This window comes from Cervus elaphus, chromosome 21, assembly GCF_910594005.1.
Source record: "Cervus elaphus chromosome 21, mCerEla1.1, whole genome shotgun sequence".
Lineage (NCBI taxonomy): Eukaryota > Metazoa > Chordata > Mammalia > Artiodactyla > Cervidae > Cervus > Cervus elaphus.
Genome location: NC_057835.1, coordinates 51,796,389 through 51,940,567, shown reverse-complemented (window position 1 = coordinate 51,940,567; position 144,179 = coordinate 51,796,389).

Here is a 144,179-nt window from a genome sequence, read left to right as displayed (position 1 = left end):
CTGAATAAGGTCATAGAGGTGCACCCGAACACATTATGACTGGTGTCCTTATAAGAAAAGAAACACCAAGGATGTACCAGCCCAGAAGAAAGGCCTGGAGGAACACAGCAAATAGGTGGCCATCTGTAGGTCAAAGAGAGAAGCCTCAGGAGCAACCATTCATGCCAAAGCCTTGGACTTAGGCTTTCAGACTCTATAACTGTCACAAACAGTTATGTTGCTGAAGCTGCCCAGTTTGTGGTATTTTGTTATGGTAGCCCTAGTAGATTAATACAAATAGCATATTTGGAACTTGAAACCTAGGTTATTTATTACATAAAAGTGAGTCTTCAGAAAGAGAAAACTATGATCTTCATCAATACATGGGCTTCCCTTGTGACTCAACTGGTAAAGAATCTGCCTGCCATGTGGGAGACCTGGGTTTGATCCCTGGGTTGGGAAGATCCCCTGGAGAAGGGAAAGGCTACCCACTCCAGTATTCTGGCCTGGGGAATTCCACGGACTGTATAGTCCATGGGCGACTTTATGTGTAAACCTTTCTGAAGAGTCTCAGATTTGCCTATTTATAAGCTCTCAAGTTAGAAGGTCACAGGTTAGTAGGTGCTGGTAGAATACAATGAGATTTTGGCTGGGTCAGAGAAGAAAAAAGTTTATTATTCACAGCAATAGCAATAGCCAGATTATCAGCATTTTTGTCCTGGTTCCCCAAGCCCTAGTTCTTGGAGGACCAGATGATCCATGAATGTGCAGTGGTTGACATTACTGGAAAGGAAATCTGAGCTCAGGGAATCTGAGCTTTTTTTAATGGCCAGAAGTATGATGCCCTTTTGCCCTAGAGGAAGCCTGTTTCTTCTAAAGACATAAGCCCCCCTGGCTGTTGCATCAGATAAGAAACTATATCATCCTAAGCTGTTTGCTGCATAAATATCCTTTAAAAGATAATCTAAAACAAGGGGAGTCAATACCTCCATTACAAGATGTATAAAAACAGGAGAGAACAATAAGAAATTACTTTTGAACATTAAAAAGAAAGCAGAGACCAAAAAAAAGCATTTTTATATGAGATATGTCTTGAATTCTTTTTATTGTTGTTAATAGGTATCTTTGAAATGAATGGATGTGTGGCTGCCTCTAAAGTACAATTTAAGAAGAAGAAATAAGATAATGAGTCCAACTGCAAAATATTTCTCTCTTCATGCATGCTAATATCTGAAATGCTACCATTGCATTTTAGCCTTTCTGAAAACTATCATACCACTCCTAAAGTCTTTTTTTTTTGGGGGGGGGGAGGCAAATAATCCTGGAAACAATAAAACACTGTAACTAACCTTTGGTTGTGAAGTAAATTTAGCTCGATTTCCCTTTTAACAAGAGAAATAGGAGTACTGGACTGTGGTAGGAAGTCCCCTAAGGTAGGAAGATATAGGAAGACAATGTAGTTGTTAAAGTAACTTTAAATAACATTTAAAGTTACTTTAAATGTAACTTTAAATAACATCTTAGGACAGTCCATCTTATCCATATGTTGTAATAATTTTCTATGTTTAGAATTATACCATAGTACATTGACTTGTTTACTGTATCAAACATGTGTATAAATGACTTTTATAATGCCTGCTAATTTTCCAAAAATCCAGTTTTAAATAGATTTTACATTTAAAACAAAAAGTAATAGTGTTCATCTCTGTGGATAATTAAATTTCTGAATCTGTTAGTGAGTGCAATATTAAAATGACTCCATAAAATTTTGAATCAAGGTTTAAAAATTAATCAACATAATCAATATAGTAAGGATTTTTGTATGCAAAACTGAGATTCTACTCTTACTAAAAATATATATATTTCATAAGTTATGCTTATGTTATACTTTATTTATTTTTATACTTACGATAAGTATTATGTTCAAATACATAACACTTGTAATAGGTATAGTTATAGCCTGAAAGAGACTTTTCTATTTCATATGCATCTGAATAATTACAAGTTATCAAGCTGTAAAATACATGGTAGAAAATATAAACTCTCAAACTATGTAGAGGTAGGGCAATTCACTATAAAGAAACTGAACAGAAAAATGTTTTGTTTTTTTTTTAAAGAAAGAGCTGTTCCATAATGGATATGAAGGTTTAGATAAATAGGGATAATGAAGGCATGGCAAACTGGAAATACAACACATGATGGCATAAATAATTAAAGACAGAAGGTTGCTACGAACTGAAACGTGGCTTCCCTCCTCCCGAAAATTCACATGTAGAAATCCTAACTTCCAGTATGACTGTGGTTGGAGACAGTGCTTTTGAAGAGGTAAGAAGGTTAAGTGAAGTCACAAGGTTGGGCCCTAATCCAACAGCACTGATATCCTTCTGGGGCTTCCCAGGTAGTACCGGGGTAAAATAATCCGCCTGTCAATGCAGGAGGTGCAAGAGACAATCCCCTGGAGAAGGGGAGGGCAAACTGCTTCAGTATTCTTGCTTGGAAAATTCCATGATTAGAGGAGCCTGGTGGGATACAGTCCATGGAGCTGCAAAAGAGTCGGACAGAACAGAGCGCACACACAACAATGACAGTGGCATGGATGCCCTCATGAAAAGAGGACGATCCTAGAGCTCTCGCATGGCCTCTGACCGCGCCGGGAGGAAAGGCCAGTGTGAAGACGGCTGTCTGCATGCCAGGAAGAGAGGCTTCACCAGGCACCCGTCCTTCTGGTACTTTGATGTTAGGCTTTGAGAACCGTGGGAAAACAAACTTCTGTTGTTTAGGCTACCTAGCCTGTGGTATTTTGTTATGGCAGTTTGAGCCGACTAACAGATATGTAAGGCATCTTTCAAGACAGTTGATATGCAGTATGGGTAAGATAGTTGCTTGGTACAAATGACCTTCTGTGACATGATATAAAAGTTCACATTGTTTGTAAATAAATAAATGAGTGAATTCACACAGGAATAAGTGAATGTATTAGAGAATGAAATCAAAGTAAGTCTATGACAGATGTTGATGGCCTTGAAAGGACAGTTGAAAATTTAATTTTTGGTAGCAGGAAGCAACTACAGATTTTTACCTGGTGGTGAGGCACGTGAACACTGTGTAGGGGGATTAAAATGTAAGCTGTTTATGGTTTTGCCTTTGGGAGGAGAGAGGCTGAATCCAAAAGGGGTTACTAAAATCTATGGTGTGATGAGCACTTGGGCTGAGGGAAGAATAGTGTTGTAATAAAAGGAAGGGGAGGGTGGAAAAGCAACGGAAGGAATCATGGCGATTTTATAGGTATGTGAGGGAGGAACCAAATATGGATCCATGCTTTAAACCCTAACAGTACAGGGGCAGCGACACAGAGCTCAATTTGCAAGTCAGTTTGGTGGAAAGAAAAGATTTGAGATGACAATTGGGTACATGAGGGAGAATGACTGGGAAACTGTGTATAAAATAAATAACAAGGTTCTGTTATATAACACAGGGAACTATAGTCAAATCTCATAACAATCTATAGTGAAAAGAACATGACAAAATAGATATATGGTGTGCGCTCAGTCATGTCCGCCTCTTTGTGATCCCATGGACTGCAGCCCATCAGGCTTTTCTGTCCACGGGATTTTCCAGGTAAGAATACTGCAGTGGGTTTCCATTTCCTACTCCAAGGGTCTCCCCCACCCAGAGATCGAACCTGCATCTTCTGTATCTCCTGAATTGTCAGGTGGATTCTTTATCACTGAGCCATCTGAGAAGCCGTGTGTGTGTGTGTGTGTGTGTGTGTGTGTGTAAGAATCACTTTATTGTACACCAGAAACTAACACAATGTTGTAAAATAACTATACTTCAAAATTTTCCAGTAGTCCACAATGGAGTACTAGAGACATACATTATCTGTTAAACATCATTGTTTCCTTTAATACCGCCACAGTTTCTGTAACTGGATTATTGGACTTATGCATTAATTCTTGGTTGAATTACTTTATCCATCTGAACTGGATGGGTTGAAAAACTTTTAAATAATAGATTTTAAAAGATACAATAGTATTCAAAGTCAGTATAATTAAAATGTTTCATTTATACTAAGTATGTTCATACTCAGAAACATAATACAATAAAATAATACATATTGACCCTTGAACACAGGTTTGAACTGAGTTCACTTATATGTGAATTTTTTTAAAATGAATGTACATTCAGCCTTTTCTATATGTGGAATCCACATGGGCAGATTTGGCCAACCACCATTGGTCAAATCTGGGGATGAGAACTCAGAAGTACAGAGGGTCACTATGGGACACGGCATCTGTGAATCTGGGTATCTGTGGTATTTCCTAGAACAAATCTTCCCTAGGATGCTGAGGGAAAATTGTATTGGTAGCAATATATTTGGCAGAGTCATTGTAAAAATAATTACCAATGTTAAAAGAGTGGTTACTATATATCAGGCACTGTTATCATGCTTTAGGAGTATAATTTCATAAATCCTCCAAACATCTTAATAGTAGATACTATTATTAACCTCAAATTACAGATGAGAAGTCTAAGGCCCATAGAATTTAAGTACCTTAAACAAAATCCATATTTTGTGCTATGGTAGACTGTATCCAGGGGCTATATGCTTAAACACAATGCATAGACAATGAAGTAGAAGTTAAACGTGTATTTGAATAATTTTGTAGCCTATAGTATTAAAGAATCTCATGATTTATCAGTGTCATATCCAGATAGGGACTAGTTTTGTTTTATTACCTTTATGTAAAAAGTAACAGTATGATCAGCAATTGAGGATGAGTGGTATGCATTTTTTATCTTTAACAAGCCTAGACTATTTCTATAATTCAGAATATTATGACCCCAAAAAAGTTAAGTTGAGGGAGCATATATGCATGGGACATTTCTGAAAGGTCTGAGATTGTGAAAATATGGGGTTGTATAAAACAGATTAAGGGTTGATGCTTCCATTGAAACAAATTGTTATAATTTTCCTATTAAGTCAGAGAAAGTATTAATATATTAAAATTTGAAATGTGACCTAGTATTTTTTTTAATTCCCAATACTTCCTCAACAGTGATAAAATAGTTGAGCTAGTAGTTGTTGTATGTCCACTGATGATGAGTTAGCCCGTGAGAATGAGCCCTGGTCCTGAGGAGACATAATGCCAATTGATGTTGTGATGCCCAAACATGACTCTGAGTTTACCCATAAAAAAATCATGAGACCTAGAGGTTGAATTGCTGGGTCATGTGGTAATTCTGTTTTTAGTTTATGGAGAAAACCCCATACTGCTTTCCACAGTGGCTGAACCAGGTTACATTCCACCAGCAGTATACGAGGGTTTCCTTTTCTCCACATCTTGCTAACAGTTGTTATCTGTGTTCTTTTTGAGGACAGCCATTCTGACAGGTGTGAGTGATATCTCATTGTGGTTTTGATTTGTATTTCCCTAATGATTAGTGATATTCAGCATGTGTTTCTATGCCCATTGACCATATGCATGTCCTCTTTAGAAAAATGTCTATTTAGTTCTTTTGCCCAATTTTAATTGAATTGTTTTTTAATGTGGAATTGTATAAGCTGTTTATATATTGTGGATATTAACCCCTTACCAGTCATATCACTTGAAAATATTTTCTCCTATTCTGCAGTTTTGTTTGTTTGGTAGAATATTTTATTTGTTATGTGAAAACTTTTAGGTTTAATTGGGTCCTGTTTGTTTGTCTTTGATTTTATTTCCTTTGTTTTAGGAGGCAGATCCAAAAAATATTGCTATGATTTATGTCGAAGAGTCTTCTACCTATACTTTTCTCTAAGAGCTTTATTGTTTCTGGTCTTACATTTAGGTCTTTAACCAATTTTGAGTTTATTTTTTGTGTGTAGTATTAGAGAATGTTCTAATATTTTTTAGATGCAGCTGTTCAGTTTTCCCATCATCATTTATTGAATAGACTGTCTTTTCTCAATTGTATATTCTTGATTCCTTTGTTATGGGTTAAATGACCTTAAGCATGTGGGTTTATTTCTGAGTTCTCTGTTCTGTTCTGTTTATCAACGTATCTGTTTTGTTTAACCAGTATCATACTGTTTTGACTACTGTATCTTTGTAGTATAGTCTGAAGTCAGGGAGCATGGTTCCTTCTCTGTTCTCAGATTGTTTTGGCTATTTGCTGTCTTTTGTATTTCCATACACATTTTATAATTACTTGCTCTAGTTCTGTGAAAAACACAACTGGTATTTTGATAGGGATTAAATTGAATCTATAGATTGCCTTGGCTAGTATGGTTACTTTAACACAAAATTAATTCTTCTGACCCAAGAATGTGGTATATATTTCAATCTGTTTGTGCTGTCTTCACATTCTTTCATTAGTACAGATCATTTAAACACAATTTGATAAGATTATATGCACTCTAATGTTCATAGCAGAATTATTTACACTTGGCAAGTATGGAAGCAACCTAGGTGTCCATCAATAGATGAATGGATAAAAACGATGTGGAATAATGGAATACTACTCAGCCATTAAAAATAATAAAATCTTGCCATTTTCAACAACATAGTTGGTCTTGGAGGGTATTATGCTAAGTGAAGTAAGATAGAGAATGAAAAATAATGTATGATATCACTTATATGTGGAATCTAAAAAAATACAACCAGTAAATACAAGAAAAAGAGGTAGACTCACAGATCTAGAAACTAAAAAAGTGGTTACCAGTGGGGACGGGAAAGGGAGGAGGGGCAATATGGGGTAGGGGATTAAGAGATACAAGCTAGTAGGTATAAAATAAGCTACAAGAATATATTGTATATATATCCCCTACCCCATATTGCCCCTCCTCCCTTTCCCCTCCCCATTGTGAGTCTACCTCTTTTTCTTGTATTCACTGGTTTCGAGAGAACAGCATTGAAACATGTATTATATTATCTAGGGTGAAACAGATCACCAGCCCAGGCTGGATGCATGAGACAAGTGCTCGGGCCTGGTGCACTGGGAAGACCCAGAGGGATAGGGTAGAGTGGGAGGTGGGAGGGGGGATCGGGATGGGGAATACATGTAAATCCATGACTGATTCATGTCAATGTATGACAAAAACCACTATAATATTGTAAAGTAATTAGCCTCCAACTAACAAAAATAAATGGAAAAAATAAAAAAGAATATATTGTACAACACAGGGAATATAGCCAATATTTTACAGTAACTCCAAATGGAGTATAACCTTTAAACATGGTGAATCATTATACTGTACACCTATAACATATAATATTGTGATTATACTTCAATAAAAAGAAAAGTATGAGATCTGCAGAGTTGAGCCATTAATAATAGCATGTGTGCATGCTCAGTGGCTAAGTTGTAGCCAACTCTTTGTGATCCCATGTATTATAGCCTGCCAGACTCCTCTGACCACAGGATTTCCCAGGCAAGAATACTGGAATGGATTGCCATTCCTCTCCAATTAATAACAGCATCAATTATAACTCATTTATGACAAAGAAAAAGTATCCTCATTTGGATTTTGTTTATCTCTACCTAGGTCAGAAGTAAGAGTGGGGGAACTAGATGATTTCATGCCATTTATATTTCATCCTTTTGTTATCACACTCATTATTCTGTGGTATTTTTCAGGATGTTAAATTTGGACACTTTTGCATCCAAAACTACCTTTGAACAATTTATTTCTTTATATTTCTTTTGTTCCAGGCTATCATAGGTGTTATCATCCATATTTTTTTCCCTCCTCAGCTCCCTTCTTCTCTATTTCCAGGACCAAAGCATTCCTCTTCTCCCCTATACCTAAAAGAATACATTCTCTCTGAGACCTCCATGCAAGATGACTCATTCTCAAACATTTGTACTTGAATTGAAATAATTTTATCATAACATCTCCTCAATAAAAGTGGTACCTTCTTTACAAATATTCTTATACAAAATACAAATTGAATTATGTATATTATATATATAAACAATTATTTCTCATGTAGAATACATATGTTTAAATTATATGTATGTGTGTATATATATGTATATTTCTTCCACAAAGGAGGAAGTTTATTCAGTACTGGAGTTAAGTGACTTTCTCAAAGCATAAACATGATAGGTACAAAGCTGGCATACAAAATCAGAGCATCAGACTGAGAATTTATTACATATTTTATCTTTTCTCAGTATTTTAAATATATTATTGCATCATTTTATATTCATGATATTAAGAAATCTCCTTGAGGTTTTTATGAAGTAGTAGAGTGCATATTGCCAGGTCTCATTTTTCTGCTAACCAAGAGCTAACATAAATTGCCCTGAGGTGAAATATTGATTGTGCATAAGCAAAATATTGATTATGTATACTTTTCCACAAACAGAGAATATGAAATATCTAGGTACATAAATTCTAGCAAGGTAGATTCTTTTGAAAGGGGATTCTATTTAAGAAAAAATAAGAACAGACTTTGAGAAACATTATATACTTCAGGTAAGTAGAAAATATATATTTGTCACTTAAAGTCAAGTAAGTTACATTAGTCAAGACTAGATTGCAAACCACAGAAACCTAGGGTAAAGCAGTTCAGGAATGAGGGAAATATATTGGTAGGACTATGGAAATTCACACAGCTGTTCCACTGGTTGGGTGGTGTGGCTAATTGGAACTTCTAAAACTACACTCTTCATCTTTAATCTCTTCTTTCTGCCTTATTTTTCACAGATCAGCTTCTTCTGCATGGTTGGAAATGTAACAGTCTGTACACTCTATATCTCTTAGCTTTGCTATTAGGGTGACATTCTAATATTTAAAGTTTGAAAGTTGTGAGAGTAATATTCTGATTTTTTAAAGAGGTAATCACCTTTAAGTCAAGGAGATATTGGAGAGAGGCAGGATCACTTAGCACAAACATGGGTACTGGGGTCCCAATTCGGCACATTAGGAAAATACATTAAAATAGAATAGAAAGTTCAGCTGCACATAACAATTACTCTTTCCTCTTTTGAGATACTATAAGAGGGAAGAGGGAAATTTTTTAAAATATAATACAGAAAGGTCACCATAGAGACTAAATTTATGAATTCAATTATGTAGATGTATTCAAAACCATCTTGGTTTGGAGGTTGGTCATGGAGTGGATATTTGTGTGTAGAGTAGCACAAGAAATGCAGTATTCCCTGAAGTCATTAAATAAGCTGATCGTTTTTTAGAATTTCCTCACACCACATTGGTCAGATCCCTAACTCAGGCTTTGTAACTCAGATTGACAGCACTCTCAGTAGTAAAAGGTATTACGACTGCAATTGAATTGGAGCTTTGTGATTAATTCCCCTAAAATTTTGAAGAGGAGAAATCAGCCTGAATCATCACATGAAACACAAGCACTAAAAGGCAATTCATTCAGAAGCTGCAAGGGCTCAGCAAAAGATGGAGGTAATTAACTTGACCAGATACTCAACAAAGATAGCTGATGTGACTAATTCAGGCCCTCAAAGGAATATCAATTTTCTCAGCTAGAAAACTCACTAGCTTTCCCATGAGTGTTGTAGTTATGCCAGAACATAAGAGTATGTCTACCTCCTTATTCTTCTCCTTTGCCGTTACTCACTCTCCTATTTGCTTGCCAACATTTAAAACTAATGTTTATAACTGCCTTAATCCCCCATAAACTAAAAGTGTAATAAGATACTGCAAAATACAGTTCTTTCTTTAGTGATGTATTGGGTGGAGCAGGGTTTGATATTCTCAGTCAGCCGTTTATAGCCAAAATTATGCAAGCCCTTTTTGGCACTGGATTGAAGGCATGATGAATGGGGGCAATGGACAAGCAAAACAGAAAAGCAATTTTTCCCATATGAAGGCTTTGCTGTTTTAGTCATAAATAGCCTAACTAAAATTATAGCACATATTAGGGAAATGAAGAGTGAATAAGTAAAAAAGTTTGGTTTCCATATTTCATTTTTTCACCATTATTATCATTTATTTGTTTGTGAAGTGATGACAGGTACTTGGCTTTATTCGAGCTATTAGAGAAGACAGAGTTCCTGCCCTCACAACTTCCTATTCAAAGCGCACAAATTCAGGAAGCAAGATGTGGTTTGATTTATATAGGGATGAGGTATTTTTCCCCCCAAAGTGTGATATTTTTTCTGCTAATTTCTCTCTACTTAAAGGAGGGAATAATGAATGGAAAAAGAAAAAACAGAAAGAAATAAAAACAAAGAAAAGAAAAAAAAAGATTTCTGAGGCTAAGTGGAGAATCATTAGCAGAAATTCATTCATTTCACTGTTATAAACCAATAAAAAGCACTGCAATATCAAACATGCCTAAATTTGATGAAATGAAATTCATATTCTAAGGTAAGATGAGAAAAATGTAAACATAAAAATTTTCTCTGTTCATTTGGGTCTCCTCCTTTCCCCTTTGTGTGTATCGTACACGTGTATTATACATCAACCAGACCTCCTCAAAGGTAGAAATATCTGCTCAACCATAAAGATCAACTTTTCCTCTTCTAGCACCAGCTATGTAACCCTTCAAAAGTTAATATTACTTATCTATGACCTTATTAATGTTACCAGTGTATTATTTGTATTCTATTGTTCTACAAAATTATAGTTTCTTGCTTTTCCAAACATGTGACTGGGCCTCCAACAAAAATGATGACTAGGTTACTTGGAACTAATGACCAAATGTATATTTTTATACCTAGAGGAGGAAATGCAACCCACTCTGGCATTCTTTCCAGGTTAAATCCACAGACAGAGGAGCCTGGTGGGCTATAGTCCATGGGGTCACAAAGAGTCAAACACAACTAAATGAGCACACACATACTTCTAAAGATCAATGATGGTAATTGTGTAACTATAGAGAAGGGAAGAAGAAACAAGAAGGAAACATTTCTTGGACTATAACAAACTAACAACACACGTGGTCCAGAGGCTTCTGAATATTGTTAACAGGGCCTAGTCAAATAATAGCACAATGAGTGGCCCATCAACAAAATCCTCGCCTGACATGGGCTGAGCGTTTCTAGCACTGAGAGACAAAGTGGTCATGGTTAAATGCCTCCCAAAACTTGGTTAAAATTAAGACCAAAATAGGGGTGGAGGTTGTGAAATAGGGAATATTGTTCACCATCCCATTCCACAAGAACCAAATCATTAGCCACTGTAGTTGCTTATTTGCAGTATATCCTGAAAGAAATTCAAAATTTGGGATGAATATCAGGATGAGGCATTTTGTGCTTTTGCAAAACTGGCAGAACTGGCTCAGATAGTTAGATGTTTTCAGGAGAAAATGAACCCAGTTATTAACCCAGTTTCTTGCATCTTCCATTCTTTAAAAAGCACTAAAAGCATTAACTTAGATATCCGTCCCTCATGAATAGCAGTTATCTTCTACCAAGATGTGCACTTGATTGCAGGTAGCCATTTGCCAAAATCACATTTATACTGGCCTCCTCTGCTCATTTCTTAGGAACAGTCTCTAGAGATATCTGAAAGACTATCTCTTGGGTTATAATCCTCAGGTTGGCTTGACTAAAAATTTCCGTTTTTTTCTTAGATTGCCTACTGATTAATTTTTGTCAACATTAATAAATATCCTATTTTACTCGGCAACAATGTCAACAGAAGTCTTTTGAACAAGAATATCAAGTCACTTGGACAGAGATTTTATAATGGAGAGAAAGGAAGGAAAGGAAACTTTAAAAATAAACACAAATTTTTGTCACATAAATAAAAATATAAAAGCCTCAACTCTCAGACTGAAAGTCTGTCCATGAATTATGTTCTTTTAAAGACCAAAAGAAACTACTGACTTACCAATAATTTTTCATTATGTCATTTATAGAGGAAAAGAAGGGACAAAACTTTTTTCCTGGACTTTCCGCACCGAAGTCTTTCTAAAAACTTCTAATATTGTTATCATTCCTGTGGAAAACGGAATGAACACCCTGAAACTGTGTTTTTGAATTTGTTTCCAATTAGTAGTGATTGATTGTAGGCATATTTGATAAATCGTCTTTGGTGCAGAGACAAAATAAATATTGATGCTTCCAATCCAATGCACAGATGGGAAATAAAACCAGAAAAGACAGCTTCCAAACCTTCCCTATAGCACTTGAATTATGTTTTAAAAGATTTTATCATCCTACTTTCAAAGTTTTGTAGGGGAAGTTTGCATTTTACTTTTCAGAGATTATATACATGAGGTTACCTATCTTCTCAGTTACAGAGTTTAAGAAAATCCTTGTGCAAAAATGTTCTATTTTGGTTTACTGCATTTTTTTTTTTTTTTTTTTTTTGGCAAACTTTTGCAACTCGTCAGCATTACAAAGTATGACAGTTTCCAAAGTATAGGCTGCCAGGAGGACAACAGGAAATACCCACTACAATGAAAAGGGTTTATAGTGTTTAAAAACTTATTCTCCAGGAGTAGAAAAACTGATCTTCTTCACAGGCAAATATAAAACATTTTGCAGTTAGAAAAAAACTATGCTTCCTTTTTTCTCATAATTATTTCAAACAGCTCTAGTTGAAAGATATTCCACGCATTCAAGGAAAATCAGCAAACAGTTATGGTAAACCACATGACTTTCTTCAGGATGAAAGCATTTTAAAGTGAAAGACCAGGAAAGCTGATGACTAAAAATAAATTTACATACATATTTCTTTGATAAAACAGAACTTTTATAGTTATATATTACTCCTGTGTGCGCTCTCACTGTTAAAATATCATTATTCTTTTTTTGTTCTTGTTCTCTCCCGGGTATATTTAAGATAAGTCTTGCAGGTGTACATTTTAAAAACTCCATTTTTAAATTTCCTTTAATTTTCAAATTTATAGACATCTACAAGATGAATTTGAACAGCCAGGATAAATAGAAGTATTCTTTTAAGTAAGTTCAATAGTTACATCCAATAGAAAGAAGGGTCTGCCAGGAAGAAAGGCCCTTAATCTATTTCCCAGCCAAAAGAAAACATCACCAGTCAAAACTATTCCCAGACCAGCGAGAACAAAGTTCTTCATTCACAAAGTGAAAGACGCCAAGGACAACCAGAATGTTTATTGAAATCCAAGGGATAGCTTTGATTGCAAAACGCTCAATCTTTTTAAGTGGAACTGAAATTTACTTTGTAGATAGCTGCAACTTACTGAAATCAGGAAGAGATGCACATATTCCCTATCCTTTCATGAAATGTCTTTATGTTCTTCATATTTACTTTAATTTTAAAATAAACCATGGTCTACTATATTAACGTCCTGTTCTTATGCTGTTGCTTTTTTTTTTTTTTTCATAAAATCACATCGTTTGTGCAATCCACTTCAGAAATGTTATCACATGAAAACTCTTTGTTCTAATCCAAGACTTCTTTTCTTTTCTTGTTTCTAAAATCAGTTTCATGGATATTAAGTCATGTTTATCTCACTCACACACACACAAAATGCCAGGTTCTTTGGCATAGTGTATTCAATGAAGGGTAATTAACCACGTGAAATTTAACTGTATCAGTTAAGTGTGAAGTACTTAATCAGGAAAGATAATCAGAAACTGTTGAAATCTTTAAATGCCTTTTCAAGGAACTTGGATTTATTCCACAGGCAATACAATACAACAGCATTTCTATTTGGAGAGAGAGAGAGAGAGAGCGAGAGAGAGCGAGAGAGAGATGGGTTGAGAGGAGTAGGATTTTGGTGGGAGATAGCATGACCAGATGGGTTGAGAGGAGTAGGATTTTGGTGGGAGATAGCATGACCAGAGGGCTTCCCTGGTAGCTCAGCTGGTAAAAAATCTGCCTGCAATGCAGGAGACCTGGGTTCGATTCCTGGGTTGGGAAGATCCCCTTAAGGAGTGCATGGCAAGCCACTCCAGTATTCTTGCCTGGACAATCCCTATGGACAGAGGAGTCTGGCAGGCTACAGTCCATGAGGTTGCAAAGAGTTATACATGACTAAGGACAGCACAGCATGACCAGATCTACATTTTATTAAGGCCATATACTAACAATGTAATAAACGGGCAGGAGAGGTGAAAGAGTAGAGTCTTGGATAACAGTTAATACATGATTTTTACTGAAATAGTCAAGTTTAAAATGATGAAGTACTGAAATGAAAAGGATAGAAAGAGGAGAAGGAATTGAATAGCATTGAATGTGAGACTGATAAGATATTGTGATTTTTTTGGATGTAGAGGTTAAGGCTAAGGGTATGACAAAGATTTTAAAGCGGGGAGTTGGAAGAAGTGTTCCGGTAATATAGAAAGTAGGTGTGGAGAGACAAACTGGTGTTGAGGAAATTGGTGAATTCTAAGAAGTACATTTCAGTCAATATTATTAGTATTAGTTATTTATTGGAAAATAAACATAAAGCAACTTTTAAGTTGCCACCACCTTCTTGTTACCACTTCCCTACAATGAGAGACCAACCCATCACATGCTGTGTGGTAAATTGCTCAGTCTTGTCCAACTCTTTGTGACACTATGGACTGTAGTCCATCGGCCTCCTCCAGCCATGGGATTCTCCAGGCAAGAATATCAGAGTGGATGGCCGTTGCTTCATCCAAGGGACATACCCGACCCAGGGATTGAACCTGCATCTCTTAGGTCTCCTGCACTGGGAGGCCCACCACACGGGGTGTGAAATTGCAAAGCACTGAGATCTCAGAGACTCAGTCACAGGGACTTGGAAATAGAGTTAGGGCTAGACATGTGAATCTACCCAGTTTGAGAATCATTTTATAGGATTAAGCTCAAGTTGTCATTCTTTCTCCTCAAAGGAGCAAGGTATAAAACACATATTTTGATTTATCAAAACTAAAATGAAAACTTCATGTCATAACAGCAAGGGTCAGACAGCATTCAGAATGGGACAGAAAGCTTTAGGGCTGATACATAAATAATCACTATTAACAAGTAACAGTTGACAGAGATATTATGTTATTCATATTTTGTTGCATAGAATGACTAAATGGATGCTTTATCTTCTCATTTCATTGTGTTGTAGAGTGGTGTCTTAGCTAGTCTTAAAAGTGTTCAGGTATCTCTGAACAATCAAACTAGACAAAACCTGACCAATGTCTCCACGTGTTAGTTGGTATGAAGTTAAGTCAGAGTCAGTCTTTGGATACACACCTAAGTGTTTAACAAACTGTCCCCTATTAGTGACTTATTAACTATGGCAAGAATAATCAAGATCAAAACTTCAAATCCATCATTGCCACAGATTTCCCACTCTAAACACTCAAGAAAGATATATGCAAATTGCACAAGTTCAGAAACTCCATTAGAGCTCCTAGACTAGACTGTCTCAGACTGATCACCTGAGATAGTACGTGTGTGAAACTGCAGTGGTTCCTTTTGCATAAACTGTGAGCCTAAATCTCTGGCATCCTTTCCCCTTGACTCCCCTCCAGCTTATATTTGGCCTCTCAAGTTTGAAGTCTATCTACTTTTAAAAATTGATTTAAGAGGAGTCCAAAGAACTGACTTCAAAAAATAAGCTTCTTCTTGCAGAAATCCCTAGACTTTGGCAGATGGATACAAAAATCTTTAACTGTTCTTACATGACTGAAAACTAAATCTCAACTAAATCTTTACCTTGCCAGATTGCTCCTTAACACATCCCAGCATCATGATATAATAATATTCTTAGTTTTGACTCTGAATATTTGTATTTTCTTTTTCATTTTTATAAATTAACATAGGGCTTGAAAAGGAAGGTGCCAGGCTTTCAACTGGGACTGTACTATGCCACTGTTGACATTCACTAAATTTAGAGATCAAGCTTTTTTAACAAACTGATGGGCAACCTGACAAAGTAACTTTCCTATGAATTTTAATACCATTTCTAGAACCAAGGAGACTGTCTTAAACATATGCAACCATTGGAAAGGGCCCTGATGTAAGACTCAAGAGACCTGGGCTCTGTTTCTGTCTTTCTTTGGAGCAATATGGTATTTTTCCTAGCGAAATGTCTGAAGCTTTGTTACAGCATATGCATGCAACCCACATTTCTTTGGATTTTCTCTCTATGTTGCTATTGCTGGACCCCAACTTTCTGGAAAGTCCTCATTTTGAAGACTCTACTAAGGAATTCTTACATGTTTTCATGTCTACTTTATGACTAAAAGTCCAATTATATCTTGTTCTTCCCCACTTCTTTGTCCCTTACTGTTCCATTATTTATATTCTGTCATCACACACTCGGAGAAGGCAATGGCACCCCACTCCAGTACTCTTGCCTGGAGAATCCCAGACACGACAGAAGCGACTTAGCAGCAGCAGTATCACACACTGAGAAATACAGTTTTGAGATTACTGTCACCATAAGTCTGCAAGCTGTATCTGACTTCTGCTTTTACCTGTCACCTCTAAGGATTTTCTACCAGGAACTATCCTTATTCAGTTATCCTTGCTTTCTAGCAGGCATCACCACCTCCTGTTGGGTGCCACCGCTTAGCCATCTATGATCTTGAGAAGCCCTTACGACAGGGTGTTCTGAGGCGAAGTGGACAACTTCTCTCCCCTTTGTTCTTCAAGTGTTCTTTCAAGGTGACTCTAAGTGTATCTTGTTCTCTAATAGCTACAGTCAATGAAATCACTATTCCAACTCCATGCAAAATTTTGTGATTCCTTTTCTCCTTTTCTCATCATTATTTAAGATTAAGATATGGTTTATGAGATACTGGGCAAAGGAACAAATCTGTGTGAAACCCACCTAGCTCAGCACCACTGATCCACTTCAATAATGAATGCTGTGGGACTGTCAGGTTTATCTCCCTAACACGGTAACAGGTTTCTTAGCTTCTTAAGTCAACTGGCTTCTGATGGGATGTGGGTTTTATCTGAATAGCAATATTAGGCAAGGTTCAGGTTCAAGGTTTGCTATATGTGAAGCAAGGGAATTGGGCATGATGGGCCCTAGATATTTCATGTAAACCTGGTTTACTGTGATCATCTTCTCCTACACTCTCTCCTGTATTCAATAGTGCATCCATATCACTGATATTTAGCTTAGACTTTTTCTTAAAAAATGACAATATGTTTGAATTTCTCTAAACTATTGTCACACAAGTCTGCTCAGTCATGTCCGACTCTTTGTGATTCCAAGGACTGTAGCCCACCAGGCTTCTCTGGTCCATGGAATTTTCCAGGCAAGGATATTGGAGTGGGTTGCTATTTCATATTACAGGGGATCTTCCCAACCCAAGGATTGAACTCACATGGCAGGCAGATTCTTTACCACCACACCACCTAACTTATTTGGGATCATGCATATTTTGTAGGTCTCAGAAGGACCTATGCAGCAAGATTAAAATCTGCACTTCGTGTGCATTTATATGTTGGAAGCAGTACTCTTTTCAAACATGAGGGTAATATTAGCTACCATTTCCCTTTAATGACTTCACCTAAAAACAGAATCATCTCTGAAAAGATATCTACCATAAGAAAGTATTTACTCATCCATAGAAATCCTCCAATTAGTATGTCTTTCTTTTATTTCAGAAATATAATTTTTAAAATTTTAATTAAGGAATATTAAGTAAGTCATATTTCATCAAAGTCAAGGTATATGGTTACATTCAACTGATGCAAATTAAAATAAGCTTATTCACCATATTCTCAGCTATTATGGTGACATTCTTAATCAGGTGCATATAATAAAATCAATTGTGCCTAATCTTGATAACATCAAAAGAGAGAGGCATGTGGAAGAATATGACATTATTGAATATGCTAGGAGAGTCATGTCATTGGCTATTTAATTTTTGTTGATATAAATGTTGTCTTTTCACATTTTGTATAATGTATTTTATTTTCTTCAGTGTGTATGCATGTGCTAACATCTCAGTACAGATATGTTTACATAACAGGTAAAATAAATGAGATTTGGCTGGCTGAGGAACGTGAGGTGAACAGAAGTCAGCATGAAAATAGTTTAGTTCATTTAGACAGGATCTCCAGATCAATACTCCTAAAAGTTTTTGATTCGTGAAACTCTAATCAAAACTGTGGATCTTCTCCATAGAAACATACATGTGTACACACACAGAAACACACACACAGAGAACATGTGCTTTTAAAATTGTCACAAATGTCCTATCCATGAAACAATAAACTCAGTTTGAAATTTAAGAAAAAAATCTTTGAGCATGCCAACTTTGATAGAACAACCAGAGCCTCAAGTGTTGTGAGGATAACCAAGTTGGCAAAATTGCATTTCAATGGGATAAAATAATGAGTGACTAGGGATTTTCTACCTATATGGGCAGCATCTTCATAAGGACTGTTATTACTATTGTTATTAACTATGTGTCAGTTGCCAACCAAAGTGCTTTCATATGTGCTAAAAAATAATAATCTTCACAATTCCATTGGGAAGATATTATATATTTTGATTACCACTTTAAATATGATGGCATATAGATAAGAAAACTAAGATTTACAGAAAGATTTCAATATTCAACCTGGGTAGCCTGTATTTAAGCCCAGTCAGTTCTATTCCAGACTAAAAGGTTTTAACCATCATGATATTAATATATCAGTTTATTATCTGCTGCCCAACACAAAATATCACAAGAGCAGATAACAGTGGTATATGTAGGGTAATAATTAGGCACTAACAGTAGGTGATTCGGGCCTTAAGTAAAACACCCACAGCCTGGAAAACATAAGTGGTTTAATTCCAATTCCAAATGAGGGAGAATTGTTACATAGAAGACAGATATTTTATCTACATGGGGAACAAGTGAAAATGAAAAAGTGAAAGTCACTGAGTCCTGTCCAACTCTTTGGGACCCCACAGACTGTAGCCTACCAGGCTCCTTGGTCCATGGAATTTTCCAGGCAAGAATACTGGAGTGGGTTGCCATTCCCCTCTTCAGGGGATCTTCCCAACCTAGGGATCAAACCCAGATCTCCTGCACTGAGGGCAGATTCTTTACCATCTGAGCCACCATGGAAGCCCAAATGGGAAACAAGAGAGATGCTTAATTAGTAGAACTGGTGTTGATGAAATGTATTAGATCTCAGAACAGAAGAGTAGTCTAGCTAAAACAAAATGACAGTAATTTTTAAAAAAATATATCATTACATCTTAAAAGCCCATAATGTCCTTCTCTTTAAAATTAGCCTTTGACTCCTCAGTTATTCCAATTGTTAAGATCAGAGAAATGCATACAATGAAAACTACAGTTGAGCATTTTTAAAAAGAAATCTTGGCCAATAAAATATTAACATGTGGAAATAGTTGATTAAAGTCTTTCTTTTGAATATATTTGTTCATAAGAGTCTGGTTCTTTGAAAGAATTGCTTAAAAGAGAAGCAACTGAAAGGATATTTGATAGATCTATACATAGTAAACTAGGTAATGTTATGTAACATTTGTCAACTTCGAGGAACAAAATCACTGATATCTACACATATTCACTTTTTAAAGAATGAGTCTTAGTGTCTCAAATCTGTTGAATATCACAGCTGAGTATTTTCTCAATACCTATTGAGAATGTAGAAGAGATGTAGGTATCTAGACATGTTATTATTTTGGAAGGCTAGACTCGTGTTCAATATATCACTGCCCCTAAGTTAACACATGGGATGTGACTATAATACAAGACTTTATGGGAGACAGAGAATATACAGTAATGAACAATAAAATCAATCATTTTGTTTCCATTTTATGCAGGAAAGTTGACTATACTTTAATGACTGTCTAGTGGAAAGAAAAGGAATAGGAACAGAGTTCTGGTGTTGGCAATACACCAAAACACATCTCAGAAATTCATCCCAATTATTTATAACTTGAAACCCAATTTAATTGAGACACTATTCTGAGGGGAAATATAAATATGTCTACTAGAAATAAGTGAAAAAAAATACTATAGTCACATGCAAATGTTTACAATGGCATACTTACATAGTGAATAAAATTAGGGAATATTAAATGTCTACGTCAAAGCAGAAAACAAGAACAGAGATCATTTTTTTTTTTAGTCAAAGAAAAATACATCTTATTCTGTAATTAAACTCAAATTGGATAAAATCAATTAAATTTAAAACTGAAATAACACAAGAAGTACTAATAATCTTAAACACATAAGTTCCAAATATCTTGTCTTATCAACATATTATTTGTTATGTTACATTTGGAGCTGAAAATTTCTGGAAGTGAATGCATTCATTTAAACAAAATTTTTTATTAAAGTATACTTGATTTATTCAATGCATCTATTCATTATGTAAATCAACATGTAGTGAGATATATTAAAGGTACAATACACAGGCACTAGAAATACAATAATGGAAGAGATCACATCCCATCTGCAAGATTCTGATTTAATAAAGTGCTTCATGACATGTGTTCTACATAGAACTGATTCTAAGAAAAATAATGAAAAATATTTTGAGAAGAGTATTTCATCAAATAAATTTGGAAAAAAATGTTTTTATTCACCCTCTCAAAGTGGGTTTTCACACATGTGGATTAGCATCTTCTTTAGGAACTAGGTTTCAAAAGGTAAAAATAAGAATACCCAGGATGACCCTTAAAAATCTCCTAAATCTTCTAGGATACAATATACATGACTACATTTACAGCTTATTTTGGAGGATAACATGTAGTCTAATCCCACTGCATTGTTTCCTTCATAAAATATTTGGTTTGAACTTAGAAGCCTAATTGTGTTCAAAATATGCAGCTTTAAACACTAGTTTCACATACAACATGGCCAGATGCTCCCTTATTGAAAAATGTATGGCAATTTAGACCAGTTCAGCCAAAAGTAAATTCATGTCTTCTTCCTCCATTTTATTCTGGAACAAATGGAAAGAGTCAGAAGGTGGAATCATTTATAATTTTTGTTCTTATATCTGTTTATCTACTTTAAATTATTGAAATCTTGCAAGTTGTATGTTTAATGAGATTTCTCTTTTTTAAAATTTCCCTTTAATAAGAGGATTTCTGCTGTGTAGCATATTTTATGATCTTACGTGACCATGGAATTTGTGTGTGTGTGTGTGTGTGTGTGTGTGTAGCACTTAGACATCATTCTTACACATAGTGTCCCACAGAGCTCACTTACTTAAATGAGCAAAGCAAATGTCTTTAATCAACATGGATTTGGTAAGAAGTAGTAAAGAGGAAAAAAAAAGCTGGAGATACTAGGTTTTATATTTATTCACAGTTATAAACAATTTTAACACTCTGCATTGTATTAAATTCCTTTGGAAGTTATCTTAGAATTAAAACATATAATTGTTGAACAGTTCGTTCAGTCTCTCAGTTGTGTCTGATTCTTTGTGACTCCATGGACTGCAGCATGCCAGGCGTCCCTGTCCATCGCCAACTCTCAGAACCTACACAAATTCATGTCCATAGCATCAATGATGCCATCCAACCGTCTGATCCTCTGTTGTCCCCTTCTCCTCCTGCCTTCAATCTTTCCCAGCATCGGGGTCTTTTCCAATGAGTCGGTTCTTTGCACCAGGAGGCATAAGTATTGGAGTTTCAGCTTCAGCATCAGTCCTTCCAATTAAATATTCAGGACAGATTTCCTTTAGACTGGTTGGATCTCCTTGCTGTCCAAGGGACTCTCAAAAGTCTTCTCCAACACCACCATTCAAAAGCATCAATTCTTTGGAACTCAGCTTTCTTTATAGTCCAACTCTCACATCCATACATGACCACTGGAAAAACTATAGTTTTGACTAGATGGACTTTTGTTGGTAAAGTAATGTCTCTGCTTTTTAATGTCTAGTTTGGTCATAACCTTCCTTCCAAGGAGTAAGCATCTTTTAATTTCATGGCTGCAGTCACCATCTGCAGTGATTTTTGGAGCCCCCCCAAAATAAAATCTGTTTCCATTGTTTCCCCATCTGTTTGCCATGAAGTGATGTGACCGGATGCCATGATCCTAGTTTTCTGAATGTTGAGTTTTAAGCCAACTTTTTCACTCTCCTCTTTTACTTTCATCAAGAGGCTCTTCAGTAACTCTTCACTTTCTGCCATAAGGGTGGTGTTATCTGCGTATCTGAGGTTATTGATATTTTTCCTGACAGTCTTGATTCCAGCTTGTGCTTTATCCAGCCTGGCATTTCTCATGATGTACTCTGCACATAAGTTAAATAAGCAGGGTGACAATATACAGCCTTGATGTACTCCTTTTCCGATTTGGTACCAGTCTGTTGTTCCATGTCCAGTTCTAACCGTTGCTTCCTGACCTGCATATAGGTTTCTCAAGAGGCAGGTCAGGTGGTCTGGTATTCCCATCTCTTGAAGAATTTTCCACAATTTATTGTGATCTACACAATCAAAGGCTTTGGCATAGTCAATAAAGCAGAAATAGATGTTTTTCTGAAAATCTCTTTTTTTGTCGATGATCCAGAAGATGTTGGCAATTTGATCTCTGGTTCCTCTGCCTTTTCTAAAACCAGCTTGAACATCTGGAAGTTCACGGTTCATATATTGCTGAAGCCTGGCTTGGAGAATTTTAAGCATTACTTTACTAGCATGTGATGAGTGCAAGTGTGAGGTAGTTTGAGCATTCTTTGGCATTGCCTTTCTTAGGGATTGGAATGAAAACTGATCTTTTCCAGTCCTGTGGCCACTGCTGAGTTTTCCAAATTTGCTGGCATATTGAGTGCAGCACTTTCACAGCATCATCTTTCAGGATTTGAAATAGCTCAACTGGAATTCCATCACATCCACTAGCTTTGTTCCTAGTGATGCTTCCTAAGGCCCACTTGACTTCACATTCCAGGATGTCTGGCTCTAGGTGAGTGATCACACCATTGTGATTACCTGGGTCATGAAGATTTTTTTGTACAGTTCTTCTGTGTATTCTTGCCACCTGTTCTTAATATCTTCTGCTTCTGTTAGGTCCCTACCATTTCTGTCCTTTATTGAGCCCATCTTTTCATGAAATGTTCCCTTGCTTTCTCTAATTTTCTTGAAGAGATCTCTAGTCTTTCCCATTCTATAATTTTAGAATATTCTTTTAACCCAATCTATGAATTTACTGCAATAGCAATAATAAAGTTGGAATTTTATAAACAGTATAGCAATTTTCTGATGTAACATTGGAGATATAGATTAAGTGCAAACAGCATTACTAGGGCCACTAGAATTAGGCGTGAGGAAGCTGGAGAAACTTCAAATTAATCATTTTTCTTAAAACCATCTGAAAATCACAGTGATAGGGCAAAGGATTCATCCAAAAATCTCAATAAAAAGAGGTGACTAAAAGAAATTGCAGAACTATAATTGTAGCATTTGCTCCCTTAGGCCTGACTTGAGGCCAGTATTATGTAAGTTAGTAATAATATTACAGAACCAAATTTGTTCACACTAAAGCCAATTTACTTACAAAGTGCTGTGGTGAGAAGTGTAGCATTTACTTCAGGGCGCCAGGACAGCTAGTGCTTAAAAGATCCAAACTAGGATAAGGGGGCACAAGTGTGGAATGCATGATTAGCTCATGAGCATTCTTCTGATTGGCTGGTGGTGAGGTAACTGGGAGTCAGTGTCATCAACCATCTGGTTCCAACCAGCCAGGGTCTAAGTGCGTGCTTGTAAGCAGCATGCAGTTAACTTCTCTTACTTGGTAGGGTTTTGGTATCTGCAAAACAGCTCAAAGGACGTGGTTCAGAATATTATCTATAGCCCTTGAAGAGGAGCTAAAGGGCCTTGACTTTGTTTAATGGTTAAACTATCATTATTTTATTTTGCTTGACTATTGTCCATTCTTTCTGTCTTTTCTCACTTCTCTGCTTACATTTACTCTTTGGAACTCAGGGAAGGCCTCGGAGGCTACAGGTTTTCTACAGACCAGAGGCAGGAGGAGGACTTGGGTGGGCAGGGAGTCTGTTTTGGGAAGGCCCCATAGGAGTCTACTCAGCTACAATAATATTCAAACAGAATTATTTATTAAATTGCTAAAGCCTGGGTATGGGTTAGCATAAGAGTGCGAAAACCCGGGGGACACCCAAGGAAATGGGGATACATTTTTTTACAGCCTCTTTCCTTAGATAACCCAATCAACTATTCACAGAGAAATAAGGTAAACTTAGAGAAAGTTTGTGCCTGAGGGAAGGAAACTTAAGCTGCTGCAGAAATACCCCAAGACCACCTCCTAGAAGGAAGGTCTCAGTCTATCAGGAGAAAGGCAACAAAACCATACAGAGCCTGAGGGCCTTGGTGGAAACCCACTGCAGCTGGGTGAGGAGAACAAGAGAAAAAAAAAGCTTAACACCAGGGAAAGACCCAGCATAATTATGCAAGGGTGGACAGCAACACCTGTGAAGACCACACTCTCAATACCTGGTTCATGCCTACCTCAGATTGAAGTTTAACCAGGATATCAGATAAACCCTCCTAACCCACGACCAATCTAACGAGTGCTGAGGAAAAATCATGCTGGAACAGGGACTCACTCCAGGAAGCAGTGCAAACACAAGACACCAAGCCAATTTTGGAAACACAAGCCAGGTAAGGCTTGTTAAATCCTGTTGAATTACAGTATTTGTTATTCAAAGGATACTGTTAAGAAAACAAAAAGACAACGTATAGACTGGGAGAAAATGTTTGCAACTAATATACTCTGTAAAAGAATTTTATCCAGAATTTAAAAATAACACCTAAAACTCAACAGCATGAAAACAAATGATGTGTTTTAAAAATATAATATCTAATTCTAAAGACACTATATCAAAAAATAGAAATGGCAAATATGGTATGATAAGCACATGAAATGATGCTCAATATTAGATAAATGTTATTAAAAGTAAAACCTAATTAAGACCATAAATACTTAACACTCTACACTATTAAAATCATTTAAAAAATTTTTAAATGACAATATGTCATACTAAGGAGGATGCAGAGCAATAGACATTATTATTCACCTATGGCAGAAATGCAAACACAGTAAAGCTATTTTGGGAATGATAAGGCAGTTTATTATAAAATAAAACATAGTTATCACTTAGTTTACTTATTCCTTGTTTTTACTCAAATGAATTCAAATTTTATCTTCACAAAAAAGCCTGTATGTGCACTGTCATAATATTTTATTCATAATTGTAAAAAACTGGAAACAACAAGGTATTTTTAAACAGGAGAATGAAGAAACAGACTGTGGTTCATCCATACAATGGAATAATAGGAATAAAAAGAAGTAATTGTTTATTTATGCAGCAACATGAACGAATTTCAAATGTATTTGGCTAAAAGAAAGATGCCAAACCCTCAGCTAATGACTTATGGTTACAGAAAAAAACGAAAGCCAGGCTCCCAGGCCAATTAGTTGGATGACTGGTGAAGGATAATTTTCACTCCAGGACTGTCCTGTAGGATTAGTCAGAGGCTGATAGCTTGTCCTTGCTGGGATCTTCCCCCTTCCTCTTCCTGACTCCTCTGTTCACACATAGATTTGCCCCTGAGAAAACTTTGTAAATAAAGCACATGCATGCAAATTCTCGTCCTAGGTCTGCTTCTGAGGAACTCAAACTAAGACAAAAATGAAATGAATATAAACTCTCTCTAAAATCTCCTTACTGTTTTACTAAACAAAATTTCTACAAGTTTATAGAGCATTGTTGTTTTGATCTTATAACTGTAATATAACAATTAAGTAGATGCTTCAGTCATGTTCAACTCTTTGCAACGCTGTGGACTGTAGCCTGCCAGGCTCCTCTGTCCATGGGATTCTCCAGGCAAGAATCGTGGAGTGGGTTACCACGCCCTCCTCCAGGGGATATTCCTGACCCAGCAATTGAACCCATATCTCTTATGTCTCCTGCATTGGCAGGAGGGTTGTTTACCATTAGCACCACCTGGGAAGCTCTATGCTTTATTTAATACACTTAGCATATTCCTTGGGGGGAAAAGAATTCCTTTAACATAAAAAATGTTATTTATTTTAAAACTGTTAGGAAATAGAGACAAAAAGTCATTTTTAAAATTCTAAAACAATTAACTTTGTTTCTGAATTTAATAACACTGAGTATATAACTAATGACTCTCAAAACTTGTGTGGAAAAAATTATAAAATTTTTGCAACACTTCAGTATAAATCTCTAAATTCTGAAGCAGTAGATATCCTAACTTGTGCGCAATATAATAAGGTTATGAATAACAATAAAAATATGTGAAATTTAGTCAAGAAGCAATGAAGAAAAAAGAAAAGGGTTGTCACAAACTACCCACTTTACTTAGTTTTATTTTCTCTAACTTTGCTTTAAATAATCCTCTAAAACCGAAGTTTTTCTGTCTGCTCACCACTCAAGTGCCAGGTTGGTGCAAAGGAAAGTTTGCTTTATTTTGGATGTCAGCAATGGTGGGGGGGAAGGGTGAACACCTATCCAAAGGCAGATTTTCCCTAGCTCCTCCACTGACAGTGGGCAAGAGTTTCTGTAGGCCAAGGGAGAGGGCTACATGCAGAAACAGCCAGTGGGCTCTTAACAGTCATCTTGAAATTGGTCATTGGTGGTCTGACCAGTGTCATATTGGTTGTTTTAAGTACAGTTAATATTCAGATCCATGGTGGGTTTGTTTCCATTTCTTTTAGGCCAGTTTTAGGAATTGTGGCAGCTTATGTTATTGCTTGGGCTTCCCTGATAGCTCAGCTGGTAAAAAATCCCCCTACAATGCTGTCAATTCCTGGATCGGGAAGATCCCCTGGAGAAGGGATAAGCTAGCCACTCCAGCATTCTTGGGCTTCCCCGGTGGCTCAGTCAGTAAAGAATCTTCTTGCAATGCAGGAGATCTGTGTTTGATCCCTGGAGGCTGGGAAGATCCCCTGGAGAAAGGAATGGCATCCACTCCAGTATTCCTGCCTGGAGAATTCCAAGGACTGAGGAGTCTGGTGGGCTAGAGTTCATGGGTTCGCAAAGTTGGACACAACTGAGCGACTAAGCCCAACATAGCACAAGTCATAGATAGAGCCTGGCCATTACGTTGTTAACTTAATTCACCTGGTGGAGGTTTCAGTATCTAAAAGACAGTTCACGGGATATGGCTCAAATATCTATAGCCCTTGAGACGGAGAAGGCAATGGCAACCCACTCCAGTACTCTTGCCTAGAAAATCCCATGGATGGAGGAGCCTGGTAGGCTGCAGTCCATGGAGTCTGAGCACGACTGAGCGACTTCACTTTCACTTTTCCCTTTCATGCATTGGAGAAGGTAATGGCAACCCACTCCAGTGTTCTTGCCTGAAGAATCCCAGGGATGGGGGAGCCTGGTGGGCTGTCGTCTACGAGGTTGGACAGAGTCGGACATGACTGAAGCAACTTAGCAGCAGCAGCAGCAGCAGCCCTTGAGAATGAACTAAACATCTTTCACACTACTTACTGACTACATCGCTGTTGTTTGGTCTCCTTTGACTGTTTTCCTTCGTTTCGGCATGTTTTCACTTCTCTGGTTAAACTTATTCTTTGCCTAAGATTTTCCAGAGAGAAAAGGCAGGCAAAGGACATGGGGGACACGGACCACAGGCTCTTTCTCACAACTATAATTTATATTCATCTATTTTTAAGAATAATTGTTAATGCCTATTTAATTTATAAAATAATTTATACATAAATTGATCTGCTGAATATTTAGGCTGTTTTAATATGTAGTATAATAAAAATATTTTAGATAATGTGATAAAGATGATAACATTTGGTTTACAGCAAATAAGCAATAACCATAATTTGATGGTATAGGTTAAATTATAACTATGAACCTGAAGAGATAATTATTAGTATAAAATTTAGGCACATTGTTTTTCAGCATGTCACAATGAGTTAAAATATAAATTCGGTGTTTGAAGCAAGAATCTCATTCAGCTGGCCTTGTATAGAAGTGTATCATCTGTATTCGTATCACATGCCACCACTGATTTTTGTGCATTCTACCGATAAGACTCTAAATACATCTGTGCTGCCAATTTAATTCTTCTTCAGTTAAGACTATTGTCATACCAAGTAAGAGAACCCATACAGTTATCTGTATGAGTTGAGAAAACTTCGTTTCTTAGGAATTTTGAAAGGATGAAATCTTGACACTGTTGTCAACCTGAAAACTCAGAACCACAAGTTATGGCAAATTTTGAATGACTATCATGCTCTTACTTTATATTTTGCAAAAACTGTCTACCTGGACTGCCACTGATTTCAATTATGGTACCTTTAAGTCTTGAACCACAATTACTATTTTTAAAACATAACTTAGCAGTTATTATTATATTAAAATTCAATATCTTTAAAGTACAATCAACTTAGTATACATGATTTAATAATTTATGCAATGGGAATAAATAACATCATTTATATTGATTTATCCAGATACTTCTTTATAATATATTGTATTCAAACTGCTGATTCATGACTGCTGGAGTGGTTTGTCCAAATTCATATGACTTTTTTTTTAGGTCATTAATGTTTCTCTCTGTTACTTGGTAACCAAAAAATAATGTTTTAATATTGCAAATCATAAATCACTCACTTTCTAATAATAAAAACAAAACTGTAAATGCTCTGTGGCTGCAAATTGAACAGTTGTAATCTTCCTGAGGTTTGAGCGGCAGTGGAGAGGGTCAGGGGAAGCACAAAGTTCAAAGCCAAGGCTCGCAAGGAAAATAAGCATGAGATTTCCAGGCAGATTCTTTAAGAGGTACTTTGTTTCCCGGAGGAACAAAAGTATGTCAGCCGGAAATGGGACACTTTCTGGGATTAAGAATATAAGGAAACTAAGCAGAGAACTCCCGCAAGGGTGAAAGGATAAATGGATCATTATTAGCAAACAACAGAAAGTGACTTGCTGTTCTGTTTTGCTTGGCTCCGTACTCTTTCCCTCAAGCTCTTACTAGGCTGCCCTAGCTCTATTTATTAAAATAAAACATCCATTTCATGAAATTATTCCAATACTGAAGGGATTCATTGTAACTATATCTTACCAGTACAAGGTACTCTAAGCACAGACATTTAAGGTTTTACTTGAGAATAATCTCCATCTCCTAAATGTGAGAAAGAATGTTGCCACCTCAATTCTTCTTTCTCAAAATAAAGCCAAAGAATCCATGACCCAAAGTGGTGTCCTACTTCATTCCCCTTGGGATACAATTATCTCAAAGTCTAGTTTTAGACCTTGTCCTGGATTAAAAAGTGATATTGGAATGCATATATAACAACCAAGAAATGTTGCAGAAGAGACTGCTCCTGTCCATCACAGATCCCATTGGTGGTGGATGATTAGTCTCAGGTAGCAACTTGACTATGCAATAGTACCCAGTTGTTTTATTAAACACTAATGAAGATGTTGTATTTTTTAGATGTGCTTAACTTTGGTTGACTTTAAGTAAAGGAGATTACCCTTGATTGGTAAGGTGGGCCTCACCTAATCAGTTGAAGGTCTTAAGAGCAAAACACTTTTCCCTGAAAAGAAATTATGTTTCAATACTGCAGCATCAAAGACTCACTGAGTTTCCAGTCTGTCCCACTGGTCTGTCCTACAAATTTTGGACTCACTGACTCCCACAATTGTGCAAGCCAGTTCTTTAAAATCTCCCTCTCTCTGTACATATGAGTGAGTTTTTATATAATCTACTCTTGGTTACAGTTCTCTGGAAGCCATGGCTAATACAGATAATTACTTAAAGTGTGAAATAATTTTATATGTTAACTATAAAAAAGCAGATTGTAAAAAATAATCATTAAATATTCTCTTTTTATATGTCTGTAAGTAACCTAAACACTATAGATAACAATTTATCTCAAAACACAAATATTGTGGACAGAAATTCTTTTGTACTCAGGTCACAAGCACATACAGCACAATACACAAGCACATATATAGTTTGTGTGCAAGATCAGCACATATACACACCCAAGGCTCTTACTTTATATCTAGAATTTGTTTAATTGTTATTGGCCATTGTGAGCTCTCTGAACACATTTCAATGCAGCTGAGTAACTTGGTCCATATAAGGAATTGAGAATGGATAACAATTGACATTTTTTAAGAAAATTAGGAGAAAATGAGTTCTGAGAGACGATAAGGCAGCTGTGCCTAAGATGTCCAAGCAGCTTTCCCATGTAACACCGGCAGTAATGAATGGTACATAATACCAGTTCTAGATGAAGGACTGCTTAGCACATTCAAAAGAATAGAAAAGTCAAAGAGGCCTGGAAATGTTTAGCATATATGCTATATGTCATAAAAGACATACGCTATATGTCATAAAAGAAGATGACAGAATAAAGAACTTTGCCCGTTTTACTTTATTTGCTTTTATCTTTACTCTTAAACAACAATCTTAGTCCTGAAAGGCACCTAGTAAAATCATGTTTTCTATTATTTTGTCTTAAGATAAGATTTCACCTAGATATAATCTCTTTACTTTACTCTTGTATATAAAGAGCAAAAAACATTCACATGTTTCTTTCATTCCTTCTGTTTAATATTTGCATCTTGTCTAGATTATTTTTCAGTCATTTTCATAGTGTGGTCAATGGATTCCTGTGTATCTCTCAGATGTTTTCAGGGTTCCATAAAGTCAAAGTTTATCAAAACACTGTGATGTTATTGCTTTTTTGTGCTGGATGTACTGAAGTTGGAAAGGAATTGGTGAAGGAAAAAAGCATGAATTGTGACTGTTAACAAACTATAGTAGGATGTATTTTTAATTTTCACTTTACCATACTCTCTTGAAAAAAAAAACAATAAAGTTTACTTAGGAAGGTCCTGATGAAGCAGTAAAATTTATAAATTATACTAAATGAGAATTCTTACAAATGTGTCCTTTTAAAATTCTTTATGATGAAATAGAAAGTACCCATAAAGTACACCTCTGCCAGGTACGGAAATATGAGCATTGTCTTTAGGTACAAAAATTGGAGAGTTTCTTGGTGGAAAAGCATATGTACAATTGAGTTGCTAGGTGAAGCAGCAGCTTCTTTTAATTCTTCCTTAAAAGAATGGCCGGTAAACAATGGTTATCCAGATCTGGGTATTTGGCAGAGTGTCTCCCCACAAAAGAACAAACTAAGCCTGTCACTTCAAAAAGTTAAAAGGCCTTAACAGAATCATTGCTAATGGTAAAATCTGATCTTTTAAGAGAAGGTTAGTCTTGAAAACCTTGTACCTGTCACCCTGAGACTAACAGCTTGCCAACACTTAAAGAATTTTCTGGTCAAATTGTAATGGTATCAACAAAAGTAATTTTCCACATTCTGTATTAAAATATGACCATATTTGGAAGATATGCATGACTGTGAACCACTGTTTTTCAAATGATCAAGGACGATTATTTCATACAAAAAATCATGTAATCCAGGTAATCAACATACATGTACTCATGTAAATAATACAATGAGAATGAAAGGAAGATCAGCACATTTTAATATAACAGTTTCTTGATAAGATTTAGGGTTCTACTATAACTGTTGGTATGATATGAAGTAGCAAATATTTACACTTTTCTGAAAAGTCTATTAAAATATCTCCCACTTTTTCAGCTTACATTCAAGTATTCTCTCAACTCTTTTCCAACAATTCAAACCTTTTTCAACTGCATATTTTTTCATAAACTTCAACCAACATAAAAGTTGGTCTTTGTTCATGTTCTCCAAATCCCTGTCCTTGGGTTCTTTATTTTTATTTATTTTTAAAATAATTTTATTTATTTATTTTTGGCTGTGCTGGGTCTTCACTGCTGCATGGGCTTTTCTCTAGTTGTGGCGAGCAGGGGCTCCTCTAGCTGTAGCGTGCAGGCTTCTCATTGCAGTGGCTCCTTGTTGAGTGCTTCCCATGGTTGTGGAGCCTGGATTCTAGCGCATGCAAGCTTCAGAAGCTGCTCCTTCTGAGCTCCACAGCTCATGCTCCACAACTGTGGCACAGGGCTTAGTTGCTCTGCAGCATGTGGGATCTTCCTGGATCAGGGATCGGACCCACGTCTCCGGCATAGGCAGATGGTTTCTTTATTTTTAGCATGTATCTTTTTCCTTGTTGACTTCAGGAACACCTATAATTTTAATTTCTATTCTGGTAACTCCCAAAACTGTATTTCCAATGCATTTCTCTTTTTGAGACAGATTCATTTAATCAAGTGCTTGCTGAAAATTCATCCATTTAATCAATTGCTGCCATATTAAAAACCACAAATTTAGCAAGCTCAAAATAGTCTTTGCCACTCTTTCCTTAAGAACAACTCTGCCTTCTGTCACCCATATTCCTTTTCCAGGGAGTGACTTCTACATCAACCAGTTTACTCAAGAGGAAAACTCTTAAAACCCTCCTTTATATTAGCAAACCCTCCCAGCAAAACCCCACCCGCCCCATAATTTTATTTCCTTGACAACAATTAGTTCTGTCTCATAAAAATATCTTGAACAACATTCTCTTCAGCTCCATAGAATTGCCTTATTTCTCACCTGGACAATCAAATAAAGACTGAATGTTTTCCCTGACTCTAAAAGCATAGCTTCTACGCCATCCTTCACACTGCTGCCAAAGTGATCCTAAAAATGCAATCTGATCATATCACCTCCTTGATTATATTTCTTAAATGGCCTAGAGTCACCCTGATAGACAGACATGTCAATCTGACATGGCAGTTTTTGTCCACTGAAATGATCACGAGAAAAGTAAAACAGAACAAAAAACCCACTCATGTATATATATGTATATATATATATACATGTATATATATATATAGAGAGAGAGAGAGAAAAGAGAAAGCAAAGCACAGGCAGAAGAGATTTTTACACACACACACACACACACACACACACACTATTGTATGTATGTATTCAAGTGCATATGTACATACACTGGAAGCTATGTAATGTTATAACTGCCTGAAAATATCTGCTGGCTAGGTAACACTAGTCTGAAGTTGTGAGTGTTTGCTTGCTCTGGAGTCAGAATAATGCTAACCATGACACAAACCAGCAAACACTGATGTGATCTGCTCCTGCTGTCAGCCAAATCACAGAGCTTATAACTAATTTATGTTACAGATACTGCTGGCTACATACTCTCTTCAATCAGCCTCAGGTTTAGAAAATCAAGACAAACAAAAAAACAGCACCAATGGCAATCTTAAGACTTATAAGGAAACCTGAACTCTATAATAAAAACTCCATGGGAGAAAAGAGTATTATGTAGTCTATACCCAACACATACCCTTGCACCTACCATAGTTTGGGAATTCCATAGATCTTGTAGAATGGAAAAAATTCATTAAATAATGCATTCCTGAAGGACTTCAAATCTTCCAAAGTACCTTCTATTAACTTGACTCTTGACTATTTATTTTTCACAAATGAATGATAACCTGAAAAAGTACCAACATACCAATAAACTCTCTGTAGTCATTTTTGTACTTTTTTCCCACTTGGATAGTAGTAGTGTCTGAGAAGATATAATATTAAGTTTCTAGTACTGTGAAAGCAAATTTATCAGATTCACAGCAAGATACTGCAAGAAATTGACTATATACAGATATAAAACCTAAAAGATATGGAAAAATGAGCAACACAAGAAGAGAGTTTAAGAACATTGGTCCTTAGAGAACTTTTGTTGCTTGTTTGCTGATTGTTTGGTTTTAAATCACAGACTTAAAATCAAACTTTCACCAAAGGAAAGTTTCAGTCATCAGACCCATAGTGGAACCTCAGAATTTTTTTTTTTAATGATCAAGCTGAAGTGCAACCAAGTTTATGAAATATTGCTTTCTAAGGACATTTTTTTACTTGAAAAATAAATGTTTAATTTTATAAATATTTGCATTGCTAAAAACTTATCATGTTTCATACAATAAAGTATCATCTGCAACATACAGCTACAGAATGAATGGTTTTCACTTTAATCATGGAATTCTTTATTAGGCTCTGTCATAATAATGTTAGATGTAATTTTCTCCAGTTTTGTGTACTAGTTTGTTCTCCTATTATTGGCATATTTCCTCTGCATGATTATTTCTCTAACTTCCATGGTCACTTTAGCCCTTGCTAAGAAAGTTCCGTGTGATTATTATGATTGTTTTTCATCTGAATGGTCTGGTTTTAGCATTCCATGCTATATAATTTTATAATTAACTTAGAATTCACTGAATTATTGTTCTGTTTGCCTAGTTTTACTTACTTTTTAAATGCGAAATTTTGGCAAGAAAATTTTTAGACATGACTAGGAGCTTCCAAAGTGTCTCAGTGATGGAGTCGTCACATTTTTCTTATTGATCATACCCGTCTGTCAGTTTTCCAGAAGTGTCAAGACATTTTCTTCAGGGTAAACAGTTAAATTTTAAATCTAGGGAAAAAAAATAATATTAAATCTTAAAAAAATAAAGTTAACAGAAAGTATTCTTAGATACTTTTAAAAGAATTTCCAACCTTCTCACCTCAGTGATAAAGTCTACTTACCTTCAAATTGACTATTTTCTCTGAAGACAAATATTTTTGCTATTTTGCTTGTTATTCACTTTTAGACTTTGAACTGATTTTAATTAGTGCATCTGACCTTGATCAGTATGATACTTTGCCTTGTTATTCTTTTCCTCTGTTAGGTAAACTCTGCCTCAGAATTTAGAAAATGCAGTACCTAAGTAGGATAACATCAGGAAGTTCATGACTTAGTAGTATTTCAACCTGGAGATATTTCCAACATATGTCATGTGAAAAAAAGTCCTTACTTTTTGTGTGTACTCTTTAGTTTTGAGGATATTAAAAGATCTTGTTCAGGCATCTACTGCACCTGTCATTTAAGAAGAAAAATGCAGAGAGGTGAAGCTGAAAAAAATCACATTATTTATTTGCAGTCTTCAGCCCCATCTCCAGTGCAGAAACCCCTAGACTTATGAGCTAATTTATTCCACATATCAGCTACAAAAGATCCTTTCATTCTTTTGGCTTAAAGCTTTAAATTAAAAGTAGGCTCTCTTCCTCCTGGCTTTTCATGATCATATGTTATTTTTGGTGATCAAAAGTGGTAAGTAAAGATCCATCACAGTTTCTTTATTTCCTATGTTTTTTTTTTGTAAGCATTGCAAGCATATTTAAAATATGTTCTATATGAATAAATCTATTTCCCCTCCCCCCTCCTTAGATTAGTTAGAATCTGCTGACACAACACTGCAGTTCTTGATTCTTTCCTAGATCCTCAGCTCTCCAGCAAATGACCAAGTAGAAGAGCACTAAAGTGAAATCTTAAACATTCAATTAATGTATTTTATAAAAATTTTATACTCTCCATTTCATAGGTTGTGGAAGAAGGCAATTAGCCAAATCCTAACCCCTACCTTACGAATTAAGGGATCAGACTGACTGCCATACCTGTCATTTCACATCCTCCCTTCCTTGATGAATTTTATTTCCTAAGATAACCCTTAATAAAATAACACACTGAAGCGAAAATAATTTCAATATGCGAACTGCCATGATTACAAAACATAATTCCAAAACCTTTACTGAGACATTTCGTTGCTCGGATGACATCAGTATATGTTCAGTAATTTATACGTTTGAGTCAGAGAACCAAGACATATATAAAAGAGTTGGTCTGGGGCCTTAAATATTTCCTTCTCATACTTTTACCATTTGTAAAGCCATTTTCGTCAGTTTGCGAAGCTGCCCTAGGTGATATTCTTCCTGTAGTATCAATTTTCCCTCAATCTGTTAAGGAACTAATCCTTTGTTATAAGTCATTCCTGGGTCCTGACGACATCATCCTGACATGTGAATCACATCTATTCTCCCAGTGACAACAAATATTTTATTCAATATGACCTGCCTTTATATGCCATTTAGTATAATTTTCTCTGATAACCTATCACGATTACTCAAAACAAGGATTTCATTCATTTTGAGAAGAAATCACAGTCTGTAGTAAAATTTTAAAAATCATGTGTTTATCTGATTTATTGCCATTCTTTCTATGAACATTTTATATACAAAGCAGTTTATTTTGGACCGATGATCTTGCTCTCAAGACTGTGAACTGCCTATGGTGTATTTGTATAGTTTATGGCTTTAACCAAATAGTCCTTGCATGTCAGTGGCTCTGAGACATGACTTCCCCAGTAGAGTGAGCACTTATTCAAGGATTTATACACATTTTGTTTACTCCTCATATTCAAAACAGGATTTTCTTTTTATTTTCCCGTTTTCTTCTGCTATTACAGATACCACTGTTTACAAAACAACATTAAAAAATAATCCAAAGTCGTATTTTTGGGTGTGGAGTGGTGGTGCTTAAAGGAAAGGGATGATGTACTAGAAAACCCACATGGTCTCTCACTATCATTTCCCCAAATGCTTCTCCTGCTGCGTAAATTTCTGTCTCATTGCCTAGGTTTACTGCTCCTGTTCAACCTACTCAACTTATTTAAGAAAACATGCCAAACATAATAAGGTCAAACATAATAAGGAAAGTGTAAGGGAAGCAAGCTGGCCAATCCTTTGGATCTTCAAGATGAAGAATTAAAAAGAAAGATATTAAAAAGTGAACAATGGATTGAGATTTGTCCTGGATTATTGTCTATGTTCAGAGACTTTAGTAAGTAATAACAATTTCTCTACACTGAAAAGAAGTTTTACTATTTTGCTGGGAAACTTGCCATCATTTAAAATAGTCTGTTATCCTAAACTAACTTACAGAAGAATATTTAAAGTAAAGACTTTGCAACTGAGGAATTGACTGCATGTCTTTTATATTTGCAATTCAAAACATGTTCATCTATACCTAATATTCAGGTAGAAATGGACAATTTTCCTATGAGCATTATCATGAAAAAAGATATTCCATTGTTCACAGTTTCTTACCCTCCTCAGTCTCCTTCCCCCATCCCTCCACATCCAGACTAATTTATAAGACAGTCCATCCTAGAGGAAATCAGTCCTGAATATTCATTGGAAGGACTGATGCTGAAGCTGAAACTCCCAATACTTTGGGGTCGCAAAGAGTTGGACACGACTGAGTGACTTTCGCTTTCTTTAGATTTAACACTTTCTTTAAATTGATCATATGCTGCATGATAACTGAGGGACATGCTATCTATACAGCATTCTTTCAAGTACAATGTTTAAGCAGTTTCATCAAAGATTAGGCACAATGCCATACTATGATCACTTTTTAAAAATCAAGAGAGTTGAATTAATCACATTAAATACAGTGATTGTAAGCAAGATACATATAAGAAATGATAGACAATTTATACTATAATCAAGAACCACTCAGAATTCAACTCAATTCTTTCTCAAAAAAAGTTCTCAGAAAAACTTTTAAAAGAGTTTTAGGTGACTTCCCAGATGGCTCAGTGGTAAAGAATCTGCCTGCCAAAGCAGGAGCAGCATGGAGATGCAGGTTCAATCCCTGGGTCTGGAAGATACCCTGGAGGAGGAAATGGCAACCCACTCCAGTATTCTTGCCTAAAAACTTCCATGTACAGAAGAGCCTGGCAGACTACAGTCCATGGGGTCACAAAGAGTCGGACATGACTGAGCAACTGTGCACACAGGCACACATTACAGATGAGTAGATTGTATTACAGATGAGTAGATTGTATTACTTTGTATTGAATCTCAAGGATACAGAAATATAGAAAAACATTTCCACTTTTATCACACTTAGATAGTGGCCCAGAACCACCTAGAATATTCCTTTTCTGCTTTTATTCTGAAGGTAGAATAGCCATACCACACCCTGCACAATTTCTGAAATAATATACCAAGCAGTTATTTACAAAATCACTGATTTCCAAAGACAGTGAATCACGTAATAGTTTTGCCTTGAGAACATGGTGGAATGTTGATGGAGCCATGTAGCTGTGGAAATTATGTTAGTACCTGAGAATATAAAGGAGATAAAATATGTTGAGCAAGAGTTGCTTTGCTATTAAATAATTACATTCTAGATTAAATTCCTTTCATTTTATAAAATACCAGAGAATTTTAACATATCTATCCTCATTTTATATCTTATAAAGTGGAATCATCGAACTTTCTATATGGTTTAAGAGTTAGAACAACTAAATTATTTTGTGCTTAACTTTCGTTTCTGTATTTGCTTTTGGTCCTCCTTTACCCCAGCATCATTCCCTCTTCTCTTCATTAGAGACAAACATTTGCAAGAGTGAAATGAATTTGAAAGTCTGTCTTCATATATTTTTCAATCACCTTAAGCTAAAGTTGTTTTGTTTTTTTGTTTTGTTTTTTAAGGGGAAATATTTTTTTTCTCAAAAGACTAGGAAAAAGCAAGATCATACATATCCCTCTCCCAAACTGTATCTGAGTTTCATAGTATCAGTGATAATATAAAAAAGAAGTCTGTTCATCATTCTGGTTTTCCTTATTTGCCTCATCTATGCTGTCCACTATATCAACTGTTGGAACTTTTCAGTAAATGTGCAAGTTGTAAAGCTTTTGCTATTTCCCATGCCTCTGGAATGTAAGAGTTAGACTTTAAATATTCAGTGTTTGAAATGCCAAAATGTGTTGCTGGGAGAGGTTATACAATCTCTTTTGCTGGAGACCTTAAGAACAGAATAGATACCTCTCACACATGTAGCTGTACCTAGAGGCAAGGAAAGACAGTAACCGACCTCCAGCAACTGAGATAGTTTTAAGCTCTATGACTTATGAAAGGGATGTGCAGGATTTCAGAGGAGTAGGTAGACATATCATCTGGCAGATTTTTAAACAGTTATAAAATTTATAAAATTTGTCTAACCTATATAGTGCATTTAAGGAATATATTTTAATGATTGTGAAAGACTTCATTTCCATTTGTTAAATTGATTTAATAGTCAAGTAATAATCATTGAATATCATAATTATATGTGGTAAGATGAAAAATATCCCTGCAAAAGACATGCAAATCAACTCCCTGAAACTTTTTAAGAATAAATATCATTATTAATACTTTACATGTATAATATGCATAATATTCTTTTTATTTAGTTTTTTTTAATTATTTTAAAATATTTTAAACTTTTTATTTCCTATTGCAGTGTAGCTGATTAACAATGTCGTGACAGTTAAAGGTACATAGCAAAGAGATTCAGACATATATATACATGTATCCACTCTCCCCCAAACTCCCCTCCCATCCAGGCTGCCACATGATGTTGAGCAGAGTTTCCTGTGCTATACAGTAGGTCCTTGTTGGTTATCCGTTTTAAAATATATCAGTGTATACATAGCGGTCCCAAACTCCCTAACTATACTTTCCCCCATCTTTGCCCCATGGCAACCATAAGTTTGTTCTTAAAGTCTATGAAACTCTTTCTGTTTCATAAATAAATTCATTTGTATCATTTATTTTTAGATTCTGAATACAAAGGCAAATCCCTGGAACTTGTGATTGTTAATGTTATTTGGAAAAAGGGACTTGCAGATGTGAATAAATTAATGATTTTTAAGTGACATAATCCTGGATTATTAAGGTGAGCAATTTCTTTACAATATTGCAATGGTTTTTGCCATACGTGAAATGAATCAGACTTAAGGTATACACATGTCCCCTCCCTCTTGAACCCCCTTCCCGCTCCTTTATGTTGTCACAGAGCACTGGCTTTGGGGTCCTTGCATCATACATTGAATTCCCACTGGCTACCTATTTTACATATGGTAATGTATATATTTCAATGCTATTCTCTCAATCCAATCACAAATTTCTTTAAAATAGAAAGGCGGTAGACACTGGAGATAGATTGTCGTTTGTTATTTTAGTTGCTCAGTCATGTCTGATAGACCTCCAGTTTCCTCTGTCCATGGGATTTCCCAGGCAAGAATACTGGAGTGGGGTCCATTTCCTTCTTCAGGGGAATCTTCCCAACTCAGGGATATGACTGGGTCTCCTGCATTAGCAGGGATGTTTTTACCAATGAGCTACCTGGGAAGCCCCCAGTATAGTTTACACTGTAAAGATATTAAATCAATAATTATAGATAGATAAAAGAGGAGAAAACACATAGACAGGGGAGAAGACAATAATATGCAGACAAAGGCAGGGATTGTAGTGATTCAGCCACATGCCAAAGAAAGCCCAGCATCTGCCACTGCCAGAAGCTGGGAGAAGCCAAGAATAGATTCTACTCCCAGTGAGAGTGAGGGCCTGCCAGGCTTAGGACTTCCAGCTTGCACAGTTACGAGAATTTCTGTTGGTTCAAACTATTGAGGTTATAGTAATATGTTACAAAAACCGCAGGAAACTAATAGCATGCTTTAGTAAAATGTTAAATCCGAACCTACAGTAATATGATATAATTGAGTCATCTGGCATTACACAAATTTTATTATGCTGTGTTATTACTTATATTTAAGGGATCTAATTAACAATATTTGATATACATAGCAAGTCTTTGCAATACTGATGAAGTATATACTCAATTTTGGAACAAGAACAGTAATGATAACCAGATATTTTTATTTACTTCTCCCTCATTTCATCCCCCAGCTATCTCCCAACAGGTTATTATTAAGAGATTTGTAGTTGCTATTTCTTATCCTTTATTCCATATTTATTTATCTTATATCTTATCCTTTATTACCATAAACAAATGTTTACCCATCCGTTTGTTGTAAGCATTTAGAAATGATATTATTCTGAATATAGTAAATTATTATTAATATTTTAAAGTATTTATTTGTTTGGCTGCATCGGGTCTTAGCTGTGGCATGCAGGATCTCCCATCTTTATTGTGGCATGCAAACTGTTTAGTTGTGGCACACAAACTCTTAGTCACATTATGTGAGATCTAAGTTCCCTGACCAGGGATCTAACCATGGCCCCCTGCAATGGGGGCATAGAGTCATAGCCACTAGACCACCAAGGGGTCCCAATTATTTAATATTATATATTCAGAGTTTGTCTTTCTCACAGCTTTAGTTCATTTATTTTCTCTGCTATACAACAGTTCATTGTGTGACTTTTAAGTCCTTTTGGTTGTTTCCAATTTTTGATACAGTAAATATACTAATACCATCAGGAACATCCTCTTGTGTATTTCTTCTGGAGTACATACAAAAGTGTTTCTCTATAAAGTTAGAAATGCAGTTGCTGTGTCAGGAGTAAATAAATTTCTTTCCAAAACTGCTCTAGAACTTAGAATTCTATCAGCAGTAATTGGTGTTCATTCAAATACTCACCAATGTTTGTAATTATGAACCAATTTTTCTACCCTAGTGATATGAAATGATATTTGTTTTGGTTTTAATTTCTCTGATACAAATAAGGGTGAGCGAATATGATACAAACCAATGTCTTCTAATGGCGTCTACGATCGTGCTTGGTCTGAGCCTTGTTACTTCTCTTGCTTCTTATTCTATCTCGTTTTCTCTCCCAGTTCAGTCTCCCTAAGCTCCTTGCTGACCTTTGAGTCTGCTGAGTACATTCCATAGTCAAAGTCTTTGCTCTTTTCCTTTTGCCTGGAAAGTGTCCCCCCCTCCCCAGGAATTTCATGATGTAGATTTCATTTTCTTCAGGTCATTTCTCAAAGGTCACCTGATTATTGATAGTATCCTTCCAACTGAAATTCTAACCCATAATCAGTATCCCCTACTGTACCTTTGTTATTGTTCAGTCGCTCAATCATGTCCAACTCTTTGCAACCCCAAGTCCAATAGGCTTCCCTGTCCTTCACCATCTCCCAGAGCTTGCTCTAACTCATGTCCTTTGAGTAGGTGATGCCACCCAACCATCTTGTCTTCTGTCATCCCCTTCTCCTCCTGCGTTCCATCTTTCCCAGCATCAGGGTCTTTTCCAGGCACTTCACATTGGGTGGTCAAAGTATTGGAGCTTCAGCTTCAGCATCAGTCCTTCTAATGAATACTCAAGGTTGGTTTCCTTTAGAACTGATTGGTTTGATCTCCTTGCTGTCCAAGGGACTCTAAAGAGTCTTCTCCAACACCACAGTTCAAAAGCCATTGATTCTTCAGTGCTTAGCCTTCTTATTGTCCAATTCTCCCATTCATACATGATTACTGAAAAAATCATAGCTTTGACTATATGGACCTTTGTCAGCAAAGTAATGTCTCTGCTTTTTAATATGCTGTCTAGGTTGGTCACAGTTTTTCTTCCAAGGAGCAAGTGTCTTTTAATTTCATGGCTGCAGTCACCATCTGTAGTGATTTTGGAGCCCAAGAATATAAAATCTTTCACTGTTTCCACTGTCTCCCCGTCTATATGCCATGAGGTTATAGGACTGGATACCATGATCTTTGTTTTTTGACTGCTGAGTTTTAGGCCAGCTTTTTCTCTCTCCTCTTTCAACTTCATCAAAGGGCTCTTTAATTCCTCTTTGCTTTCTGCCATAAGGGTGGTGTCATCTGCATATCTGAGGTTATTGATATTTCTCCTATTCTTACCTTTTCTTCTTTATTTTCTCCCTATAGCACTTATTATTTTCTAACAAATGATGTGTTACTTATTTTATTTATTTTCTTATCTACCACCATTAAAATATATGTTTCATGAAGCTATGGAATTTATGTGCTTAGTTATACCTCAGTCAAATTTATTCTCATTGATGATTGACAGGGCTCATTCAATATGGTTTTCTGAATTTCACCTCAGCTTTTGGGTAATTACTTTATTTAATAATTGACTCATCAGAACTCCAAAGGGAATTTCTCAAAATGAACTGATATTATCCTCCTGAGCTTGGTCTTCCAAAGTGCCTCTGTAAACGTAACAAACTTGAAATTCATGTGAAACTTGCTCTTATTATGGGTATTATTAGCTATGAGCCAGAAAATGTGAATTCCTTTAGTAGAAGAAATGTAAGACACCTCTGCTATTAGAATTCCCTCAGAGGAATATGAGATGATTATTCAACATTCAATGGCAGTAAGCTATTTTTAATGTTAAAACATAGCTATATGTTTTCTTTGAAATATATTAATCATAGTAGTGTTGACCTTAAACTTCTTTTTTTGTAAAATAGCCAATACACTCGGTTTAACTTTTTTTCCTCCATTACCTTTGATAATAATTTAAGCTTATTACTTTTTTCTTATTTTCATATTCATATGAAACAAGGATTCCTACACATACTTTTTAAGAAATTTATTAGTTGTCACTATTCTTGCCTGGGTAATTCCAAGGACAGAGGAGCCTGGCGGGGTATAGTCCATGGGATTGCAAAAGAGTTGGACATGGTTTAGCAACTAAACAACAACAACATGCAAGTTACTAGAACCTCATAACTTGGAAATAATGTTTGTAGAATAAGTGAAGTAACTAATGTTTTAAAAATACTATGTCCAAATACTTGAAAATTTGAAACCATCTTTTTAGAAAAATATAAGCAATTGAAAATAAATGTAACAAAGACATAATCTGTAGCCAACTGAAATTGGATTATATTTTGTCTAGCCACCATTCTTTGGGCAAACATTACTCTTTATTTTCTCTACAAATTTTAGAAATGACATCATTCATGAAAGTGAAATTAGGAAATATAAATTTTCAGGAACACTTGTAGGAACAGTTGTAGTTATCTAAATCTAAACATTTTTCATGCAACCAAAAGGACTGATCAGAAGAAATAAGCCACTTTAAAATGGATGGGTTAGTAAGTATTTAACATGAACAAGTTTCTATTTGTATATTTTTGTGTATATGCATATATGTACATATTTACGTATCTATTTGTGGTCTGTTGTGACAGTCAGTTTCTATGAAAGCTCTCAATGACCTTCACCTTCTAGTATTCTAGGACTGTACACGATCCGTGCTTCTGCATGAGGGCCGGATCTAGGGATTTTCTTCTAATGGACAGACTACGGCGAAAAGCTCACAGATTAGACGAGATTGGTTTCTCTCTCGCTCATCTTCTCTTGCTCTCTTGCTTGCTTGACTGAAGCCAGCTTCCACACTGTGAACTGCCCTTTAGAGAGGCCTATGTGTCAAGGAACTGAGCGAGTGAGGAAATGAATCCTGTCAATGACAATGACTGAGCTGGAAAGCTGACCCTTCCCTGCTTCCAAACCTGCCAAGTCTGTTGAGCCTTTAACTGAGATCACAGCTTTGGCTGTCACCTTGATTGCAGTCTTTTAAGAGACCGTGAGAGAACCCAGCCAAGATGTGGCTGTCTTTTTCAGCCATAAAAGCGTATGATAAAATAGATGGCTGTTTCAGGCCATTTTCATTTTGAAATAATTTGTTATCCAGCAAAAGCTAACTAGTACATCTACGTATATACTGACAACTGCACATAAAATGATATAAATACTGTTTACTGGAGATTTACTACTGATCCTCCCTCTGACAAAGGTAGTGGTAAAAATGAAGCTAAGTATCATGAAAGGTATGCTGATTATATCTGTTCCTATTAATTACTGTACATGCATGCTAAGTCGCTTCAGTTGTGTCCGACTCTTTGTGATGCTATGGATAGCCTGCCGGGCTCTTCTGTCCATGGGATTCTCCAGGCAAGAACACTGGAGTGGGTTGCTGTCCCCTCCTCCAGAGGATCTTCCCGACCCAGGATTTGAACCACATCTCATGTCTTCTGAATTGGCAGGCAGCCACTGGGGAAGCTCAATTATTGCACAGGTAAATTTAAATTCTGGAGATTAGGAAGTGTATGTTTTTCAAAAGTGAAGGGTGGAAAATATTGTCTTTAAAGCCTGGAGGCATTCTTTGGTGATTTTTCTGCTGGTTCAACAGTAACATAAAAAAGTGCTCAAGCATTGCAAGCTGAGTGCTATTTCAGTGTCTTCATTTTTTCTTAATTTGTTAAAAAGTTGTTTCCTCCTGATTCCTATTAGGGAATGACATCCCTACTTCTTTTTTGTTCGCACTCTGCTTCTGATGTAGCAGCATGGTGCTTTCCTTTTTAATTATATCATGTGTTCTTATTTGTGTCTATGCTGACTTTGGAAAATTAATTCCTGGAGCTCATAGCTATATGTTTCAAAGATAGCATTCTCTGAAAAGGAAAATGCTGAAACTCATTTCCCAACTCACACAGTGATCCAATGTTTTAAGGAACTCACTTTATGAATGCTTAAAACTTGAGATATTTTGCTTTAATTTTGATTATTAGTAATAATACTAATAGTAATATATTTATTAGCTTCTAATAAAGCTTCCACATGTATTATTTTCTCCTAACACAAAATTGCACACTTGCTAGTAGTAGTCTCATTTTTCATAGGAAGAAACCAATGCTCAGAGATGTCAATTAACTTAGATGAGGTCACAAAGCTAGCAAACAATTGTGTTAGAAACTAAACAATATGCTTTCAAAATTTTACTTTCCATAACAAGCAAGGATATTTCGTTTAAACAAATAATATTCACAATAAGGTTACCAAGAGTTCAAAATTCCATAACTATGCTTCCTTTTCTGCACTTTGAATTTCTTATCAGTAGAATAACGGAGAAGGCAATGGCACCCCACTCCAGTACTCTTGCCTGGAAAATCCCATGGACGGAGGAGCCTGGTAGGCTGCAGTCCATGGGGTCGCTAAGAGTCAGACACGACTGAGCGATTTCACTTTCATTTTTCACTTTCATGCATTGGAGAAGGAAATGGCAACCCACTCCAGTATCCTTGCCTGGAGAATCCCAGGGACAGGGGAGCCTGGTGGGCTGCTGTCTGTGGGGCCGCACAGAGTCGGACATGACTGAAGTGACTTAGCAGCAGCAGCAGCAGAATAGAGAGATAATTTCTAATTTCTGATGACTCTAAAAACACGAATGTACCATGATTCTACACAGGTCACCATTCACACTTGATGGCAAAATTATAATGTGTTGAAAATAACATTAAAATAAAAGGCCACCTTAAAACAAAATTGAATTATATCAGTGTTATGAGTTTTGTCTGCAAATCTTGATAACTTTACTATTTCACAGGGGAGATCTTATTTCGCTGTTCTGTTCATTGACAGTGAAGAAGAAATAGGGTAGGGAGGTGTATGAGGATAGTGGTAGTTTATGAGTTTGTTACTAGCTAACATTTATTTTTCAGTTTAATATTATAGAGTCTAGCCTTATATATGGGTAAAGAATGGGTAAAGAGTCTGCCTGCTAATCAGGAGACTCAAGAGGCACAGGTTCAACCCCTGGTTTTGGGAAGATCCCCTGGAATAGGAAATAGCAACTGGCTCCAGTATTCTTGCTTGGAAAATTCAAAGGACAAAGGAACCTGGAGGACTACAGTCCATGGATGCACAAATAGTAGGACCACAACTTAGTGACTGAGCATTTGTTAGTTCAGTCCAGGCCAGATGATTCTGCTAAAATCTTCACCTCTCAGTTTCTTAACTTCTTCCTTTTGATTCAGAAGTTCACAAATAAAATGATGTAAGTATCTTCTAGAGCCACATGTAAAGTAGAAATTAAGGAAGGCCTTTAATATTTATAATATCCAACATTCCATGCTAAGACAACTATTCCATCAAATATTCCTATTGGATAAGGATATTGCCAAATATCCAAGGTCTCAAAATTTCACCTTTTATTCACCTTTTCTTCCTAAGGGAGCTAATGCAAAATGTGTGGCAGTAAAATAAGAGTAAACCAAAGAAAAAGAAAAAGGAACCAATCAATAGAGGATCCGTGAGAGATAAATGAATAACTGTCTCGAGAATAGAGAATGAAAAGTGAAAATGAGTCACTCAGTCGTGTCCAACTCTTTGTGACCACATGGACTGTAGCCTACCAGGATCCTCCATTCATGGTATTTTCCAGGCAAGAGTAGTGAAGTGAGTTGAATAGAGAATAAAAATCCCCAAATACCCAATTTGAAACAGAATGGCAGAGCAACCAGCCCAGGTTATAACATGGAGCTTTGAGATCTTGAGAGTAATGCCAAGAGATTTGAGGCAGTAGGCTACATAGTATAAGGAGCCGGGGCTGATATTCTTGCAGGAAACAAAGTCTTGAGAGGTTGTGCCTTTAATAAAAGAGAGCTGGTAAGATTTCCTCCACAAGACTGAGGGAGACAGAGGGAGCCTGACAACATTTCAAGACAATGACTCGAAAATAAATAATTCACCAATGAGAAACTGAAACCGCAGGTCTCAGACACATAAAGCAGAGGGGGGCTAATTCACACAATTGACATAGCATGTGAATCTTCAAGATGAAGAATTATATCAATCCGTTCCATAACCCTGAGACTCTTCTCTCTAAAGACCATGGGAAAAACAAAAATAAGTCTAAAATGGAGTAGACTGTAACAAAGACTGGGAACCAAAACAGAATGTTAAGGAAGCTTTAAGAATATGGAATAGACTTCAATATATATAAAGACATAGCATTTGTGTTATAAATAGGAAGCAGCTAAGTACACTGGTGAGCTGGCAGCAACTCAGCAACGGAGTGATAATCCTTTTCAGGGCTTTCCAGGTGGCGCTACTGGTAAAGAGCCTGCCCACCAATGCAGGAAACATAAGAGACCTTCGTTCATTCTCAGGTTGGGAAGATCTTCTGGAGGAGGGCATGGCAACCCACTCCAGTATTCTTGCCTGGAGAATGCCATGGACAGAGGAGCCTGGCGGGCTACAGTCCATGGAGTCACAAAGAGTTGGACATGACTGAAGCGACTTAGCAGGCAATCCTTTTCAAGTGGGAGGAGAGAGAACCAGAAAACATAAAAGTAAAACTTCCTTTGTGACAGAAGGAAAGAAGATGGACTATCAATGCAGATAAATAACAGTAATATATTTGTGCTATTGAAGCATATTGAAAAACATGTAGTCACTCAGATACTGTTATAAAAGGTAATTATTACAAGAGTAATGTGCTGGCAAATTTATTTTATAAAATCATCTTACAATTGTTTCAAAAAAAGAAACATACAACTTTGTCTTCTAAAATTGAAATCAACTGTAAAAAAAAGAAACTATCATATGCAAGATTGATTTATTTAATAAACATTTATGAAGGATCCTACTATATGCCAGATACACAATATGTTAATTGAATTAAGATAAAATGTTTGATAATTTAATTTTTTGTTGTTGTTTTGATTTTACTCTAGTTACCAGTATTTTTTGAATAACATTTAATTCCCTCAAGTGGAAGGATTGTGTAGGAACTTCAGTGATAAAATATATTTACCTTGAGGATAAGATCAGAACACTTTTGGGGGGAAAACTCTATATTGATGGAAATGACACCTCCTACTTTGTACACATACCATGTTAAGTTGTATAACCTGAAATTTTTGAAATTACATTAAAACAGTTGACATGTGTTTTTTAAAGTGAGGTGAGAGTTCTATTTTCACTTTGCGTTTTCTTATCTCAGCGATCAGCCATTATATAAACATTTACTAAGATATTGTCTGATACATTATGTAATTATGTTGTCACCAATCTTCTGTTAGCAACTATTCAACCCAAAAATATTTCATAAGGGATGTTCTACTGTATTTATGCAGCTTTGCAAAAGGATAGCAGTATACAGTATTATTTAAGGAAAATATACAACCTACACCTTTCCTTTAAATAGTCTTAAAAAAAGTTACCTCACCTACATTATACAGTTTACTTTCTTAACACAGAGGTGGTCTCAACAGCTCGTATTTCAGATAGAATGTGCATAAAAATTATGATTATACTTCAAGATATAATATTTTAATTTCAAGCCCTTGCTAGCTTTGAGATCATTATTATACAGAACCAAGATTTTAAAAATTCCCACTGAAGTATCTCATTTAAAAAAGCAAATAATCAAATAAATTTTTCAATGCACTTCATCTGGAGGACATATGTATATATGTGTATATATAAGAGAGAGAGAGAGAGTGAAATGAAATATACATATTTAAATCTTGCATTTCAAAAATATTCTTTATATGAAAATTAAAATCACTGTACTTCTTGTTGAAACACTAAGAACTTAGAAGAATCGAAAAATGTTTCAAAGCAGATATTACAATTTTGTCTGTAAAATATTTGCAAAATATTTATTAGCATTTTGTATCATATATGAGGCACTATCACAGGTACAATGGAACAGAGATATGTAAGAAGTATTATCACTTTCCTCAATGCACAAATATTCTAGGAAGTGAATACAAATGATTAGTGAGTATGTTCTATATAGAAGAAAATAATAGATATGACAGGAAATTAGTAAAAAATCCTATAGAAGGCATAGGATTACTTTTTGAGGGAGAGAATACTTCATTGGCAGCATGAATAGAATTTGGTGATTTGGTCAGTTTTCTATGGCTGCTATAAAAAACTTCCACAACACTGGTTGTTTAAAAAAACAGAGACTTATTGCTTTATGATTCTGGAAGACGGAAGTCCAATGCCAAGGTATTGGGTGGGCCACACTTCTGAAGGCTCTGGAATATATGTTGGCTCTTCCAACCTCTGGTCACTCCAGATCTTCTTTGGTTAGTGACTGCATAAATCTAAACTCTGTCTGTCTTCACATGGCCTTCTCCTCTCATCTCTAGCTTCTCTTGTACCTCTAATAAGGTCATTGTTTTTTGCTATAGGGTATACCCACAATGATCTCATCTCAAGATTATTAATTCCATCAGCAAAGGTCCTTTCTTACCAAATGAAGTAAGGGTTACTCAGCACAGCACAGCACATAAGCAACCCAGACTATGGTATTCTGTTATAACAACCCAACAAACTAAGACAAATCATTTACATTCTCTTCAAGTCTTCTAATTTCATGTGTATTTCATAACTACACTACTTTTCAATCTAGATTAGCCACATTTCAAGTGCAAAGTAGACATATAAAGTTAGCGGCTATGCTGTTGATCATCAAAGGTCTGGAGCATGTGCTTGTCTATGTAGTTGTCCCAATAAGATAATTTGACATCTGGCAATCACATCTCATAGACTAAAAGGAAGGAATAAGAAAAAATAGCCATTGATTTCTATGCATGCCAGTATTTATTTTTTCTACACATTACCATGTCTTGCTTCCTCTCTTTTTCAAGTTGACAATAACGGGAATTGCTTTTCCTTATTTATGGGTTTCCAGTCTTCTATGTGATATTCCTCATATTATTCCATGCCACTCCACCCCCCACTAATGACAATTTGTTGGAGCATGACTATTTAAAGTGATGTTACAATAATAATCACAATGAATTTTGTCTACATTATGATCCCAAAAGGCTGAAGAGTTGACATCCAGTGCACTCCCCTGATAGTCCCAAAGGCAACTGTATGTTACAATTTGATGTGAAGTGCAGGTGTTAGAAATAAAAGTGTTCCTGAAAGTGAAGCTGTTGGGCATCACTGTTATTTTGTATTTTTCCCCTGGCTTGAAATCTGATGCTTTGATGGAACTTTTTTATGTGCTAGTCTGACAAATCTCCCTATAGGCACGTGTAATGGATGAAAAGGCCAAGGCAAAGAGGAAAGATTAATTAGCTCCTCTAAAGTCACTTAACACCACAAGGCAGAGACACTGGCAGAGATAGAAATGCAGAAGCATGAATTTGTAAGAATTTACACCAAGTACCTGGCAATTTTACTTTCCTCCATGAGAACTATAACTATTATGCGCACGTGTACTAACTCGCTTCAGTCCTGTTTGACTCTTTGCGACCCTATGGACTGTAGCCCACCACGCTCCTCTGTCCATGGGATTTTCCAGGTGAGAATACTGGAGTGGGTTGCCATTTCCTCCTCCAAGGGATCTTCCTGACCCAGGGACTGAACCCACATATCCTGCATTGACATGCAGATTTTATTTTTTTTTATCACTAGTGCCACCTGGGAACACCAACTATAGTATAAAGAACCATAATTTCTGGATACTACCCTTTTAAATGAATATCAACTGTCATACTAATATTATGTAAATGCTTTTCTATTAATTTTGTATCTGTTGTCAATGTTTCTCCCATGAAAGCAGATTTGTTTATTTGTCTTGGACTACATTGATGAAATCTAAGGGCTATTATTTGTCACACAATCTATTAAAAACATGTATTTGTTATTTGGCTCTGCAAAAGGTCTTTACATTTCTGCTTTCCATGGCAATATTTTTATTTTTATTAAATGTTGTATCAAAGAGTTTATACAAATCTACCAATTAGTTCCAGTTACACAGAAATCTTTTTCTTTTTACACAGAAATCTTTAAATTTTAAGTTGTGTATCTGAAGCTAGAGAGACTGAAGTTTTATAACAAATGTGATGACAGACCAAGTAATGTATTATAAATAAGTATTCCATGAGAAGATATGTCATATATACATTAGTTACCCAATTATAACCCTAAAAATTCACAAAGTTAGAAAGGTTAAAGTTAGAAGAAAGTATATAGGCTAGTGATGATGCTGGCATACTATATGAAAATATAAATTGTATCAGCACAATCTTGGTTTGTTTGTTTGTTTATTTATATTCCAAGAAGACCTTAATGTTCTCAACTAGAATACATTTTAGACAGATTTCTTCCTGAAGAAGCCCCTGACCTCTCTTTACTCACAGCATTTGCTTTAGTAAACTTGCAATTATAAATTTTTCTCTGCTTCTTTGAGATGCAATCTTCTCATAGCCTCCTGGCAGTGTTGCAACCCAGGAATGTCTTTCCTAAGGAACCGGAAGCCATCCTTTTGAAATGTAATCTTCAAGAAATATATCAACCTGACCTCCCAATCTCTGTGGGAGGTTAGGAGCCTATCTTTGATAAGTGCCTTTCAGCAGGCTTTCCTGGTGGTTCAGACAGTAAAGAATCCACCTGTAATGCAGGAGACCTGGATTCAATCCCTGGGTCAGAAAGAGCCCGTGGAGAAGGGCAAGGCAACACACTCCAGTATTCTTGCCTGGAGAATCCCACGGACAGAGGAGCCTGGCAGCTTACATTTCACAGGTCACAAAAGTCAGACATGACTGAGTGACCAAGCAGGAGCATATAGAATCACAGTAGCACCCTTTCCTTTAATGTCCCACAAGGTTTTTCTACTAGCTCAGGGTGTTGTTCAGTCACTAAACCATGCCCAACTCTGCTACTGCATGAGATAGGATACCAGGCATGCCAGGCTCCTCTGCCCTCCCTTATCTCCTGGAGTTTGCTTAAATTCATGTCCACCCAGTGCTTAAACAATCTCCCATCTTTTGTTTCAACAGAGTCAAGTCTCTCTCACTTACTACAATTAATCTGTAGCTAAACTTTTATAATACTATTGAATATTCTTAGTTGCCTGTTTAAGTCTGCCTATTTAGTGCCTATTGATAGAATTAGGCTTAGAATAGAATCATGCCTAAAAAAAAAATACTTTAATACTAAAAAAATGCGATTCATTATCTGATCAAGTCCTAATCCTTTTTCTACTGCAGGTCTTGCTTTGCTGTGGATAGCTGCTGACTGATTAGTGTGGTAGTCCCTAAAGGTTGGCGTGGCTATAGAAACTTTTTAAAAATAAGATAGTGAAGTCTGTGCCCAGTTGCTCAGTTGTGTCCAACTCTTTAGGACCCCATGGACTTTAGACCATCAGGCTCCTCTGTCCATGGAATTTTCCAGGAAAGCACACTGGAGTGGGTTGCCATTTCCGACTCCAGAGGATCTACCCAACCCGGGGATCAAACCCGCATCTTTTGCATCTTCTGCAATAGCAGGCGGATTCTTTACCACAGAGCCACCTGGGAAGTCTGATTGAAGTTTGCTGCAATGATTGATTCTTCCTTTCTTGATCTATTTCTCTGTAGCACACACTGCTGTTTGATAGCAATTTACCCACAGCAGAACTTCTTTCAAAATTGAAGTCAGTTCTCTCAAACTTGTGCTTTATCTGCTGGTATCCTATTCTAAATCTTTTGTTGTCATTTCAACAATCTTCATAGCACGGTTAGAAATTCCATCTCAAGAAGTGACTTTCTTAACTCATCCATAAGAAGCAACTCCTCTTCTGCTAAAGTTTTGTTATTAAGACTGAAGTGATTTAGTTCCATCTTTAGGCTCCACTTCTAATTCTCTTGCTGTATCCACCACATCTGCATTTACTTCCTCCACCGAAGTTCAAACTCCTCAAAATCATCCATGAAGGTTCAGATGAACTTCTGAACTCCTGTTAATGTTGCTATTTTGACCTCTTCAATGAACCACAAACATTCTTAACGCCATCTAGAATGCTGAATTTTTTCTAGAAGGTTTTCATTTATTTTGCTCTGACTCATCAGACGGTTCACTATCTATGGCAGTTGTAGCTCCTAAGGGAATGCTGTGGATAGTTTGATCTGTCCACACACTAATACCTTCCCCATGTCTACAATGAAACTGCTTTCTTTCCTCTTATTCATGTGTTTCCTGGGGTAGCATTTTTAATTTTTTTCAAGAACATTCCCTTTTTACTCACAGCTTGGATAACTGGTGCAAAGGCCTAGCTTCCAGCCAGTCTTGGCTTTTGATACTTATTCTTCACAAAGCTTTATTATTTCTAGGTTTTGATTTAAAGTGAGAGATATGTGACTCCTCTTTTCAGTTGAACACCTAGGGGCCACTTCAGGGTTATAATTGCCTAATTTCTATATTTTTGTGTCTCAGGGAATACCAAGGACAAAGGGGAGGCGAGCTCTACAGATCAGTAGAGCTGTCAGAACATTCACAACATTTATCAGTTATGTTCACCACCTTATATGTGCACATTCTGTAGTGCCCCCAGGAAATTACTATAGTAACTCAAAGATCACTGATTACAGATCACTTTAACATATAAACTAATAATGGAAAGCTTTAAAATATTACAAGGATAATCAAAATGTGTCACAGAGACATGAAGTAAGCAAATGCTGTTTTTTTTCAATAAATATACAATTGGTCCTCCAAATTATTTAACTTCACATTCAGAAACTTATCCAATTGCAGCTGGAAACTGCCATGCACAGTTTATTGAATTTGTGGGTTCAAAATATGTATGTACAGAGGGCAGACTGTATTCATTGAACCAAGTCATCTGTGACATTTTATATGAGAATTGAAAAAAAATTAGAAAAAATAAGAAAATTAGAGATTCCAAGGGAACATTTTATGCAAAGATGGGTACAATAAAGGAAAGAAATGGAACGGACCTAACAGAAGCAGAAAATTTTAAGAAGAGGTGGCAAGAATACACAGAAGAACTGTACAAAAAAAGATCTTCACAACCCAGATAATCACGATAGTGTGATCACTCACCTAGAGCCAGACATCCCGGAATGTGAAGTCAAGTGGGCCTTAGGAAGCATCACTACAAATGAAGCTAGTGGAGGTGATGGAATTCCAGTTGAGATATTTCAAATCCTAAAATATGATGCTGTGAAAGTGCTGTACTCAATGGGCCAGCAAGTTTGGAAAACTCAGCAGTGGTCACAGGACTGGAAAAGATCACTTTTCATTCCAATCCCTAAGAAAGGCAATGCCAAAGAATGCTCAAACTACTGCACAGTTGCACTCATCTCACATGGTAGCAAAGTAAGGCTCAAAATTCTCCAAGCCAGGCTTCAACAATATGTGAACTGTGAACTTCCAGATGTCCAAGCTGGTTTTAGAAAAGGCAGAGGAACCAGATCAAACTGCCAACATCTTCTGGATCATCAAAAAAGCAAGAGAGATCCAAAAAACATCTATTTCTGCTTCATTGACTATGCCAAAGCCTTTGACTGTGTAGATCACAATAAGCTGTGGAAAATTCTGAAAGAGATGGGAATACCTGACCACCTTACCTACCTCTTGAGAAATCTGTATGCAGGTCAGGAAGCAACAGTTAGAACTGGACATGGAATAACAGACTGGTTCCAAAGAGGAAAAGGAGTACGTCAAGGCTGTATATTGTCACCCTGCTTATCTAACTTATATGCAGAGTACATCATGAGAAACGCTGGGCTGGAGGAAGCACAAGCTGGAATCAAGATTGCCGGGAGAAATATCAGTAACCTCAGATATGCGGATGACACCACCTTTATGGCAGAAAGCGAAGAAGAAGTAAAGAGCCTCTTGATGAAAGTGGAAGAGGAGAGTGAAAAAGTTGGCTTAAAACTCAACATTCAGAAAACTAAGATCATGGCTTCTAGTCCCTTCACTTCATGGCAAATAGATGGAGAAACAGTGGAAACAGTGGCAACTTTACTTTTTGGGGCTCCAAACTCACTGCAGATGGTGACTGCAGCCATGAAATTAAAAGACACCTACTCCTTGGAAGAAAAGTTATGACCAACCTAAACAGTATGTTAAAAAGCAGAGACATTACTTTGTCAACAAAGGTCCATCTAGTTAAGGCTGTGGTTTTTCCAGTAGCCATGTATGGATATTAAGAGTTGGACAATAAAGAAAGCTGAGTAGCAAAGAATTGATGCTTTTGGACTGTGGTGCTGGAAAAGACATTTGAGAGTCCCTTGGACTGCAAGGCAATCCAACCAGTCCATCCTAAAGGAAATCAGTCCTGAATATTCATTGGAAGGACTGATGTTGAAGGTGAAACTCCAATACTTTGGCCACCTCATGTGAAGAGTTGACTCATTGGAAAAGACCCTGATGCTGGGAAAGACTGAAGGCAGGAGGAGAAGGGGACAACAGAAGATGAGATGGTTGGATGGCATCATCGACTCAATGGGCATGAGTTTGAGTAAACTCCAGAAGTTGGTGATGAACAGGGAGGTCTGGCGTGCTGCGGTTCATGGGGTCGCCTAGAGTCAGACACGACTGAGCGACTGAACTGAACTGAACTGAGCATCCACACATTTTGATATGCATAGGGGCTCCTGGAGCAAATCTGCTACTTTATTGATGGACAACTGTATATAATCTGTTACATCTTGTTACCCAGAGAACCTTATACATATATAACAGTGTATATATGATATGCAGTTTTAGGTACTTTAGTTTTAAGTATATATAGAGTTTTAAGAATCTATATATTTGAGATATATATATATATATAGTCGTATGTATTTTAGGAATATATTCAAAAGCAATCATCATAGATTTATAAAAATAAACACGTTCAAAACAGTAATGTTTAGTAAAACATTAAAAACAAACATCTCAATAATAAATAATCATAATATGGGATATTATACAAACCTAAATTCATAATTTGAGACTTAATTGTTCTAAGCATACAAATGCTAAGTTTGTGTTTGTAATTTAAAGAGTAAATAAAATAGTACATATATCATAACCCACTTTTAACTTGAATCCATTCGTATAGAATCAAACTGGAATGCAATTTTGAGTCAACTTGTATAGAACAAAATCCTAACTTTAAAGATAGTAATTTCTGGGTTTCTTAGAAACTGGGCAACTTTAATTTTCTTCTTTAAAAATGCCACATTATTTAACTTCTCTGTAATTAACAAATAGAGATATAAACCAGAAATTACAGTGGTATTTTTCTTAAATTAAAAATATCAAACTTTTTGTGCAACTTCATGATTTTTTTATAAACTCGGGTCACAAATTTCCTCAATCTATGGTGGTAGTGGAAAATTGACCTATCCATTTCATTATTCATACAGCCATCGTAATTTCTAGTAAATTTGAAACAGTGAAGTTTTTTTTTCTTTTTTGTGGTCATAAATCCTTCAGCTATTTTTCAACTTCTTCATGTTGTATGCTTTATGGTAACTGAAATTAAAAGAAAGTAGATTTAATTTAATATAAATTTAATTTTCACCACGGTCTGCCAGTTAGTCTGGCTTTAAGTCTGTAAGTACTCTGCCTGAAGCAATACAATTGCAGTTACTCAAAATTCGCACCATTTGGAATACGTATGTGTTTTAAGACTCAATTTGCACAGGTTGGCCACAGAGTTACCTTCAGTTGCCAGTGTATAAGGATCTCTTTTCACACAGACTAGGTATTATTTTTAGCAGAGTTAGTCTTCCATAGCTTATAGAAAAAAAAGAAAAAAAGGCTAAAATACTAGCCTTCTTTTTTGTGACAACTGTTACTATATGGCACTATACTGTAAGTACTTTACCACCATACTCTCTGGAGAAAAAAAAAAGAAGAAATGGAAAGAGAAGGTAAATGATTTTCTTGTGTATGCTATAAGCATACAGTTTATTAAGGGACATGAAGAAATAGGAGAGTCCCTCAGTAGTATAGTATCTGGTATGCAGAAGAATTGCCAAGCCATCCTTTCGAAACTGTTTCAAAGTTTAGAGAACCAATCAGTAATATAAAAGTCAATTTGAGCCATTTTTCTTCTTATTTGTTTGACAAACTAATTTTCTCTCATAGATTTAAATTAGCTCTAATTAACATTTCTGATTTTTATATTCTTTAGACTTCATAATTTCTTTGGTGTGCATTACCAAGTCTGAAGATTTAAAAAATATTTTTGAATGCAAATTTTACCTTTAACAGAGAGTATGTCCATGCTAGTCACTAATATTTTCTGGAATGCTTTACTTCTTACAACTTTTCTTGCAGTATCTCTTATTCTCCAACCAATCTTTACTAAAGATATCAAGAATAAAGTGACAGAAGTAATTAATATGCTTTCAATTTTAGGAAAAGCATAAAACATTGAATTTTATAAATATGAGCAGAATATAATTATTTAGACTGTTTATGCATCTTCATGGAAATATGTTTATTCAATTAATAAATAAAAATTTTGGTAATAACTGCTACTTTAGAGGATAGTAGTTTAATAATTTATGCTAATTTGTTGCTTTAATTCTTTTTCCATTATTTTTTCCTGAACAGTTAGTGTTCTTGGGTTATCCTATATGGATATGCAGCAAATAAAGATTTAATTTTTTATGGCATTCCTTTATAACTAAATAGTCTGCTTAGTCAGAAGTATTAAATGAAACAGCCCCACGGTTTAGAATTGGAAGCTCAGAAGAATTCTCAGGAAATATTTCTTTTACATATGCTTTTCAAACAATTTCTGCTTCTGCTGTGGTATAGAGTTTAGGAACTCTCTTAGATTTTCTACAAGATACAACTCTTTTGGAAACCAAAACTGTAGGTGTTAAAAGGCTATCTCTGGGAATCAGTCTTACTAAGACTCAGTCACAACCTTTACATTCAGCAATAAGGATTTCATTCCATGTGGGTTTCAACTCAACATAACTGAAGAGAAAAATACATGCTAGTATTTGGCTATCACATATAGGGAAGTCCCTTGTTTGCACTTTTCTTAAAAACAATAGGAACTAATGATGGGCAGGTAAAGGATGGGATGAGATTTACATTTTAGGAAGATCATTTTAATGCAAATAGGGCCACAGAGCTGAAGAGAAATACAATTGAAGGAAAATAGGGAAGGAATGAAAGAGGTCTGATTTAGGGACTTAGCAGTGAAGGTTGAGAGTAGTGGACATCAGATTTTGAGAAATATTAAGGTGGCAGAATTAGTGCAATTCGGTGCTGATTAGGTTGGAATAACAGTGTGCGTGTGTTCAGTCATGTCTGACTATTTACAACTCCACGGACTATAAACCTCCAGGCTTCTCTGTTCATGGGATTCTCCAAGCAAGAATACTAGAGCCAAGAATATACAATGGGGCAAAAACAGCCTCTTCAGTAAATGGTGCTGGGAAAACTAGACAGCTATATGTAAAAGAATGTAATTAGAACACTTCCTAACACTGTACACAAAGATAAACTCAAAATGGATTAAAGACCTAAATATAAGACTAGAAACTATAAAACTCTTAGAGGATAACATAGGCAGAACACTCAATGACATAAATCAAAGCAAGATCCTCTATGACTCACCTCCTAGAGTAATGGAAATAAACACAAAAGTAAACAAGTGGGACCTAATTAAACTTAAAAGCTTTTGCACAGCAAAGGAAACTATAAGCAAGGTGAAAAGACAACCCTCGAATGGGAGAAAATAATAGCAAATGAAACAACTGATAAAGGATTAATTTCCAAAATATACAAGCAGCTCATAGAACTTAATACCAGAAAAACAAACAACCCAATCAAAAAGTGGAAAAAAGACCTAAACAGACATTTCTCCAAAGAAGACATACAGATGGCTAACAAACACATGAAAAGATGCTCAACATCACTCATTATTAAAGAAATACAAATCAAAACTACAGTGAGATATCACCTCACAGCAGTCAGAATGGCCCTCATCAAAAAGTCTACAAACAATAAATGCTAGAGAGAGTATGGAGAAAAGGAAATGCTCTTGCACTGTTGGTGGGAATGTAAATTGATACAGCCACTATGGAAGACAGTATGGAGATTCCTTAAAAAACCAGGAATAAAACCACCATATGACCCAGCAATCCTACTCATAGGCATATACCCTGAGGAAACCAAAACTGAAAGAGACACATGTATCCCATTGTTCACTGAAGCACCATTTACAATAGCTAGAACATGGAAGCAACCTAGATGTCCATCAACAGATGACTGGATAAAGAAGTTGTGGTACATATGCACAATGGAATATTACTCAGCCATCAAAAGGAACAGTTTTGAGTCAGTTCTAATGAGGTGGATTAACCTAGAATCTATTATACAGAGTGAAGTGAATCAGAAAGAGAAAGATAAATGCCATATTCTAATGCATATATACAGGATCTAGAAAAATGGTACTGAAGAATTTATTTACAGGGCAGCAATGGAGAAACAGACATAGAGAATAGACGTATGGACATGGGGAGAGGGGAGCAGAGGGTGAGATGTATGGAAATAGTAAAATGGAAACTTATATTCAGTTCAGTTCAGTCGCTCAGTCGTGTCCAACTCTTTGCGACCCCATGAATCGCAGCACACCAGGCCTCCCTGTCCATCACCAACTCCCGGAGTTTACTCAAACTCATGTCCATCGAGTTGGTGATGCCATCCAGCCATCTCATCCTCTGTCGTCCCCTTCTCCTCCTGCCCCCAATCCCTCCCAGCATCAGGGTCTTTTCCAATGAGTCAACTCTTCACATGAGGTGGCCAAAGTATTGGAGTTTCAGCTTCAGCATCAGTCCTTCCAATGAACACCCATGACTTATCTCCTTCAGGATGCACTGGTTGGATCTCCTTGCAGTCCAAGGGACTCTCAAGAGTCTTCTCCAACACCACAGTTCAAAAGCATCAATTCTTCAGTGCTCAGCTTTCTTCACAGGCCAAATCTCACATCCATACATGACCACTGGAAAAACCATAGCCTTGACTAGACGGACCTTTGTTGGCAAAGTAGTGTCTCTGTTTTTTAATCTGCTATCTAGGTTGGTCATAACTTTCCTTCCAAGGAGTAAGCTTACATTTTTTTTTATAAGTCGCTCAGTCATATCCGACTGTAAAATAGATAGCCAACGGGAATTCACTGTGTGGCTCAGGAAACTCAAACAGGGGCTCTGTATCAACCTAGAGGGGTGGGATGGGGAGGACAATGGGAGGGAGGTTCAAAAGGGAAGGAATATGTGTATACCTATGGCTGATTCATGTTGAGGTTTGATAGAAAACAGCAAAATTCTGTAAAGCAATTATCCTTCAATAAAAAATAAATAAATTTTAAAAAGTAAATAAAAAGAAAAAAAAAAGAATGTTGGAGTGGGTTGCCATTATCTTCCCCAGGGTATCTTCCTGACCCACGTATTTAACCCGTATCTCTTACATCTTCTACATTGGCAGGCAGGTTCTTTACCACTAGCAAAACCTAGGAAGCCTGAGTAAGAAGAAAGAAACTAATATTCAGGCTTCTTACATAATTGACACATTTACTGAGAGAGAGATCAAGGAAATGGCAGTTCTAGGGAGCAAGAATGGATCTGAAACATGGTGAATTTAAGTTAGGAAATTTCATTTCAGTAGCTTTAAAATATCAATGTGAAGATGTCTATTCGAGAGCTGGGTAAATGAGCCTGTTGGAGTTAAGAAAAGAAATTAGAAATTATAGAGTTCATAAGATTGATTTTCATCCTACCCACATCATTTTTTTTTTAAATGAATCTTACTGGGATTCATTCATTATTGTAGGAAATATTACTGGTCTATGTTCTTGCATTCTTGATTCAATGTGATACACATATTTCCCATCATTAAGGCTGTATATTGTCACCTCACTTATTTAACTTATATGCAAATGCAAAATGCCAGGCTGGATGAATCCTAAGCTGGAATCAAAATTGCTCAAAGAAATATCAACAACCTCAGATATGCAAATGATGCCACTCTGATGATAGTTACAAGGAGGAACTAAAGAGCCTCTTGATGAGCATGAAGGAGTAGAGTGAAAAAGGTGTCTTAAAACCTAACATTCGAAAGAGTAAGATCATGGCATCTGGTCCCATCACTTCATGGCAAATAGATGGTGAAAAGTGGAAATGAAACAGGAGGGGAAGGGGAGGGCACGACTTTGGAAAGAATGACATACCCCAAGAATGCAACATAAATCGATTAGAATCAAATGGATCCAAGATTGCAGACAAGTCAACTTCCACTAGACCTTGATTCTCAATCAGCAAGCTAAGTGACACATCCAGAGGCATCATGACAGTTCCAAGGCACCATGGTCAGAAGACCAAAAAGTGGGAGGTGGCCCAATTCATGGAAATCTCCACCCCTTCCCAAAATAATTGAAATAATCCCCCCATTTATTAGCTATGAAATTACCCAGCCCATAAAATCTAACCAGGCTACATTTCACAGCCATTGTACTTGCCCTATGTGACGGCCCATACTCTATGTGTGGAATGTGTTTCTCTGAATAAATCAATTACTTACCTATCACTTTGTCACTCACTGAATTCTTTCTGCAAAGAGAGATCCCAAACCTGAGCTTCATTGGGTCCTGAAACCAGGTCTGAGATCTCAGAGGACTGTGGGGTTTGGCTGGGTTTGAGTCCCAGCCAGTTTCAAGTGGTTTCAAGTCCCAATCAGAGGTAAACAGTTTCAGAAACAGGGACACATTTTATTTTCTTGGGCTCCAATCACTGTGGCCTGACTAAATTTCACTAAAGTGAAATTTTAAAAAAAGTGCTCCTTGGAAAATAATCTATGACAAGCCTAGCCTAGAGAGCATATCAAAAAGCAGAGACATCACTTTGCTGACAAAGGTCCATATAGTCAAAGCTATGGTTTTTCCAGTAGTCATGTATAGATGTGAGAGTTGAACCATAAAGAGGGCTGCTGCTGCTGCTAAGTCACTTCAGTCGTGTCCAACTCTGTGCAACCCCATAGACGGCAGCCCACCAGGCTCCCCCGTCCCTGGGATTCTCCAGGCAAGAACACTGGAGTGGGTTGCCATTTCCTTCTCCAATGCATGAAAGTGAAAAATGAAAATGAAGTCGCTCAGTTGTGTCCGACTCTTAGCGACCCCAGGAAGCCTACCAGTCTGTCCATAGGATTTTCCAGGCAAGAGTACTGGAGTGGGGTGCCATTGCCTTCTCTGAAAGAGGACTGAGGGCTGAAAAATTCATGCTTTCCAACTGAGGTGCTGGAGAAGGCTCTTAAGAGTCCCTTGGACAGCAAGGAGACCAAACCAGTCAATCCTAAAGAAAAATCAACCCTGAATATTCACTAGAAGGACTGATGTTGAAGCTCCAGTGCTTTAGCAACCTGATGCAAAGAGCCAACTCAATGGAAAAGACCCTGATGCTGGGAAAGATTGAGAGCAGGAGGAGAAGGGGGTGACAGAGGATGAGATGGTTGGATGGCATCATCGATTCAATGGACGTGAGTTTCAGCAAACTCCAGGAGACAGTGAAGAACAGGGAAGTCTGGTGTGCTGCAGTCGATAGAGTAGCAAAGAGTGAGACACAATTTAGTGACTGAACAACAAAACCCTGTATTGCTTACTTAACTCTTGAAATAAGTTCCTCAGTCATATACTTAGAGAAAATATTGATGATGGGGTACACCGGAATTGCAACAGATTACAGGACATTCTTTAAATATATATATATACTGTAGCTTCTCAAATGAAATTACATAATAGAGTCTTTAGTTTTTAAATGAAAAGTTTTATGTGCACATGGTTTCTTAAAGATTTGTTTTTAGGCATTAAGAAAAAGTTTATTTTCCCTTATTTTGGATTTTCTCAAGTTCTATTTGTATTAGACTATATCCTCTTACTATGAGAAAATACTATATGCAACAGGAACACTGCAGGCATATTTACAAAAAAAAAAAAACCCTCTAAATTTAAACTAATATGTACCATTACTACATCAAATACTCCAGTTACTTTTTCACTAATTAGGATCTTTTCCATCACAGATGTACATAGTTCTTGGTAATAATCTCTCATGCGCTGCCTTTGAAATTCAAAAGTGCTTCTAAAACACGTGTAAAATAATTTATTATGAACATCTCTGAGTTATATGGGCTTATTATCCCTATTGTATTGGCTTCCCTGGTGGCTCAGACAGTAAAGAATCCACCTGCAGTGTGGGAGACCTGAGTTCTATCCCTGGGTTGGAAAGATCTCCTGGAGAAGGAAATGGCAACACACTCCAGTATTCTTGCTTAGAAAATACCATGGATGGAGAAGCCTGGCAGGCTACAGGCTATAGGGTCGCAAAGAGTCAGATGGAACTGACTGACTAAACACATCCCTATTTTATAGGTAAGATAAATGACACTGCATAAGGTTATATAGTTTGATAAGCATAACAAAAGTCATTTGTGAATTGAGAAGGGGCTAAACCAAATATTTCACTCAAATCCCTTTATTCTTTTTTTTTTGTCTGTACCTTGTGGCATTGCAGGATCTTAGTTCCTTGACCCCAGAGATCAAGCCTGGACCCCCTAAATTGGGAGTGCAGAGTCTTAACCACTGGACCACTACGGAAGTCCTGAGTTTTCTATTCTCTCATAAAGTTTTACTTTTCTGACTCCCCTGGTGGTCCAGTGGCTAAGACTTCATATTCCCAGTGTAGGAAGCCTGGGTTCAATCCCTGATCAGGGAACTAGACCCACATTCCACAACTTGGAGCTCATATGCTGCAACTAAAACTCCTGCATGCTACAACTAAGACCTGATGCAGCAAAATATATAAATGTATATTTAATTTTTTTTAAAATTAAGTTTTACTTTTCATCAGTGAATTTATTTGCAAGGTGACTGGCTCACTTTAGGAATGTCACTTGTAGAAATAAAGCCGCAATCTCCAGATATAAGGAACATAAACAATTTGGCAAGATAATTATTATACCAAATGGAATTTATCTAAATAATGAAAGGCTTATCTATTAAATTATTTTACATAATGTATAATGTTTATTTAATAAATTTGTATGCACAAAATATATCTTTATATCAGGACTCAATGTTGGTTAACATTAGTTTATATGCATATGTATATATATTCACATATATACACTATACAATCACTGTTCAATGCTGATTAACAATAATATCTATGGAATTTACAGACATTTAATAGCTTACTTGTGCTTCCCTGGTGACTCAGTGGTAAAGAATCTGCCTGTAATGCGGGAGACACAGGTTCAATCCCTGGTCAGGAAGATCCCTTGGAGGAGGGCATGGCAACCCACTCTAGTAATCTTGCCTAGAGAATTCCATGGACAGAGGAGCCTGGCAGCCTGCAATCCATCAGTCAGTTCAGTTCAGTCACTTAGTCATATCTGACTCTTTTTGACCCCATGGACTGCAGCATGCCAGGCTTCCCTGTCCATCACCAATTCCCAGAGCGTGCTCAAACTCATGTCCACCAAGTCAGGGATGCCATCCAACCATCTCATCCTCTGTCGTCTCTTTCTCCTTTTGCCTTCAATCTCTCCCAGCATCAGGGTCTTTTCCAATGAGTCGGGGTTTTTTGCATCAGGTGGCCAAAGTATTGTAGCTTCAGCTTCAACATCAGTTCTTTCATGAATATTCAGGACTGATTTCCTTAGGATGGATTGGTTTGATCTCCTTGCAGTCCAAAGGACTCTGAAGAGTCTTCTCCAACACCACAGTTCAAAGCCATCAATTCTTTGGCACTCAGCTTTCTTTATGGTCCAACTCTAACATCCATACATGACTACTGGAAAAATCATAGCTTTGACTACACAGACCTTTGTCGGTAAAGTAATGTCTCTGCTTTTTAATATGCTGTCTAGGGTTGTCATAGCTTTTCTTCCAAGGAGTAAGCGTCTTTTAATTTCATGACTGCAATCACCATCTGCAGTGATTTGGGAGCCGAAGAAAATAAAGTCTCTCACTGTTTCCATTGTTTCCCCATCTATTTGCCATGAAGTGATGATACCAGAAGCCATGATCTTCACTTTTTGAATGTTGAGTTTTAAGCCAACTTTTTCACTCTCCTCTTTCACTTTCATCAAGAGGCTCTTTAGCCCTTCTTCGCTTTCTGCCATAAGGGTGGTGTCATCTGCATATCTGAGGTTATTGATATTTCTCCCTACAATCTTAATTCCAGCTTGTGCTTCATCCAGTATGGCATTTTGCATGATGTACTCTGCATGTAAGTTAAATAAGCAAGGTGACAATGTACAGCCTTGATGTACTCCTTTCCCAACTTGGGAACAGTCTGTTGTTCCATGTCCAGTTCTAACCATTGCTTCTTGACCTGCATACAGGTTTCTCAGGAGCCAGGTAAGGCGGTCAGGTATTCCCATCTTTTGAAGAATTTTCTTCAGTTTGTTGTGTTCCTCACAGTCAGAGGCTTTAGCATAGTCAATAAAGCAGAAGTAGATGTTTTTCTGGAATTCTCTTGCTTTTTCTTTGATCCAGTGGATGTTGGCAGTTTGATCTCTGGTTCCTCTGCCTTTTCTAAATCCAGCTTGAACATCTGGGAATTCTCGGTTCAGGTACTAGTGAAGCCTCGCAAGGAGAATTCTGAGCATTACTTTGCTAGTGTGTGAGATGAGTCCAATTGTGCAGTAGCAGTCCATAGGCTTGCACAGAGTCTGATGGACTGAAGCGACTTAGTAGCAGCAGCATCAATAGCTTGCTTAAGATTGCGTGCAAGCTCACTCGTTCATTCATTTCTGACTCTGTGCGACCCCAAGAACTGCTGCCCGCCAGGCTCCTCTGTCCATGGAATTTTCCAGGCAAGAATCCTGGGGTGCATTGCCATTGCCTAGTCTAGGGGATCTTCTCGACTGAGGGACTGAATCCTTGTCTCTTGCTAAGACTGTGGTTAAATGGTAGAGTAGATGGTACATTAAATGGTAGAACTCAACCCTATCCTTTTGAATCTGTATAAATTGTTTTACTATACCATGAATAATGCCATTATTATATTGGGGAAAAAATAAAAAATCTTGCTCAAATTTTGGTTAGAAAATTTTAAAATTTAATTTTATTCTTTAGGCATTCTAATTTGACAATTTGCTAGCTTAACACTGAACTATGAGACTACTCTTAGTTTAACCTCTACAAAGTAAACACTCCCTTTTGCTGTCTTTAGAGGTCATAAAATTAAAATTTTTTTGTTTGTTTTATAAAAAGTAAAATTTCAGAGTAAATGTAACCATTTATATGCAACTGAAGTGGGTCAACTAAATATGATCATTGTTTTCTTTTAAATATTGCATTGAAAGGTTGATCATCAACTGTTACCTATATAAACTGTTTTGATAATCGAAATGGTCATATATAAAAATTTAGTTGTTGTCAACATTTTAAAACTAAAGTATTCTGGCTACCAATAAATAATATAGATTTTTAATAGATCACACAGATAAATTTCATTCCAGTGAGCTATCCCATTTTATCCTAAGGGCAAATACATCTATTTCTTTATCCTTTGTCATGATATGTGTACCCCACCTACCTCCTACCTATCTATTAATCTATCATCCATCTATGTATGTATCTACTTCTTTATCTATTTATCAGTCTTCATCTATCTATATTATTTAGAATATTTAGAATACAAATTAGAGAAAAATAACATAAAATTAACTAACTCATTTAAGTAATAAAGAGACTTAATTGGCTCACTAACTGAAAAATCTAGAGCTAGATAATAAACGCTTTGATCCATAGGTTAATGATATATTTAAGGGTCCATATCCACTTGTTTGTGATTCTTTCAGCTCTGCTTTCCTCACTATGTTTGTTTCATCCTTAGCTTATTTTTTTTTCCTCATGTTGGCCAGATGGCTCTCCATTTGGACTACATGCATTTATTTTATCCATATATATATATATATATACACACACACACACATATACATAAGAGAAGGGCATTGTATCAAAGTTTGCAATTATTTAAGAGAAATTTTGGCTTCCTTCCAGTTGGACTAACTTAGGTCCCCTGAACCAAACACTGGGGCTGACAGAATGCCATCTGTTAGCTTGTCTTATTTTAAATCATTGCCAACCCTAGAATAATCACAGCGACAAACATTAAGAACAACAGCAACAATAGGATTACTATGATTAGTTTAAGCCAATGATGGCCTTCCCTTGGAGCTTGAAATAGAATCAAAACTCCATAGCTAAAGCAGAGAGTGTGACTTGCCTCTCCAAAGGAAAATCTAACTAGTTCTGTGTAGAAAAGAAATGGGATATGTGGATGCATCAACAAATGCCATTGTATTGTATTATTGTAAATCTCCATTTATTCACTCATTATTCCTTCCAATTGTATGCATCTATCATTAATCTCTCAGAGAAAGCAATGGTAACCCACTCCAGTACTTTTGCCTGGAAAATCCCATGGACAGAGGAGCCTGGTAGGCTGCCGTCCATGGGGTCGCTAAGGGTCGGACACGACTGAGTGACTTCACTTTCACTTTTCACTTTCATGCATTGAAGGAAATGGCAACCCACTCCAGTTTTCTTGCCTGGAGAATCCCAGGGACGGGGGAGCCTGATGGGCTGCCGTCTACAGGGTCGCACAGAGTTGGATACGACTGAAGCTACTTAGCAGCAGCAGCAGCATCATTAATCTCTACCAATTTATCTCTTCCTCCACCTTTCTACATATGCAGCATACTTTGTGTCTAAGTGGTATATACATAGAAAATAAAAAGGGTATAGAAGATGCCAAACAAAACTAAAGGCTCAACATTATGCAACTTATTGAGTATATTAATATTAGATCCTAATTCTAATGAAAAAGAATGAAATTTGAAATAAGCATTACTTAAATATACTTAGAGTTTATTTATTCATATTTACTGTATTTTTCCTTAATATATGAGAAATAAAAATAGGACCATCCCATTACAAGTTCTTCTCATAGTACCAGAATGAAAGACATTATTTAAATTATAAACTCTATTAAATTTGGGGCTTCCCAGGTGGCACTAGAGGTAAAGAACATAACTGCCAATGCAGGAGACATAAGAGACCTGGGTTCAATCCTTGGGTGGTAAGTTTCCCTGGAGAAGGAAATGGCAATCCATTCTTGCCTGGAGAAGCCCATGGACAGAGAAGTCTGGCAGGTTACAGTATAGGGTCACAAAGAGTCAGACACTACTGAAGCGACTTAGCACATACTGTTAAATTTTATCATTATATAAAGGACCATAGAAGTACAGGAATACAATATGAGCAAATATTGAGGTAAGAGTATTACTATTACCTGTTCTTATCAGAGAATAAAAAGGATCAACAGAGGGTCACTATTGGAACATAAATGAGATACCAAGTCAGTTTTCCAGTTCCTATATTTTTTAAAGATTCTCCAAAATTAAAAAAAATAAACATTCTGTTAATTTTTTCCATCATAAGAAGTTTTTCATGGAGGTGGCAGAAGAAATTAGCCTTACTCTCTAGAATTTAAGGAGGTTAAAAATGGAAGTATGAAAATTTAATTGTTATTAAGTTTGCTAATTTTGTTAGTATCTTAGAGAAGTAGAAAAAAATCTAGTTAGTGAGAGAAGAAGCACATAAATAAGTGGATATTTTGACTACGGAGGAGATTCACATACATTTTGCTTTCCTAATATGTGAGATAAACTTCAGTTTTGTTGGATGGAAAATCTGAGAGAGCTTGATCTACTTGTTTGTTACTCAAATGGAAAAGTGTGTATGTGTGTTCATAGATGACCGAGCAGAAAGCATAAAATTAAAGACAGAAAATAGAGACAATAATTGACAGTGGGAAGTTGTAGAGGAATTTTTTTTTTCAGTTGACCTGATAGAGGAGTTACCTGCCTGAAGCAGAGATGTGTTTTTGAAACAGAGGGGATGAAAGAGGAAGCTTGGACATAATAAGCAATTTCTGGTGCAGAGAGAAAAAAAAAGAGGAAATTTAGTCCAATAGCCACAGAATTTCAGAAAGCAGGATAAAGAATTATTTGCTAATCGCCTTAATATTAAAGAGAATAACAGGTGAATATAGTGGTTAAGTATATATATATATATAAATCAGGGCCAATTCATTCCAAAAGCAGTACTTTTAAATATATTATATTACCCATGGAGAGAGAGCTGGAGAGAGAGAGAGGGAGAAGTTGAGAGAGAAAAGAAAGACTCCACTGGTCCTCAAAGGAAATTGAGTCTTATAAAAATTACATGATAGAAACATCCTAAGTCTAAAATTTAAAGTCAACATATATTTTCAGATATTTATATGTTCTGATTCCCCAAATAATCAATAAATAAGCTGTTGATTTGTAGAAGCTTGACTTTTCCCTTAAATGGGTTACATGCTACAAATATATTACAGGTATTTCTATTCCTATCTTTCCTCCTCCCTTCCTTCTTTACTTCTCTCTATTCACTTACAGATATTTTGAATGTTGAATATTATACCAATTATCAAAATACACAGTCAGATTTGTAATCATCCCCAAGCTAATAGGAAAGAAACAGACACTGATATGTCCATTACAGACTCAGAGGGTATGACAGAGGCAGGCAGAAAGTGTTAAAGCAGAACATTAAATCTTGAAGGATGATATGACAGATTGCAGTATTGTTTACAAATAGCTGTTGCCTCCTGTACTGGCCCTTTCTTGAGACCCCGTCTTAACCCAATAGCCTTGACTGTGTGGCTAAATTTTGCAATAAAATATGGATAAGAATGACAGGCAAAGTTTTATAAATCACCATGTAATTCCACCTTTGGAATTACATGTCTTTTCCTGCTTGTTGTGGGACCCAAAATATGCTAGAAAAAAAGTAATTTCTCAAGCCTACATCATTGAATACAGAGGATATGAAGTAGGACATGCCTACCCACAAGAGACACACACATGAGTGAAAAATAAGAATTGGTAAGGTACTAAAACCTAGTTGACAAGAAGGCATGGATTATTCTGGAGGTGCAAGTAGTTAATAAAGTTCAAAGCAAAGATGTGTATATAGTGAGAAGGGGAAGGAGAGGCCATGACAGGTTGTATGGAGGGGAGTGAAGGAGATGGTGGGGGAGACTAGCAGGAACCCAGGTTAAGGGACTTATATCTCATATCAAAGACTTAAGCTTAATTTGAAAAGCTATAGTCCTTAAAGGAAGAAAGAATCTTGTGAGCAGATTAGATTCTTAGAAGTGAAATCTTAGAAGTGAAACTCTAGCAGTACTGTTTTGGTAAATAGATTGAAGGGGAAATGAGACTGAAACTAAATAAGAAGATATTTAATAATTTTATTGTGTTTTCCAGATACAGTCTCTCACATACCCGTCACCTTACTCTTGGTGTTCCTTTATTTATCTGCTGACCAATAATATTTTGCAGTTTAAGGCAGCTAGGGTAACTCAGTCCCAAACCTGGAATTCTGAGTCATATTTGACTCCTTCAAGTTTTCTTCAGTAAATGGTAGAATGACTGCTCCACCAAAGCCAACTGGTAGAGTACTTGCCTTATTTTTTTGCCAGGTCAGTTAACTGAATGAATGTTTGTGTACTAAAGAAAGTCCAGAGAAATACAAGGGATATTGTATTAGCATCAGCACCCAAGAAAACAAAAATGAGGAAAGCCTTAAATTCAAGAGGTCTGTCTTTGTTCTGCTACTGCCTTGGATTGACACTCCATGTGCCATTTCTGCATTTCACTTTGAACATAAACTTGACAGTCTTGGCAGGGACCTCTTTAAGCAAGTTATCACCATTAAGGAAATTCACTTTGCGTTGCTGCCTGAGGGTGACCCAGGGACTTGCTGAAATCTCTAGGCTTCTTAATCTCCTTTTGGTTATAATTTGCTCTAAGGCAGAGAAGATGTGACTGTTACCCTTCTGAAGAAATTGACATATTGAGATATTTTTCCAGCAGATAGAAGAAAATTGAAATTAAGTCTATATTGGTTCACATTTCAAGTATCTTCTAGACAGTATTTCTTCAACCATTGGTGGTGAAAGACCAAGTTTATTTCCATCATCATTAATCTATCATGGAACAATATCTTTGTAAAATACAACAAAATTAATCTCAGAGAAATGATAATAAAAAGGGTAAAAATACAAGTCCATAATTTTACAGTCAACAGACAAAAATTATTCTGTGAAATTTCTGTGTTACTGTTGTTCAATCACTAAGTCATGTCCAACTCTTTGTGACCCCGTGCACTGAAGCATGCCAGGCTTTCCTGTCAACACTATCTCCTGGAGTTTGCCCAAATTCATGTCTATTGAGTAGATGATGCTATCTACCATCTCATCCTCTGCCATCCCCTTCTTCCATAGCCTCTTTCCCAGCATCAGAGTCTTTTAATTTCTATAATAACATCTCATATTTAATTTCAATTTTTGTATTAATATTGCTATAGACTAGAAAAAAGTTCACAGGAAAGAACTACTCTCAAAACACCTTTTCATAGAATAAGAGAATCATATTTAACATATTTTAAAATACAGTTAAAATATCAAACATGGAGGTGAATTATAAAACTAGCCATCTAAAGACAGTGACAACATTATGAATTCTCTCCCATTCACTCTCCATTCTGAAGTCTCTACTGCCATGTGGACATATAATTCAGAATGAGTCACTTTATGAGTTACTGTCACGTTTTATCAAAATAATGTGTTAAAAACAATACCTCAGTTTGCGTGCACGTATACTGTCTCTCCGGCTTCCCGGGTGGCTCAGAGATAAATCCACCCGCAGTGCAGGAGATATAAGAGATGTGGGTTCCACCCCTGGGTCAGGAAGATCCCCTGGAGGAGGGCATGGCAACCCACTCCAGTATTCTTGACTGGAGAGCCCGTGGACAGAGGAGCCTGGCGGCCTGGAGTTCATGACGTAGCAAAAGTCTGACGTGACTGAGCGACTGAGCATGCGTGCGTGCGGTGTTGCTTCAGTCCGTGCGACTAGCTGTCCCATGGGGACTCTCTGTCCACGGAATTTTCCAGGCAAGAATACCTGAGTGAGTTGCCTCAGTTTATAATTCTTGAAAATGTTATACTCATATATTATTTTCATATTGAGTCAGTACTGAAAATGAGGAAAAACTGAAAATGAAGTTGCTCAGTCGTGTCCGACTCTTTATGACCCCATGGACTGTAGCCTACCAGGCTCCTTCGTCCACGGGATTCTCCAGGCAAGAATACTGGAGTGGGTTGCCATTTCCTTCTCCAGAGGATCTTCCCGACCCAGGGATCGAACCCAGGTCTCCCACATTGCAGGCAGATGCTTTACCCTCTAAGCCACCAGGGAAGAAATGGCTATTAATAAAATAAAAATTTCTAATCAATGAACCAAACTCTTTAAAAAAAAAATGTTTGTGAAAGCACCTACTTCCCTAAAAGCAAAGAATTGGATAACTATTTGGGCTGATTAGACAAATAAGATTGATAAGATATGAGCTCTTGTCAGAATTCTAACATTGCATCTATTGGGATTGGCAGTTGTGTTTACAGTAAAATGTTAAATTATAAAAACTGTTTAATTATATTTTGCTCCTATTTATCACTAGAGAGAATCCCTAAGCCAAGACATTAGCAACATTTCAATTAATAGCATATAAAAATGCATCATGACCTTTACCAATATTAAAACATTAATGATAATTGAAATGCTATATTTATTTTTCCTCCAGGATGCTGGCAACAACACTAGCAGCAGCAGTTAAAGCATTGGAGGAAATATAACTAAATTTCTCCATTGAGAAACCTCAAATGGACCCCAAGCCTTCCACAGGAATGGTAATAATGTATTTCAACATGTTATTTATCCTACAGAATCATTTCTCATGAAGTTTAATGATGGCCATGTTTATAAATAACATCTGGTAAACATGCTTTTAAGATACAAATAGAGTTATGAAGCTACTTGCAAAAAACCTGGCAGATGTTAATATATTCTTCAATATTTCTGTTTAAAAGGATACACTTTGTATGGTCATAGAATAAAAATGAGATGTAAAGCATGAAAGTCACTTAGTCGTGTCCGACTCTTTGCAACCCCGTGGACTATAGCCCACCAGGCTCCTCTATTCATGGAATTCTCCAGGCAAGAATACTGGAGTGGGTTGCCATTTTCTCTTCCAGGGGATCTTCCCAACTCAGGGGTCAAGCCTGTATCTCGAGTTGAAGGCAGACTGTTTACTATTTGAGTCACCAGGGAAGCCTAAATGGGATGGGATAAAGATAAATAGTGGTCCTCTGCATTGTGCTAAGATGATAATCTACAAAATTATCTAGTAATAAACAACATCATGGTGGGAGAGCATGTGATATTTAGAGCTGCAGAAAGCTTTTCACTTCACTATGGGAGTTTCTACTGAGCGAAGGGATGCTTGAACCTCTAAATTTTATCATAGGAAAATAAATTAAAAATAGATAAGAAAATAACAGCAACATGAACAAGGGAATACCTGTGGAGTGAAAATGTGTTAACCCCCTTGGAGGAAATCAATAATGGGCAAGTTAGCCTTTTTGTAAAAAAGCTGCTTCACACTGGGCCTCCAGGGTCCATTTGTTCATGTGCCAGGGCACCTGCTATTAATTTCTTACATCCCATTTCAGGAAGAACAATTCCTCTTTATGTCTTCCTCACCTCTTACATCATGTTCTTGCAGGAATATCTAAAAATAAAGCAAGACAGAGCTAAGATACAAAGTTTTTTTAACAAAATTTTAATGTTAGTAGCTCCCTCCCCCAATTTTTTATTTGAAAAACCTCAAAGTAGCTTCAGTAAAATGTTATTCATTTGCTCAAGCCATAAAGCTAGTAAGTAGGTGGTTGAGTCAGAACACAAATTTTAATCAGTCAGATTTCAAAGCTTATCCACATGACCAACTTTCCATAACCAAATAGAAAATCTGCTTTAAAAGCATCTTCACACATGCTCTTTTAATTCAGCTATTTACTAGTAGCTGGTTACAACAGTAAACATAATTTTGTTTAGCCTTTCATTTTATCATTTCCATTAGCTTTCTTTTGAGGAATGGTTACCTTGGAAAATGGAGTCTGGCACTTTCTCTCAATCCCACAACATGTCTTACATTCAACTCTAGATGGTGTTTTCTTCATGCAAAAACATATCCTATGTGAAACAGTTCCTCAAAATATTCATTTCTCATTGGTTCATTGGAGGGAAGATTTTTTAACCAGTCCTTTATTTCTGATATAGAGACACGTCAGAATCAGTAGTGGGAAAACAGATGGCTAGAGGAATTAAGCACACAATATCAAGTCATTTCAAAGCAAAAGCCAGAAACACAAGTCAGAGAAAGAATCTTTATGCTGTCTACAAAGTAATGCTTTTCCAGGGGCTGGTTTTACTTCTGAAGCACTTTCCTGTTGTTAGTTATGTCATTTGTTACTAAATTTATTGTCCAACTTTGACAAAATTTTAAGGAAAGCATAAGAAAATGATTTTACTCAAATGCATCTGATTAATAATCAGGAAATTCATAAGGATAGAATGCTTTCAATAAAATGTTTTCCTAACAGGTGGTTCTTTATCTAAAAAAAATAGACTGCCAGATATTTCTCTAGTGAAGACAGGTTTATGTAGGATCAGCAGAGAATTAAAATTTAAGGTTTGCAATTATGGTGAGCAGTGTGCAAGTCCCCACGTGACAAGGGAAGAAGGATGCTTTAAAGAGTGGAAAAGGAAGTTGGGCAACCAAAAGTCCATGGTTTTTCATTGACTGAGTGCTTGGAGGAAAGAAGTCCAGTAAGTCCCCTCCATATGAACAAGTTCCATTCTGAGAGCATATTTGTATATGTTTGTTTGTAAGTCTAACAAAGTCAGCCTAGGTACCAAGCTGACACAGTCGGTTATATAGTACTGTACTGTAATAGGTTGATAATACTTTTCAAATAATACATAAAAATCAAACTGACACAAAAAATAAAATATTTTTAATCTTACAATACAATACCTTGAAAAGCACAGTAGTACAGTACAATGGCTGGCATGCAGGGGCTGGGATCTAGTGAACAGGCAAGAGTTACTGACTGGAGGAGGGCAAGAAGGTGGGAGATGATAGAGCTGAAGGATCATCGGAAATAGGAGATGGAGGGCAAGTTACAGTTTCACGCATTCCTGATGTGCATGGAATGCATATTTACATCTTTAAAAATTCCCAACCTAAAGGTTCATATGTAGGGGACTTACTGTCTCTCTTTTTCCTTTTGGGCTCTGCTAATATACCAGGGTGTGAAAGTCCCCTTCTGGTCACCTAACTCTATTTAATTGAAATTTCTCTCTATTAAAATTGTTTTTTATATTTGCCCCTTATGATAAGGCACTTTCTCTGAAAGGATCAGTAATCAAGTCATGTTTTTCTAGTGTTAGTGTATTTTTGCCCCTCAAAGCCAGGAAGAACATTTTTTGGGTGTAGTGTCTCATATTAAAGGGAAAGTATCCAGACTGAAAACCTATGGAGGTCACATTCAAGTAACATGGAAGGACAAGAGGCTGAACTCTCAGGAGATAAAGTTCTTGTGTTACCAAGATCAGAGATATTGGCTATCATTTGAAAAGTTATGTCATCCTCAAAGTTTTGATGACAAACTTCCAATAGACCTGGTTCGGAAACCTTGGGAAAGTTGTCCCATCTAATGTCACCTGCTTCAATTCTGGGAGGTTTTTTTTTTTTTTTTACCTTTAGGTCACCTGATGATATTTATGTTCAGTCAGGATCTGGTGCTTTCTTTAGATGTGTCATTTGAATCTAAGTGTTTATTGCTTGAAGTTTAGCAGCGATTTGTTAGCATTGTTTGATAGGGGATTCACCAGTGACATTGAAGAGAGTTCTCCTGGAAGTGTCCACTCCAATAGACAAAATCTCCAGCAAGGTCTGATGCATGAGGTCTTTGTCTCCCAAGAGTGCACTGTGAGAAGATTGCTCTGCCAAAACATAATTGTCTTTCATAGAAGAAGTTAGACCTTTGCTATATTGAGATGGAAATATCTATCAGTCATAGGTCAAAAAAAAAAAGTAGGATTCAAGTCCTTTGGATATCCTGTGACTACCTCAAAGGGTGAGATTTTATAAGTTCCCCAAAAATGGTGGATCTGAGATTTAGAAGGGAAAATGGCAATGCTTTTGACCAAGGTATTTGGAGTACCTCTACAAATTTTTCCATTAGTGTCTTAAAGCCATTCGTGCATTCAGCTAAACCAGAGGATTGAGGGTTGTTAGTGCAGTGAAAATGTTGTAAAACCAGTAAAATAACACAGACTTGTCTAAGTAGGCCAGTAAAATGGCTTCCTCAATCACTATGAAAGTTGAGAGGAGTTTCCCATGTGGAAATATTATTTTCCAAAGGAAAAAAAAAAAACTTGAGCCACAGAAGAAGCAGGAAGCAGTAACCTGTCTGTGAGGGTAGGTTTCAGACCAGTATGAAAACACACAGACCATGATTAAATATATTTATATTCATGACACATAGGAAGTTGTAGAAAATCCATTTGACAGACCTTGAATTGTTCATTAGGCAGTTAAAAATGCCTGGGAGCAGTACAAACAAGTTTTTCTGGGCAGTATTTCAAACAAGAGGGGTGAGTAGGTAGGCAATTTTTGTGGCCTTGTTAATGGTTCTCCACCAATATTGATTCATGAAGGCTATCATTTTGTCAGTTGACCAATGTCCTAATACATGTCCAGTAGTGAGAAGAAGGAATTTTAGAGTCTCTGGTAGGACTGGGTTGCTATTTGTTGCAAACCATACCTTTATCTTTTTATCAAACCAAGAATTGCTGAATTTCCGATCATGTTCTGAGGCCAATTGTTTGGTTTCTCTAGTCAGTTTTTTTAAAATTGTCATTTTGGGAAACATTGCTTTAGACTGTTGACAGAGGTTTGGCGACTGTTGGTCTCTTTAGCAACCTCATTTCGTGTGGAGCTATGGGCAAAGTCGTTTCCCTTAGCTTCCAGAGGGTCCAGTTGTAGTGCCCCAGAATTTTAAGGATAGCTGAAGTAGCAAGTGAATTATTGTATGGGAAAATTTCTGATCACAGGAACCATTTTAAATTTAATTCCCCTGGCAATAAGGAAGCCATTTGAGTCTATGATATTCCCAAATTGTGAGCTACTCCAAAAGCATGTCTATTATCAGTGTACATATGGGCAATTTTATCTATGGTAAAGTACAAGCTTGTGGAAGAGTATAAAATTCAGCCTAATGGGCTGAAGTAGCCTCAGCTAAAATGCTTCCTAAACAACATCAGGAGTTGCAGTAGCATATTCAGTAAAATATTTGTAATACTAACTTTTTTTTTTCATTTATTTTTATTAGTTGGAGGCTAATTACTTTTCAACATTGTAGTGGTTTTTGCCATACATTGACATGAATCAGCCATGGATTTACATGTATTCCCCATCCCGATCCCCCCTCCCGCCTCCCTCCCCACCCGATCCCTCTGGGTCTTCCCAGTGCACCAGCCCCAAGCACTTGTCTCATGCATCCAACCTGGGCTGGTGATTTGTTTCACCCTTGATAATATACATGTTTCCATGCTGTTCTCTCAAAACATCCCACCCTCACCTTCTCACACAGTAAGGAAGCTGTGATACATATACACCATGGAATATTACTCAGCCATTAAAAAGAATTCATTTGAATCAGTTCTAATGAGATGGATGAAACTGGAGCCCATTATACAGAGTGAAGTAAGCCAGAAAGGTAATACCAACTTTTAAATAAGAACTGTCAGTGAACCAGGAGAAGTCAGCATTACTCAAATAATCTGCAGATCATCATGAGGAGTCAGGAGGTGATCCATCAGTATTAAGCAGTCATGAGGAACTTCATCAGTGATGGAGGGGGAAAAGTAGCAGTGTTAAGTGTTTTTACAAAATAAAACAGTTGTATGATAAGTAGTTTACAAAAGGACTTCCCAGGAGGTGAGGTAATGACCAAGAAACATTGCATGGGATAAGAATTTGGGAGGGCTCCTACTGCACGAGGTGCAGCAATGGTTAAAAGTGATCCCACAGTGATTTTCTCAGTGGTCTCAACCAAAGGGCAGTAACCGTGGTGGCTCTAAGGCAAGAGGGTTATACACACATCATAGAGTCCAGTTCCTAGCTGTAATACTATATGGGTCAATAGTGGTCCCCATGTTTTTGGGTGAGAATGCTGAAGGTATTCCCTCTCTTTTCATATAAAAGCACACCTCATTATATTCCACTTCTCTCTATTACACTTCACAGATACTATGCTTTTGTTTTTGTTTTACAAATTGAAGGTTTGCGGCAACCTTGTGTCAAGCAAATCTATTGGTACCATTTTTCCAATAGCATTTGCTATTTGTCCCTGTGTAACATTTTGGTAATTCTCTTAATATTTTAGAATTTATTATTATTATCATTAAATTTGTTATGGTGATCTATAATCAGTGATCTTTCGTGTTACTATTGTAATTGAGTAGTTTTAGCAATAACATTCAGGTATAAATAACATTATTTAGCAATAAATTCAGGTATGTATGTTGTCTTTTTTTAGACCTAATGCTGTCTCACACTTGATAGACTGTAATATATGTGTACATAATTTTTATATGTACTGGGAAACCAAAACAGTTGTGTGACTTACTTTATTGTGATATTCACTTTATTGCAGTGGCCTGGTCCTGAGCCTGCTACTTCTCCAAATGATTCTTGTACAAAATGGAAAAAGGTAAGCTGATATTCAGGATACCCCAAAGCAGGTGAGTTCATCAAACTCTAAGACCTTAAAAGCTATGTTGTCTGGCTTTTCTGATAAATTTGGGTTCGGTTGTCACTGTTTAGCAAAACATACAGAGATTTGGCTGTAAGAGAGAAATTTAGAATCCAATTTTGACAACTAGCTGAGGAAAACCTCACATTTGATACTTAGTTTTGGCTTTGAGGAAACAAAACACCTTGTAGCCCAGATGGATTAAGATGTAGACCTTGTTCTGATATTAGACACTCTAAACATCAAACCTAGGTTTGGGGAAACTGCAATTTTTTCTTTGGCCATTTTATGCCCCTTTAAGGCTAAAAGTATTGGGAAATGGATGCTGACTTTCTGTGAAGAGGCTTGAGAAGGAAAGCAAAGAAGCAAATCATCCACATATTGCCACAAAGCAGGAGTGTGGATGTATTGCTGGGTGAAATTTATATCACCCAGATCAGCCTTCAGGATTTGTGAGAAATAACAAGGACTCTCAGTAAACTCTGAGGCATTACTGTCCAGGTGAATTGTTTTTATTCCCAAGTGAAGGCAAAAAGGTACTGGCTAGGTCCATCAATTGGAATACTAAAGACTGTAGTGCATAAATCACTTACAGTAAAGAATTTACTTCCAGCAGGAATGGATGTTAGAAACATAAGAGGGCTAAGAATGTAGGGTGTGAGGAATTGTAAGGTTGTTTATTGCTCAGAGACTCTGAACAAACCTCCACCCGGGCCCTTAGGTCGTCTCCTTGGTAGACAGGAGTGTTACAAGAGTTGATATCAATACAAGAGATAATAAAGCCTTGAGACTTGTAGTCTATGAGCCTTATGCATCGAAGGGCTTTGTTACCTATACGATATTGATTAATTCTATGGAGATGCTTTAAAAGATTTATTTGAATCTCGACAGAAAGTTCACTGTGAATTTTGCCAATATTAGCTGTAGATTTTTCCCATAAGGAGGATGGTAGCTGATTCAATAGGGACAAAGGATCTGTGTTTTCAGAGTCAGCTCTAGTACCATCAGACATGACAGAAAGGTCAAAGGGTTCATTTAATTTTCCTAGTTGGTAACTTTGATGACTACTGCCTAATTCTATAAATATCTCTTTATTTTGAAGGAAAACTATATATGCAGCATGATACTTCTGTAAGATGTCTAGGCCAAGTAAATGGATGGGATAGAGGAACTATGGAGAAAAGTATGTGCACCTCTCAAAGGACCTAAATAAAAGGGAATGAGTTCAAAGATAGATGTGTCTTTAAGATTCATTAAAGAGCCTCACTGTTTGAACTGTCTGATTACTTCAAGGTTGAACTGTCTGATTACTTCAAAGTGGGTGCTGTTTTATAGTCGTGGAATTAAGTACCAAGAGTATCACTTTAGTGTCAACTAGTACTGGGAGAAATGCATCCCCAATCTGGAGAAATGTTTCTCAAAGCTTAGAGGAAAAATTGGGAAGATCCCCTATAGTCCTTCAGAGCTCCCTCACTGAGAACTGGGAGGATGTTGGAAAGCCTGTGTTGATGAGAAATTAATCAGTCAGTCTGAGATAGAATTAGAAAATTATATTTGAGCCAAATCTGAGGATTATAATCCAGGAAGAACATCTCAGAAAGCTCTGAAAGCTGTTCCACCTGTCAGAAGTCAAGACACAGTTTATGTTAAGTTTTTTGAAACAAAGCTGTACATCAAATGACGTATCGTTGACATTTCACATTATCTAGACCTAAGCACCATCATAGTGGGCCAAGATCAAGAAGGAATGTTATCTTTTAAGGAGCTGTCATGCTAATGCTAGGAGTATATTGATCTTTAGGATTGAGCCAGTATTCCTATAGACAGGAGGAGTTGGTCAATACATAATGCAGATATACAATGCCCAATGGGGCTAGAGAGGAAGTCAATGGTCAGAGAAGAATTCTTATGTTTAAATTTTTCTTGTCTTACTATAAAATATGAATTTTATTTCACACTTCATTAGGTGCTTGAAGCACTTAAGTTTGTAGCAATCTCTTCCAATGTCCCGTCTCTTTTTTGAAATATCAGCAGAAACTAGGAGGGTTTTGCTGTCATTTAGATGACTTCATTTGCTAGAGTTGAATTAAGAATTCTGGTGATCATCCCTCTGGGTGACTCAACGAGAGTGGGAGACATGTGATTTGCCAGATTAACTAAAACTGGAACAGACATAATTTCCCATTTCATCCAAATCCTTTTTACTAGAAAGGAAAGATCTAAGTTCAACTCATTTAAAAATAGAGAGTTAAAACCTATCCTAGTAGAAATCAACATCTAAAGGAAGATCAGAATTTTCTTTAGAAATAATTTGAAGTCAATTACAATAGTTATGAAAAGATTCAACGGATTTTTTTCTGCACAACTGCATTTTGTCCAATTAGCAGCCTTTGGAGAATCCCGAGGAATTGCTTGAAAAATCACCCAGCAATTACTCAAGTCTGATCGTATGCTCAATTTTCAGGCTGATCTCCAGGTTGTGGTTCTAGAGACCTTCCAGAATTTTCCCAGTCAGTGGTTTTAATCCAACGTTGGGTCTAGCCTTCACCAACAAGTATAAGAACTAGCTGATGTGAGTCAAAGAAACCAGGTTGATACATTTGGATGACTATATTAAATTCCTCAGCAAATCTATTAGGATCTTTGATTAATTTGGGAAAATCTTTGAATATGGCAGTGAGTTCAGCTTTAAGGAATATAGGAAATTAAGAGTTTAGCCTCCGGATACTCAGAAGTCTTAATTTTAAAGGAATAGGTTCTGATAAGTTTGGAGAAAAGGAAAACAAGGAGAATTTCTGAAAACGGGGGAAGATCAGTGAAAGAATTGAGGGAACTGAGGTTATAAAGTAGGAGTAGGTGGTATAAGAGGAAAAGAGGGAAATGGTACCAGAGGCAGAGTCTGGCCACAAAGAACTGAGGGAGAGACAAAATGGCGCTGGAAACAGAGCTTGAAAGGAAGAAGCCACGAAGGGCCCGAGGCTACAGGAGTCAGTTTATCTTTATTTAATCATTTAATCCCGGAATTAACCTTAAAATACTATTTTGCAAAGAAGCAATCTTAGACTCCTGATAACATTGGGAAGCCTCAAAGTCTCAATCAAAATAAGCATTCCACTCAGTTCTGGAAATGTTTGAGCTATTATCGTCCAATTTGATCTTAAGAAAATTAAGTCTGAGGATTTCAAAAGTTTCCCAGTAATGGCCACTGATATTCTTAATTGCCTTTGATCAGTTCATTTAGTTAGAAAAACACATGAGGAAGAACCTCAGTTTTTAAACTTAAAATTAACCAGAATCCTAGTATGTATGTGTTGGGAGAAGGCAGAGAAATGCTCTCAGAATATTTAGATAACTGAGATTTCACTCTTGGGTTTTTCTCTATGATAAAAGAAGAATTTTTAAACAATTCACACCTCAAATGACTCAATTCAAACAGTGTGCTAGCTAATACCAGGCAACTCTAAGAAAACAGCTTGGTCCTTTAGGAACCAGGCCAAAGGATTTTCTAGCTAGTTTTCAGAAAATAGTCCCTATTCCAAATAAATGGGTCAATGGTTAAATGAGCACAGTTTCAGTGAAGGAGCCCCTGTTCTTGAAGGGATGGGTCAATGACTTCTCAGCCAGCTTTGGTTGAAACAGTGTGATCTCAAAATCAGACCATAGTGCCAAAAGAGTTCTTGCATACTAAAAGACAAATATCTAATATAGGTCCTGAATAAAATCTGGGAAGCTTAAAATGCAATGAGGATGTGCTCAGATCCAGGAGAAAGATACCTTTAAACTTCAGAACTGGCAAGAAAAGCAGTGAGTAACAATGGGCTCAGGTGTGAATACCACACCTGTTTACTCACCAGCCCAGAGCCATTGGGCATCTTCTCTGGCTCCTGTCTGAGCTACCAAAATGTTGACCTAAAACAAATAGACTGCCAGACATTTTTCCAGCAAAAATGAGAGTATTCAACATTAGCAGAAAATTGCAATTCAGGGTCTGCATACTGGTAAGCCTTGTGCAAGTCCCCACACAAGGGGAGGAGAGGAAAAGGAAGTTGGGAGAGCTGTAGTAAACAAAAAGTCCACAGCTTTTTATTGAGTGAGTCCTTGCCTGGAAAGAAGAGGAGTCTTTCTTTTTCCTACTGGGCTCTGCTAGCAATGCAGGGCATAGGAGCTCCTACTTTTGATCCCTCTATCTAACTGAGGTTTCTCTATTAATTTTTTTTTACATGGCCAAGGTTAAATATTTATAAACTTTGTCTTTGCTGTATTGCTTTTGAAAAAGCAGTTTTATGATAGTGTTCATAAGTAGCTTTTGTTTCATATTTTGTCCAGTCAAAATTTGAGTTGCAACATGCTTGCTTTTCAAACTTAAGGATGTGATTTTTTTATTTTGAAAAAAATGATGGATTTGAAATTTAACTGAAAAATTGCATTTGTCAATTTTATTATAATTTCTCCCTTTTAGAAAAACCTAAGAGAAATGTACACTGTAAGTGTATAGTGCCCTCAAAAATGTGCAGCAACTTCATCTTTGATTCCTTCTCATTCAAGGTTAAAATAAAATCTTTAACAATTCTATCTTGACCTAGAATTTAGATGAGAAATTAGATGATGCAGGAGAGAGAGCCCCAAATATCCCAGTGTGTAATGTGGGTTTCAAAGATATCCTTGGAAATTCCCTTCCTCTATAAATAAATGTGGTAGTGGTAATGGTGGTTGAGAAAGAGGAGAATGCTATAGTCAAAAGAGAGTAGTACACAGATTTGTAAGTTACCCCTCTATTCATAGACATGTCACTTTAAGGAAAAATCAGATAACGTATCATTCATTTCCCTTCTGATAATATCAGTTCAGTTCAGTCACTCAGTCATGTCCGACTCTTTGCAACCCTGTGGACTGAAGCATGCCAGGCTTCCTTGTCCATCACCAACTCCTGGAGCTTGCTCAAACTCATGTCCATTGAGTCAGTGATGCCGTCTAGCCGTCTCATCCTCTGTTGTCCCCTTCTCCTCCTGCCTTCAATCTTTCCCAGCATCAGGGTCTTTTCCAATGAGTAGGCTTTTTGCATCAGGTGGCCAAAGTACTGGAGTTTCAGCTCCAGCATCAGTCCTTCCAGTGAACACCCAGGACTGATCTTTAGGATGGACTGGTTGTATCTCCTTGCTGTCCAAGAGACTCTCAAGAGTCTTCTCCACCACCACAGTTCAAAAGCATCAATTCTTTGGCACTCAGCTTTCTTTATAGTCCAACTCTCACATCCATACATGACTGCTAAAAACCATAGCTTTGACTAGACAGACCTTTGTTGGCAGAGTAATGTTTCTGCTTTTAAACATGCTGTTTAAGTTGGACATGGCTTTTCTTCCAAAGAGCAAGTGTCTTTTAATTTCATGGCTGCAGTCACCATCTGCAGTGATTTTGGGGCCCCAAAAAATAAAGTCTCTCACTGTTTCTATTGTTTCCTCATCTATTTGCCATGAAGTGATGGGACCGGATGCCATGATCTTCATCCTCTATTGTTTTAGAGAGTCAATCCCCTGTTTGCACCTATTTCCCTTGAATTTATCTAGAAGAACTGTGTGCTTTGTGGAGTTTCTGGTTCTTCTGCCCTCCCTTGCATTCTGGAGGCAGACTTGCCAAGGGTGAGAGCTATGACTCATAAACCAATCTTTTTGTTAAACAATCACAGTAACACACACAGCGGATTTAACCTCTACCTCCCTATTCAATATATAAATGCTCATCTTTGAAAAGCAGGTAGAAGAGTTCTTCTAGGCTTCCTTTTTCCTGAAGGAGATGTGATCTCTGCAGTTCAAAGTACATAGGGTCTGGGATTAAATGCCAGTGTTACACTCCACTCTTTAGGACTAACTCAGGCCTGGAGCAGTCCTGAATAAATGAATAATTGGAGGGTCACAAGAGATTCATGAAACAAAACAATTAATTACTCTTAGTTTTTTGTTAAAATGTGAAAGTATCTGCATTTTAGATTTATTGGTAAATCCGCATTGGTTTATACAGCATTTAAAAAAAGGAACAGAATTTTGCTACAGCAGCTCAAAGATCGCAACTTTTGGACAAGAATCTTGGATTATAATCTCAATTTTGATGTCAACATGTTGTGACCTTAGATAGATAGCTGAATCTTTCTGAGAACCAGTTCTTCATAAAATAAGGGTTTTAAGCTTCAGAGTCCCAGGAGTTTTAAATTTCCATGGTGCCATATTTTCCCATGAAGTACAAGGAACAAAGTGTTGTGCCCATGATGGTTCTATCTTCTCTGTTTTTTACCACTGAGTCCAGTTGAAAAAACACTTCCATCCTTGAAGTTAATTATAAATCTAATTTCCTTAGTCAAATACTGAGAAAAATCTATACAGTTTGGAATATTACAAAAAAAATGTTATGTAAATAAAGGATTAGAAGCAGGAATACACACACACATCTGGATTTTTATTAGAATGCTGAAGAAAGCACTACAGTATTACAACCGTACTTGGATCTTATGTAGGATGGAGATCTTTCTTTTCATATACTTTTTTCTTTGAATATTTTACTATATTTGTAGATTTCCAACTGCTAATGATTTATAAAATATCCTTTGCACAGTCTCTTTTGCTCACTCTTAAAAATTAATTTTTAATTGAGATTATGACTTGCTTGTATTCTAAATTATTGATCTTCAAGTATTTTATGTTCAGTATCCTAACAATTTCAAGAAACTTTATACCACTTGACATATATTTAGATGAATATCCAGAAATTCTTATTGAAAATTCAAATATTAATAAATTCAAAGAATCTATTTTCTAGGATATCTGAGAAATCAACATTTTAAAAATCAATTTATTTTAAATATATTCAATAAAATGTATAAATATATTTAATGAGATCTAGATATCATAGCAATATTGCATTTACCTTTTTCCCTATAAATCTTAATAAGGTTACCTTTATTTATACATTGCTTTAATATTTGATCTTTTGTTTCCAATTCCATGCAGAATAAATATTTCATAATTAATGTTCTTTACTTGTTCCTTTCATATTTCTTTGCAATGAAAATAAATATAAAATTAATTTTTAATTTGTTTAAATTTTTTATTACAAGAAGGAATTTGTGTCAAAATGTTATATATTTAATTATTAGTATTTATTAAAAATTGATCAAAAATAATATTAGTATTATTATAATTGCTATTTATTAAACATAGAACAATGAATGGGATTTTTTCTAATTAATTCATATGCTCTTGAATTATTTATTCCTTCAAGGAGGTAAGATCTATCAACTGTATTACTATTTTTCATTTTATAGATGCAAGGGCTAAGGAAAATTATTTGCAAAAGTAACAAGGAATAAAGAGTTGTATTGTGGCATTGTCATTTAGTTCTTTGAACTCTAAAAGATTGTGACAGGGAAAAGAATTAGGTTGATTAGATCTTCCTTCAATCATTGTTTAAAGAAAAGAATTGGAACTCAAGCTGATTCTGAAGAATTTTTTCCCAGTTATTAATCAATCATTCATGTGCTCAGTTTCTTCAAAGTATACCAAAATTCACTATCAATACTTTGAATTAAAGATATCAATTATAAATACTGATTATGTGAATAATTGAAAAAGACCATTTCTGTTTAAAAGCCAGCAGGCCAAATTAGACATATCTTTTGTCAGGTTAAAAAAAAAGTAAGACACTTATATTCAAATTATTGATTAAATGCAGTCCTATAACAATGTTAAACACATTTTTTTCACATAAAATGTTAAAAAGATGCAACATAGTGCTTTAGGTATATTCTCTAGATATATTAAGGATATTCATCATTTTATGGCAAATTTCAATGCTCTGTGCAAATCACAACTCAACTTTTTGGCAACCTTAGCTCATTTGTGAATAAAAGTGAATTTTCTCTTGCAGTATGGTTTGTAGCATAGATGTGAACAAGGAAGTCAATCTAATGTATAATCAGCTACATTGGTAGACACATACATACCATTTTCAATACAAGCACAAATTAAATTGAATAAACATATATTCAGAGAATTACATTATATTCAGTGAAGCAACTTCTGGGGTGATGGATTAAGAATTGCCAAAAATCTGTCCCTCCATGAAAATAATGAGGACAATTGTATATACTGTCAAATTCAACTTTTTCTGAAATCTCAAAATTAACTAAAAACATGACAAAATCCAAGGATTATTTGAGACAGCTAGTCTTGTTTTATTTCATCTTGTCCTGATCATATCATCCCACCTCCACCCAGTTCCATAGTAACTTTGACAGCCAACAGTGTCACAACTACAAAAATGATGAAAATCAGGAGCCTAGTAACCCTTGGGAGTGTGGAAAAGATGGATCTGGAGTTGTCCAAAAGCACCATCTCCAGATAATTGTCACTATTTGACTTGTTTGAAAATTCCCTAGAAAATTTCCATTTTTAGGGGTTGTCTCCATTTAAAATATATAGTGAAACAATAAGACAAAGCATTGTAGAAGTATAAATATTTACTTAACACATAGTCAGTAGTGTAGGAATAGAGGATCAAAAAGACATAAGACACATAGAAAAATAGAAACTATAAATCCTAAATCCTTCTTTAGCAGTAAATACATTAAAAATAAATGTACTAAGCAGGCTAATCAACAGAGATTGGCAGAATGGAAAAAAAAGGAAAAAAAAGGAAAGTCTACATAAATAGATGTAAAGTGAGAAGTTAGAAAAAGGCACACCATGAGACTTCCCTGGTAATCAAGTGGCTAAGACTACAAGCTCCCAGTGCAGGGTCCTGGGTTTGATCCCTGATTGGGGAACTAGATCCCACATGCATGCCACAATGCATGCATGAGTTTGTATGCAGCAACTAAGAAGCCTGCATGCCACAATGAAGATCCCACAAGCTGCAGCTAAGACCCAATGCAGCCAAAATGAAAAATAAATAAATAAATATTGTAAAGAAAATTAGGCACACCACATGTGGAAACCTAGGATGGTGATGTTAATTTCATAGAGTGACAAAAATTTGTACTAGAGACAAAGGGTATGTAATGATGAAATTGTCAATCAGCCAATAACAAGGATATATGGATTCAGAATATTTTATCTTGGGCTAAACTATTTTGTTCCTAACACTATTATGTACCCATACCAGGGCAAATAATTAAGCCTTATCAGGAAGTTTGGTGCAAAATGAGTTTGAATTAAACTTGATTCTCTCATTTTTTTTCCCCCTACCTGGGGCAAGTGCCCTGACTAGATTCTAGATGAGTAATAGATATATCTTTCTTTGAAAAAGATGAAATAAGTGATTTTAATAAAATATGTTAGAAGAATCACATGATATACCAGTCATAGGTGGTATAATCTCAGGTAGTCAACTGTATCAGATTGAACGATGAATAATTGCCATTGTTTTAGATTGAAGATGTTTAAATATTTGCAATTTTGTATGATTTATTATTAATAAGAAAGAATGAATACAGAATAAAGTCTCTGAAGAATCTTTGCATATTCCTAGAGATACAAATACATAGTTTGGAGAATAATGCCCTGTATCACGTGACACTTTCACTGCATGATGAATTCATTGCCTTTTAGTATTTATTTGTGCCTTTTCTTTCACTAGGCTTATGATTTCTTTGAAGTAATGGGTCATGCTCTATTTAATTTTAATTTCAAAATACAGAGCATAATATTCATCCTGCAGTTGCTAAATAAATGATTAAATACATAAACATTTCACATTTTCTTTATTTCTGGCATTCTATGTTTATAAAATCACCCTAACAGGCTTCTTCAACATCTTGTTTAAGAGCTACTTCAGATTTGCACAAATGTTCTTTTTTTTGCTTTCCTTCATTGAATATTTTCTCCCTAACATCTATTCATAATTCAAATCATAATTCATATGTCATTTCTTCAGAAACCCTTATAGTGACCCTTTCTTCCAATATCGATAACATTAATTATTCAACATCAATTCTTTCCCTTGCCATATGTCCTACATAATATGAGAGAGATGTGTATGTATATGTGTATAGACAATATATGCATATGCATTTAAGCACAGGGTTTTGGGAACAAATGTAAACTAAAAAAATTTTAGTTTCTAAAGCATTTATCTTAAGTGTCATATTGGTACATACATATATCTCATATGTATAGCTTATGTTGCTGTTTTTCAGTCACCCAGAGTGTCCACCTTGTCCAGCTCTTTGCAACTCCATGCACTGCAGCACGCCAGGCTTCCCTGCCCCTCACCATCTCTTGGAGTTTGCCCAAGTTCATGTCCACTGCATAGGTGATGTCATCTAGTCATGTATAGCTTATACATATATATACAATATATATGTTATATATATATGATAATTTAAAAGTTTAATATTTACTTAATACCCCATATCATTCAGTTGTATGGTGTCATGGCTATATATTATTGATTCTTATTTAATATTTAATACGCATTAACATTTTATAAATAGTGATGTCTCATGATAATTTCCAGTAAGCTGTCATTTATCCATTAATTTGAACCACTGAGAAAAGAGAATTTATGTGTCAAGGTTATAAGATGCTGAAAGACAGCATTTAATTATCTTGTAGTTGAATATGGAAGTTGAGCAAAAGCATGATATAGGACTAATGAAGCAGCCAAAATGAAAAGTACCATTCAGCACTGAAGTAATTGGGCAGAACAGTGGAAAAGACTATGATAAATGATTACTTCATTAATTTCAAAATTAAAGGGCAAGATAAAGTGGTCACTATCATAGGGTTATTAAGGTAAAACAAGCTAATCAGCACATTCTGAATGTAAAGTTGTCAGCTAATCATCCAATGATTACCAATTTCTGAAGAGTACAAGAGAAAGCAATTTATTCTCACTTTATCAATCAAACCAAGCAATCAAATGTTTTACTGAAGGGAAAGAAAAACCTTCTTAATTTATTTTTATCTTTTCTTAATATAATTTAACTCTCATGAATTGGTAGACAAACTATAGGAAGATATAATTTTTATTTAATCTGCATAGTACCAGAAAAAATGAATTTCTTATTAAAATAATGTTAAATGTCAAAGTCTTTCAAGCTTGACCACACTAACATAGTGATTGTTAATGTGAATCACAAACTCAATTATGTCTTCAATTCTCTCTTACAGAAAAGTTTTATTATTAGAAATCTTGCAAAGAAATTACACTATAAATACCTTATTAACAAAAAGTGTACATTGTAGAGTGCTAAATCTGGAAATGCAAGGAGAACCATAACAGAGAGAAACTGTTTTTTAAAAGTCACTAAAACAAGATTACTTTGGCTATTCGAGGTTTTTTGTATTTCCATACAAATTGTGAAATTCTTTGGTCTAGTTCTGTGAAAAATACCGTTGGTAACTTGATAGGGATTGCATTGAATCTATAGATTGCTTTAGGTAGAATAGCCATTTTGACAATATTGATTCTTCCAATCCATGAACACGGTATGTTTCTCCATCTGTTTGTGTCCTCTTTGATTTCTTTCATCAGTGTTTTATAGTTTTCTATGTATAGGTCTTTTGTTTCTTTAGGTAGATATACTCCTAAGTATTTTATTCTTTGTGTTGCAATGGTGAATGGTATTGTTTCCTTAATTTCTCTTTCTGTTTTTTCATTGTTAGTATATAGGAATGCAAGGGATTTCTGTGTGTTAATTTTATATCCTGCAACTTTACTGTATTCATTGATTAGCTCTAGTAATTTTCTGGTAGAGTCTTTAGGGTTTTCTATGTAGAGGATCATGTCATCTGCAAACAGTGAGAGTTTCACTTCTTCTTTTCCTATCTGGATTCCTTTTACTTCTTTTTCTGCTCTGATTGCTGTGGCCAAAACTTTCAACACTATGTTGATTAGTAGTGGTGAGAGTGGGCACCCTTGTCTTGTTCCTGATTTCAGGGGAAATGCTTTCAATTTTTCACCATTGAGGGTGATGCTTGCTGTGGGTTTGTCATATATAGCTTTTATTATGTTGAGGTATGTTCCTTCTATTCCTGCTTTTTGGAGAGTTTTAATCATAAATGAGTGTTGAATTTTGTCAAAGGCTTTCTCTGCATCTATTGAGATAATCATATGATTTTTATCTTTCAATTTGTTAATGTGGTGTATTACATTGATTGATTTGCAGATATTAAAGAATTGTTGCATTCCTGGGATAAAGCCCACTTGGTCATGGTGTATGATTTTTTTAATATGTTGTTGGATTCTGTTTGCTAGAATTTTGTTAAGGATTTTTGCATCTATGTTCATCAGTGATATTGGCCTGTAGTTTTCTTTTTTTGTGGCATCTTTGTCTGGTTTTGGAATTAGGGTGATGGTGGCCTCATAGAATGAGTTTGGAAGCTTACCTTCATCTGAAATTTTCTGGAAGAGTTTGAGTAAGATAGGTGTTAGCTCTTCTCTAAATTTTTGGTAGAATTCAGCTGTGAAGCCATCTGGTCCTGGGCTTTTGTTTGCTGGAAGATTTCTGATTACAGTTTCGATTTCCTTGCTTGTGATGGGTCTGTTAAGATCTTCTATTTCTTCCTGGTTCAGTTTTGGAAAGTTATACTTTTCTAAGAATTTGTCCATTTCATCCAAGTTGTCCATTTTATTGGCATAGAGCTGCTGGTAGTAGTCTCTTATGATCCTTTGTATTTCAGTGTTGTCTGTTGTGATCTCTCCATTTTCATTTCTAATTTTGTTAATTTGGTTCTTCTCTCTTTGTTTCTTAATGAGTCTTGCTAATGGTTTGTCAATTTTATTTATTTTTTCAAAAAACCAGCTTTTAGCTTTGTTGATTTTTGCTATGGTCTCTTTAGTTTCTTTTGCATTTATTTCTGCCCTGATTTTTAAGATTTCTTTCCTTCTGCTAACCCTGGGGTTCTTCATTTCTTCCTTCTCTAGGTGCTTTAGGTGTAGAGTTAGGTTATTTATTTGGTTTTTTTCTTGTTTCTTGATGTAAGCTTGTAATGCTATGAACCTTCCCCTTAGCACTGCTTTTACAGTGTCCCATAGGTTTTGGGTTGTTGTGTTTTCATTTTCATTCATTTCTATACATATTTTGATTTCTTTTTTGATTTCTTCTATGATTTGTTGGTTATTCAGAAGCGTGTTATTTAGCCTCCATATGTTTGAATTTTTAACAATTTTTTTCCTGTAATTGCGATCTAATCTTACTGCACTGTGGTCAGAAAAGATGACTGGAATGATTTCAATTTTTTTGAATTTTCCAAGACCAGATTTATGGCCCAGGATGTGATCTATTCTGGAGAATGTTCCATGTGCACTTGAGAAAAAGGTGAAGTTGATTGTTTTGGGGGTGAAATGTCCTCGAATAGCCAAAGTAATCTTGAGAAAGAAGAATGGAACTGGAGGAATCAACCTGCCTGACTTCAGACTCTACTACAAAGCCACAGTCATCAAGACAGTATGGTACTGGCACAAAGACAGAAATATAGATCAATGGAACAGAATAGAAAGCCCAGAGATAAATCCACGGACCTATGGACACCTTATCTTTGACAAAGGAGGCAAGGATATACAATGGAAAAAAGACAACCTCTTTAACAAGTGGTGCTGGGATAACTGGTCAACCACTTGTAAAAGAATGAAACTAGAACATTTTCTAACACCATACACAAAAATAAACTCAAAATGGATTAAAGATCTAAATGTAAGACCAGAAACTATAAAACTCCTAGAGGAGAACATAGGCAAAACACTCTCCGACATAAATCACAGCAAGATCCTCTATGACCCACCTCCCAGAATATTGGAAATAAAAGCAAAAATAAACAAATGGGACCTAATGAAACTTAAAAGCTTTTGCACTACAAAGGAAACTATAAGTAAGGTGAAAAGACAGCCCTCAGATTGGGAGAAAATAATAGCAAATGAAGAAACAGACAAAGGATTAATCTCAAAAATATACAAGCAACTCCTGCAGCTCAATTCCAGAAAAATAAATGACCCAATCAAAAAATGGGCCAAAGAACTAAACAGACATTTCTCCAAAGAAGACATACAGATGGCTAACAAACACATGAAAAGATGCTCAACATCACTCATTGTTAGAGAAATGCAAATCAAAACCACAATGAGGTACCATTACTCGCGAATCAGGATGGCTGCTATCCAAAAGTCTACAAGCAATAAATGCTGGAGAGGGTGTGGAGAAAAGGGAACCCTCTTACACTGTTGGTGGGAATGCAAACTAGTACAGCCGCTATGGAAAACAGTGTGGAGATTTCTTAAAAAACTGGAAATAGAACTTCCATATGACCCAGCAATCCCACTTCTGGGCATACACACTGAGGAAACCAGATCTGAAAGAGACACGTGCACCCCAATGTTCATCGCAGCACTGTTTATAATAGCCAGGACATGGAAGCAACCTAGATGCCCATCAGCAGATGAATGGATAAGGAAGCTGTGGTACATATACACCATGGAATATTACTCAGCCATTAAAAAGAACTCATTTGAATCAGTCCTAATGAGATGGATGAAACTGGAGCCCCTTATACAGAGTGAAGTAAGCCAGAAAGATAAAGATCATTACAGCATACTAACACATATATATGGAATTTAGAAAGATGGTAATGATAACCCTATATGCAAAACAGAAAAAGAGACACAGAAATACAGAACAGACTTTTGAACTCTGTGGGAGAATGTGAGGGTGGGATATTTCAAAAGAACAGCATGTATACTATTTATGGTGAAACAGATCACCAGCCCAGGTGGGATGCATGAGACAAGTGCTCGGGCCTGGTGCACTGGGAAGACCCAGAGGAATCGGGTGGAGAGGGAGGTGGGAGGGGGGATCAGGATGGGGAATACGTGTAAATCTATGGCTGATTCATATCAATGTATGACAAAATAAATAAATAAATAAATAAAAATTAAAAAAAAAATAAAAGTCACTAAAACAGAGCTGAAAAAGTTTTTTAAAACAAACATTTTAAATTAAGTAGTGAATTAAAAAAATTAGCTCAGGTAAGATAAAAGTCCCAGGATTACATAAACATCTTTATTTTTTTCAGTGTATATAACATAATGGGGGAAAATATTTATGAATACCAATGAGCTTGTAAGTGAAATAATTGTGCACGAAATTAACAAATATCAGATAGATATGTGATAAATAAATAGATAATAGAATTTTGCTTCTGGGCCTGACATGGTATCATAATAGTTTCCTTCTAGTTAGAAAAAAGCTAGAAACAAGGCAGACATATAAAACTACAGTTTTCAAACATTGAACAAGAGACATCGTAGGACTGTGATCCCTAAGTAATCGGAAACAAGTAAGACTGATTATGCAATTTCCCTATCTTTCTGCATTCAATTTCTGTGTATGAAGGGAGGAAAAAAACCGTATGAGTCATAGTAGCTTTTGTGAATCAAGTAGGCTGAGGCAGATGGAAGTTGCGTGGTGGGGTATCAGGAGAGAGTATGCAGGAAAACAACTCTAGGAGGACTTCCCTGGTGGTCCAATGGATAGGAATCTGCCCTGCAGTGCAAGGGACAGGGGTTTGATCCTTGGCCAGGGAACTAAGATCCTACATGCTGTGGAGCAGCTAAACCTGAGGGCCACAAGTAGAAAGCCTGTGTGCACTACAAGCAAGAGCCGTATAACTAAACAAAAATCCTGTGTTCTGCAACTAAGACCTGATGCAGCTGAATCAATAGATAAATAAATATTTTGAAACAACAGCAATTCTAGGGAGCCCCCTTAAGCCTTTGCTGAATACCAAGAAGCATATATGTAGAATAAAATTCCAGAGTGAGCAAGAGTGATCAGAGTACTGGGAGCTAAATGATCCCCAGAGCAATTGCAGAACTGAGAACAGTCAGTCCTGTTCTCAAACAGTCGAGTATCGATCAACCAGAGTGGACCGTCCTCAGTAATCACTCAGGACATTTAATAGAGATCCCACAAAGGCAAAACCTTAGTGTTAAGGCTAAACTGCCCTCATACTAAAGGCTATTCTGTGCATACCATCATATGGCTTAAAAAACAGGCTAAAAGATAAAACTGACCCAAAGTAACTGAACTGCCTGTCAGAACAAACTCCAATTCACTTTCAAGGAAGGTAACAAAATGCAGACACATAAAAACATAGACTTCAAAACATTCAAATTGAAGAAGCAAGAGAATGTAATGAATACCTAGGAGAAAAAAGTCAATGGAAAGAACACAGAAATAATAGAACAATAATTGGAGATATTTTTAAATGTCTTACAATATTATGCTTCTATTTAAATAAAAACATGAACATAATATGCAAAGAAATGGAAATATAAATGGGACCTAAAAGAACTATTAAATTATAGATGAAAAAATATATAATATCTAAAAGTTAAATTAACCAGATGGAATTATAGGAGTTTAATCATTGTAGGATAAAAGATCAGTGAGTACATTGGTAGAAGCTGACTGAAGTAAAACACAGAAAAGCACTGGGGAAAAAAAAAAAGATCTCAGTGACATAAACAGTATGTAGTGAGGTAATAGGGCTTCCCTTGTGACTCAGCTGGTAATGAATTTGCCTGCAATGCGGGAGAGTTGGGTTTAATCCCTGGGTTGGGAAGACCCCCTGGAGAAGGCAAAGGCTACCCACTCCAGTATTCTGGCCTGGAGAATTCCATGGACTGTATAGTCCATGGGGTCACAAAGGGTGAGACACAACTGAGCAACTTTCACTTCACTAATAGTGAGGTAATATATATGTATATGGAGTCCAGAAATAAGCAGAGAAAGAGAGGAAAGATGAAAAAAAAATAAATTGGAAACAATTGTTGAATGGAAAAAGTAGGCAGGTTTCTCAAAAAATTGAAAACAGACTATGTCATAATCAAGCAACCCCACTTACAGGTATATATCCAAGAAAATAAAATTGAGAACTTAAGAGATATAACATCTGCAGTACTTTGTTTCAGTTCAGTTCAGTCATGTCCAAAACTTTGCAACCCCATGGATTGCAGCACACCATGCTTCCCTGTCCATCACCAACTCCCGCGCGAAGCTTACTCAAACTCATGTCCATTGAGTTGGTGATGCCATCCAACCATCTCATCCTCTGTCATCCCCTTCTCCTTCTGCCTTCAATCTTTCCCAGCATCAGGGTCTTTTCAAATGAGTGAGCTCTTCGCATCAGGTGGCCAAAGTATTGGAGTTTCAGCTTCAGCATCAGTCCTTCCAATGAGTGTTCAGGACAGATTTCCTTTAGGATGGACTGGTTGGATCTCCTTTCAGTCCAAGGGACTCTCAAGAGTCTTCTCCAACACCACAGTTCAAAAGCATCATTCTTCGGTGCTCAGCTTTCTTTATAGTCCAACTCTCACATCCATACATGACTACTGGAAAAACCATAGCCTTGACTAGACAGACTGTTTTTGGCAAAGAAATGTCTCTGCTTTTTAATATGCTGTCTAGGTTGGTCATAACTTTCCTTCCAAGGAGTAAGCATCTTTTAATTTCATGGCTGCAGTCACCATCTGCAGTGATTTTAAGTAAGTGAGTAAGTGAAGTCGCTCAGTCATGTCTGACTCTTTGCAACCCCATGGACTGTAGCCCACCAGGCTCCTCCATCCATGGGATTCTCCAGGCAAGAATACTGGAGTGGGTTGCCATTTGGAGGCCCCCAAAAATAAAGTCTGCCACTGTTTCCCCATCTATTTGCCATCAAGTGGTGGGACCAGAGGCCACGATCTTAGTTTTCTGAATGTTGAGCTTTAAGCCAACTTTTTCACTCTCCTCTTTCACCTTCATCAAGATGCTCTTTAGTTCTTCTTCACTTTCTGCCATAAGGGTGGTGTCATCTGCATATCTGAGGTTATTGGTATTTCTCCCGGCAATCTTGATTCCACTTGTGCTTCATCCAGTCCAACATTTTTCATGATGTACTCTTCATATAAGTAAGTACTTTATGTCAGCATTATTCACAGTGGCAAAGATGTGGAAATGATCTAAATATTCATTGACAGATAGATGGATAAAGTATAGAATAGTATTCTAGTGTCTAGCTGTACCAGAGTCTTCTTCCTTATTCACCTACTGAAGGTAATCTTGGTTGCTTCTGAGTTTGGGAAATTATAAATAAAGCTGCTATAAACATCCAAGTGTAGGTTTCTGTGTGGTCATTTTTCAACTCCTTTAGGTAAACACCATGTAGCTTGGTTTGTTGAATAATTTGGTAAGCATATGTTGAATTTTGTAAGAAGCCACCAAACTATCTTTCAGAGTGGCTGTAACATTTTGCCATCCCATCAGCAATGAGGGAGAATTCCTCTTCCCCTCATACTTGCCAGCATTTGTCAGGGTTCCAGATTTTGACCATTCAAATAGATGTGTAGGGCCATCTCATTGTTTTATTTTGCATTTCTCTGATAACATATAATGTGAAATATCTTCATACGTGTATTTGCCATTTGTGTTTCTTCTTTGGTGAGGTTACTGTTAATATCGTTGACCCATTTTTTTTTCATTTATTTTTATTAGTTGGAGGCTAATTACTTTACAATATTGTAGGGGTTTTTGCCATACATTAGTAGGTTTTCTTTAGTTATCTATTTTATACATTGTAGTGTGTATATGCTGTCTTCCATGTTGGCTTAGACGGTAAAGAACCTGCCTGCAATGCTGGAGACCCTTGTTTGATCTCTGGGTTTAAATTGGCTTGTTTTAATTTTTGTTGAGTGTTAAAGAGTTTTTTGTATATTTTGAGTATCAGTCTTTTATTGAAAGTGTCTTTTGCAAATATTATGTCCTGATCAGTGGCTTGTTGTCTCTTTCTCTTGATATTGTCTTTCACAGAGTAAAATTTTTAATTTTAATGAATTTCAAATTGTCACCTCTTTCATGTATCATACCTTCGGTGTTGTATCTAAAAAGTCATCACCACACCCAAGGTCGTCTAGAGTTTCTCCTATGTTTTCTAGAAATTTTATGGTTTTGCACTTTACATTTAGGTCTATGATATATTTTACATTAATTTTGTGAATGATGCAAGATCTGTATCAAGATTCATATTTTTGCATGTGAATGTCCAATTATTCTAGCATCGTTTATTGCAAAGACAGTGTTTGCTCCATTGTATTACTTTTACTCCTCTGTCAAAGTTCAATTTACTATGTTTATGAGAGTCTCTTTCTGGCCTCGCTATTGTGTTCTACTAATCTGTTTGTTGTTTCACCAGTACCACAGTGTCTTGATTTCTATTCTCTTTTCTCCATTTTTTAAATTTGTTTTTGAACTGGCAAAGGCCATTTATTCAGATCTCGCAATAAATGGGGTTAGCCATTGTCATGTTTTGTTAGAGACTCAAAATTAGGCTTATGGTGGAAAAAAGAGAAGGCTTCAGGTGTGCTCTGATGGCTGTTGGCATAGGGCAGCTGTAGAGGGTTAACTAGAAACAAGAAAGCCTATATAACTGATGAGTCGTACATATTTGGCTTTCTCTAGTTGGTCCTACGGAGAAGGCAATGGCACCCCACTCCGGTACTCTTGCCTGGAAAATCCCATGGATGGAGGAGCCTAGTAGGCTGCAGTCCATGTGGTCTCTAAGAGTCGGACACGACTGAGCAACTTCACTTTCGCTTTTCACTTTCTTGCACTGGAGAAGGAAATGGCAGCCCACTCCAGTGTTCTTGCCTGGAGAATCCCAGGGACGGGGGAGCCTGGTGGGCTGCCGTCTATGGGGTCGCACAGAGTCAGACACGACTGAAGCGACTTAGCAGCAGCAGCAGCAATTGGTCCTAGGTTGGTAAGGGGGACAAAAAGTTAGGAGAGCTGTAAGTTATTAGTCTTCTCCAGTTATTAGTTTTCTGTTTGATTGAATCTAATTGCAATTCCTTTTCATTTTTTGTTCCTTCCATTATGATTTTGAATTCCTGATCCTCTTTTCATATTACCTCTATATGCTCATTTGAAGATTTTTCATGATTTTGAATGTTGTGTGACACTCAATTTTCTTTTGACTTTTTTTGGTGGGAAATCTTCATCAACTGAAGTGTTTTGATTTTAAATTCTTTTATAGTCTATTTGTATAATTTTAATTGGCTTTTTTTCTGTTTCTAAAAGTTTGTTGACATTGATTCTAGTTCAAGTATACCATCTTCTGTCAGTATAGTGAAGAATAATAATTTTATTGGTTAGTTAGTGGTAAAGGATGTCTTGTTTCTTTTATACCTGTAAGAATTAAAAAAAGATTCCCTTTTACTTTCTTCTTCCCTCTTACTGCCACTTAAATATGGGGTACCACCACTTCCCTGTGTGTCTGTTTTATCTGCCATAACTTCAAGCCCCTACCTTTAGTGAGTTGTGAAGTAACAATTCTTAGATTTAATAACTAAGAATTTAACAATTCTATTAAATAATAAATGTTGGGTTTGCTCTTTCTAGTAGTGATATTGCCTGTTTCATCTATGTCCTCCTCATTCCTCTCTTTGCATACTCTCTTAAGCCCCCTTTTCTCTCACATGCTGGCAGCTGGGTAAGAGCTCTGGTGGATTTTGGTGTTCTGGTGGATTGTGGTAAACTCTGCCTCCAGCTACTTTTAAAAGGTGAGTCATTTGTGTTTGTCTCCTCAGTTAATCTCTCTCCCTCTCTTTCTCTCTGAAGATGTCAGAGTACAGATGATTCTGGTTACTGTCATTATCTTTCAGACTCAGAAATTAGAAATGTATTCTTCATAGAAAATTCCAGCCAGTACAAAGCCTACAATTTGATTTCTAACATATAGTTATTAATGACAGAATAGCTAATCAGTATATGCTTTAAATGACATTTACAAATGTAGACAGATTTACATTTTTTAAAAATGTCTTCTCATGATTTATTAAACTTTCACAAAATTATATTTCATTAATAAGAAAACTATCACTAGTCAGTGACTTGACTGAGGTGCAACAGCAGAGATAGATTTACACTGAGCCACTCAAACATAAATCTACTTCTCTTTCCAGCAGTAGGAAACTGACTGACTGGTGCAGGCATCTAATTAAGCAAATGATTCTTTTAAGTGAATACTAACCTTTAAGATAACAGATTCTAACCTTGTTCATGGAGGCATTCACCCTAGTTCACCTTGGTTATGAGACTGTTTTTTACTTCACCAGATGGCTGAGCATCACTCTTAAATTCTTTATGTGTGTAAACATAAATAAGAGAAATTTCTTTTTATTAAGGTTTATTGAAAAATGCAAGTGGCCTCAAGGTCTTCTGCAAATAAAGTTTTATTGGATTTTAGTCAGTAACTATGATATTATAAAATATAAAATACCTACCATAACTTTGCAAACCAAGGGTTATAATGATTTGTTTACTTGGAAAAAAAAAAAACATTTAATTTGTCTCAAGTTCAAACTAACATGCCTGGCTGACTGTAATTTTTATTTATTCATTCCAAAACTAACACTGAAAAGTACCATCTCTTGTCATTACCAGACTTTGGGTCTCTGCTTTTATGTTTAATTTATTATTGACTTATGACTTCTTTTTCCTTTTATAGCTGAAATATGAATTGAAATAAAATAATGACTTGCTTTTACTGCCTAACCAGATGCTAGATGTCCTGCTTGCCAAGTTTACAGTTTATACGTACCAACATATCTTTAATAAAATGTTTAATGAAAACATAAAATAAAAACTAAAATGCCAGAATGCCTACTTTTTATGATAAGATCATTAGTTCTTATCAAGTCAAATCAGAGAACACACATTTGTGTCTCCATAATTGCAAACAAATACTTTAACAAGCTGTAAACTCATGTAGGAAACATTATATGTTTTAAAAATGAAGCTTTTGGTAATACAGAAGGAAAGTTTCTTGTCAAACAGTTTTCATTAGCAGTTGTCCAAGGGGGTTCTATAGCTAGTGCTCAATGTTTTATCTGCATTGCATGTGACAAAAACAAACAAAACTGCTACTCATGTATATATATATATAATATATATATGAGAAAAATCATATATATATATGTAAATACCCATATACACACACACACACACACACACACACACACATATATATATATATATATATATATATATATATATATATATATGGTAAAGAATTTGAGTGCCAAGCAGGAGACACATCTTCAATCACTGGGTTAGGAAGATCCCCTGGAGAAGGAATTGGCATCCCACTCCAGTATTCTTACCTGCAAAACCCCGTGAACAGAGGAGCCTGGCAGGCTACAGTCCATAGGGTCACAAAGAGTTGAACACAACTGAGTGACAAACCCACCTCCACAATGAGTGTATCATGAGCATTTCATTCATTTGGAATGCTGACATATAATAAAATGGCTCTTTCAAACAGAAAACTTTCAAAGAGAATATATTTGGACATAAACTTGACAGTTGGCAGTTGCAATTAATGTATTTTAGAGCAACTAAAATGTTGAAATAAATTAATACCAATACTTGTGTATGGATTAACAACTAGAGCCCAAAGGGTGTGGTTTTTTGAGCCTCTAATTCAAAATATGATGATATTTAAAAAAGAAAACTTGCAGGTAGAAAAGCATTTTTGACTGTTGAAGTACCAATCAAAACACCATAAAGTATTGAAAGGGGGAAATAGAGGTGATCTGATTATAATGTGATCAAATTATGAAAATACATAAAATTGAAAACAGTGCAATGATTGTATCTAATGCAGAATTGATTTTGAGAACTGGATGGCATTATCAAAAAAATGAAAAATCAACTAACAGAATAAACAAATATTAATAAATAAATAATGAAGCTGTCTGAAGTCAAAACCTAAAACACATCAAAGTAGGATTTTAAAAAAGTAGTTTAAATGTTGGAACGATAATATGAATTCTCCTGGTAATTAAAAAAACTGGTTCCTAAATTTTCTCTAAGGCTTTAAATTTTCACAGCCTCTTATAACTTGTCAAGTGACTTCTCATTCTGTGCCTTACTTACATTTTATGAGCATTCTGATATGGAAGGTGTACTGAGTGCCTACAAAACATCAGGCATATGAGGTCTGGGGATCCACAGGTGAACAAGGGACATTTTCTGCCCTTTAAGAATCAAGTCTGTAGGTGAAAAAAACTGAGTTTCAGAAGTTAAATGAATTTTCATTTATTATATAACTATCTTCTTCGTCTAAACTCAATATTTTATGGAAAAATAACTGCCTTATGACATAAGGTAGATAGGTGTTATGGGGAGCTTGGAAACAGATTTTCTGAAGCCTGAGAGATACCACATGTGTCAGCTTGAAAGCAGAGACTCAGCAGATGAACCCTGCAATCACTGCAATCCTGGTTGACACCCTGATTGTGGTCTCAAGGATATCTTGACCAGAACCACCCATCAAAGCCACTACCAGATTACTTAGCCATAGAAACTGAAAGATAATAAATGTACTTTCCAATCGAGTTTTGTAGTAATTTGTTACACAGCAAGAAGTAGCTATTACACCTGTCCTTAAATCCCAGTTTGTCCTCTTATGCACTGGATGTTCTTAGACATGTTACTTAACTATTCTTTCACCCTCAGTTTATTCATCTGTAAAATATGTATGAAATAGAATTAAGCTTTATGCCTAGATATGCATTAATGGAATTATTTTAAGATTTTATAATATAATACATGGAAAGCATTCACATTAAGATTTTGACATATTATAAAGATGCAATTAAATATTTCATCCATTAAGCTGTAAAATGTTTACTGAAAATGGCATAAAATGTTAACAATAGTTAAGTTGGATAAAGAGCATATGAGTGTCCTCTTCAGCATTTTTATTCTTGACTCTTTTGTGTAAACTTGAAATAATTTCAAATAAACTATCTTTGGGTTTCCCTGGTGGCTCAGAAGGTAAAGAATCTGTCTGCAATGCAGGAAGGAACTGGGGTTTGATCTCTGAGTCAGGAAGATACCCTGGAGAAGGGAATTGCTACCTACTCCAGTATTCTTGTCTGGGATATTCCATGGACAGAGGAGCCAGGTACAGTCCATGGGATCGCAGAGTTGGACATGACTGAGCAACTAACACACACACACACACATAGACACAATGTCTTCAAAGTACATACAGTATAATTATTCCTTTAAAATTACACAATTTTATAGAAAAATATTTAAAATCTATATGTAAAAGTATTAACAATGCTCGTCTCTGTGAACAGTGATTATGAGATATAAATGTATTTTTTATATGCTTTCAAAATTTGGTATGTAATGCATGTACAAATTTACTAGATTTTTATTTTAAATATATTTTAACTAATTTATAGTGCATATTATTTTAGGGGAACACAAATATAGAAAGGAAAATCTTGAAAATGACATAGATATATAATACTTTAGTAGAAAGTACAGTATGGGATTTCAACTAAGATGAAGAATTTGTAAAGACAATTTATTAATGAAAAGTGAGTTCTACTGTCCATATGCTTTTAAAATTTTTTTAAGCATTATCTTTTGATAATTTTTAGAATATTTTATTCTTCACTGTTATTATAAACTGATTTGTCTTTTTATAAAGTTCTATTTAGAAAATAAAGAACAGAAAACTGCCTTAATCTTAGCATTGCTTCCATATGCAGATAATGTGCATGGAATGACCAGATTATAGTTTCCTTTCAATGTTCTATGCTTTTTTCTTCACAATAACACAGAATGTAGAATGCTTTTTGGTTCCTGAAATCAAAGATCAGTTGGGTTTTATCACTTCAGTTTGAACTGCAAATTTCTGTCACAGACACATATGTTTATTTCTCCAGTGCATCTGCTGGATCATTTATCACCCTCACTCTGTACTTACAGCTCTCATTTATTCTCTATATTCAGGTCAGAAAAGGCAATTAGTATCATAATCAACAAAAGCACCTATTTTTCATCTTTTATCCTAATTTGAAAATGTCCTTATAAACTCATATGTCTGTTAAAACTTAACAGTGAATGTTATAGACAAGTGAAAAGACACCTCAATTCTTTATAATTGCTCTCTAGCTTGAGGATATCTTTTATGAAAATTGTTTAAACATGGTGCATTTCAGAAGTATGCCAAAAAGTACTATAATCAAAAAATCTAGGTGATTGCTTTTAAATTATTTGTGAGATTATTAGAATTGTTGTATGTATTTGTTTATCTCAGTGAACAAATTTTCCTATAATTTCATTGGAAGAACATCTCACCCTGTATGTTGGCATTTTTAGAAAATATTCCCATGTGTGACTTTACTAGATTTATCAACACACTTTTACCCCTAATCAACCTCACCACTTCACAATGAGCCCAATCTCATTTTCACTTTAGGTTCCAAGTTTCAACTCATAGTGAACTTGTGATTCCTTGCCTATCTTGTTGATCTCTTTCTTCTGTCTCAAAGACCCAGCCCTGGAGTGACAGCACGAATGCATTAAGAGTGGAAATGTGAAAGCAGATGTCCTCTGTTCAAATTTCATCTAAGTTCCTCATCCTTTTTGTGTCTCACTTTCTTATGCGTTGATTGGGAAGATAATAATAGTACTTGTGTTATTATTATATAATAATAGTATATAATAGTATAATAGTATAATAATAGTAATCTTGTAGAATTGTGAGATGTAAATGACAACATATGTAATGTGGTTAGAATAGTGTCTGGTAAGTTGTGTGTTCAGTCAATCAGTCATGTCCAACTCTTTGCCACCCCATGGACTGTAGCCTGGCTGCCAGGCTGTCCATAGGATTTTGCAGGCAAGAATATAAAGTGGGTTGCCTTTTCCTACTCCAGGGCATCTTCTAGACCTAGGAATCGAACCTGTGTCTCCTACGTTGGCAGGCAGATTCTTTACTACCTGATATCAGTTCAGTTCAATCGCTCAGTTCTGTCCGACTCCTTGGGACCCCATGAACCGCAGCACGCCAGGCCTCCCTGTCCATCACCAACTCCCGGAGTCCACCCAAACCCATGTCCATGGTGTCGGTGATACCATCCAACCATCTCATCCTCTGTCATCCCCTTCTCCTCCTGCCCTCAATCTTTCCCAGCATCAGGGTCTTTTCAAATGAGTCAGCTCTCCACATCAGGTGGCCAAAGTATTGGAGTTTCAGCTTCAACATCAGTCCTTCCAATGAACACCCAAGACTGATCTCCTTTAGAATGGAATGGTAGGACCTCCTTGCAGTCCAAGAGATTCTCAAGAGTCTTCTCCAACACCACAATTCAAAAGCATCAATTCTTCGGTGCTCAGCTTTCCTCACAGTCCAACTCTCACATCCATACATGACCACTGGAAAAACCATAGCCTTGACTAGACCGACCTTTGTTGGCAAAGTGATGTCTCTGCTTTTCAATATGCTGTCTAGGTTGGTCATAACTTTCCTTCCAAGGAGCAAGTATCTTTTAATTTCATGGCTGCAATCACCATCTGCAGTGATTTTGGAGCCCAGAAAAATAAAGTCAGACACTGTTTCCACTGTATCTCCATCTATTTGCAATGAAGTGATGAGACTGGGTGCCATGATCTTAGTTTTCTGAATGCTGAGTTTTAAGCCAACTTTTTCACTCTCCTCTTTCACTTTCATCAAGAGGCTCTTTAGTTCCTCTTCACTTTCTGCCATAAGGGTGGTGTCATCTGCATATCTGAGGTTATTTATATTTCTCCTGGCAATCTTGATTCCAGCTTGTGCTTCCTCCAGCCCAGCATTTCTCATGATGTACTCTGCATATAAGTTAAATAAGCAGGGTGACAATATACAGCCTTGACATACTCCTTTTCCTATTTGGAACCAGTCTGTTGTTCCACATCCAGTTCTAACTGTTGCTTCCTGACCTGCATACAGGTTTCTCAAGAGGCAGGTCAGGTGGTCTGGTATTCCTATCCCTTTCAGGATTTTCCACAGTTTATTGTGGTCCACACAGTCGAAGGCTTTGGTGTAGTCAATAAAGCAGAAATAGATGTTTTTCTGGAACCCTCTTGCTTTTTCAATGATCCAGTGGATATTGATCTCTGGTTCCTCTGCCTTTTCTAAAACCAGCTTGAACATCTGGAAGTTCATGTTTCACGTATTGCTGAAGCCTGGCTTGGAGAATTTTGAGCGTTACTTTACTAATAAAGTGTGAGATGAGTGCAATTGTGAGGTAGTTTGAGCATTCTTTGGGATTGCCTTTCTTAGGGATTGGAATGAAAACTGACCTTTTCCAGTCCTGTGGCCACTGCTGAGTTTTCCAAATTTGCCTGCATATTGAGTGCAGCACTTTCACAGCATCATCTTTCAGGATTTGAAATAGCTCAACTGGAATTCCATCACCTCCACTAGCTTTGTTCATAGTGATGCTTTCTAAGGCCCACCTAACTTCACATTCCAGGATGTCTGGCTCTAGGTCAGTGATCACACCATTGTGATTATCTGGGTCGTGAAGATCTTTTTTGTACAGTCCTTCTGTGTATTCTTACCACCTCTTCTTATTATGTATTATGTTACCCTTCCTAAATCTAGAAGAAACCATTATTTTGCAATTAAAGATTATTCTTTCTTAATGATAAAGTGTACCAAATTAATACAGTTAATAAACTCAGTGATTCCTGATGTGTGGTTTATATAAATGAAGCCATTATTTGGTAGGTTTATAATGGGGTTTAAGATATACTTTGTAAGTTGCTCTTTATTTGACATATTTTATGTAGACTATTCACTCTCTAGGACATGGAGAAAGAATAATATAATCCTCATAAAGACTGCAGCAATTTAAAACATAATAGTGAAAAACATTATGTCAAAACTGAGCAACAGTCTGTTACAACACAGAAGAGAAACAGCATCTAAAGACATGAAATGCGGGGTCTTTCTTGTTAGTACAAGTTCTTTTCCTAGGTCTGCATTGTATTTCCTATATCCTTGGCCACATTACTCACTGATAAAAGCTGCATAACACAGAAAGTAATGCTTTATGTAAACTGGATAAAATGTTTTATAACACTGGGATAATAATACTGGCCACCCACCAACTTCACAGGAATATTCTAAGGAATTAATGAGGTTGTGTTTGCTGGGCTTTATGAGATCCATGGATGAAAGCAGTTATAAAAGTACAAAGTCCTGGAAGGAATTCTGCTGTGTTTTGAGTGACAGGTATAGTGTCTATGCAAGAAGCATATAGTTTTTTGTGCTAGCTGAAGTGAAGGCCATTGTGAGAAGTCAGATAGGTAAAAGAATACTAAATCAGTGTAAAGGTCAGAGTAAAGTAAAAAGAATATCAAGGAAATGAAGACAATTAAAAGGGAGTGGGATCTGTCCAAAGATTTATAGTAAATATTTCTTAAATTTCTCTGTTTACTTGCTTTTGATTAAATCCTTATTTAAGGCTGAGATGCATTATAATTGCTTTAGATTAGTATGCATGAACAAAGATGGATAGTGTCCTATATTTCTGAATCATCCTTTATAAGGATCCTCACCAAGTAACTATTTCAGGTGAAGAAAAGCTTATTCTTTTTTCTATACATAAAAATTTGTGTATGCATGCAATTTCTATACATTTTTCTATACATAAAATTTCAAAACTTATAATGTTCATCCTAGTTTCCCTGTTAATTGAACACATCCTTCCAAGTGCATATAACAGAAAAATATTTTGTAAAGTAAATCAGAATTTCTCAGAATCTGTCTATGAACCATTAAGTTGAAGTGCCCCATGAAAAATAGTAAGGTTCTAAAACCTAAATAAACAAATTTAATGTTATTACTTCCATTATTCACTAAACACATTTTCTGACAAAATAAATATTTAAAATTTTATACATTAGAGTCTAAGAATTTATGTTCTTTTAGAGCACACATTCAAAACTAATGAAAATTTCTTATAGGTATGACAGCTATTCTAGACATGTTAAGGGACAAAGCTTCAAATACCATGAGAATTGAGAAAATCAGGCACAGCAACTCAAGACTGGAAAAACAAAGAGGGTAAAATTAGATCTATAAAATAATTATAAGCTGAAAAAATACAAATGTTTATACTCTGTGTGAAAAAGCATGAAAGTGCACATTTTTCCTAAGCAATTAGTTTCATGTACACTGTAGTTGGTGTGGAAGTTTTAGATAATCTTATTCTTGGGTTTGCATTTGACTGCCTGCAATGCAGGAGACCCGGTTTCGATTCCTGGGTTGGGAAGATCCCCTGGAAAAGGAAATGGCAACCCACTCCAATATTCTTGCCTGGAGTATCCCATGGACAAAGGAGTCTGACAGGCTACAGTCCATGGGGTTGCAAGAGTAGGACACAACTTAGCGACTAAACCACCAAACCACCATGGGAAGAATAACTTGATGTTGAGTCTGAAAATAGCAAAAATAATACTCTAATCTTGAGTAACTTAACACAAAGTATAATAAATCTTATTCTCTGTGCACACATCAAAGCATCCACACATACAAATATAAACATGACTTCACATATATTATAAAAAAACAATTTTGTCTTCTAACTATAAAACTAACAGTTTCTTTTTAAGTAATAGTCAACCTATTACAAGACTCAATAATATGAAATGATTAGAGGGCTTTGACTATGTTTGAGGCATTTATTTCTATCAAAAATATAACTAATTAAAAGATCAGCAGTCAGAGTTTAACAAATAGAAAAACAAATTTGAAACTATTTTATAAGTTCTCAAATTTTAAAAGCCAGGTACAGTGAAATTCAATAGTGCTTATGGGGAAATGCATTTCTTTTAAATCAAGGCACAATAAAACTCTGTATCATCTAAAATGTTGATACTCAGATCATAATATTAAAGGCAAAGTGTCTAGGACAGGAAGTTATTTAATAAACTTACCATATACATTATAACATCATATGATGTTAATTAATTTGGCTCCCAGAATGATGAAAAGGAGAGAATATGGGTCCAGAAGTGGAAGTTCTGTGTTCAAATGGTGAATTCACTTACTTAATTTGCACCACGTCTGTCAGTCAAGTTTCTTTTTAGATACCAGTGCTTCCTTTTCTATACTATAAGGCTATTGTGATTTTTAAAAGATCAAAAGCCCAGTCTTATGGTTGGAAGATCCAGGTGCTAGTTAAACTCTGGACACTCAAAGCTTCATTTTATTTTTCTATAATACAGAGATTTAAAAAAAAAATTCTTCAAACAATTATAGGAACTAAAAAGGAAACATGGGGACTGAATACTGTTAACTGGAAAGATCAAATCTCAATGTATATTATACTTCTATCACTAATCCCTATTTTATACAAAATCTTACATGAAACCTCATGATTAAAAACAGATCAAAGTAAAGCTGGTTATAGCAGAACTGTATTCTTACTTGATATCCCTACAGTCTTCAGATTCCTTTACCAGGAAGTTTTATAAAACACTGACATTTTCCAAAAATAAGTGTGGCAATAAGCTTTCTATCACTAATCTTTTTAAAAATAGCCTATTATGTTACATTTGTTCATGAAGTCCACATGAAAACTTGCCTATATATCACCGTTCAGTTTTATAATATAGGAAACTGAGACTCAAAAAAAAGTTAATAAATTCCCCCCAAGATCAGATAGCCAATGTGTGGTAGAGCTAAGGATCAAATCAGGTCAAGGTATTTACTGCCATAGTATCCTGTCGTTCTACTATTATCAGTTACATATGAGTTGCAAGGAGGTACTATTAGAATAATAAATAATTAAGAACTAGAAGATGTTATCAAAACTAAAGTAATTGATCATTTGCTTGATAATGATTTGAACAGGCACAGAAAACTTAATATATACATTTCTATTCTATTCATTTAAATATAGTTCTCCTTTTTATCACTTAGAAATTGAGTTAAATATCATTCCAGTACACTAACATCACCTTTCATCGTGTTTCTGTTCTTCAGCTCTCCCTCTGATTCATAAAGAGAAACATGACTTCTTCACTTTGCAGCAATCCTTTAATTTGAAGACTATTATATTATAATTTTGCATTGAAACAATGGAACTATCTGATTATTTTGATCTCTGATCCTTAATTAGGGCCACTGCCTCTGGAGGCATGTTTAGGATTGCAGATTCCAATTCGTCAGTAATCTTTGACACTCCCACTTTCTTAAATCAACACTCCAATTTGCATCTTTGAGACTGATTAAGTATATAAGCTCCTTCATTAATTAGATTTGTACATTTCACATTCCTATTCTTCTTTCAGTATTATGTCTCTGTAGGCAACTAATCTCTTACATCACTTATTCTTATATAACAAAGTCTTCAGTATTAGTCACCATTAAAGACCTTGAAAGATGGGATCAACCATTCGGTTTAGGAGTCTTAATATGATTTATGATAAAAAACAAATCCACCCCTTCTACCCTGATTTATACTTCTGATTTTTATTTCTATTTCAGTTGTGATACCTTGTTTTATCTAAATCTTTTTCTAAGAGCTGTCATGCTGATGATACTCAGATGCTTTTCAGGAAGTACTTTCCAGAAGTACTTTCAGGAGGTAACTTCACATATTTTCTTTTTGAGGCACCATGATCTTGAAGCTAGGGCTTAAATCTCTGGTGAAGTTGCCCCCCTTTTTTGTACTTCACTTTCAGTACCAAATCATCTATCCATTAGCATTATCATTTCCTGCATATATTGCATAACCAAAAACACTGCCTTAGCCATATATGGCTTTATCTTTCTTACATTAAATATGATCAATATCCAAAATGGTGCAGCTACTAAAGAATATGTTTAAGGAATCCCTCTTTCAGTCTTGCTTTCATTAATGTCTTCTTTCTGTATGAATCATCACAGGAAGGCTTTTCATTTTGGTATGGAAGCTCATACTCAGAAAAATGGGCACAACAATATTATCTCCTGTTAAAACTTTAGTTTGGAGTTAACATATTGGGTTGGTTTTGGTATTATCAGACCTTCTTTGGTATTACCAGACCTCCTTTGTTGTATGACTCCAAGTTAGAATGGGCCAAAAATAAAGTTGCACAATATTTGGAAGGTGAAAGTGAAACAGGATCCATTAAATTCTGAAGGTTGCTATTGGCTAAAAGTGGTGTAATTTTAGTCTTGTTATTCCTAAATTTGATGTCTATATCTGCTTCCTAACTGCCAGGCAGGTCAACAAACTCAAGCTCACCACTAATGTTTCACTGCAAATTTACAAGAGGTAAAGTCAGAAAAGCCAACAACTTTTCATGAATTTTGCATCTATCACTACATCTTAGCTTTATTCCATTACTTGCTTGTGCATTGCTTCCAGATTTTCTTGTTCTGATTCATTCATCTGTAATAGGATTGATGAATGATCTGTCTTAGATGATTTAATTCTTCTTTCCAAATATTTACTTTTCCTAGCTCAATTATGATGTAGAGAAGTAAAAACTAGCTTAAGAGAATTCTATAAAAAATTACACATCAACATATTGGAGAGGCTAGATGGAATGACAGAGTCCTAAAAAAAACACAATACTTACCAAAACTGAATCAAGAAGAAATAGAAAATCTGAACAGACTTATAACAAGACTTCCCTGCTGACTCAGATAGTAAAGAATATGCCCACAATGCCAGAGACCCAGTTTTGACCCCTGAGTTGAGAAGATCTGCTGGAGAAGAGAATGGCTACCTACTTCAGTATTCTTGCCTGGAGAATTCCATAGACAGAGAAGCCTGGCAGGCTACAGTCCATGGGGTCTCAGAGAGTTGGACACGACTGAGTGATTAACACTGTTACCAAGTACAAATATTGAATCAGTAATCAAAAATCTCCTGACAAAGAAAAGTCCAAGACCAATGTGCTCATTGGTGAATCATACCAAACATTTGAAGAATTTTAGTAGCAATTTTCTCAAAATTCAAAAAAAAGAGAGGAGGAAACACATCTTAAGACATTCAGTGAAGCCTCTATTACTCTGATACTGGTACCGAAGCAAGAGAAGGATAGCACACATACACAAAAGTAACAGGTCATAATTCTTATGAATATAGGTGCAAAACTTCTCCACAATATAATAACAAACTGAATCCAACAGCATATTAAAAGACAAAGATTTAAAATATATAATATATTAAATGATTAATTTATCATCTAGCCAAGTATCAGCATTTAATAATTACAGCAACTATTATTATTATCAGTGTTTCTATTGATGTCATTTTTATTTTTATACTCATAGCACCTAATCCACTGCCTAACACATATTATGATTTTCTGTTGGTTTGGTAATGCTTATTAAAAGACAATTTGATCCATCTTTATGTGTGCCCAATAATGAAACAGGATCTATAAAAATATGGTATTTTTCATTAGACATATATTCCTATGATGGAAAAATCTTTGTTGTATTTTTAATTCATTCAAGCTAAAAAAAAATTCTTGTGCATATTTATTCCTGATTCATTGTTGGCAATGCACAATATGCTATCATTTGAATAAATTAATAAATGCATAGGCCAAATAATCTGGTAATACTAGACAATGGAGTTTTTGAGACTTTAAGCTCAAGATAACTAAGGTTGAGGCATTGAGAAACCATGATTTTTCCTTAAACTATCAATAATTTATTTAATAACATGTTGGAACATGAGAAAGCCTCCTGCATGTGAGATTACAAAGACTCTTAACCATTTTTTTAAATTGCATTTTTAAATATTGCCAATTATATTCTAACAAGCACAGATTATCAATAAATGGGAATAAATGAATGGTAGTAATTCAGTAAGTCACTGACTCTATACAATATACAGAAAAAGCAAAATTTAAATACATTTTTCTCAGTTCTGTTTTTAAGTCCAAAGAAAATGTTACTATATTAAATGCCCAGTAATAACCAGTGTATGAAAAACATAAATTTACATTAATGTGTCAGGAATTAATCACCTTCTATTATGAAGCATTAAACCAAGCAGAAAATGTTCAATTCATGCAGTGCCAAAGTTAACTGAGTATTCCTATCTTGCCTGTAGAAAATCATAGTTGGAAATGTTTTCTAAAAAGCAACTTTCATTTTAATCCCTTTAAAAAGGGTTAAAGGCATTATTACTTGGGGTGAAAGTGAAAGTGTTAGTCGCTCAGCCGTGTCCAATTCTTTGAGACCCCATGAACTGTAGCCTGCCAGGCTCCTCTGTTCATGGAATTCTCCAGGCAAAAATACTGCAGTGGGTGGCCATTCTCTTCTCCGGAGGACCTTCCCAACCTAGGGATCAAACCCGGGTCTCCTGCACTGCAGGCAGATTCTTTACCATCTGAGCCACCAGGGTAATTGGGACTTGGGGTACAGAGTATATTTTATGGCTTTTAAATAATTACTTTTATTATTTAGATCTTTATCTTAACACATTGGCTAAATACTTTTAAATACTTTATACATTAATTGTATATGTAGGGAAACAAAATTTACGATTCTAAAATGTGTCTGTTTGACGTAAGGATTCATGTAGACTGATTAATTTTAGGAAAAAGAAGACTCAGGAAGGCTTTCTTTTCACCTCCCCTTAGATCCTAAAGAATTTAGATAAAGGACTTTTCTTGGAACAGAGTTATGACCAGAGATATATTTAAAAATATGGGTGAGCTGTGATGTAGCCTAGAGCCCAAAGTCCCCTCTGTATCCTCAAAGTCTCTAAGTGGCCCAGCAAACAGTTTTCGCCAAGCATTTGCTTTCCCATCTCCATGTCAATTGCTTCCCTCCCCTAGGAAGTCTCAAACTACTACCCCAAAATCCTCTTACCTTTAGCTGAAAAATGATATTTAAGGTGAGGACTTAGGACATTTTGGTGAGTTACTCAGTTTTCCTAGGTCTCTCCCATGTAATACATGTTATTAAAATTTATTTGATTTTCTCCTGCTAATCTGTTTCATTAATCTGTCAAGTTAATTTGCAGACCAGTCAGAAGAACCAAGATGGTAGAGGATTCATACTTAATCTAACATAGACAAGAATTCATGTATGTTTCCAACTGAGCTGCATATGGACAGCCAGAAAATAGTTAATATAAGAAAACATCTTCCCCTGTTGCTTTTTTTTTTTTTAATTCAGAGACATGTCTTAAGAGAGAATCTTTTCAAATGAGTGATATGGTTCTATACACTGTGTATATTAGGCAATATCTCTTTCATATTTGTACAAACAGTGTTTATCACAAATTTCTTTTTTTAAAATAAAATCCATACAATATTTTTTTTTTTAATTTATTTTTGACTCTTCTGGATCTTCATCGTTGCATGGGCTTTTCTCTAGTTGCTACAAGTGGGAGCTACTCTCTAGTTGTGGTATGTGGGCTTCTCTTTGTGGTGGCTTCTCCTGTTCTAGAGCATGGGCTCTAGGGTGTGTGGGCTTCAGAAGATTTGGTGCCTGGTTTTATAGTTGCAGCTTCTTGGCTCGAGCACAGGCTCAATAGTTGTGGTACATGGGGTTAGTTGTTCCGTGACATGTAGGATCCTCCTGGATCAGGAATCCAAACTGTGTCTCCTACACTGGCAGGCAGACTCTTTTACCACTGAGTCACCAGGGAAGCCTCACAAATTGCCACAATAGGGACACAGAAAGCAGTTACTGTTATCCCTAGCCTCTCCTTGCTGAAATAATGCTTTAGCTACTTAATAGGTAAATATTTATATACAAATTCAATTTTCTACTTATTTTCAAAGAGATTATTAATCACATATGTTTCTGATAAGTTGGATTTAGAAAAGGCAGAGGAACCAGATATCAAATTGCCAACATCCATTGGATCAAGAAAAAGCAAGAGAGTTTCTGAAAAACATCGACTTCTGCTTTATTGACTACACCAAAGCCTTTGACTGTGTGGATCACAACAAACTGGAAAATTCTGAAGGAGATGGGAATACCAGACCACCTTATTTACCTCCTGAGATATCTGTATACAGGTCAAGAAGCAACAGTTAGAACTGGACATGGTACAACGGACTGATTCCAAATAGGGAAAGGAGTACGTCAAGACTGTATATTGTCACCCTGCTTATTTAGCTTATATGCTGAATACATCATGTGAAATGCCATGCTAGATGAAGCACAAGCTGGAACCAAGATTGCCAGGAGAAATATCAATAACCTCAGATATGCAGATGACACCACCCTTATAGCAGATAGTGAAGAGGAGCTGAAAAGTCTCTAGATGAAAGTGGAAGAGGAGAGTGAAAAAGCTGGCTTAAAACTCAACATTCAAAAAATGAAGATCATGGCATCCAGTCCCAACACTTCATGGCAAATAGATGGGGAAACAGTGGAAACAGTGGCTGACTTTATTTTTCTGGGCTCCAAAATCACTGCGGATGGTGATTGCAGCCATGAAATTAAAAGACACTTACTCCTTGGAAGGAAAGTTATGACCAACCTAGACAGCACTTTAAAAAGCAGAGACATCACTTTGCCAACAAAGGTCCATCTGGTCAAGGCTATGGTTTTTCCAGTGGTCATGTATGGATATGAGAGTTGGACTATAAAGAAAGCTGAGCACCGATGAATTGATGCTTTTGAACTGTGGTGTTAGAGAAGACTCTTGAGAATCCCTTGGACTGCAAGGAGATCCAACCAGTCAATCCTGAAGGAAATCAGTCCTGAATAGTCACTGGAAGGACTGATGCTGAAGCTGAAGTTCCAATACTTTGGCCACCTGATGCAAAGAACTAACTCATTGGAAAAGACTCTGATGCTAGATCTTTGAAGATTGAAGGCAGGAGGAGAAGGGGACTACAGAAGATGAGATGGTTGGATGGCATCACCAACTCAATGGACATGAGTTTGAGCAAGGTCCAGGAGTTGGTGAAGGACAGGGAAGCCTGGTGTGCTGTAACCCATGGGGTCTCAAAGAGTTGGACATAACTGAGCAACTGAACTGAACTGAAGTTTCTGAGATTCACAGATAACCTCCTCTGGAGCATATCCTGGAAACTCATATTAATTTTTTTCCAGTTTTAGTAAAATATAATTGACACATGTGCATGCATGCTAAGTAGCTCCAGTGTGTGAGTGTGTCCAACTCTTTGTGGTGCTATGGACCGTAGCCCACCAGGCTCCTCTGCCCACTCTGTTTAAGTGCTTACAGTCCACAGGGTTGCAAAGAGTTGGACATGACTTAGCAACTAAGCATGCATGCTTTTTCTGGGGGTGAGGTTTTTTGGCAAAAAGTGTATCTCAATCTTTCCTACTCATTCTGATGTAGATATTTCCTCATTCTGCCAAAGACTACACCGTTAATACAGGCTTACCTTTGAGATACTGTGGGTCTGGTTCCAGACCACCACAATAAAGTCAATATTAGTATAAAGCAAGTCACACAATATTTTTGGTTTCCCAGTGCACATAAAATTATGTTTATACTATACTGCAGCCTAGTCAGTGTACAACAACATATGTCTTAAAAATACAATGTACATACTTTAGTTAAGAATAAATCATTGCTAAAAAATGCTAACCAGCATCTGAGCCTCCATCAAGTTGTGATATTTTTGCTGGTGAAGGGTCTTGCTTCAGTGTTGGTGGCTGCTGACTGATCAGGATAGTGGCTGCTGAGAGTTGGGGTGGCTGTGGAAATTTCTTACAATAAGAAAGAAATGAAGTTTGCTGTACTGATTGAGTCTTCCTTTCACAAACAATTTCTCTGTAGCATGAAATTATTTTTTATAACATTTTACCCACAGCATAGCTTTCAAAATTGGAGTCAATCTCCCCAAGCTTTGCCACTGCTTTATCATCTACATTTATGTCATATTTTAAAGCCTTTGTTGTCATTTCAACAATATTCACAGTGTCTTCACCAGAAGTAGATTTCATCTCAAGAAAAATTTTGTCACTTTCTTTGCTCATCCATAAGAAACAATTCTTCATCTATTCAAGTTTTATCATTAGATTGCAGCAATTCAGTCCCATCTTTAGACTCCACTTCTAATTCTAGTTCACTTCTATTTCCACCACATCTTCAGGTGTTTCCCTAACTGAAGTCTTGAGCCCCTCCACACCATCCATGAAGGTCTTAATCAACTTCTCCTAAATTCCTGTGAATGCTATTACTTCAGTATCTTTCCTTGAATTGCAAAGATTGTCAATGACATTTAGAATGGTGAAGTCTTTCCAGAAGATTTTCCATTTCCTTTGCCCAAATTTACCAGATCTATCACAGTTATAACCTTGTGAAATTCATTTGTTAATAGTAAAAAACTTGATTAACAGAGGATGAGATGGTTGGATGGGATCACTGACTTGATGGACATGAATTCAAGCAAGCTCCGGGAGTTGGTGATGGACAGGGAAGCCTGGTGTGCTTCAGTCCATGGGGTCACAAAGAATCAGACATGACTGAGTGACTGAACTGAACCGATAATCAAAATGACCCCTTGATCCATGGGCTAAAGAATGGATGTTGTGTTCGCAGGCATGTAAGCAACATTTATCTCATTGTACATCTCCATCAACTCTCCTGGGTGACCAGGAAAGAAATCTTTTTTTTTTCCCCTCAGCAGTAGTCCTCAACAGTAAACTGTGTTGAAAACAGATGTGTTGCCATCCAGGCTTTGTTGTTCCATTTGTAGAGTACAGACAGTGTAGATTTAGCATAATTCTTGAGGGTCCTAGATCTTTTGGAGTTATAAGCATTGACTTCAAATCAAAAACATCAGCTGCATTAGCCCCTAACAAGCCCCTATCCTTTGAAATTTTGAAGCCAGACATTGACTTCTCCTCTTTGGCTATAAAAGTCATATTTTCCAACATGAGGCTGTTTCATTTACACACACAAAAAAATCTTTTGTTTAGTGAAGACACCGTTAATTATCTTCAGTAGATCTTCCGAATAACTTGCTGCTTCCCCTTTCACTTTTGTGTTGTAGGGGTGGCTTCGTTCCTTCCACTTCATGAACCAACCCTCTGCTACATTCAAACCTTTTTGTGCCGCTTTCTCAGCTCTCTCAGCCTTCACAGCATGGAGGAGAATTAGAGTCTCACTCTGAAGTAGGCTTTGGTTTAAGAGGATGTTGTGGCTGATCTGATCTTTTATCCAGGCCACTAAAACTTCTTCCATAAAAGCAACAAATCTGTTTTACATACTTATTAGTCATGTGTTTACTGGAGTAGCACTTTTAATTTCCTTCAGGAACTTTTCCTTTGCCTTGAAAACTTGGTTAATTGGCCCAGAAGACCCAGCTTTTGACCTGTCTCAGCTTTTGAATGCTTTCCTCACTAAGCTTGATGATCTGTAGCTTTTGATTGAAAGTGAGAGACATGGGACTCTTCCTTTCACTTGAATACTTCTAGACCATTATAGGAATATTAATTTGCCTTGTTTTAATATTGTGAAAGGAAATACAGTGTCTTGGGAAGAAGAGCGGCTCAAGGAGAGGGAGAGCAGTAAATGGTGGAGCAGTCAGAATACAAACAGCATTTATCGATTAAGTTCACCTTCTTATATGGGTGTTGTTCAAGGAGCCCCCAGACAATTACAGTAGTAACATCAAAGACCACTGATCACAGATCCTCATGACAAATGTATTGGTAATTAAAACATTTGAAATATTATAAGCATTACTGAAATGTGACACTGAAACACAAAGTGACCAAATGCTGTTGAAAAAAATGATTTGATAGAGTTGCTTGATGCAGTTTCCACAAACCTACAATTTGTCAAAAAAAAAAAAAAGAAGCAATATATGTAAGGCACAATAAAGCAACACTCAATAAACAATGTGTGCTTGTAAATGATAAAGCTGAAATTCAAGTCCAAGCAATCTAGGAGATTTTATTTAAGTGTCAAAATTTTAAGTAACATCTCAATGACAAAAGCATTGCACATCTTGAAAAAATTACTCTTCTGTAGAATTTTTCTCTCATATGGTATCTATATTGTGAGAAACTAAATTGAAAATTGGCATATACTCAAGTCATGGAGAACCCTGAACACTAAGCTAAGACTGTAGGATTTACAGCCCCTAGACTGTAGGGACACTTTTTCCAGGAGCAGAGGAACCACTAAAGACATTTTTAACAGAGAGATGATTCCGTGCATTAGTATGTTTCACCTGGGATTGATGTTAATGGTGGGTGGGAAATTTTTGAAAAATAAAGTACAGGAGACTAATTAGGATATTATCAAAACAGGCTTCAGCTTCCAGCATGGATGGCTGAGTTAGTTCCTACTGGAAACAAACCTCTCACGATAATTATGAATTCTAAGGAAATGGAGCTTAAAGCAACTGGTACATGACCAAAAGCTGGCATATTCCAGTTCTAAAATTGGAAAAAGGGAATGACGTTGAGTGAGTAACAATTTTTATGAGTGTTACTCTGTGGACAAGCCAAGTCAGTTTCAGTTAAAATAAAACTAAAGACTTTAGTGAACTTAAAAATCAGAAAAGAGACTTCAGAACAATCTCAGCCACTGGAAATTAGTTGAAAGACAGATAAAACCAAATGTAAGCAACTTACAGGTCAACTGAAATCTCATATGTAGTTTGTAGAAATGTTAATTGTACAAACACTTTGGAAATAATCTAATAGTTTTTATATTCTTAAATATATATCAACCCTATAACCTAGCAGTTCCATAATTGCATATAAGCATATATCCAGCAAAAATGAAAACATATGGCCCCAAGATTTTATAATAATTTGCATAGAGCCTCTTTTATAATAACCTCAAACTGTAAACATCCTCAGTCAATCAATAAAAGAATGGATAAATAAAATGTCATTTTTCAAAGAGTGAATCACAGATACAAACAAGAACATGGATAAATCTCAAAAATATTTTGCTGAGTGAAAGGCATTTTACACAGAGTACACAGTTAGTAACCACAAAGGCAAAACTAATATATAATATAATGTAATATTATATTATATACAATTAAATATAACTAATATAATGGTTACCTTTGAAAAATAAGAATGGGGATTGACTAAAGAATTGTGAAGGCACTTTCTGTGATGATGCTAATATTCAATATCTTGATAGAAGTTTGGATTATACAGGATTTTTGTTTTTATTCCTAAGAATAATATATATGTGTATGTAGGGGGGTGGATACACACACAGGGAGACATCTATAAAATGCCAAAAGAAAAAAAAGCAGAAATAAATTCTAAGCATGCATGCTAGTGTATAAAGAACATGTATCATAGTGATATTTGCAATTTACCTTAACATAAGGTGGGTTGATGGATGGATTGAAGGATGGATAATGCCATAAGTAACTATAGTAAAATGTTAATAGCAGAGTTAGGTTTCAGGCTTGTGGGTTTTCACTGTGAAATTTATATAAGTTGCTGTATTAGAAAAGTTGTTCTAATTAAAATATTCAGAATGAATAATTGTTGAGTTAGTAAAAAAGAGTAATATTGCTAATGAATAAGATTAGCTATAAATTATTGACGTTTACTACTTAACAAGCGCTATTAGCAATTTTATCTCTCTCTCTTTCTATTATCTCATGTAATCATTCCACCAAGGTGAAGCAACTGTTTTAATATCTATATTAGAGATGAGAAAATAGAGACTTAAATCTGGTCACATAATTAATAAAATGAGGTAGTTAGATGGAATCCATGTCTGACTAACCACAAAGCCTGTACCTTTAAATAAAACCACCATACTACACAGTATAGTGAAAAGATTAAGAATTTGCAAAATACAGTGAAGTATACTATTGGATAACATTATGTCTGCAGTAAACTATAGTTCATGAACTTGCTGTATTTCAAACTTACTGAATGATAATGCCAATACCAAAAGTAAAACATAGGTAGTAACAGCTTCTTGGGGTAGATACAAGCAAGAGAATAAAATTACAAATTCAGTTAATAACATATTAAGTAATTAATATAATTTTGATGTTCAAGCAAAAATATTTATCAGTTATCAAAAACTTTCAAAATCAAGCTAAGAAACACATTGAGAGTTAAAAATTTGTTATAAGTTATTAACATAGAAGTAGCTATGAAATATTTGAAGTCAGTGAGTTATCAGAGAAAGTTACTCCACTGTGGGGAAAAAAGAGAGAGAGAGAAAAAAAAAAGTATAATGCACAGAACCCTGGGAAGCAGGAAAGGAAGAAAAAAAACAAAAACAGAAAATGTTCAGAGGAAGAGAACTCATGTATAGGCAATATTCCCTTTATCAGAAACAGAAATCTATGGTTGATTGGAGCACATGTATTATGCAGATCCATAATACTTTCAAAGTACCTATTTTATAAGGTACTGTCTTAGGAACTGAGAATGTAATAAGGATGAATACCAATGGATTCATGAGTTAGAATATCTTGTATTAAAGTGAGAATGAGGAATATAGATTTAAATATCAATAGTATTTGGATCATGTCCCAAGAGAAAGCAATGAAAGTTAGTAAGCATATTCCCTTCTTGAAAGCAAAAATCATATCCTTTACAATTTCTAATAGATATTCAATACACAGCTATTGAATTTAACCAGATTAATGTTTTGTAAAGCATCAAAGTATCAATGAAACAATTTTGAAATTCAAAATCATGTTTTTATGTCTCTGACTTCAGTCCAGTCAATAAGGTAAAATTTGTTATTGCAGCTATTTGGTTCATTCAGAAATTTGAGATCCTTTTATTAACACAATATCTACCTCTTTGCAATAAAGTGCTGGCTTTGCCCTTTTTCATCTCATATTCCCTTTATACCATTTGGCAGAATGGAGCCTCAGGAATGGTATTCTATAAGAGCTTTTTTCAATTCAATTCTACTTTATCAATGAAATTTTTTGAGTCTCAAGGCAGAGCTTTGTACTGTACAAGTCTAACAAATGACCTCAATTTTCTTCAAGTTTATTGCCAACTTGTGACCACTGACTCAGCATAACTATTCATCATCTTTTCTTATGATGAGTGAGTTTGCTGAATGCAGTTATTAGCATATGGCAGATTCTATATGACTGCTTCAAGGGCTTTTGTAAAGCTTGCATATGATTGAGAATTCATGAGTTGCTCCATACTTGTGGCTCTCCTCTGGATGCACACACTTAGCAAATGATGCAGTGAACTTGCAAGAGCTGGGTGGGAATTACTTATTTCTCCACAGTTTTCATTTTACTGGAAGCTTAAATGTCAAAAGAAACATTCTCCACTATATAATCAAATGGTCTCAAGGTGAAACACTTTTTTGATAATGACTATATTTAATTTTTCTAGGGAAAGACAGAGTCTTTCATATTAAAACTAACTGATTAATTTACATCTATTATGGTTTTAGCTACTAAAAGCTTCACAGCTTATGTCTTCAGAAGAATGTTATTTTCTTGGAGTATAAATTTATAGTCAATTTCCTAGACTTAGTTTATATATATATGTATTTCCTAAGACCACAGGAGATAGGTAAGTATTTTTGGTATCACTATAAGCAACTAAAAAAGAATGTCAAGCTTGGTAGAGAATGATATATGGTATCTAACTAAAATCAAATGAGCCAGATATTTAAAAACTTCAAGAAATACCTTGCACATTCAATAAAGAGTTGTTATACCTTCAGAATGATAGTAGGTATTGCTTTGATGAATTTTTTGTTTTCTGTAAACTCTGATACTGTCATCACACTAAATAGTCTGTTTTCATATATATGCAAATTTATTTAGAGAAAGACAACATATTTAGAGAAAGACAACATAGTATTAGTTTGAAATATCAATTTTTATAGCCAAATATTATTACAAGTAAAAAAATTTATGTTCTTTACCCTTTTGCAGTATAGAAAGAATATAAGAATTAATTTGGAAAGAAATTTCTAGTCATAGGCTAGAAATATTTAATTTCAGCTTTCTATTAAGTCTCAATAGCAAGAAACTTTCATATTCATGAAAGTTCTTTGCAATTCATGAGAGTTAAATCTGTGCTTCTTAAGACTTAAAAGGACCTTGGTCCCAAAATACACTGCTAGTTAAAGTTTTGGGTTTTTTGTGGCAACCAGCACATAAACTTTTCAAATTATACTAGAGTTTATAACCCCCTTGGCTTTCCCTGGTGGCTCAGATGGTAAAGAATCTGCCTGCAGTGTGGGAGACCCAGGTTTGATTCCTGGGTCAGGAAGATCCCCTGGGGAAGGGAGTGGCTCCCCTCTCCAGTATTCTTGCCTAGAGAATGCGATGGACAGAGACGCCGATGTGGGGTACGAGTTAAACATAACTATGTGACCAGAACTTTCCCTTTTATAACACACAGTGTGAAGTTTAACAGGTCTATTAATGAACATCTGTTTGGATGACCAGAAATCAAGTAGTTTGGGATATTCAGAATGTAATGATTAACTTTGCAACCAGACACTAAACCAGGTACCCAATACCTGGTGGTCTCTTATATCTGTTTTCTATAGCTGGAAAAGTGTTTCTACAGTCATTTAAAATTTTTCATTTTATCTCACTTGATAGAGACTTATTTTTGTCAAATAAAATGTCAAGTAATCAGTCATATGTTTTAAAAGTTATATGTGGCTATATTCAAATACATATGTACACAATATGTACACAATGAATATGTGGGTATATTCATAAAACATTTTAAAAAAGAAAACAAAATTCTAGTAGCACTAATACCCTCAAAGAAAGTAAACTTAGGAACATGGAGAAAAGTTTTGGAAGATTTAAAATTTTACTGTCCATTTGAATCTAACTTGCAAATTCTCTACACTGTGCATTTATAAAACAAGTAGATATAGTACTACTATAAATTTAGTCTACTCTTTTCCCCTTGTCTGACCCAGTGTGCACTGTCTCCTTAAAAAATAGAGGAATCTTAAGCAAGTTTTCTTAATTAAATTTCATCAAAATGGTTTATTCAACTTTTACATATTAATTCTTTTGACACAATCAAACTCCCTAAAACTAAATATAATGTCTTAGTTAGTGGAACACTTTACATCCTAAAAGTTCAAAGAAATGTCATGCCTGTAATCCCATATTCCTTGTTAGTCCATTTAGGGAATAAACCATACCATTTCCTAAAAAAGAGTATAAAATCTGAGAATAATGATAATTACAAGCAGGTTTCAATTGTTTAATTGACTGTGAGACAGCAGATCACACACACACATGCATTTGTGTATATATATTTTTCTCACTGTAATACTTATACAAAATGTAGCAAAGTGAATGTTTAACCAGTTAGAAAATTTTGGTTATTCAAATGGCTGATTCATATCAATGTATGACAAAACCCACTGAAATGTTGTGAAGTAATTAGCCTCCAACTGATAAAAAAAAATTTTTAAAATTAAAAAAAAAAAGATGCACAAATAACAGATATTCATGTGTCCAAATGAGTGAATCCTATCCTGCTTATGCCTGCACAGTTTTCTTCAAAGGAAAAAAAAAAATGTAGTTGTAGCGGTAATAGGAGACTTGAAAATCATGAGGAGGATAGAGTTGTGAAGTTATGAATGGTAAAGGTACAAACTGAGCTAATCTAGCCTCTGATTTTATGCAACACTTCCATCCTCTGTCAATATAAAGCTGGAGGTTTAGGTGCTTTTATTTATTTACTTTTATTTGTCATTTCATCTGTACCCTGCTAATGTTTTTGTAATATGGCCTTGAATGTGCCTGTATCTTTATAAGACACGTATTTTCTTTAATATGTACATACTTTTTGATTTAGATAAATTTATTACTTACTATAAACTGATTCACTATCATTTTATACATGTTTTTATTAAATTCTATCTATGTTGCTGTACACCAACTAGTTCTTTCTGTAAGCTGAAGAATATGCGGCAGAGTATCACTGCCAGGTTTCATTTGCCCGTTCCCCTAATAATGTGAGCTTCATTGGTGGCTCAACAGTAAAGAATCCACCTGCAATGTAGAAGATGGGGGTTCAATACCTGGGTTGCGAAGAACTCCTAGAGGAATAAATGGTAGCCCACTCCAGTATTCTTGCCTGAGAAATCCCATGGACAGAGGCGTCTGGCAGACTACAGTCCATGGGGTTGCAGAGTCGGACATGACTTAGCAACTAAACAACAGCAATTAATGATGTACACACAGGTTGCTTTCAGTTCTTTCTCAGTGTATATTGTAAAGTATGTTCCCATCAAACATCATGGCTTATGTGAGTTCATATGTATACCTAGGGGTGGAATACACATTATAGTATATATGAATATTTAGGTAAAATATATATTAGGATTATTGTATTATATGACTTTCTAATTGTTGCCTATCTGATGGCTTTAACAAAATGTCCAGCTTTTAAATTTATAGTTACTTGGAACCAAAATGTTGACATAACTCTTTGTATTTTAATAGATAATTAGGCTTTCCTTTCTGTATATTGTTGTCCAAATCTTTTTTAATATTTCTTGTTGATTTACCGGAATTCTTGTTTATTCTAGATATTATCATATGTGCAATATAAGATTCACCTTTTATTTAAAACATTTCTGAAATTGAGTGCTATCTAACATGTATGAAGTTCACCATAGTTGTTTACACAGACATAACTTTAATATCCAAAGATGTTTAAAGGAGTGACTTCAATATTTGTGAATTTAAAGTTTTAAGTAATGATAAACTGTTGTACCATAATTTATTTTGTAATATTTTTCTTAACAACATAAATACAAATAATATTTCTGAGAATCAAAGGCATCTTATAGTTGACAAAACACAGTATTACTTAATGGTTTTACTTACTGCCAGTTTTTTTTCCCCCAAGTTTATCATTTATCACTTAACTGATATTTTTTGTCATCATTCAATAGAAATTCTTGATTTTGAGATAAATAAATTCTATGTTTCATTGTCTATTATATGCTTTTGATATCTTCATTAGGTTTCCTTTTTCAAAAGCTAGATCACAGATATATTCTCCTCATGCACATTCTTCTGTAATATTAGACTGGTAATTTTACCTACTTAGTTTAGACACTAAATATAATCTATTATATGACGCTATAAGGGAGGAAAATTTTTCCTCAACTCTCTTCGGGTCCCTCTCTGAGTCTGAAAACCAAACTGAGAAAGACAATAATGGAAGGAAAGCTGACAAATTTTATATAACATGAATTTTACATGTTACAGGAGATGTCATAATGAAGCAGAGACCTAAAGAAACAGGTAGACCTGAGTACGTTTATGCTTGCCTTGATAGAGTGGACAGTCTTGGAGGAATAGGATAGGTTTAAGAGTATAAGTTAAGTGTAGTTAACTGGGAAGAAGTTGGCAAGGCCTATTTGTTTAGATTCTTCTAGGTGTCATTTTGTCTTCAGAGATAAGGATGTTCCTTTCCTCCAGGAATAGGGAGGCCACCTCTCACTTGAGGGCCTTAAGATCTGTTTCAGGGGAGAAGGACTGGGGGAAGGTCAGAGTGACCTTCCCATATTTACTGTTTTCTTAAACTCTTTTAACTTATAATAGTCAGAATTCCAGGATGCCATGTTTTGGTATAGTGTGTCCCAAGTCCCATCAGTACAAAGTAGAAATATAACTTTATTTTATTAATGAGCTGTTTACACGGGAGTATAGGGAAGAAGCCAATATTAACTACACCATATATTGAACATTTTTCTCATTGAATTATTGTGCCACATTTATTATTTATAATAAAATGTGTTAACCTCTATATTCTGTTTTATTGATCTGCTTTTCATTTCCTGCAAATCTATTTTAGTACTTTTTAAGAAAACTGTTATACATTAGAATCTGATAGGATAATTCTTCCCCTTTAGCTCCTGCTTCTTAGAACTAAGATTAGTTATTAGCAGAGATCCATTTACACAAAACAACTTAGATCATGTTATTTAACTTCACAAAATATCTTGGAAGAATTTGGATTGGATTTCACTGAAATTACCTTAAAATTCTGTCACCCCATCTATGACAATTCTTTATTACCTGTTTTTTCATGTATTCTTTTATATTATTTCCAAATAAGGTGTGGGAAAAGTTGATATTTTGCTGCCTTGGTAAATGGTTTTTTATTTTATATTTTATTTTCTAGATGTGCATTGATGGCGCAAAGAAATTCATTACGTTTTACAAGTTGATACTGTTAGAAAAATTGCCTAAATATACTATTATTTTAACTAGTTTAAGTGAATTATGCATTAATTTTATTCAGTATTATATATTATTAATTACCTCATCTTAATTAAAAAGTTTTATTATTTCCTTTCCAATCTTTGGCCTTTTTTTCATTGTACTATTTTGACCATAGCATCCATAATCATGTTACATAGTAACAGTGAAAATGCCATTTTTTATTGCTCCCCCCAAATTAAAGAGAATATAACTAAGCTTTCTTTTCTAAGTATGATATTAATGTAATTTTTTGTAGCTAGTTTATCGTGTTGAATTTTCTTGCTATTCGTAATTCTCATTTTATTATTTCAAGTAGATAACATTTTCAGATTCATTTTCTATATCTTTTGAAATATAGTCATGCTTCTTGTTTGGTGAACCAGTGTGATGAATTATATTGTTAGACATTTTAATGTTATTATTGGGAAATATACATACAAATGAATATATATATATATATACTATGTATTTAAAGTTTAATAAAACAAAAGTCTTGCTCCAACAATAGCGAAGAAGCTACTCTTCCACGACCCCTGTTGCAGATAAAACTTCTGAATTCTGGATCAAATAGACAATAGCCACTGTCGTTTAAGAGTAAACCAAAAGAGGACAGAAACTAAGCAGTATTTTGACTCTTGAAAGAAGAAAATAGTAGGAGATGTATATGTTCATATGCCCTTTCAGTGAGGGCAATCTCTAATCCATTCATTGCAGGGATTGGATTTAAGCAGAAATTTCTGCCTGATTAGCTTGAAGAGTGAGAAGAAAGTTTGGGCGTACAGGAAACTGAGAGTGTAACCCAGAAAGAAAAGGAAGAACATCAATGAAAAATATATGAGAAAATGTAAAATATACATATATTAGTTTCTTAATTTTTTTCAGCATTTTGTCTAAAGCAAACCTTGTAACATAATAATGTGCATATTCTTATGAATTTAAATATAACATAGAGGACAGAATATCACACAGGTTGGTTATAAGTAGAATCAAACCAAATGTCCATTGATAGATGAGTGGATAAAGAAAATATGATATATACATATAGTGGGATAGTATTCAGCCTTAAAAAGAAGGAAATTCTTTCATTTGCAACATCAAAGATGAATCTGAATAACATTAGGCTAAGTCAGGTAAGTCAGTCTCAGAGGGAAGTAAATAATGCATGATACACTTATATGAGATGCCTAGACTGGTCAACTCATAAAAGCAGAAATTGGTGGTTACTGGGGGTAGGAGGAGGGAGATTGTTCAATTGGTATAAAATTATGATTATACATTATGAATAAGTTTCAGAGATCTTCTGTATAAGACCTACAATTAACTCTATGGTGGTGTGCCCTTAGGAAACTTATTAAGATGGTGGAGTTTATGTTAAATGTTATGCCCACACCAAAAGAAAAAAAGGATGCAGATATTTTGGAGACTATGGATATGTTTATTTCCTTAATTGTAATCATAGTATCATGAGTAAATGCATATGTCCAGCTCAATGAAATGTATACATTAAATATATGCATTTGGGGGATATATTAAGGGGATATATACTACAACAAAACTGAAAAAAATGGAATGGTACTATTGCAAAGTTGTGATGTTTTACATGAAGTCATTCAATATAACACCAAATTACAGCAAAAGCTAAAGATATATACAGTACCACATAATACCACACTTTATTGAAAAATGCAAAAGGTAGAGCTTGGATGGAAAAGTTAGACCCAGTGCTTTCTAAGAGAGGCAACTTTATGTGTAAAAATACAGATCTGTTGAAAGTAAAAGGATGAAAAAATATATACTATAGAAACACTAAGCATAACAACACTGGAGTAGCTTTAGTCTTTCATTTGTGTGTTCCCTCTTGAGTTGCTTCTTGCTTTTCTCCCTTCCTGACCTCTTTTCTTCTTGCCATTTTTCCTTCTTTCTTGAATAATTTGCAAAAAAAAAAAAAAAAAGGCTATTAGGTAAAGCCATGTATGTTATGAAGCTATGTGTCCGTGTTGAGGGTAGGGAGTAGGAGAAGCCAGTACCCAGCATGAAATGTCAAAGATCTGCAGGATAATACTTCTCACCATTCAGCAGTGGGAAACACTGATGACGTGCAGGCTGAGAAGGACATCCACGTAGAGTGGTGGCAAAATTCCCATCAAGGTTTCTGATGCCAGGCAATGCTTTCCAAGTACTGGTAGTGGGTCATAACAATAACTTGACTTACTCTCCTCCATAAGTAGCAAAAAGCAAGCAAATTCTTATATGAATGAGACAAAGAAAAGAGGAGCACATAACTCTCGTGGTTAGTGAGACACCAAAGAGACGATTTTTCAGAAGCTAGAGAACTACAGGGTATGGTAAAGGATAAAATAATAGTGCCAAGATGGAGGGTTCTGATAATTTCCTTAAATTTACGGTTTTTCAAGAGTCTGGGAATCTCTCCAACAATGAAATTTTTACAATGTGTAAGATTTTTTAACTTTTTAAAGAATGATTATTTTCTTCTCTCCTAAAGTTCAATATTTCATGTATAAAGATATATTACTTGTCGAGTTCTTAGGAACACTTCAAAGTCTCATGTGGCAGCTGGGAAATTTACCGTCATATAACCATGTGCATAATACTCACTTTTTATTCATTTGCGCATCCATCCATCATCTACACAAAGAGTCAATATGCATTTTATGAAGGTCTCACTTTATTAAGTCACCATGAGAGGCAACAGAGAGAATACAAGTATGACAATTATTTTCCCTTGACATAATATCCTTGAGAGCATCCAGTGTATCCAAGATAAATACAAGTTTTGTTTGGCTCTGAATCTCCATCCAGTGCTCTCCAATGATACAAGGATCCATTAAACAAAGTAAAATTGAAATTTGATCACTATCATTTGGTTATTCATTGCTCCTGCTGTTATCATCCTTGATTGCTTTATAGCAAATAATTGCCTATATTTGGTGTCACCAATTTTTCACTCCTCCTTTCCTTCCACTCAAATAAGGCAATCAACTTTATTAATCTATTAAAAAAGACCTTGTCACAGTTGAAAATAGGCTATCATGTTGTTATAATCTTGGTCAATGTTTGACTGGCATCTCGCTTAGCACCATAGCAGTACTTGACACTGCCCTGATGTGAATCCAGGACACTTTCTCTCTTGATTATTCTTCTACCCCCCTTTTCAATGTTTTTTGTTTAGTTTGCTAGATCTTTCTTATCCCATTTACCCTGTTATGTGAGACACAAACTTCAGATGTCTTTTCTTCTTAGATGATCTCATTCAACCTCATTACATTAAATAATATCTAAAATGATAATTTATAAATTTGCATTTTTAGCCTAGACATCTCACATGAACTCCTACATTTTAGGGCCAATTACCTATTCACCATCACTCTTTGGATGTCTGGCAAGCATTTCAAATGTAGTATGTCCTAAACAAACTTCAAGTCACCCAATCATCAAAACAAAACAAACAGCCTCCCAATTGTAGGAAATGTCAACACCATCCTTCAAGTTGTTCAAGCCAACAATCTCAGACTTATTCTTAATTCCTCTTCTTCTCCCACACCCACTTTCAATATCAGAATAGCCTATAAGCTCTACCTTCAAAATCGATCCTAAAATCATGGAATTTTTAGTGGGTGGTAATTTGATATTAGTGAATTTCCAAAGTGACATGAGGCTAAAGTCTCTCCACTGTGAAATTATGTTGAATAAATCAAGGCATCATCCTTCAAAACGTATCTGAGATAAAGAATAGATCAAAATATATGATGATAGATAGTAGCAAGGTGCTTCTTGCTACTTTGTTTTCTGTAGGAATTCAGAGAAGCAAGAGGTTAATTCTGGATGGGGACCCCAGTCAGTTTTCATGGTAGCAGTGATTTTGAACTTAATCTTGAAAGAGAGTTAAGTGTTTTATTGGCAAAAAGAGGGGTGACAATTTTCTTGACTGTGGAAACATCACGAAAATAAAGGTAAAGAGGACTTTGGCATTTGGTGTGTTTGAGAAATGTTGGATAATTCAATGTTATGAAACCATGAGGTACCTGAGACAAGTTGAAGCTGGTAATGTAGCTTGGAAATTAATTAATAGGTCTACTGGCCAACAGGAAATATAGAAAGTTTTATTTTTCAGATAGGTGAGGGCAAGTGAGTAGACAATTCCTTTTTGAGAAATCATGCTACATGTTTGTTGTTTATAAACTCTGGAACCCTCAGATGCTATGTTTTTGCATCCCTTGAGATTGCAAAATCATAATTTGCATTAGCTCATTATTCTTTACTTTTGATTACCCCATCTCTATCTAGCTTCTGTTTCATACTTATCATGCAGCTGGTTTCCACTTTGGACTGACAACTGTTTTTCAGCTCCTTTTCTACTACCTCCTCCAAATTCAGCAAGAACTGTCTCTAACACTACACAGATAATAAAAAAAACCAAAGGATTTGTACTCTACTCTACAAACAGAATGCATTTTATAAAATACATGAAGACATTTCCACAGCTGAGTTATTAGTTTCTTAAATCTCGAACATGGTAATGTCACTCCCCTTCATACCTAGCAACTCAGAGCTGTAGTACAAATAGTGTACTACTGTTAATATCCTTTAAAATAACCACCCCCGCTGACTGTATATTTGAAAAGTTTGGAGAGGATTCAAGTTTCTGACCTAAAGGTAAAAGGAGTCTAAATAAGCTTGGCATTTTATCCTATCACATCTTCACCTCTTTAGTATGTGTGGGCTACTTCACCCCATAGATTTCAAACACTTTGATTCTCCCATAAACAGAGTTTTAAAGGTAATATTAAGGAGCCACAGATATTTCTAGAAACTGATGATTTAATTTTGCCAAAGAATATATACTGATTTCATTGTTAATCTTTCTAGATACATGTTTAATAAAATATGGATGTCTATTGACACCACATCCAAAATAAAGGTGTATCAGCCTATATAATAAAGTTCTGGTTTTATTTAAGGAAGTGCTTAGACAATGAAGTCAGAGTCTGAAAATATCAATGGAGGTGCTCACACACTAAAAGAAAAGGCATATGTGCAAACAAGAAAAATGTGAACCAATGAAACAAGAATATCACTATATAAAATGACATGAGAAAATACAAAAAAGGGCATTGACCAATTAAAGGAGGAAAGACTAGAGATTTCACAGAATGGTAATATTTGAGCTGGGCCTGGAAGCATTTGTGCATGTCAAAGAGGTAAAGGGGTAAATTAGATAAAAGGAATAGTTGAAAAAATGTGATGGAATTAGGAAAAATAAATAGTTCAGCATTTATAACACAAGATGTGTTAGGGAGAGTCTATGTTGATGATAAGCTGGACGTGGATCAGCAAGTATGAATATTGTATGACTTAGGGAGGAATTTTAACACCACCCATAAGCAATAAAAAAAATTAAAGTTTTAAAGCAATGAAGTAGCATAACTCAATTTGTATTATAATGTGTTCCCTCTTCCCTGGTGGCTCACTGATAAAGAATCCATCCGCAATGCAGGAGATGCAGGTTCAATCCCTGGGTGGGGAAAATCCCTGGAGAAGGAACTGGCAACCCACTCCAGTGTTCTTGCCCGGCAAATCCTATGAACAGAGGAGCGTGATGGGCTACAGTCCATGGGGTTGCAAAAGTGTAAGACACGACTTAGCAACTAAACAACAGTGACAACAACAAATGTGTTCTCTCTCAGAGCAGAGAGACAGGTGTACTAGTAAAGGAAAAATCTGACAATGATTTTTTTAAGCCAAGTAGAGCATCAGCTGAATAGTTCAAGGATAGTATGAGTTTGAGCAAGCTCCAGGAGTTGGTGATGGACAGGAAAGCTGTAAGTTATGATGCAATCTTTGAATGTTTGTTTAATATACTAATTTATTAAATAATAAAATGGACATGGCTATAGGGTCATTGCCAATTATAAGCAAGTTTGGGACATTATTGGTCACTGTTGCTATAAGATCAAGTGGAAGGGTATGTATTAAGGTGTATGGCACTAAAATAGGAGAAAAAGGAAGAGAGGGTGGAAAAACACTGAGTTGAGATTTTTTGGAGATACTTAAGTTTCATAATCATGGGACCTAACTTATAAATAGCTGAATTTTGCTTAACATAAGTAAAATCTTTCAGTACTTTTTAAGACATGGCCTACTTTAAGCAGACTCTATAGAACTTATAAAGTAAAGGAGTACTCAAAAAATAATGTTTATGTCAATATGTGAACTCTGCTTCCACCACACATTATCTGATATTGGTTGGTCAAATTACTGGTTTATGCCCAATTTTTATGTTTAAAGTAGGTAAAATAATATTTCGCATGAGGTCATTGAAAAGAATAAAGTGCATCATATGTAAAACACCTGGCCAACATGTCTAACACAAAATAAGTACTCATTAGATAATATTTAGTGTTCATACAAGAAAAGACCTTGAAAGAGCTCTCAGTCAATTCTTATTCCTATTTTCTGGAACATAGCTAAGTTATAGTGGGAGGGTAAATTTTTCTCTGTTGGAGGAATAAAAAAATAAATATTTCACAAGTGTTTCATTGGAAAATGGGCTTCCTTGTATTCCAAATTGTAACCTACCCTATCACCAAAGCTATTTCAGTGAACACTCAATTAATCAAAACTCAGTTTCTTAAAAATGTGAATTCCAACTTCAGTCTTTTTCTACTTCTTAATCTCTTCCACAGTGTTATTTTACACAGACATATATACCTCATTATTTCTACTATTCCTCAGAGATTCATTTCCCAGGATCATGGTCTTTGTTCGCCTGCCTTCTCCTTCTTTTAACAAGATTCTGTAAACCTTTATAGCTGTAGCTTATCCACACTTCCTTTCATACAATCCTTGCCAATTGGCTCCAAAAGTGTTTCTCTATGGCACATTCAGAGACCATGTTTTGCTGTGTCTCAAAATTTGAAAATCCCTCACTGAAATACATCTGAAGTTTTAGACAGTCAAGAATATATTTGCATATTTAAATAGAATTCCTGAGACCAACTCAGTAATTACTGGAGAAAGAAAGGTAAGTATATCAAGTTCTTCTGCTTCTTAGGAAATATTATTGCTATTATTTGTTAATAATCTCTTTCCTTTGCTGAAGGCAACTACGTAGAATGATTATGTCAGTGTTTTCCACTCTGCCTAACTCAATAGCATCATTGGAAAAAAAAAAAAAAAACCAAATATACCATGAAATTCTAGCTTTTTGCTTGCTTAGTTGCTCAGTCATGTCCGCCTCTGCAACCTCATGGACTGTAGCCAACCAGGCTCCTCTGTGCATGGAAATTCTCCAGGCAAAAATACTGGAGTGGCTTGCCACGACTCTACTGTTGTAAATTTAAGTTAAAAGATAATGTAGCCTGTCCACATATATAATTTTTTTAACAATCATAATGTCCACTGTATATAATATAATGGAGAATAAAACAAATAATTTATAATTAAAACATGGAAATTTAAAAATCACACTGGAAAACAAAATTACACAACCACACATTTGTATATACCTACATTTTATGGCTTCCCTGGTGGCTCAGAGGTTAAAGTGTCTGCCTGCAATGAGGGAGACCTGGGTTCGATCCCTGGGTCAGGAAGATCCCCTGGAGAAGAAAATGGCAACCTACTCCAGTATTCTTGCCTGGAGAATCCCATGGACCGAGGAGCCTGGTGGGCTACAGTCCACGGGGTCGCAAAGAGTGGAACACGACTGAGCGACTTCACTTTCACTTTCACGTTTTATGAGGGGTTTCCCAGGTGGCGCTAGTGGTAAGAACCTGCCTGCCAATGTAGGACATGTAAGAGATGCAGGTTCGATCCCTGGATCCAGAAGATCTCCTGCAGGAGGGCATAGCAACCCACTCCAGTATTCTTGCCTGGAGAATCCCACGGATAGAGGAGCCTGACAGACTTCAGACCCTAGCGTCGCAAAGAGGACATGACTGAAGTAACTTAGCAGGCATGCACATTTTATGAGAAGCAATTCCAGTTTAAGATTGATATTAGAATGAGAACTGCTGTTTCAGTAAGTTAACAATGAACCAGACTTTTGGTTTGTTTCTGGGTTTGGTAAGAAAAAGAGGGAAAATAGTTTCAATTTAAGTAGAAATAAAATGTTACAGACAAGTTAAAGACTTTTAAAGGCAGACAGCAAGAAATATCATGTGCCAAATGACCTTATTGATAAAGGTAGCATCTACATAATTCTGTTTGTGATGGCAAGCGTGCGAATGGTACAGAACATTAATTCCTGTCAAGACTCTAGAACTCGAAAAAACATCCAAAAGAAAATGTATCTTAGTTGGTAAAAGTATTAGATTAGTTAGAAAGAAAAGCTAAGCTAAAAAGCTGTAGAAAGTAAAGCCATCTTTAGACATTACCAGAAGGCTGAAATAAATAGGCAACCCCCAAAAAATAAATATTTCAGGATGTAATATTCATAACTTTTAATTGGTGTTATCATTTTAAATATATAAAGTATTAATAATTTTATGAACTGTTATTTAAATTTTTGTGTCTCTATAGTATTCTATTCAAATTTATTAAAATTGCAGTTTATATTTCAATGGGGTTCAATGGATAACTAATAAGACATTGAAACATTCTGTTAAAATGGAGAAAAGTTTTCAGTTTGTGAGACTATCACACTGATCCCAGTGATGCTCCTCCAATAATTGCAGCAACAAAAATGCTCTTGCAGATTTCAGAAATGCTCGCTAGAAAGGGATAACATTCATATTGAGAATATAACTGTAAGGTTTCTTGAGCTCCTTCCTGTTATGCCAATGAAACATGAAATTTTTTTCTGAGAAGAATAGAGATAATGTGGATGAGGCTATTATAAAGAATCAATGAAGTATGTGATTTTCTTAAATCAGACAAGTTCAAGCTCAAAATTGTACTACAAGATCTATGATATTGAACAAGTTAATTATTCTCACCAAAGATCAATTCTTGGGTGACCAAATCATCCTGATTTGCTTGAGATTTTCCTGTTTTAGCTCTCAAAATCCCACGTCACAAGAAACCCTCCAGTTCCAGGCAAACAAGAAAAGTCAGTTACCCTAATTTCGCCATTGGCAAAATAGACTAAAAAAATTTTTACAAAGTTGAGTCATAAATGAGAAAATATTTGAACATCATTTAACACACAATTTGGCACATACATTGTAAAGCTCACTAAATTGTAGATATTATTATTATTTGATCCTAAATAGACAATGAAATAAAATAATCTGGCAGATGAATATATACTTCAATTTCAGTTTACATATTGCTGCCTACTGAGTACCTCAACACCTAGCCTAAAAATAAACTCAACAAAATAATATCAAGTGATATTATAATAAATGAATATTATTCTATGTAGTAGAAACTCTGCTAATAGCCCAAATATTTCATTTTATTTTTATAATTTTCTTATTTTTATTTTTCCTTATCTCTTACTATTTTTCTTATATTTTCCCTTATTTTTCTTATTATAAAAACAGACTTAGTGATGTCAATAATTGCCAGATTTCACATGATTAGGAAATGGAGAAATAGGACAGATCTTCAAATTGATCTGACTCCCAATATTTTGCTCTCAAGCAGCCTGCTCAATGGCCTTTTAAGCTAACAGGTATTGAAATGAAGACCAAATTTCTTAGAGTATAATGTGTAAGATGTATTTAAGTGTTCAGTTTCATTGCATTAAATTACATGCTTCTGTTATTTGTCATGTGCCTTGCCTTCTGAGCTTGAAAGAGGAGAAAGTAAGATACTGGTACAGAATCATTCTACAGGTTATGAAAGGAGGCAGTAGTTCTTAGATTATATTATGTATCAATTAAATCCATGTGTCTTAGTTTATGTTCCACCAGTAACACAGTCTCTGATAGCCAGTTGAAGGTGTTTAGTTTAGATTATTAGAAATAATCCTAAGCAAGAGCAACATGGAAGAAGGAAAGTGAGACAGGGAAGAGAGGGCAGCCAATAAAGAGTTCATTAGCAAGTTCATTATCACAAAGCATCTAAAACCTACCATGCTGGGGTACTCAAGGAATCAGAGTTGGATATGTGCCTTTGAGTTATCCAGTCAAAGGTGGGGGAGCTGGAGTTCAATCACAAGCAGAAGGTAGCTCCCAGTAGGCATGTATTCTCCAGGATTTTACTTCCAGAGCAATCTTCAGCCACCAGAGAGAGCCCTCGGCCAGTTGAAAATAGGTCAAGATGCAATAAAATACACAAACTGAGATATGGCCAGACACCATAGTAGCCTATTTATCTTTTCTTAATGTTGCTTATATTTGGACATATTTAAATCTAATATGACAGGTTAAGGGGATTTTAATGTCTCATGTCTTTGTTGAAGCTGTTTAGTCTTTACTGAAGACTAAACTATCTCTTTAGTTTATTCTCTAGTGAGAGAATTCATATTCTAAAAAGCCTGTTTTAAATACAACATTTTCTCTCCTCCTTTCTTGACCGTCTGTGAAAAATTATTTACTTTCTTACATTCTTTTAGAATTTATTTATAGGTATTTTTATTTTACCAAAAGTTAATTATATTTATTGATGTTTTAAAATCACTCAGAAGTTGCCTTCTAATTTTGATTTCTTTAAGAAATTTCAAAGTACTATCTCCACACACTTTGGATTTGCATTTACCTATCATATTACCCAGTACTTGCATCAGTTCAGTTCAGTTCAGTCGCTCAGTTGTGTCTGACTCTTTGCAACCCCGTGAATCGCAGCACGCCGGGCCTCCCTGTCCATCACAAACTCCCGGAGTTGACTCAAACTCATGCCCATCGAGTCGGTAATGCCATCCAGCCATCTCATTCTCTGTTGTTCCGTTCTCCTCCTGCCCCCAATCTCTCCAAACATCAGGGTCTTTTCCAATGAGTCAACTCCTCACATGAGGTGGCCAAAGTATTAGAGTTTCAGCTTCAGCATCAGTCCTTCCAATGAACACCCAGGACTTATCTCCTTCAGGATGCATTGGTTGGATCTCCTTGCAGTCCAAGGGACTCTCAAGAGTCTTCTCCAACACCATAGTTCAAAAGCATCAATTTTTTGGTGCTCAGCTTTCTTCACAGTCCATCTCTCACATCCATACATGACCACTGGAAAAACCATAACCTTGACCAGACGGACCTTTGTTGGCAAAGTAATGTCTCTGCTTTTTAATATGCTATCTAGGTTGGTCATAACTTTCCTTCCAAGGAGTAAGCATCTTTTAATTTCATGGCTGCAGTCACCATCTGCAGTGATTTTGGAGCCCAAAAAAATAAAGACTGACACTGTTTCCACTGTCTCCCCATCTATTTCCCATGAGGTGATGGGACCAGATGCCATGATCTTCGTTTTCTGAATGTTAAGCTTTAAGCCAACTTTTTCACTCTCCTCTTTCACTTTCATCAAGAGGCTTTTTAGTTCCTCTTCACTCTCTGCCATAAGGGTGGTGTCATCTGCATATCTGAGGTTATTGATATTTCTCCCGGCAATCTTAATTCCAGCTTGTGCTTCTTCCAGCCATAGTGTTCAACAAAAGTCAACTTGGACAAAACATAATCATCTTAACTTTTGAAATCTTAAATGTTAGCCAAGTATTTTGAACACTGATATATGTTTCTTTTCAATAAATAGTTAACATTTCCCTAGTTAAAAAATATCTATCTGAGATTAATTTCAGAACAACTTACACTTCCTAAACAAAAAATTGTTCATAGAATAAATCGTTCATGGAAATCAATCCCCAGGCTTAATTTTTACCTTTGTCTAAATTTGTATTTTTACCTTTGTCTAAATTGATTTACACATATTCCCACCTATGTGAAAGTTTAGGAATTTTCCTTTGAAATTTCTCGGGATAAATACTTTACAGAACCTTAGGGAAACTCAGGGAAATATATTTAATATTCTAAGATTATCTTTCTATAACTTTCAGCAAGTTTTTGCACACTATATCAAAGTTGAATTATGTGATTCTTATGCCAACTGTATTCACTAGTGATTTTCTTCAAATATCAAATTTTGATCAAAGGTAAAGAACATCAAGTGATTTTCTCCTTCATTAAGCAAATAATTTTCTGCAAGTTAATCACCAGATTATTTTAAAACATTACTGTTAAATTACATTAATAGTTGGCAAACTGTCTTTCAGGCAGAAGCATCTTGATGTTTTAGAATTTAGAGATATAATTGCTAGGGGCAGGGGTGTGTTTTTCTAAGTATACCCATGAGAAATGGAACTTAAGATAAAGGAGGAAAGAAAACATATTTTATCACAGTATAATCATCATATAAATGGGTTGATTTAAAATAAAAAATGGTGAAAATATAACCAAAAAGACTTTCATTCACTTCAACATTTTTTATTTTATAGATAAGAAAAATTATGCCCTGAGAAGTATAATTCTATCAATATTCATAGTCCAGAAAGAAATAATTCAGATCTTTCTGGGTCTTAATCACATGTGTTTCATGAGAGAGCAATAGAAAACCTCCCTCCACCCTTTTCTTAAATTTAACTAGTTTCTTAATCAGACACAAACAGTGACTGATAGCAGTCAAAATATGGTACAATGGATGCAACCTACTAGTCCAATAGCCCACTTATCTTTCATGAAGGAGTGTGAATAAGGGGTAGGAGCTATTTCTAGAATTATTGCTATAGTGCAGTAGTTCTCAAATATTTCACCTTAGGACTCCTTCAGACTCTTTAAATTACCAAGTATCCCAAATAGATTTGATTTAAGCAGGTTAATTTATTGATGTGATACTATATTGGGAATTTAAGACTGAGAAATATTTTAAATAATTACTGATTATATAAAATATTAACAAATAATATGTTAAAGAACATGGTTTTATGAAAAAAATCTATATTTTACAAAACAAAAAATAGTGTTAGGAGTGGCATTGTTTTATATTTCTGCAAATCTCTTTAGTATCTTATGTAATAGAAGATATCTAGATTGTTATATCTGCTTCTGCATTCAATCTGTTGCAATATCACATGCCAGATAATCTCTAGAAATCTCTGTCATATATTTGTAAGAGAATGGGAGTGAGAATAAAAGCAAATAACTTAATATTTTGAAAAGGATTTTGGTCTCATGTATCCTATGAAAGGATCGCAGAAATCTTCAATGGTCCCTGGACTGCATTTTGAGATCCAAGGAATCGTGTAAATCTTTCCACATAGAAACTGGGGGCTAGGGGAATACTAATGTCCATAAACACATACAACAGTTACTATAGGAAAAGCTGGAACTCTGGACTGAAAAGAATAAGATCTATGTGCTGAATAATTCTTTTTAAGTCCCATAAACCTTCTAAAGTTAAGCTTCCTCAGGATGGTGATAAAACCAGTTATACCAAAGGCTTATTTTGAGGTCAAATAATAGAAGTCAAGAGTCTTTATCAACTGTAGATTTCGTATAAGCATTTTTTTATGATCACTTATTTTTTGTAACCTATCACGAAATTTGTGGCTTCACTGCAACAAAAATGTTTTAGGTTTATCTTTGGAAACCTAGTTCCTGTTATTTCCACATGTATGCCATGTAATTACAAATGGTTATCTTTACTCCTTTATTATCTGTGATGTTATAAGAAATGACTATAGTAAATGAAATACTAATTTAGCAGAAGAAGGTCTACTCTCTTTTTCTGCACTAAGTAACAGTTTCTTTACATGTTCATATTTTCAATAAATATGTATTAACTAGATAGTTATATTAAAAGACAACCTTGATATTTGCTTTAAACTAAGATTTTTAACCTTTGTTTCTTTTCTTTTAAAAGTTCAGGGAACATTTCAGAGTTAGGCAAAATGCCCTGAGAATTCTTCATGCTTTGAAAGCCAAAAGTAAGACTAAATCTGACCATAAATAATTCAACTAAAGCCATCTATTTCATTAATCAAAAGAGAAACTTTTCAAGGGACACAATGGTCCCTGGATCAAAATATTATCCAGAGATCAAACAACCTGAGGACCAAAAATGAAACAATGAATTGATGATAAAAATAGGCCGATAATGACAGTCATTTAAGCAACTTCAGGACAAATAAGAAACAGATACATATTAGAAAATGTTGAAATATGAAAGGAAAGAGCCATGATACAATTGCCAAATGTAAATTACTATGCCAGAAGATGTGGCAGCAATGATAACAGATTCAGAGCGGTAAGCTTCTCTGGTTTAGGAAAAATTTGAATATGCTAATGAGATAAGCAAAGGTTAAGACTGAAAGAAGGAGAAAGAAAAGCAGCAGAGAGAGAAAGAGAGAGAGGAAGAACTAACAAATATGCAAGTATTAGAGGAAATATTAGTCCAAAATTAGATTTTTAAAAAGGTTTACTAAGTAGAAATTTGAACAAAGACTTGAATGAAGACAAGGGTTACTATGTAAAAATCTGAGCCATGAGAATTCCAGGCAGAAGTTACCAGTGCCAAGACCCTACGGTGGCATCCTACATAATGTTTTAGAGCAAAAGCAAGCAGGCAGGGAGACAGCCCAAAATGAACAAGGGTCCAAGTAGTAGAGGATGAGATCAGAGCGGTTAATGAAGGTCTAGTTCTTGGAGGATGTGATCGGCCATTTTAAGATTCTTGGCTTTTATCCTAAGTGAAATGATTAAGTATTGTAGAGTTTTGAATAGATAAATTGCACAAAAAGAATTACTTTGTCTGTTGTGTGCAGAAGAAATTGTAAGATGTCAAGGACAGAGGCAGGGAAAACAGCTAGGGGACTATTACAATAATGCAAGTGAGAAAGGGTTGTGGCTTGAACCCAGATAGTAGCCATGAAGATGGTCAGAAACTGTAAGATTCTGGATATGTTTTCATTCTAAAGCTCTGAGGATTTACTGGAAGTTTTGATATGAGGTGTGAAAGAAATAGAGGAGTCAGGAATGAATCATGAGCCCAAGGAAACTTGTAAAGTGAGGGAAGGAAAAATGGAATCAGCTCAAGTGAGATGAACTTACACTTAATAGTAAAAATATCTTTGAGGTCATGTTCCAAGACAAAGAGTGTCAGGCAATTTTAAGACAGTAAAACATTCAGAACAGCTACCATGCAAAACTTGATATGGAAATGAACTAAGAATCTCTCCACTACTTTTGAACTCTTTCAACATCCTCACCAGTTTAGGGAGCACAAGGACATTGATGAGTCCCTTGACTGAAACTTCAGAATCACTGCTCACACCACAATTCTGGATTAACTACGTCCAGTACATTCAATCCTTCAGAAGTTCCTACCACTCACTACTTCATGAAACTCATATGAGGCTACATCTCTTCACTGACATAAATTAAACTCTATTCCTGCTGCTTCAAAATAGAAACCGCTTTTTGATAGAGTATAATTGCTTTTAAAATAATATGAATCCTATTGCAGAAATTCCTTAAGAAATCTAGGGAATAAAATGTTTGAGAAAATACATATACTCATACAAAATATTTATAGTTAAAATGGCCAATAATTATGGCTCAAATGCATTATTAATATTAATTTATCTCTGTGTTATTGATATAAACTGTGGTTAGGCTGTGTTTTACAAGGTATTTTAGCCCGACAAATTCTGAGATATGAATATATACAGTCATTATGTATGAACTCTATGGGGAATTTGGCTATGGTTGCCACTATTTATGTAGCTAAACCATCTTAGTTTGTCATGGGATATAAAACTCAACATGCCAAAATATGTGATTGGAACAAAGGAGAATGGTTATGAGAAAAAAGAAATGAAGAAGTTTTTCTCCTTGAGAGCCAAGGACAGTTTCACTCATCACAACATGTGTGACACCTCTTAATTTTCTAATTTGTAGACTGGAGGAAGAACTAGAAAGAAAGAAGAATGTTACATATTTTAATTGAAATTTAATGTGAAGAGATAAGGAATAAACTCTGAATTTCTAGACCAATTTCCAAACACATGAATCTCCTGTATCTAATAAATGACTTCAAAATTAAAAGAAATCTTCAGTAATATTTGACTTTTACATATTCATTGATTATTCAGAAATCAATACATGGATTTTTAAAATTATGAATTTTAATTCTAAAAGAATCTTTGGAGGTAACTTCTTGGTTTTACTTATACGATGTATTTAGTCCTTTGTTCATTTAGTAACAAAAGTTGGGCGTCTATTTATATGTCATTCACCATGTGAGATACTAGAAATAAGTGTAAATATGATAGATGCAAACTCTTCCCTAAGAGAGTTTTAGGACTGGTAGGAGAAGCAATCAATTAGAACCATAGGAAGACATAAAATTATAGAATATGCAAGGTTTAGGTAACCTGAAAATGCCCTGAGTGATCAAGAAAAGTTTTTAAGAAGTCATTTAAGCTGAAACATAATGTTTCAGGATTAGCCAGCTGAAATTGTGACACAAACAACCAAAGCCCAGTATATGTGAGAGTCCAGATAGGAGATTCTGCAAATCAGATCATTGTGAACCTGAAAGAAGTTCCATAATATGTACATTTCAAGGCAGGGAAGTGGCAAAGATTAGCAAAAATTAACTGGAAAAATAAACAGAAAGTAGTCCATAAAGGCAATTTTAAATTAAATGAAGGATTTGAGATCTGCAGAGGCTAAGAAAACCATGTAAACATTTTAAGAAGATTAATTGTATTCCTTTTTTTATACTAAGCAAAGTTCATTTATTTCTTTTTTCTTTTCTAAAAATGTATTTATTTATTATAAATGAACAAAGATGAATATTTATAATGATAAAAGGTACAATTCACAAAGATAGACATCATAAATCATTAGACACCTTAACAACAAAGAAACAAAGATACATAAGCAAATATCGGAAGAAATATAAGGGAAAAGAAAAACTATAGAATCATAGTGAGACATATTAACATTTCTCTGAGAATATTTTATCAATTCAGTTCAGTTCAGTCGCTCAGTCCTGTCCGACTCTTTGCGAACTCATGAACCGCAACACGCCAGGCCTCCCTGTCCATCACCAACTGCCGGAGTCCTCCCAAACCCATGTGCATCGAGTGGATGATGCCATCGAGCCATCTCATCTTCCGTTGTCCCCTTTTCCTCCTGCCCCCAATCTTCCCTAGCATCAGGGTCTTTTCCAATGAGTCAGCTCTTCACATCAGGTGGCCAAAGTATTGGAGTTTCAGCTTCAACATCAGTCCTTCCAATGAACACCCAGGACTGATCTCCTTTAGGATGGACTGGTTGGATCTCCTTGCAGTCCAAGGGACTCTCAAGAGTCTTCTCCAACACCACAATTCAAAAGCATCAATTTTTCGGTGCTCAGCTTTTTTCACAGTCCAACTCTCACATCCATACATGACCACTGGAAAAACCATA